This window comes from Tachypleus tridentatus, chromosome 11 (assembly GCF_004210375.1).
Source record: "Tachypleus tridentatus isolate NWPU-2018 chromosome 11, ASM421037v1, whole genome shotgun sequence".
In the NCBI taxonomy this organism is placed as follows: domain Eukaryota; kingdom Metazoa; phylum Arthropoda; class Merostomata; order Xiphosura; family Limulidae; genus Tachypleus; species Tachypleus tridentatus.
In genome coordinates, this window is record NC_134835.1 from 87,017,148 (window position 1) to 87,161,326 (window position 144,179).

General features: G+C 33.0%; 1 protein-coding gene, 3 long non-coding RNA genes and 1 pseudogene across 8 annotated transcripts; 3 read left to right on the forward strand and 2 right to left on the reverse strand.

Moving 5' to 3' along the window:
- The first annotated feature begins 4,937 nt into the window (after positions 1-4,937).
- Positions 4,938-66,030, forward strand: LOC143232689 (centaurin-gamma-1A-like). Of its 2 annotated transcripts, XM_076468428.1 has the most exons (21): positions 4,939-6,019; positions 6,869-6,924; positions 9,026-9,084; positions 10,518-10,605; positions 26,421-26,503; positions 34,169-34,310; positions 36,058-36,192; positions 38,118-38,347; positions 42,374-42,523; positions 43,522-43,593; positions 45,829-45,933; positions 47,150-47,318; positions 49,338-49,433; positions 51,624-51,697; positions 53,598-53,675; positions 54,890-54,983; positions 55,927-56,044; positions 58,111-58,215; positions 58,544-58,628; positions 59,073-59,243; positions 62,298-66,030. In XM_076468428.1, the coding sequence occupies exons 5-21, from the start codon at positions 26,444-26,446 to the stop codon at positions 62,445-62,447; spliced, it is 2,034 nt and encodes a 677-aa protein (XP_076324543.1). In that variant the 5' UTR covers positions 4,939-6,019; positions 6,869-6,924; positions 9,026-9,084; positions 10,518-10,605; positions 26,421-26,443; the 3' UTR covers positions 62,448-66,030. The 2 variants fall into 2 exon arrangements, with proteins under 2 accessions (XP_076324542.1, XP_076324543.1); XM_076468427.1 differs by lacking the exon at positions 6,869-6,924 and having other exon boundaries at positions 4,938-6,019; positions 62,298-66,029.
- Positions 66,031-72,190: 6,160 nt separating this feature from the next.
- LOC143232690 (sodium-dependent phosphate transport protein 2B-like) lies at positions 72,191-81,894 on the reverse strand (annotated as a pseudogene). Its single transcript, XR_013017669.1, has 7 exons — positions 81,568-81,894; positions 81,308-81,461; positions 78,703-78,975; positions 78,002-78,192; positions 77,022-77,140; positions 75,922-76,030; positions 72,191-75,470 (listed from the first exon to the last, which is right to left on the reverse strand). The product of XR_013017669.1 is annotated as a sodium-dependent phosphate transport protein 2B-like (transcript).
- A 5,187-nt stretch (positions 81,895-87,081) lies between these two features.
- On the reverse strand, positions 87,082-140,090 carry LOC143232693 (uncharacterized). 3 transcript variants are annotated; one of them, XR_013017674.1, is made up of 3 exons: positions 136,203-140,090; positions 135,469-135,635; positions 87,082-90,070 (listed from the first exon to the last, which is right to left on the reverse strand). It is a non-coding gene; the product is annotated as an uncharacterized LOC143232693 (long non-coding RNA). The 3 variants fall into 3 exon arrangements; XR_013017672.1 differs by lacking the exon at positions 87,082-90,070 and adding an exon at positions 95,479-96,091 and having other exon boundaries at positions 136,203-140,088; XR_013017673.1 differs by lacking the exon at positions 87,082-90,070 and adding an exon at positions 101,802-102,566.
- Positions 119,364-135,628, forward strand: LOC143232692 (uncharacterized). Its single transcript, XR_013017671.1, has 3 exons — positions 119,364-120,115; positions 129,681-129,858; positions 135,492-135,628. It is a non-coding gene; the product is annotated as an uncharacterized LOC143232692 (long non-coding RNA).
- LOC143232691 (uncharacterized) lies at positions 120,133-128,370 on the forward strand. Its single transcript, XR_013017670.1, has 2 exons — positions 120,133-120,975; positions 125,946-128,370. It is a non-coding gene; the product is annotated as an uncharacterized LOC143232691 (long non-coding RNA).
- Positions 140,091-144,179: the final 4,089 nt, after the last annotated feature.

Below are 144,179 nucleotides of genomic sequence, written 5' to 3' on the forward strand. Positions count from 1 at the left end.
AAAAAATTATTTGTTTTTATTTAATGACAATTATATAAGTGTTGCAACAAAAAACCAAGGCACTTTCATTGATAACTGCATCTACAAAGAAATACTTCAATGAAATATACTTTGTCATGTAATAATATTTTGATAGCTCATTTTTAAACTAAAATTTCAGTAAAATCCTTTCTCTCATAAATGGTAAACATTAGCGAATGTCAAGAATGAGTACATTATTGAAGAACTGTCAGACAATTCCAGGAAAGGCTAAAGAAACTAGTACTTATACCTGCCCATAGGTCGAGTATTTCTACTAGTAAGAACTAAATCTATTACATCAATGCTATTTACAAAACGCTGACGATAATGAAATAAAATGCTTTAACAGTATTCTAAAACATTGATATCTAAAATCGATTTTTAATGTAGAATATTATCTATATCTGTATTCTTCCAGACATTTTGTCTGTCATCAACGTATGTATACTACATTTGTCACTTTACAAAGTTTGTGCCCAGCGTTGAGAATGTTAGATTTCCATCTTTTCGTAAAGGATGTTTTTAACGTATATGTAACAGGAGTGATTAAATGTAAAGTAATTTGTCTGAACAAGCAATGAGGTGATTATCATTCCTTTCTTTGTAATTAGGCACACATTTATACAATGGACTCTGTGCTCTGCTTACCATAAGTATCGAAGTCCGCAGACATACTGCTGTACCACTGAAGGGGGCCACATTTCTGCATAGGTTTTATCATAACTATGAAAGAGTTATGTTCGTATTTGTCATGAAAGTTAGATATTTTTCAAGAAAGGTCTTAAACTTCTGTACTATCTGCGAAAGCCAAGCATGGCCAGGTGGATAGAGTCCTCGACTCGCAACATGAAGACTGAATCCCCGTCCCGCCAAAAAAGTTCGCCCTTTCAGCTGTAGAGGCATTTTAAAATGATGGTGAATCCCATTATTCATTGGTAAAAGAATAGCCCATGAGTTGGCGGTGGGTGGTGGCAACTAGCTGCCTTCCATTCAGTCTATCACTCACTGCTAAATGAAGGACAAATAGCACTCATGTAGTTTTGCGCGAAATTCAAAACGAATAAACAATATCTTGAAACTGTCAAATGATATAACTGAATGACATAAAGATAAGATGCATGACTGCATGATGCTACTGCTAATGGGCTGCAAAAAGACTGAATACAATTAGAAAGAGAGGGTGGAGGAGGAACGACGTTACACCCCTTATTCTGAAAACTTGGTAGGTGTAATTTGCTGTATAAAAGATGAGCTACTAAAACTCTGAACTTGGTGTGTACGACAGAGCGTGAGAACTTATAGGAATTGAACTCTATGTTTGTAACTAGCATACAGTTTCCGGTGTCCTGGTGATGTTTTTTGTGACATTTGGTGTCATATGGCACTGGCAGACAGAAAAACAGAAGAAATAAAGATAATTTTAGGCCTTAGTTGGAAAGATTCTTATAGTAGCCACAGCATCTCCAGCATTGTTCCCTTATTACCCAAATACTACTGTACTTACATGTAACGATGACCTGAGGAAAGTATATCACAAACAAATTAATTTTTATATGACTTGCAATATCGAAAAACATAGAAACTAATCACTTGCTCTGTTGTTTTCATATTATATTATAAAACAGAATTATTTAATGCGTAAAATATGTATAGATATATATTAATTAAGGCCTGACATGGCCAAGCGCGTAAGGCGTGCGACTCGTACTCCGAGGGTCGCGGGTTCGCGCCCGCGTCGCGCCAAATATGTTCGCCCCAGCCGTGGGGGCGTTATAAAGTTACGGTCAATCCTACTATTCGTGGGTAAAAGAGTAGTTCAAGAGTTGGCGGTGGGTGGTGATGACAAGCTGCCTTCCCTCTAATCTTACACTGCTAAATTAGGGACGGCTCGGTGCAGTGGGCTAACAACCTACTCACTTAAATACCTGTTGAAGAATCCGCAAGCGATTGCGGCCCTATGTTCCTTGATGGAATCTAATGGTGATAACTAACTATATATTAATTATCTTAAATTTTTCCTTAATTGTTTTTGCTGTTTGTTTATTAGTTTAAAACATTTACATAATTATATATATATACGTGCTAAAGATTTAAATAATTAATATGATAATTATTTATATAATAGATTTGAGAGTAAGTGAACACCAACGGATCTGACCATAAGCCACGTGCATATTGATCGTGAGCTTTTATACGGCTACTACTGTTCATACATATTCTACAGTATGAAATACCAAGCAAACAAATTGTGAGAGAATCAAATGGGTTATGACACGTAAGAAAAATGTGTTTTCAAAAAAGCGACTATGAGTAACCTTTATTTCGTTTCTTTTAAGCCCGGCATGGCCAGATGGTTGAGGAACTCGACTCGTAATCTGAGGGTTACGGGTTCGAATCTCCCTCACACGAAACATACTCGCCATTTCAGTCGTGGGGGCGTTATAATGTACGGTCAATCCCACTATTTGTTGGTAAAAAAGTAGCCCAAGAGTTGGCGGTGGGTGGTGATGACTAGCTGCCCTCCTTATAGCTTTACACTGCTAAATTAGGGACGGCTAACGCAGATAGCCCTCGTGTAGCTTTGCGCGACATTCAAAACAAACAAATAAAATATTTACCTTTCCAATTATACTTCCAAGTTCCTGTAAAAAAATAAAACAACTAAGGTTAAATTCATTTGTATTGATGTATATTCAAATATCGTATACTTCAAATGATAGTTTAATGAAATTTAGAATATTAATAGTTATATTTTGTCGCAAAATTAAAAAAAAAACAATTTATTTCGTTTTTATCCGCACCACCCCCGATAAAAAGGCTTTGTTTTGGAATTTCGCACAAAGCTACTCCAGGGCTATCTGTGCTAGCCGTCCCTAATTTTGCAGTGTAAGACTAAAGGGAAGGCAGCTAGTCATCACCACCAACCGTCAACTTTTGGGCTACTCTTTTACCAACGAATAGTGGGATTGACCGTCACTTATACACCCCCACGGCTGGGAGGGCGAGCATGTTTGGCGCGACGCGGGCGCGAACCCGCGACCCTCGGATTACGAGTCGCACGCAAAAAGGCACTGTTATGTTTAAGGGCTTATGAGGTTAGAATTCGGAGTTATCATCTCTGAGGTGAGTACAGATAACCCAGTGTGTTGATTTGTATTAATTGCGTAATATGCAAATTCCACCATTTAATGAAAGAACATATGTTTAAAAGATATATTAGATCTCGAACAGGACGACACTTTGGTCTGAGAAAACGACTTCAGCATTTCTACGCAATTTCCTTTATATAAGTTAGAAAGCGTGTCATGTTTACAAATGTATGATACGTTCAAATGTAAATAAGCTTATAATCTTTTGCGTATGTACAAATATATACATCATTTTCATACAGCACATGTGTTGAATTGTAATATGAATGTGCATGTTGAATCACTGCGATCTGGGCGGTTAAAAAAACTAACCCACTGAGGGCATTCACGAAATAGAATTAGTGTACACCCTTCCGTACATACTTTTTCCTGTATACGTTCAAAACTAAGCGATATTGTTTTTTACATTTTTAAAGTGTGCTTTGTTTGTATATTTTAATACGATTATTTGTGTTTTATTATTTGATGATATAAGGTAACAGGCAAATGTTACACAACAGTTACGCGGTGGCATCTGTCTTAATGTGAGGAAATGTGCTAACAAACATTACTCATGTTAATAAAACATATACTACGTCTCTAAGGTAATAAATACAATAAAAACTTTCGTTTTTCACCGCAAGTTTCATAATGTGTTCAATATAATTTGCCTAGCACAATTATAAATGATATTAACCAGACAGGTGTAAGTAAAACAAATGAGATGTTTGTGTTTGAGATTAGTTTGTTGAAGCTGAGAGATCAAGTTACCAAGGTTAGTTTTTATCAATAATTTAGCAGCCATACTAATCAGATAACTCGGGGTCCTGTTTTTTGTTTTACATGGGTGTATCTCTTATTAGTTTTCTATGTAGGCTCATTTAACTTGAAGATTCTTATGACGCTTTTCCATGTAACGTGAGTCAACTTTGGAAGTAGTAACTGAATATTTATTTTTATAGTGTAGACTAAAAGTTTCCATGAGGTTAACCTCATTAAATCTTGTTGATTATATTGCTTAATATATTTTGAATAATTATTTTGAGTCAATTTTTATGTTTGTGGAGTTTATTTCATATTGTTACTTTTATAGCATGGATTGGGGTTTAGCCTAAATTCTCTCACTAAGTCGAACCGCATCGAGTTATTGGGATGTACTGATGAAAAGATCTGACATAAGAGTACTAAAGTGGTGATTTAACACATTCTATTAGTTATACATTTTAGTTTTCTTGTTTATTGATTATTTCTAACTCCTTTATTATAAAGAAATTGTTACAATAACTTATAAGTTACTGATATTTATTGTTAGATTACTTTCGATAAGAGGTTGCTTGCTCTTAATGTGGTGGACATATTGTCAAGAAAATATACTACCAAACGAAATAAATAACGTTTTCTTTAAACGCAGGAACTCATCTGTATAATGGTAATCATGCAATTAGCAACAGTAAGACAGCATCTTTCATAAATTCGTTTGTTTTTTTTTGTCATTATGTTTTGTTTGGGTGTTTTCAAGCAACCTTCAGAAAAGGACATTGGGATAAGTGTACGTAAGTATTTTGTATAATAGTTTCCCATTCTCTCATCTAAATATCAGCAGCCCCCTTATTTTGTTACTTCAGAAGAAAAAACAACCCACACACAAAAACATACTTCCTAAAAAGCTGTTTCGCGTGGATAAAAATGGAAATAATTATTTTCGTATTTACAGTCGTACTGATTATAACCATTAGTTAGTGTTCGATATTGTGAAGGTCAAGATAGTTAGTGGTACAATTATTATGTTATTACTTTTTAAAAAATATATATACACGTATTTGTGATAAGTTAGTAACAACCTTCTGCTATGCTCACCTTCTTTAATGGACTGAAACCGGAAGTCATGTGATAGTTATTTCATGTAGCGACTAGCAAATCACAACCTACTCTTCCCTCACGAATTACAACCACGTGTTAGCTTATGCTAACCAGTTAGTGCAGTTCGCAACTGTATCCTGTAGCAAGTTAGTTAGAGACGTCTCGTTGAACACAATGTTTCATTATAAAATCTCGTGCACTTGTCTAACCTACTGAGTTTATCATTGGAGCGGGGTCAGCTCTGTTTGTATAACTTATATCAAGTGGGTATATTATATAATACTGTTAAATTAAACCCTTCTCTCTGGCTTCGGTTACAGTGTAAATTTGACAGTTCTGTAAGGAGCCAGTACACATCACAGTAAGCGATTATTTTGAAATAATAATTTTTTTCTTTAAAAAGTATTATATTGATAGTGTTATGGGGTTTTAAGAGTATATATCTAATCGAGTGTTTATGAATAAAAAAATTACAGCTTTTGAATTTGAATAAACATTACTGTTTATCCTTTAAGTGCCATTACTATTGGAATATGTGGTTTGAATACATTATTTTCCGCAGACTATAGCATATAAACTATCCAGTTTCTTCAGCTTGTCTTGCGCCGCTTCGACCTTCAATTCGGTGAAAAGTGAATGATAAGCACGGGGAACTTTTATTAGGTTCTGTCTGTATATAAAACCCAGACAACTCGACCGGTATTACCAGATACATGGACCTAGACACAGAAACGAACAGTAGAACGTAAAAGTGAAGTGAAATCCTCGCCGGTGTAAGCAAATACAGATCTCTTTGAATAATTATTAATGCTGTTTGGTGATCTAATTATTCCCTGCATAAAATAGTGGTTTCGCACAGCAGCTAATATTTTGTTGACAGTAAATATTAGTGTTAACAATGCATTTTAAACTGAATCTTTGGATGTTGAAATTCGGACTCCGTCGCCATTCTTTCAAAGCAAGACTCCAGCGTAAAAAGGGTGCTGGACCTAAAAGGAGGTGTGTTTCAGGTAAGATTTTTATTTGTATTGTTATTATTAAATATCCGTTCGTGCTCCGTAAGAAGTGTAGAATTATTTGTAAGTGATTATTCTGCGAGTCTTTTATTAGCAGGAAATAAAATGATGAGACTGAGGGTTTTATTAGCATTCAAATCTATATCCACAAACACCTTTTCCATATTTTAAAATGCTAAGCCAGTAATATATGAGTAAATACTCTACACGATATATATTCAGTGAAGAGGTAATACAAGATTCAACATATTATTGTCATCTTAATTGACTAGGTTGGAAGACCGTGCTTTCATATCAGTTTATTCTTAAACTGTTCCCAAACATGACTATATTTGTTTTTCAGAGTTTGATAAAAAGGTCGAATTTACGTATATGTTATACAAAGAAGCTTTAATTATCTGTTCGAATAAATGGAGAAAATATTCGAAATAAGATTAGAACTATACGTTAAATATCCCCAAATATTGTAGAAATTAAGGTGTTAAACCTAGTTCTGTTTCCGAATAACATAGAGGTAACCTAGAGGGTTTACTAAAACCAGTATGGGGTTCGATTCCGTGGTGGACACAGCGCAAATAGTCCATTGTGTAGCTATATTTTATTTCAAAAGGATCCTAGTTCAATATTTTAAGTACGTGACATGTATATCACTTCAACATGTATACTAACAATTACCATCAATGTGTATGAATGCTAAACTAACCAGTAACAAGAGTAGTGGTATAATGGTAAATTAACATTGCCAAAATTGTCAGGCGTATTTCTTGTGTGCACGATTTGAAATTTAAAGTTACTAAGGTTGAACTCGTGTTTACCGTATTCTGATTTTCAACATCTATTCAGGTTCACTGGTGAAAATTGTAGGCCACAGCTGTATTCTGCAACCAAAAGCTATATCTGTAAGTTTCCAGCCTCCAAATCTAAAAATTAATTTTGTTTTTACCTTCTCTTAAAAATTAAGGTATTTTTAATTAAAATAGCATTTCTAGGATAAGTTGTTAGTAGCAGTTCACCTATTTTGGTCAAATTCAGACAAATCTAAAATACGGACTAAATCACAGTAAACTAACTTTAAATATTTATAAAGGTAAACAATGTTGTAGATTCATACAAGGCTAAACATGATAAATTACCGGGACGCGTAATTTAGCAGGACAACTAAAATTTCAAACGCCTTTTTTGATAAATTTGTTTTTATTATATAAATATTTGAGTCGTTTGTTCGTCAAATTAATAATACTGCAAACGGAGATTAAGGTCCTGGTGTTATCTTTCTTAAGTTAATATTTGTGAAACTTTATGATGTAACTCACTTGGATTAAACTGTTTTGTAGTCGTTTTTATATCCATTTGAAGCATAAGAGGGAGACAGTAAAACAATCCATTTAAAAAATTAACCGTAAATTGTAAGCCTAAGGTTTGAACTGTGATACGTCATTAAACTGTAGGATTTGGTTTGTTTGTTTTGAATTTCGCGCAAAACCACACGAAGGCTATCTGCGCAAACTGTAGACCTTATGACCAGGATATTTCATCTTAGTATTAAATTACAATTGCCGTATTGGTAACTAGTGCTACTGGTTGGTTAGCTTTCTGTTCCTTAATGCGGATAAGCTTTATATTTTGAAAGAGAACTTTAGTTTTAATTAATCGTATACTAATTTATACTTCCATAAAACAGCAACTACAAAATATATACATGAAATATATCGAAGCAAACGTCAGTTGAACAGTAAATAATAATAAATGCATGGCTATGAAGTTGATAGATAAACAATTCATTATTGATTACAATAAAATATCAACACGTTTTTTTGTTAACCTTTCAATGTTTATTTTTTTGTTACACGTCAACTTGTGTACACTGAACGCTACGATGACGTTATTTTATGGTGTATCACTTCGCAGCTAGTTCAGTAAGTCTCTTTCCTAGTTGCGGTTATTGATGTTTTTGTGTTTATGTATCTTATAATTTACTCAGAATTTGCCCTCAGGATTGCTTCTCAGTGCAAGAATGATGAAATGATCACACAAGTTGTTTTCACATCATAGAGTTGCAGAAGTGAATATGTTCTAAAAAGCTTAACTTCCTCAATGCTCTGAATCTTAAATTGCCATCATGAATGAAACGAAAACTGGAAATGTTGTAAGTGTATTACAGGGGTTTTTTGTCTGATTTTGCGAAGAGCCCTCCATTTCGAAAAATGTGTAACTCAAATTTAACTCTGTTGCTTTCATTTAGTACACATTTAAAATAGAAAATTCTGTGTTGGTGATAGAATGTGTGTGAGTGAGTGAGATCGTGGCCATTACGGTGTCAGACTGACTATCGACGCTGGAGGAAGTTGTTCGGAGAATAACTCTGGATCTGGAACACCATCCTTATAGTGTTATTAACTTTTTGCTTCTGATGTGGTGTTCGTGGTCAAATAACTATTACTTCAGGCACTGTGACACGTATATGACATGACGTTTCTCTTAACCTTAACGTAGTCTCATTAAACCCTTGGAATGTGGTCCAGGAGGCTCAAGCCGCACACACACACACACACACACACACACACACACACACACACACACACACACACACTTTATTTTAAATCATTATTACGTCACAACAGCGACATTTAGTTTCGCTATGTGGATAATGTTGAATGGTTGATGCCCTCCTCCTTCTAGGATGGCTGTACCTGAATATTAGCGTCTGAATTCGTCCCCATGGATTACATAATGTTTAAGTTGAAAATTACGAATGCCGAACAACATTAATCGATTGTTTATGTTTTTTTGAATAGTTTTTAAGATATTTGCTAAAATACCTAAACGTTATCAACCCCCTCCCCATATTATATATTACATCACAAAGTCACCAGTTATTTTAATTGCAAAAAAATATACAAATCAAATGACAGATGTTTCACAAACACGCACATGAATTGTACATGTCGTAAGTACCTACAGTATTCGTCTAAAACATTTAGGTCTGATTTTGTTTTTCAGACTCTTTTGTGTACAGCCAAGAGTGGACATTAGGTCAAACCGTATCGGACTTAAGGCTGGTAAGCTATTTTTTATTTTTACATTTTTTATGTTTGTTTATTCTTAGTTTTGCTTCTACTGTTTGCACCTATACCGAAGACTTCTATGTAATTAAACATGCCTTAATTCAATGAAGACGCTCCATATATGCTAGCAATTGCGATACTAGTAATATGTTTGGGATCTGTACACTTGGTTACGGAGAATTATCGATCCTCGGAAAGTACAGTGTCACCGTGGAAAAAGTTTTATGGGTGGAGGAAATGTGTATTAAGGTAACGAGTTTATTTACTAATATAAGGACAAAAGATACAATAGTTCAAAGAAGAGAACCTTCAATATTTTGTAGCTAAGCGTTCAGAACAGTAAGCACATCCTAGGCCAATCAGGAACTACGCTTTCATCTGCAAAGCGAAGGCTGTGATCGCAAAAACGTCATTTCGATGTACCTGAGCATGCCTCCCAATATAGTTAACATGGTAACCAGGAATCTGGATATAACAAAAACTCGCTGACATAGGTGACCAAAGGGGGAATGAGAGGACAGATCTCTACCTGAAAAATGAGAAACAATTGTTTCTTTATTCATTCAGCACTTGTTTGATATTTTCATTCAATTCACAATTTCACACTATTTCTTCCGTCCATGAAAAAATTTCTACGGGCGACAATGGTCACTGTCTAAAGAAATCGCAAAAATCGCAAGTTCCCATTCATAAATCTACGTTTACAAACGTTTTCTTGGTAAAGATGGTCGAATAACTGGAATATTTGAATTACCATTCAACCATATTTGTCAAGTGATCTGATGCAGTTACAATGGTATTTGGTACTTTAAGTCCACTTAAACGTAGTCTTGAAATCCGACATCTACATACGATGGCGTGTCTTTGGAAGTTCATTAAGGTGTATGGTTTAAGATTAATTTCATTAACATTTTTCAGAAATTCGTTAGTGTGGAAATTGCAGTGTGAGCAGTTGTGTGTAATTACGGTCATCCCAATCGACAATGGAGAAAATTGTTTAAAGGAAATAGCTGACTCGAAATATTGTTCTTATAAAGCTATCTCAGTATAACCCGAATACGTTTAAGCATTAATCCAGTTTTGTCTTGTTTTTATTTTCTCAGTGATATTTCCAGACTTTCTTATACTTGCGATATACTAAAATAATCCATTTTCCTTTTTCTATATTTTATGTAATCCCAATAAAATGTTTTGGTTCACTATAAAAACAAGCTCGTTAACTGTACAATAATGTTATTAAACTAATAGTAGTAGTTTCTAATGTTTTATATGAAAATTAAGTCTCGACTTGGAAGAGCATGGTTTTAATTGCAAACATCGTGTCGATGGTTTGTCTGTAAATATCAGGCAGCGAGTTTTGTAAAAATGAACTAAATTATTTAAACTAAGATTTTGAGTATAGTTACTTTAAGGATGTTTTTCTATAGGGAATTGTAGGAAGTTTGAACAGTGGAAAATCAGCATTAATCCGTCGGTATCTTACTGGCTCATACTTACCAGCGGACTCTCGTGAATGTGAGTTTATTTTTTGTTGTTATCACTTGGATTATGCATACCAAGTATGTTTTTTATCTGTATGAATTTTACTGGTATTATACTAAACAGCAAAACACCCTCAGCGTGAGGTTTTTACTTGTGTGCCAGAAGAACGTCTCAAGAGCGACAATCCCTGCGTATTTTATTAATACTTTGGTACGTATTATTATTTCGGACGTGTCTACGACTTATGTTACGTATGTTATCATATAATTATTTCAAATAACCAGAAATTTGAATTTGAATATAGTAGTTAAATATTTATGTATTTATTTACCAACTAGATTGATACACACAAATTCCCTTTTTAACACATGTATTTTAATATCTAAACATAAAAACTGTACAATTTATAAGAATGTTTATTACAAATAATTATTACAAATAATGGTTTTATATGTAAGTTTTATAAACTTACAACCTATTCTGAGTCTTTTATCCAGTCTAGAACTGGATATTTTATCGAAGATCCAGATCCACGACGAGCAAATTAATTATTTGTTACTGTCACACTTCGGTTAAACTAGCTTGCTTGGTTGGCCTCATGCCGTTTACAAGCCGATTTTTACCGAAGGAAATAATTAATGTCCTCATAGATTCACTGAAGTTGAATGGTTTGTAATGTTCGAAATCTACAAACGTCTTGCTTCAGTTCTGTAGGTTTCCAATTAATAGTTGTTAATCACAATTATAGGTTCCGAGGTTTATAACACACTGACTGTAGCTGTCCAATAATAATCTTCTATTGCTGTCTCTCGGTTTTTAAACGAATTATGTTAGACTCTAGAATATTTGCCAAATTTCAAACACGACAGTGTTCTCGTAAAATGACTATTATTGATTTTTTTTTTTTACTCTTAAGAACCTTCTACAAATTTTGAGAATTAGCGGAACTTGTGCAATACACAGTCAACAATATATGTCACATGCAAAAAAAACAAAATTACACTGAAGCAAACCCCTTGGTGTGGATTCCTGTACGTGGCGAGGGGACCTCCCAGGGAAGGTTCTGTTCTTTCAGTTTATCCCTTCTGGGATCTAAACATCCACCCACGTGTTTGCCGTGCGTGGTAACCCGTGAAGGGGAGAAGAGGATCTTGGTGGTTGACGGGTCTAACCCTAACACACAACTTTTGCCTTGAATTCCTGTAGACGGCGGCCTTGGGTTGGCCCCCTTGGGTCACTTGCCTGGTCCACTCGGGCTAGGGTCAACCAAATACCAGTGTTGGATGTTCTCAACAGGTTTTGTGTGTATTGTATCTGATGCTTAGGTTTGGGTATAGTGCTCACGAAACCTTGGGATTGCTGCAGTGTCCATGTTTTGCATTGTAATACGTCTCCTCGTAGGGCTCCATGGTGGGTGGGGTCAGTGGGCACTGAAATATTCCTTTATTATGGATTCTCTAAATAAAAGCTTAAATAAAATAGTGAAAAACAGTCCATAGGTAAATTACCACATCTTGATGATTCTGAGCAACAATATTTAACATCTGTAACACCTGTTCCTCCTCAATGTGGATTCCTGTACGTGGTGAGGGGACCCCAGAGAATGTTTTGTTCTTACTGTTTACCTCCTCTTGGATCTGAACATCCACCTGCGTGTTTGCCGTGCGTGGTAACAGGTGAAGGGGAAGAGAGAATCCTGATGGTTAAGTGGTCCAACTCCAACACACCCCTTTGGCCTTGAATTCCTGTAAATGGGCAGTCTTGGGGTGGCACCCCCTGGATCAGTCGGCTAGTTTATTTGGGCCAGGGTCAACTGAGTACTAGCATAGGACATCCACAACACCCGTTGTGGACATTGTCTGTTACTGGTGTTCGGGTATAGTGCTCACGAAACCCTGGCGTTGCTGCAGTGCCCTTAAGGCACTGTAATGCGTCCCCTTGTAGGGCTTTATGGTGGGTGGGGACAGTGGACACTGAAAAAATTTCTATTTATTATGGATACTCCTAAAACAAAAAGTAACATAACTTGAAACCATCGAGAAAAACCCGACTACTGGAAAAGGACCACGCATTGATGAATTTGTACAGCCTAACTCGCCACTTGAATCTGTCCCGCGATTCTTAATTTTGCATTCCTTAAGTGACAAACTTCTAGGGCAGATGTCCTCATTTTTTATTTAGAAGGGCTTGCTGGCTCCCCTAAATCGGTAAAAAAGCAACGTTCGAGAGACATCTTAGTGGAAACATCTTCATCACAGCATTCCAAACTCCTCCTGACATCAAAGGCCTTGGGGGACATACCCATTGAGGTTACTCTTCATTCCACTTTGAATACTTCCAGAGGTGTCATAGTTGAAAGAGATTTAAGGACTGTCCCCGAATTGGAGATCCTTGCAGGTCTCACTAGCCAAGGTGTCACAGCAGTATGTCGAATCTTCACTCGAAAAGATAGAACTCTGGAACCAACAAATGTTCTAATACTAACATTTAAAGTACCACGTCCTCCCACAACAATAAAAGTAGGATATCTGAATTGTTAGGTGCGACATTGTATTCCAAATCCTGTATGATGTTTCCATTGTCAACGATTTGGTCATTCAAAACCATCTTGCCGTGGTTCCTTGACCTGTGCTTGTTGTGGTGGTAAAGACCATTATGCCACTAAATGCCAACTCGAACCACATTGTATAAACTGTAATGGTACGCATCCTTCTTATTTTACCTCTTGCCCTAAATGGGTAGAAGAAAAAAAAAGTACAACGTCTCAAGACAGATAACAATGTCACTTACACAGATGCTCGAAAATTATTGCCTATTCCTTCCAGAACTTATGCTGCTGTAACCTGTTCTACTATTACAGTAGGAGTCCAAACAGACCTTACCCTATTCCCTACACAACCTTCACCACCAAATCTTAATGAAACGCTTCCTAAAATCAACACAGTTCACAAATCAGTGTCTCTTTCCATCTCTGTCCTCACCACACCTTTCAGTCATTGCCGAACTTCACCTTCTTCAAGTCAAGATGTTTCCATGGGGTCTCCCTCTCTTGATACCCCAAAAATTAAACAAACCGCTCGTCCACGCCCTCAATCATTAGTACGTGTATCGATAAATTCAGACCCGACCATTCAAGCTAGAGCAGGATTCATAGAGGGCGATAGATCCACATCCAATAAAGAAAAAAACACTGTCGTAAGCAGAAGGACTCTTTACCGTCTTCTCTGAAATAATTACACATGGCCACACTAATCCAATGGGACTGTCGAGGTTTCCAATCAAAGATCTAATTGATTTTTATCATCCCATATATCTTTCTTTGCAGGAAACATTTCTACAATCTACAAATACAGTTACTATCTGACACTATTCATTATACCGGAACGACAGGCTATGTGTAGGACGTGGACATGGGGAGTTGCATTGCTGGTTTATCAGTACGTACCCACCCGGTCCCTGTCATTGACCACACCATTGGAGGCTGTAGCCATCCGTGTCTCCTTGGGATGTACCATCACTCTTTGCTCTCTATACCTTACACCTGAAATGCATTATAATCAATCAGTCCTCGATACCCTCATTGAGCAACTGCCATCCCCCTTTTTAATCCTGGGAGATTTTAATGGGAATAATCCCCTCCGGGGTGGCTCCCTATTGATATGAGATGGCACGCCATAGAGCATATGCTCCTGTCCACAACCTGGTTCTATTCAATACTGGTTCTTACACGTATTTTCATGCACCCAGGCAGTCAGTTACAGCTATAGATCTTTCTGTCTGTTCCCCTTCGCTACTCACTCGCTTTTCCTGGGAGGTTGACATCAATCCACAAGGTAGTGATCATTTTCCCATCATATTACAAGAGATTGGCCGTGATCAGTACCACCCGACCCATGTACCTCGGTGGAAGTTGGTCCAGGTCAACTGCCCTTCTTTCACTACTCTCTCGGAACTCGATCCTGCCATCTTATGTAAATCATCCACAGATGATTGTATAACAGCAGTAACCAACAGTATTATACAAGCTGCTACTCGCTGCATCCCTAAAACCTCGACATGTTCCTCATGGCATCCCCGCCCTTGATGGAATTCTGCCTGTTCTGCAACACGAAAAACTCGGAAACGTACTTGGGATAAATTTCGAAGATACCCCACGCTCTCAAACGGCATTGCATTTCAGCAAGTCTGTGCACAAGCTCGACAAGTCAGACGTCAAAGCAAAAAGGAATCTTGGATTAAATACACCTCTAGCATTTCTTCAACCACCAGCACAAAAGTTGGAACTCAAATTTGCAATTCATCGGTCTGGCAATACATCAATTGAACCTGATAATATACACCGTGAGATGTTATGCCACCTTTTCCAGAACTCTTACTATTCTCCTAGCTGTCTTTAATCTGACATAGCAGGAAAATGCCTATCCTGATGCTTGGCGAAAAGCTATCAGAATAGGGATATTCTGAAACCTGATAAAGATTCAACGATTCCTAATTGCTTTAACAAGCTGTCTCAGTAAGCTATCTCAGAGAGGATAATCAATGCCCGCCTCATTTGGTTTCTTGAATCAAACAACTTCTTTACACCTACTAAGTGGGTGTGTGTTCCAAAGACAACGCTCTACGATAGACCACTTAATTTGCCTGGAAACATCAATCAGAGAAGCCTTTTTAAGGCGACAACATCTTGTTACTGTTTTTGCTATTTAGAAAAAGCTTCCAATACAACATGGAGATATGGCATCTTACGAGACTTTCACTCATGTGGATTGCGTGGCAACTTACCACTTTTCATCATGAAATTCTTAATGAAGCGCCAATTCCAAATTCCTTGTGAGCTCAACAGTTTCTCACTTTTTCACACAGGAACTATGAATCCTTCAGGGCTGTATACTGAGTGTCACACTTTTCGTTATAAAGATTAATGCCATCAATGAATAGCTACTCCCTACAGTTGCAAACGATCTTTTTGTTGATGACTTTCACATCTCATGTCAGTCATCAAATATAAGGTTTATTGAATGGCAGCTACAAACTGCAATCAATCAGATACTAAAGTGGACCATGGCAAATGGTTTTAAACTTTCACTCTCTAAAACCGTTTATATGCATTTCTGCCGCAAACGGGGAATCCACCCAGATCCAGAACTCCGTCTAGATGATGTTGTAGTTCCTATCGTCCCTGAGGCAAAGTTCTTAGGTCTTGTATTTGATTGTAAATTAAATTTTATATCGCATATCAAACAACTCCGTATCAAATGTCTAAAAGTATTTAACATTCTACGTGTCCTCTCTTCTACTTCTTGGGGAACAGATCTATACTCCATGCTTAAAATTTATCGTGTCCTCGTCTGATCCAAACTTGACTATGGGTCTGTGGTTTATGGTTCTGCCAGAACCTCAGCACTGAAAATGTTGGATCCAGCCCATCACCAGGGGCTTCGGCTTTGCGTTGGAGCTTTTCGTACTTCTCCCGTGCAAAGTCTGTATGTGGAATCTTATGAACCCCTCTATATATTCGCCATTTGCAACTGTCTCTAATGTATGTTCCCAAACTCCGATCCGTACCTCAGCATTCTACCTGGAGTTGTTTTCCAACCACAATGGACCACACTTTTTAATAACAAAAAATTTGCCATTGTTCCTTTGACTCCGTATCCAGGCACAATTAGAAGAATTGGATTTATCCTTGAATAACATTGCAGTTTCTTGAAATTAGCCTATTCTACCATGGCAAATTACTGTCCCCAATTGTGACCTATCTTTGAGCCATCTGAGGAAAGCAGATACAAATATCCCTCTTTCTTTGCTGAACATCTTTCATATGATCCATCCATTCCTATATATACAGATAGTTCCAAATCGGGTGACTCTGTGAGCTCTGCCATGGTTTGTGACAGTTTGATTGTGGCACACACTCCTCCCTACAGTTTCTGTTTTCACTGCCGAATTGTATGCCATCTCTCTTGCCCTAAATCATATTGAAATAATGCGATATACAAATTGTACAATATATACGAACTCACTCGGCTGCCTATTGGCCCTGAAATCATTTCATGATAGTTACCACTCTTTTCTCATCAATATCGAAAAGAAACTGGACCATCTTTCTCTCTCATCTGTCTCCATCGAATTCTTTTAGATACCAGGTCATGTTGGTATTTATGGGAATGAGCTGGCCGGCAGAGCAGCAAAGTCTGTCCGTTCTGGATCTATCATCCCAGTACCCATCCCATACATGGACTGTGGTCCAGTTATCAGATAAAGACTGAACACCAGATGGCAGGCAACCTGGAATGAACAACACAATAACAAGCTTTTTTTAATCAAACCTTCTCTAGGTCTTTAGCCTTCTTGTTTCTGTAAGGATCGAAGAGAGGATGTTGTTTCGACAAGGCCATGCATTGGTCACTTCCTTTCATTTGGTACTGCTGCACCAATGTGTGGTCTATGTGGCACTCGGATCAGTTATCCATATTTTATTATCATGCCGTCGTTACAACCTAGGACGACGACACCATTTTAAAGATATTTGTAAGGCAGGTTTGCCCTTTACTTTGGCCCATGTTATAGGATACACTGCCCATCTCACTCATGTTTTTATATTTTTAAGAGCCATTGTTCTTTTACACTTAATTTAAAGTTTTTTATCAGAATATATAGTGTTTTAGCATGATTTCTTTTACACATTTCAACATTTCTTTTTATTTGAACCCAGGACTGGAAAGGCCAACTTCAGGTGACTGACTGCAAATTCGATCTTGATGCTTCAGTCTTCCTGGCATGTCTTAATTTTACACATTTTAGTTTTTATTTTACTTTTGAACTGAACCCAGGACTGGAAAGGCCAACTTCAGGTGACTGACAACAAGGGTGTACTTCTTGCTTCAGTCTTCCTGATAGTTCCTAATTTTACATATTTTAGTTTTACTTTAATTGCCCTATACCTATATTGCACCACAGCTTCTATGGCACAGATAGCCTTGTAGCTTTGTCCCAATAAATATTTAATACCTACCTACCTGTAACACCTGTTGTACCTCATTTTCTCATACTACATTTTTTTTTCAGACAAAACTTTAAGGCAGATGTCTCCCTTTTTAATTCAAAAGGGACTAGAGGGACATGCTGGCTCTCCAAAGTCAGTAAAGAAGCTTCGTTCTGGTGACATATTGGTGGAAACATTCACATCTCAACATAGTGAACTCCTCTTGCATTTAAAGGCAATTGGGGATGTACCTATTGAGGTTACACCTTATGCTACTTTGAATTCATCACGAGGAGTTATTGCTGAGAGGACTTTGAAGAGCATCCCCGAGTCGGAGATTCTTGCTGGTTTCTCCACCTAAGGAGTTCCTGCAGTGAGGCGTATTTCTACTTGCAAAGATGGAATTATGATGCTAACCAATGTCCTCATTCTGCCATTTGCTTCACCACGTTCACCTGCCACCATCAAGGCAGGTTATCTTAATTTAAGGATATGGCCATACATTCCAAACCCTCTCGGATGTTTCTAGAGTCAGCAGTTTGGTCACTCGAAGACGTCGTGTGGTTGTTCCTTGACGTGTGCTTGTTGCTGTGTCAAGGACCACGATGCCTATGATTGTCAAACGGGCCCTCATTGCATCAATTGCAATGGCTCTCACCCATCCTACTTTCGTTCTTGCCATAAATGGTTGGAAGAAAAAACATGCAGTGTTTAAAAGCAATTCACAACATTACTTATCCTGAGGCTCGAAAGTTGCTGTTCACCACTTCATTTCAGACGTATGATGCTGTACTTTGTTCCACTACTACAGTGGTAGTGCAGATGGATTTTTCTTTGCCTCCAAAGAATCGTTCTCAAACCAAATGAAAAGTCTTTTGACCTTCATATTTAAAAAAGTTGATGAATCAACTTCAACACCCATCTCTATCCCTAATATACTTTCCAGCAAACCCCAAGATATACTTCAATTGGTTCTGGATACGGGCACTTTCTCGGGTACATCTTCTCCCACCCCAAGATGCAAAACGATCATTCGTTCACATTTTCAGTCACTGGAATCCTCTTCCAACAGCAAAGACCTGCCCAATCGGCCCAGGGCAGGATCCATGGAGGTCGATAGATCACCTTCGAATAAATAGAGTGAAGAAAAAAGACGATCGTAAACAGAAGGGTTATCCTCCCAATTCGCCTACTCATAAATAGAAATGGCCACCTTGACACAACGGAACTGTCGAGGTTTACGTTCTAATGTGGATGACATCAAAACACTTGCTGCTTCCTACCATCCTATACGTCTTTCCTTTCAAGAAACATTTCTGAAACCTGCCGATACTGTCACCTTTCGGCGGTTTTCTTTGTATAGAAATGACAAGCTGTGTGATGGACAAGTTCATGGAGGGGTACCACTGTTGGTTGATCAGCATGTGCTCACCCTGTCTTTGCCACTCGACATACCTTTAGAGGCTGTAGCCATCCGTGTTTTCTTGGGTCATACCATCACTGTTTGTTCTATCTACCTGCTGCCTGGAGAGACCTGGGATCAATCAGACTTTGATGCTCTAATTGTACAGTTGCCGTCTCCCTTTCTGGGGAACTTTATTGGACATCATCCCCTCTGTGAAAGTGCTGATATTGATAGGAGGGGTCGCTCCACAGAGCATGTGCTCTCTGATCACAACCTTTCTCTTTTCAATACTGGTTCTTCCAGTTATTTTCATGCACCTAGTCAGTCCTTTACTGCTGTTGATCTCTCAATTTGCTCTCCTTCACTATTCTCCCATTTTTCATGGAGTTGACAATAATCCACGAGGCAATGATCATTTTTCTATAATTTTAAGAGAGATTGGCCGTGGTCAATGCCACCTGACCTGCGTGTCCTGGTGGAAGTTGGATAAAGCAAGCTGGCCCTCTTTCACTACTCTCCCAGAACTTGATCCTGCCATCATCTGTAAGCCATCAATAGACGACTGCGTGGCAGCAGTAACTGACTGTATTATACAAGCAGCTGTTCAATGTATTTCTAAAACCTCGACACGTTTTCCACGATATCCTTATCTGTGGTTAAATCCTGCCTGCCACATAGCACAGAAGGCTCAGAAATGGGCCTAGGATACTTTCCATTGGTATTCCACACTCATGCACTGCATTTCTTTCCAGCAGGCTCGTGCACATGCTTGGTGGGTAAGATGTAAAAGCCAGAAGGAATCTTGGATTAAGTTCACAACTAGCATATCTTCTACCACCAGTTTCAAACTTGTATGGGACAAGATTCGAAAGGTCAATGGGCAACATAATTCTGTCCCCCTCTCAATCTTCTTCTCTGATGGCCAGGAAGTAGATGATACCCGTAACATCGTTGATACTCTAGGTGAAAGCTTTTGCCGGGTATCTAGCACTTCTGCTTTTTCCTCCACCTTCTTAGCCATCAAGTCTTGGGCAGAGTGATCACCTCATTCCTTTCGAGCCGATTGTCTCTATGACTAGAATCATCCCTTTACACTGGTGGAACTCCATCTGGCCTTTCATCAGTCTGGCAGTACATCAGTTGGACCTGATGATGTGCACTATGACATGCTGCGCCATCTATCTTTCGCTTCTCTTCCTTATCTTCTGATTGTTTTTAACCAGATTTGGCTGGAGAATGTCTTTCCTGATGCCTACTTTTCTCTAAGTCTGGGAAGGAGCCCAAGATTCCTTCAAACTATTGACCAATAGCTTTGACAAGCTGTTTCTGTAAGACCTTAGAGAGGATGGTTAATATTTGTCTTGTTTCATTTCTCGAATCAAACAACCTCCTCTCGCCCACCCAGTGTGGGTTCTGAAGACAGTGCTCCACCATGGACCATCTGATTCGACTTGAAACGTCAATCAGAGAAACCTTTCTCAAATGACAAAATCCTGTATCAATATTCTTTGACATTGAAAAAGCTTATGATAAAATATGGAAGTATGGCATTTTGCGAGACCTCTCTCTCTCTCTCTCTCTATATATATATATATATATGGGTACGTGGCCATTTGCCCATTTTATTAATTTTTTTTTAATGGAGAGGATATTCCAAGTTCGTGTGGGTTTGACACTTTCCCGTTCTTTTCTACAGGAACTTAGAGTCCCTCGGGGCTGTATTTTGAGTGTGACACTGTTCAGTATAAAAAGTAATGCCATCATTGAACAACTCCCTCTCACTGTTGCAAACGTGCTCTATGTCGACGACTTTCACATCTCATATCAGTTATTGAACATGAGATATACTGAGCAGCAGCTACAGACTGCCCTCAATCGTTTACTGAAGTGGACCACATTAAATGGCTTTACTTTCTCTCTTTCTAAAACCGTTTGCATGCACTTTTACCGCCAACAAGGTATTCACCTTGATCCTGAACTCTGTATCAGTGAAGTTGTGCTGCCTGTGGTCCCTGAGACAGTTTTTGGGGCTTATCTTTGACGGTAAGCTGACCTTTATACCACATATCAAGCAGCTACGGGTCAAATGTACAAGAGCACTGAACATCCTTCATGTCCTCTCTATTACCACCTGGGGAGCAAATCGATATTCTATGCTCAAGATATCGTGCACTTATTCGATCGAAACTCGACTGTGGATCACTGGTCTACGGCTCTGCCAGACCCTTGGCCTGGGGAAGTACAGAAAGCTCCAGTGCAGAACTTGTACATAGTCTCATGAACTTTCTTTGCACCTCCGCCCATTGCAACTGTCTTTACTATATGCTTCGATACTTCGTTTCTTACCAAAGCATCCCACCTGGGGTTCTGTTTTCTTTTCTCGGTGGGCCATATTCTTTCAGAATAGATGGTCTGCCATTGCTACTTTTGGCTTTCGTATCCAGGCGCAGTTGGATGAATTGGGTCCGTTCTTGGATAACATTGCTTTATCCAGTGGTCAGCCCATACCACCATGGCTTCTTACAGCCCCCAAATGTGACTTATCTTTAAGTCATCTGAGAAAAGCAGACACTCCCGATTGGAAACACGGTCTGTTATTTGGTGAACATCTTTCGAACCATCCTTCCATTCCGATTTATATAGGTGGTTCGAAATCAGGTAACTGTGTTGGTTCTGCCATGGTTTGTTGTTGTTCGATGGTTGAACATAGAATCCTCTCTACAGCTTCTGTGTTCACTGCTTAATTGTGTACCATTTCTCTTGCCCTGGATTACATAGAAGCTAAGCAGTACTCAAACTGCACTATTTATACTGACTCTTAGTTCTTTACTGGCCCTGGAATCTCTTAATGTTAGTTCACACCCTGTTTTCACCAATATTCAAAATCGACTGGCCCATTTCTCTTTAACATCTACTTCTATCCAGTATTTCTGGATACTGGGCCACGTTGGTATTCGCGGGAGAGAGCTCGCCAACACCACAGCTAAATCTATCTGATCTGGCACTATCACTGCTGTGCCTGTTCCATACATGGACTGTGGTCCTGTATTCAAGGTTCGGCTCTGTGCCAGTTGGCAGTCGACATGGAGTGAGCAACGTGAAAACAAGCTTTTCCAAATAAAACCCTATAATGGACTTTAGCCGTTTTGCTTCCGTAAGGATCGGAAAGAGGAAGTTGTTCTAACTAGACTATGCATTGGTCACAGATTTTTAACTTATTATTTTCTTTTATCTGGAACTGATACACCAATGTGTTGTCCGTGTAACACTCAGATCACAATAAGCCACATTTTACTGTCTTGCCGTCGTTGTGACTCAACGACGGCACCATTTGAAACATGTTCTGTCCCAAGGTTTATCTGTAACGTTAGACTGTTTATTGGTGATGGTGACACTGTCCACCTTAGTATTATTTTTAGTTTTTTAAAGGCCATTAATCTTTTTAATGTCATTCAAGTTTTTTTAATTTATACATTACACCTTTTCAATGTGGCTCCCTTTTAAAAATCTCAGTTCATCTAGTTCAATTTGAAATTAGAAACTGGACGTAAAACTAAGCAACTCGAAACCAGAATTGGAAAGGCCAACTTCAGGTGACTAACGCAGTTGTTTGAAATACCCGTTAATCATCCTGGCAAGTTATTATTATAATTTTGCTACACATCTTTTAAAACCTTTTTATTACTTTCCTTTTTGAAAATGGCCATGACGTCAAATAACTCGGAATCAGGACTGGAAAGGACAACTTCAGGTGAATAACGCTGTTAGTCATCATCGCGATTTATAATTAAAATTTTGCTGCAAGTCATTTAAAACCTCTATTACTTTACTTTGTGAAAACGACCATAACGTCAAATAACTCGAAATCATTACTGAAAAGGCCAGCTTCAGGTGACTAACTTACCTGTTAGTCTTCCTGGTGAGTTATGATTATTACAATTATTGAACAAAAGTCTTTTACAACTTGTATCACCTATAGTTTTTCTCTTACCGCTATAGACTAGATATAAAAATTGGTTTTAATGCTATTTATGTTTTTTTTTAAACTTTTTATTTTGTTTTACCTTAATTTCCTTTTATGAATTTTACAAATTTTACTTCAATTTTAACTTTTACCGGATGTTTGGCGCAAATAGCCAAGTTGCTTTGTGCCGTTTAACACCAACCAACCAACTGAAACAAAGGTCGGCAGGCCTGGCATGGCCAAGTGTGTTAAGGCGTTCGACTCGTAATCCGAGGGTCGCGGGTTCGAATCCCCGTAGCACAAAACATGTTCGCCCTTTCAGCCGTGGGGGCGTTATATTGTGACGGTCAATCCAACTATTCGTTGGTAAGAGTAGCTCAAGAGTTGGCGGTGGGTGGTGATGACTAGCTGCCTTCCCTCTCGTCTTACTCTGCTAAATTAGAGACGGCTATCGCAGATTGTTCTCGAGTAGCGTTGTGCGAAATTAAAAAACAAACAAACGTAGGCACTAAGTAAATCTGACACTTAATTTGTTTTGTATTTTGTGGAAAATAATAAGAATTGAAGTTAAAAATTAGAAAATAGCTTAAGTTAAAACGGTAAATTATAATTAAACATTGCATGGTAGAAATAGGTTACAGTAAAACGTCTTAGAAACGGATAATAGAACAGTACATTGCTTGCTGTCATGTGGTTGTTGAATCATGTACAGTGTTGAATACGATGTACCTTTACACATACAAAGATGGAATTTGCTTTTAAATTAGGAAATTGAATATGTATATGATGTGAATTTTACGTATTTTGTGTGTTCACGTACCCGCACTTTTCCACACCAGATATTTTGCAATATTAATTTTTCCAACTGGCATGGTTCTAACTTAGTAAGGTTTATTATTGAATATTTTAGCCATCAGTCCGTAAAATGGTAAGATACCAGTCATATTCAAAAGTATGATGTACATTTTTTCTTTTCTAAATAAAAGGCTTCTGTACGTTCGATAATAATAAAACTCATCGAGTTTTATAATATTCTAAAGAAGGGTCAGTACTTTGAGTGATCAACGTGTGCCCCTTGCACAGGATGGTCATCCAAAGAGGGGATTCCTTATACGACATCCCAATTAGCATATTTTGTCAATTTTACAGGATTAGGGGTGTCAAACACAAGTTTCTCTCAGGCCACAACTTTGCCTAGTTTCGGTCGTGTTCTGAAGAAAGTTTTTTTTTTTTTCTTTTACCACTCTAGATTTAACTGAGCTTTATGCAAATGTTTGTACCTTACTGGCTTCCACTTGGCAGAGGACTCTTCTGAATGTGAAATATTTTAGTTAGCTTCTACGTACTACAGAAGTGTTTGAAGGTGGATTTTGATGAAACTGTAGAATGAACGGCAACTGCCTGTTGTGGAAACAAATGTAGAGTACGACGTTTCGAAAGTCTTCCTTTCATCTTGAAGGTGGATTTTATTTGTATATCTATCGTATAACGGCAGAAACTCTTGGGATGCGTTTACGTCGTTTTCTTAACTGAGATTATACGTACTAGAAAAAACCATAGCTGATAAATTTGTGAATGAGTTCTGTATGCAATAGGATTCGAAATCCCGTCTCACTAAACATGCTCGACCCTTTAGCTGTGGTGGCATTAAAATTTGACAGTTAGTTCCACTATTCATTGGTAAAAGAGTAGCCCAAGAATTTGTGATGGGTGGTAATGTCAAGTTACTTTCCTTATAGTCTTTCGTTGCCAAATTAGAGATTTCTAGCGCAGGCATCCCTCATGTGGTTTTGCCCGAAATTCAAAATAAAACAAACCAATTAAGAAAATAGTACAAAGTGTTATAGAATAAAAACTTGTAACAGAAATTACTGATATTTAAAAGTCAAGAAAGGTTAAAATGGAGATTGAGACTATAATTTGAATTAGACTGAAAGGATTATAAACTGTAATCCTGAGTTCATGGCATGGCTTAAAAATGAAGATAAAATGACTGCATTGCCAGAATGTCGTTTGTAGAAGATGGAAGTATTGCAGCAAAAGGCCCGGCATAGCCAGGTGGGTTAAGGTGGTCGACTCCTAATCTGATGGTCGCGGGTTCGAATCCCCGTCGCACCAAACATGCTCGCCCTTTCAGCCGTGGGGGCGTTATAATACGATGGTCAATCCCACTATTCGTTGGTAAAAATGTAGCCCAAGAATTGGCGATGGGTGGTGATGACTAGCTGCCTTCCCTCTAGTCTTACACTACTAAATTAGGGACGGCTAGCACAGATAGCCCTCGTGTAGCTTTGCGCGAAATTCAAAAACAAAATAAAGTAATAAGAATAAACGAAATAAATGAGAAAGTAAGTTTTGTCACACCAAATGTCATCATACAAACTCAAGCGCACCTTTTTATGAAACAACGAATAGTATGAATTCCTTTTAAAAAGGAAAATCGTCTGGTTATAATGTTCCTAGATTAATAAGGTAAAAAAATGTATAATTCTGTTCCTTTGTCTAGAATCTACTGTATAAAGCAGGTCAGATAGCTATCCCTTTATATCTGTTCGTTACACGTTTCCATATTTCTTGACCTTTCAGCAACAAACTTGACACGATGGTACAAGATGACGTGAGGAAGGCCAAAAAAGGGGTTGGATTCCCTCATCTAATTTCATATTTATAGAATTTTTTAAAACACTCTTTATTTTCTGTACTGATACCTTTATGATTTTTATTATACTTTTTAATATTTATTATGTTAAAAAACGACAACATAGAACCATAGTTTTCTATCCCTTGTTACAAATGAGGCTTATTTCGCTCGTCCAACAAAATGGTACTCTATATAGCTCCTAATAATAGTTTGGCGAAACAGATAATTATTGATTATTTGAAAATTACTGCAATATAACCCTCATATAAAGATGGAGACGGAGAAAATACTGACAAGTATAAACCAATTTCAGTTTCAAATATAACAAAATATGTTTAAAAGTTGTATTAACTCTGGGAAATATTAAAGAATTCTCGAGTATGGGTTTGGAGAAGTTCTTGATCGAATTAGCACTAATAACCTTGACACGTAGAATTTCGAAGGCGTTAAATGAGGAAGCAACTGTACGAGATCTCAGAGACAATTAACCTAATGAAATTAAAACTTTAATGAAAAATACATTGCAAAGGAATTTAGAATTTACTGAAAGAAATTGTGTAAAACTAAGATTGAAATCAAGTTATCGTTGATTTTATATGCATGCAGCAGAGTAGTTTGAGGTAAATTATTAGTTTGAGTTTGTTTTTGGCTAATCTAAATGTGTGATGCTGTAGTTACTGACGTCTATTTAAGTCTTTGTACTGTTGTAAATACCATTAACACCTTTGTGAACATCATTTGGTAATATAAATATATTACATGATATGTAAATAAAATACAAAGAGGAGACGTATATGCAGATTAATTCCAAACACGCGATCGTTTTAAACCAAATAGCTTCATTTATTTATAGGTGGTCGTTTCAAGAAGGAAGTTATGGTAGATGGACATACTCATTTATTATTGATCAGAGAAGGTGGTCCCCCGGAATTTCAAGTGAGTTTTGTTTTTAATGTTGCTATGTTATCTGTCATGGCCCGGCATGGCCAGGTGGTTAAGGCACTCGACTCGTAATCAAAGGGTTGTAGGTTCGAATATCCGTCACACTAAACATGCTCGCCCATGCAGCCTTGGGGACGTTATAATGTGATGTCAATCCCACTATTCTTTGGTAAAAGAGTAGCGCAAGAGTTGGCGGTGGGTTGTGATGACTAAGATTGGAATCAAGTTATCGTTGACTTTATATGCATGCAGCAGAGTCATTTGATAAGGTAAATCATTAGTTTGAGTTTGTTTAGGTTTATCCTTTTATTCACTGCCATCTAATTTGTCTCCAAACTACGGTTATTTTATGCCTTTCATGCTATAATTACATGTTTCTTACTAAAACATAGTTATTTAGTTGTATTTGTATAGTATCTGTTCTACTATTCTCTTTGTAACTACTTGTTTTAAATTTCATTAATTGATATTTGTTATTGTTAACTTCGACTTTTCTATCTCATATTGTCTCTCATATTGACTGTGTACTCGTTTGTTTTACATTGTCTTGTGTGTCATTTTATCTGATGTTGTTAAGACTTAGTTGTGATTTTGTTACATCAAGCTAAGGTCACAAACTAGTTTTTAGTAGTACTTCAACTTAGGAGTTAAAAAACAACAAACTGAAAGATAAAGGATAAATACAGATATGCGTTCCCATAACTGGAAATGCGAGTACATATCTTTATATGTGCAAGTTTTCAAAATCTCATTTGGGGTTTTCTATATTTAGTTTCGGATTTCATAAAACTTGTGTATACTGAATATCAAACTGCATTAATTTTGCCAATAGAAACTGCCTCAACGTATTTGTAGGTGTAAAATTACATGTTACATATTCCGGTTCCTGACCTCTAAACTAAGTAACTCCTTGAACAGAGTTCAGTAGGATGTTTAGTTTGCTAGTCACCCTCAAGGGTAGAGAAGTAGACAACTCTGGCTTTTCCTTTTTCATGGGTTTTGGCTATTCACCTATGTATAACCCTTTCAAAAATTCCTATAGAAGTTAGGATTGGATATAAACATAAATGAGGTTATTTGTGTCTCATACACTGCCCAACCCTTTATTGAGTGAAGTCCTCTTGGGGTTATCTTGTGATTATCCTGTGTAGGATATTTACAGCTGCTTCAACCACTACCACACAATAGCTGACTTGTGAAATATCCTCCTTGAATATTTTTTCTACTGTTACATACGTTTATCAAAGAAAAATTTTAAACTGAAAAAAATTATCGGTTATTATGAAGTTAAAGCTTTCTCGGTATAGCCAAGTGTCCCTTGTATTTCCATAGCATGTCCTACACATCTAAAGTTTTATTACACTCAGAGTATAAATCGATTTCTGATATTATGGTATTAACTTTGAAGTTTATGGTTAAAGTTGCAATATATTTATCAATGGAAGTTTTAATACGCTCTTTTCTTATATATGGGATTGTTTCTATTGCTACCACAACATGCGCATAAAGACAATATGAACTCGTAATACACTGATATTTGACTGGAGTTTGTGTTTCAAATTAACTTTCCGATATGGTATTTACCTCTCCTCACAAGATTAACGCTCAAGTATGGTCTGGTGGTTAGTTTGCTTGACTCGCCCCACCACATTCTCGTTGTTTCAGCCATGAGGATGTTATATGTGGCGGTAACTCTTACTATTCGTTGGTAAAAGTAACACAAGAGTTGAGGTGGGTGGTGATGACTAGCTGTCTTCTTACTAGTCTCACTGCTAAATTTGGAAAAGTTAACACATAGCCCTCGTGTAGATTTGCGCAAATTTAAAAACGAACAAAACGACAAAGATTTTTTTTCCCGTTTTGTGCTGCCCTCTGTATGCAAATTCTTTATAACGCTCTACAAGTCTTCTGCACCCAACCACTCACCCCTATATTGGAAATATTCTAACATGTTTCTCGTGCAAATTATTATACGTCATTTCTACACCAATAAGAGAGCACTATTATCACGTGAGGCATGCGATTTCCTCTATATATGGCACAACAAAACCATCACCACTCATTTGACAATGCTTAATATCAGACGTTGCACATTTTGTTCATTACTTCGTGAAATAAAATAAAATTAAGTTTGATCATTTCAAGATTTTTTCCACTTTACTTTCTAAAATGTTTGATTTACTCTTGTTTTGCAGCGAAAAATTTAGCTTGTTTGTTTGGTATCAAACGTGTATTCCAAAGTAAATGTTACCATTTTGGTTGCATCTCAGTTGTCTGTTTGATACCATAATCGGACCACCGGTGCAGATAACCTGCTGAGGAATCCATTGGCCTTTATTCGCAGAGACTGAGCATTGTATGCCCCTTCCTCCTGATCCTGACTAGCTTGAAGAGGATTTTGATCGTTTGTTCTTCCCATTCCCAACCTGAGGAGTCTGTTGGGCCCTCATCTAATTTATCGAATTACATTTCTCATGTACGTGAAGTTTTGTCCATTGCTCCCATTTCTTATGACCAACGTATTTTCCTATTACGTGATTCTGCTTCCCAACTTTATTTACTTCCTCACTTGTTCCCTGATATTGGATTTCACACTGAGCGTTTCTCCTCGTTAGTATGCCTCGTTCCCAGATGGCTTTGGATCAGTATGTTCTCTCTTATGATAGGGGGAACTGTTCATATCTGGACCAACAATTGTTTAATTTAGTTTTGCTCATGTGGGGGTGGGACTCGTTCATCTTACCAATGCCTAGTATTACCGTATATCTTACCCTGATCACTCTTTTGTGGGTACCTTTCCTTCATACATCTTGTAACTGAGGCTCTTCACGGGAACCTGAGGGATTTTTGAAGTACATTCTGCCCCTCACTTCCACGTTAGCTCAGCTGGCGTCTTTGGCTCTGACCCTAAAAATGTGTTTTATTTGTTGTTGGGACTTTTTGGCTTATAATGGTATATTGTCAATGATGCGTCTCCTGGAGCCTTGTACATGAGATCGTTAGATGGTTCTACTTTTGAGATATCTCGTGTATATGATCCTAGTCTTTGGAGTCGAGGGTAGCTTCATTCCAACAACAGTCCATCCTTTCTCATCTAATGGCCTATTTTTTCCAGTCAAAGCCAAACATGGCACAAATTCTTGTCTTCTGACCCTTCCTTTCTCAGCCTTTGCCTTTTCCTTCTTCCCACAGTGCCGCTATTCGTAGTTTTCAACAACACGTGGTACGCCAATAACGATTCTGGTAATTACTCAATGGGAACTCGTCTGGCGACATTCGTTTATCATTGGAGCCCCTTTATCTTCGATATTTTGGTTCAGCAGGTGTTGTCAAAATGATCATTCATGCCTTTCTTTACCCTTCCTCCTATGATTAACGTGTTTGTTTCCTTTCCTTCTCTTTGAGATCTTTTGTCATGCTTGCATCAGTCCAAGGAGGTGAAATACAGGATGACACATTTCTGGATCTGTGGCTCTGTACTAATCCTGTATCATGTCATGGAGTCGATGTTTCCCTCACTTGGTGGACCCAGTATGATCCTCATCCTACTCGTGTGCTGCTGTTTGTACCCAGCATATAGAGTACAGTCCACAACGCTTTAGTTATTCTACACAACGTACTCTGTTATCCACCTTACTTCTATGGGACTGAGCTTCAGTATTTATCGAGTTGGGATCGCTTTCCTGACTTATTTCCTACTCGGATGTGCTCCCTTCCTTTTCTTTCATGTCTGTTCTAGCTGGTCATGGAGAAGACATACTCGTTTCAGAAGTGGTATGGTGTCCCCCATCCTCCAATTATCTGTTCTGCTTCTCTCACACACAGAAATATCCTTCATATGCTTTTCGAGGGTAAGTTTGTTCTTCCCTCGTACTGTTCTCTTCTTTCCATTGTGGAATTTAGCTAATCTTGTGAGGAGAGTACCGTATCGGAATTTGATTTTAAGTACTTCCTTCTTCTCACCCTCCTCCCCACAATCTTCTGTTGCTCACGTTTTCTGTCAAACTTCAAAGTAATAGTTTGATTGTGTCACATAGGAGTCGCATGCTTCACATAATACTAGTGCTCGCCTTTCGGTGGAAAGATGACCCATGATGATATGCATGAGAGACATGTTGGAAGGCGTGTGGCATGCGTAATGGAAAGGCTCGCGTACAGAAAACAGAAAAAACGGGTAAGCTCAGTACCTACTAGAAATGCATTTTCAGTATAGAAAAGAAATGTTTTGTTAGTTAGATTAGTAGTAAAGAGTTGACAACACTGAGAATTATGTTGACTCGGAGCTGTTGCTAATAAAATATATTTGTCTGTTTTGTTTGTTTGGGAATTTCGCACAAAGCTACTCGAGGGCTATCTGTGCTAGCCGTCCCTAATTTAGCAGTGTAAGACTAGAGGGAAGGCAGCTAATCATCACCGCCGACTCTTGGGCTACTCTTTACCAACGAATAGTGGGATTGACCGTCACATTATACACCCCCACGGCTGGGAGGGCGAGCATGTTTAGCGCGACGCGGGCGCGAACCTGCGACCCTCGGATTACGAGTCGCACGCCTTACGCGCTATATACATCGATTAATTGGTTTCTGAACCACTGCTTTTCAAAAAATGTTAAATTTTTGGCCTAAGTGCTTCTATAAAGTATTTTTACATTTTATCTACAACAGCAAGAAAAGTATCGATATTATATCTTTTTCACCCAGAATACAAATCGATTATATTCTTGAAAACATGGAAAACTACTGATTTTTTTTTTGGTTTTAACTGTATAAACAACTGTAATAAACGGTCTTTCAGTTTGAAGGTATGGGTACCATTAACGCATCTTCTGTGATAAAAGAAAATTTTCATTCTTAACAAACAAAGATCTTATCAAACATGTAAGGATTCTGAAAGCTGGTCTCGGCGCCAGCTTGAACGTGAAACTATAACAGCCGGTTGAAACGATGACAATCACTGACCTTGCTCTTGCTCATTCTAAGATCCTGTTCTGTTTTATTTATTATTAGTTCATATACGCAAGATACTTAACAACCAGTCCGCGAAGAGCTTAGAAATAACAAAATGTTTAAATTACCACACTGTAAAAAAAAAAAAAAAAGTTTCGGTAGAAAAAACAACTACAAGGAGTATAACCGTAGGACTTATTTTACACCTTTTAGTAGTTCCGGGTATATATTTTGTTTTCGTATTTTGTTATTTTAACCAATATCATCTTTGTAGTAATAATTTTTAAAGAATAAAGCCGCAAGAATGCTCGGCTGTAATATTCAGGGCTTATAATGCACATCAGATAATCCATTTTGTAACTTTGGGCTAAAACTGTTCGTTAAAGTAAAGCAACAGTTTTAACTTTAGTTTTGAAACATAAATAGGTTTCGTAAATACGCGAGGAAAGCAAACACCATATCCTAAACAAATATTATGTTTGGAGCATGTGACCTAGCTAGATAACATAAAATACCAGTTATAATTTGCTGGTAAATGATTTGATGTGCTTCCATTGATAGATTCACCTTTTAAAAAGAAAAGTTTACCTTGTGAAAGAAAATGATTTTTTTTTTAATCAGAATAAAATTATAAACATCTCGGAACTGTGGCTTGGAGCAACACCGTCTGAGGGAGTATAATAACACGAAATAATACACACTATGTTACAATGTAAGCTTTTGTGGAAATAACTTGACCTGAGCTAAAGTAACAGGTTTTTAATTTATCATTATTATTTTTTAATGAAGTTTATTTTCTGACATGAGCTGTTCTGAAAGTGTTGCTAATTGAATGTGGAAGGGAATAAGTGCGTCGTAAAATTATAACGGTAAAATCTCACTGTGCTGAAATCTTTTAAATCGAAATGAATAAAATAAAAAAGCCTTGGCTCTTAAATTTGTCCATTACGCAAAATGGGGTTTCTGATGCCTGAGAAAGTTATTTTTCCTGCAAATTACATAATTTTTATTTAGCCTCTTCATGAAGACTGAATTAACCGAATGAAATTCTTTTCTGAAATGAATATTTAAATACTATAACTAGTATTACTACTGGCGCCGATTTCAACTTTAAAATGATTGGGGGTCCATTTTAGAAAAATATTGCATACCATCATCAACTACTCATTTAAAAAAAAGGTCTAATGACTAGTAGAGGAAACATTCACGTTATTCGATAATTTTGAGAGTCATGTTTTACTACACCTTATCATTTGCAAGAAGATAATTGTATAATTATTGTACTTATAATACTGATAACTATGTTTAAAGATGGTTATTTAAAATAACAGACTCACTTTAATATTTTCCAAACAGGTTGTTTCTAATGTGTTGTGGAATTTCCAATGTAGTACTATAAAACAGTAAGAACGAGGGTGGTAATTAGAACAGTGACTTTTCACTTTCTAAAGACAAAAATAAAACGCACTCGAAGCCTATATTGTGTTTAAATTGTTCTTAGACTAACTGGAACAAACTTCCCACTTACTTTCTTTTAAACGTTTAAAAGAAAGTGTTTTTCACGTTGGTATTAAAACAAATGAGTAAACTATGTGTTTTCAGGATTTTTAAGCAGTAAGTTTTAACCGTTTTGTTAAAAACTTGTTCGTACTTATTTACTGGAGTCGCCTCCATCATTTCTATTTAATGGATTTTTAAGACGCGGGGACTTGAGTTTAAATAATGAAATGTGTTCTGGAAAGTGCACGCTGTTCGTACATTTCTTCTTCCAAGGGTACAATTAGTCCATCAACATGATGGCTAGCACTCAGAGCAGTGCACTACACTTCACATAGGATGCTATTTAGGGTACAGCATTAAATCGCCACTGAAGCGATTTTGAGGAGATCATGATAATTTAGTTTCAGAGTTTCTGAAACGGGGGCTCGGCATGGCCAGGTAGGTTAGGGCTTTCAACTCGTAATCTAAGGGGGTCGCGGGTTCGAATCCCCGTCGCACCAAACATGCTCGCCCTTTCAGCCGTGGAGGCGTTATAATTCGATGGTCAATCTCACTATTCGTTCGTAAAGGCGTAGGCCAAGAGTTGGTAGTGGGTGGTGATGACTAGCTACCTTCCCTCTGGTCTTGCACTGCTAAATTAGGGACGGCTAGCGCAGATAGCCCTTGTGTAGCTTTGCGCGAAATGCAAAACAAACAAACAATTCTGAACCGGGGGCCCATTACAAAATGCGCGCGCGCTGACAGAGAAAGAGAGACTGAAACTGTGGGACGAATACCAATGACGCCCTCAGCAACTCTGAAGAGTGAGACGTTTAAAAAAAGTGAATTTGTTTGTGCGCTGAAAAATGTTGCGAACGAAATTTCTGCAGCAACTCTTTACGCATGTTGTATAAAAATTAGTGATTTTTTTTTCTACTTTTTGAACGACAGTTTTTTTCACTAAACTTTGTAACAGGCAAAACCAAAGTTAATCAGTACATACAGTACGTGAATCCTATTGGTAGTGAATGGTTTATGAACCAATCGATAATTTGTGGGTATTGGTGTTCTGATAACTTTATTCATTATAACATAAATATTTTAAACAGTTACGCAAGAAATGGAAGACTACAGCAGTACGATATATTTATCATTGTAAAAACTGATTTCTCATTTTTTCATAAGTTTTGTTAAAGTATGCATTGTTTAAATACAGGTTACAATTTTCTTTCAGTTCTCTTGCTGGATTGATGGTGTAATTTGCGTGTTTAGTATGGAAAATGAAGCTTCATTCAACGATATATTTGATTACTACAAGAAAATATGTTTTTTCCGGAACTCTAGGGACTTTCCCCTGATATTAGTTGGAGTTCAAGGTATAGTTACCTGGTTGTTTAATATTCTGTATTTACATGTTTGCACACACATTGTTGTATTTACCACCAGTTACATTTACACTTGACGAAAGTAAGGTATAAACATGATAAAGACCTGTAAGCTGTATAATATTAATAATCAAAATTTATACAGAAAATGAATGTCAAACATGCACGTAAATAATTTCATACTGTAACACGTATGAATAATTTACAAACTGTTTAGATTTACTTAAGTTAAAAAATTTGTTTTTTTTAAGGAAGTTTTTTTGTTTGAAACTATTCTACTGTAATTTACTTTTTAAAATGTTGTTTAATTATAAGATATATTTATCCGTGTAAACTGAGAGGTACCTGTATATAAATGTAAATTAGACATTTTCACAATGAAGTGTATAAAATTTAATTTGAAAGCAGTTATTTTTGAAGCTACCCTGTATCATGCATCTTGTATATTGTTATTTGAATATTTTATGAATAAAAATGTCCATGTAACTAACCTTGTACATTTCTAGTAAATAATTGTTTTTTATTTTAGTAATAGAAAAATGCTGTTTTTTATGATGATAATAAAACTTGTACATCCTGTTTTAACAATACAATAAAGCAGTCAAGGTTTTAAATTTTCTGCCTGTTTTGACATAGAAAACTTGTACAGAACAACTTATGTTATATATAATTGGAAAAAGTAATCTTGCAAGAACAAAATTTAGTATTTAGAATTTTATATAGAGCTGAAAAAGTTACAAGGAATAATGTAAAATGTTCAAGCTTTATTAATTAGTTTAAGTATCAACAATATCAAATTGGAATCATTTCCAAAAATATCTTGAGTACAAAAGAAATTTATAAGTGATTCATGTTTTCATGTTTTAACATGTACAAACAACATCAATGCTTTCTGCTTAGCATTGCTAGTATGAATGCAAAGTTCGATTACTCAACATAAGACATAGTAATAGGTGTAAAAAAAAAAAAAACACATTAAAGGAACAGAATTACATTAGATAGTCTCTTCTTGTGTATTGCATGCATGTATATTGACCATAGGGTTCAAATTTCTATCACACTGAACACGCTTGCCTTTACAACCATGCCATGAGGGTGTTATAATGTGATGGTACTGATTAGCATCCTTCTCTGTAGTTTATCACTGCCAAATTAGAGATGGCTAGTACAGATAGCTCTCAAGTAGCTTTGTGAAAATTTCAAAACAAACTTTGTTCATAATTGAAGTTAAAACAAACAACAAAAAACATTATTTCAGTTTAAGCATACAGTATTTTGCACTTGTTTACTCTTAAAGAAATTTTGCCATGTATGCAAATTGTATCACTTTGAAATAACTTGGACACTTGTTTTGATTTATGCATACAGATGGGTATGACATTATGCAAACAAATTTATGGTGATTAATGATAATTGTCTTAACTATATAAACTGTTCAAATTTATTTCTGTATGGTATTGAGGTATCCTTTTAAATAATTTCTTAGAGACATTTGAAATGTAAATTACTGTGTATTTTTAAGGTCTACTAGATAAATGTGTGCCAATAGAAACAATTATTATTAATTTTGTATGATTCATATATCCATGAAACTATATTTGAGATGCAAACTTACTAACAAGTGACAACGTATTTCGTTTTAAATGTAGATTTTAGTATAGCATCTATAGATAAATTATCATGACTTAAACAATAACTTTTGTGTTGTATAATATTTCATTTGCTTCTTTTCTTACAGATATGATTAGTGAAAGTAAACCTAAAATCATCAGTGATGCACAAATTCGAAAATTAGCAAATGATCTCAAGTGTTGTTCCTATTATGAAACTTCTGCAACGTATGGACTGAATGTAGAAAAAGTCTTTTACGATGGTTAGTATGACTATTTATTTATTTATTTATTTATATGCACAGTTCATTTTATCAACATTTTATATGAAAAATGTTCTGTGATTAAGTATCTAAATATTATGCATATAGTTCCAAGGTTAATAAGATAAATAAAACAAATTAGAAATTTAAAAGCCTTCAAATAGATGTAATTTACTCAGTTTGCAAATTCCTGTTTTGATTCTACCAAATGTAATTTTACATTGTAACAGCAAGGAGCCAAAATATGGATTTGTAATTTGAGTAAATAATGTCTACACAATCTCTAGTCTTGTTTCCTTACTTTTTTTTTATGACACTAATTTGCAAGTTTTTAAATCTCCAATTTTTTCTTTCAATATTTTTCCTGGTTTTCTTATGCTTAACTGTGGACAAAGGATTATTTGGTATGGTAGCTAACTTTATACATTGTAATAATAATAATAAATATATAGCTAGCACCTAGCTGGTATGGTTCATGATATATTTGATTGCATTAGTTCAAGATGTAAAATGTTAAGGTGCAGCTGGAGATTGTTGTGGAGATTTGTTTTAAAATACAATGAACATTCATAGTTTGTGTACCTAAATTCTTTACATTCATAATGCATGGCAGTGGGCAAAAAAATATGCCTAGACTATGACACAATCTCAACTAAACAAAAAATTTTTTTACCAGTTGAAAATCACTCATTTCAAATAAAACACTCATTTAAATACATGGCTTTCAAAGTAATTATTCTCCAAATGTTTGTAAAATCTAATACATACTGATATTTTTTTATATATGAAGTGAAACAATAGTATAGGAATTGGCTCCTTAAAGATACCAATTGTAAAGTGTACAAATCACAGAGTATCTGTTGTTCATTTGTTATTAGCTGTTAATTCTTGTTCCACCCAGTAATAAGTTTTTCAAAATTTCAAATGTTTATAAGATAGATAATATAAGATTGTTTATATTATAAATGATTTTTTTTTATCTTGTATAAGATATAAAAGAAAGAAATATACTTTTCAATGCATTTATGACCCTCACAGTATCTTATTTAATATTCTGTAAAAGGTTTGGATGTAGTATATCAAGCCATTGTTGTTGTAGGCTAGTAAGTAAAGTAATAATATTAATAAACTAAAATATTTACAAATGGGGTATTTCGAGTGGTGTTTTTCATATTCATTGAATTAACGTACATGCTTTTTGTGCATGCTTGTGTTCAGCCTTAAAAATTAACAGTAAAGGTTTTGCAGTGCTGTTGGAACTGAATTGTTAGCATTAGGTACTATGTACCTTTTGCTCAAACATTCTATTAGTTTTGTGTAATGATTTGCAATCCCTATTATGAACCACTATCACAGTTCATGATTTTAGTGTTTTTATCCATGTTTTTTACTGTTTTTTACTTTTGTGTGCAAGTTAAATTGTCTCCCAACTGAAGATTATAATAGTAGCATGTCAAGTTCAATTAATCTAATCATCCTCAAAAAATGTATTTTAATATAACTCGTATTAATTTATTTCTCTCTCTCTCTCTTCCTACAATCAGTAAACTTGTAATGGTATAACACTATTTATAAAATGCTAAACAGTATCAAAATGTAGTTGCACTGCAACTTTAATTGTAGTTGTCATGTGACTTGCTTACTTACCCATCCAAAATTATTTCAATGTAATGTACTTAGACGTCTGTATTTCATACAATATATCATAATTAATTTTCAGACCACATGTTTATATGATTTTGATTTATATTTTTCATTTTAACTATTTCTGTATTTTTGTATGTGTAAGGTTTTGAAAACTTATTCACAAATTAATTTATAGACTAAAAATTATGTAAAGCCTTACAACTGAAAGACTTAAAATAATTATATAGCTTCTCCTTTGTAGATTAAGTAGTTTAGATCATTTGCTGCATTTATTGTAGCATGCCAGAAAATCATACAACAAAAAGTTGATGCTATAACCTCTAGTCTTGGAGCACACATCAGTCACCAGAGTAGATGCAACTACAGCATTCAACAACCCACATGTTGTAACCACTCTAACAATGAATTTGTCTCCCAGCTCAATGCCAACAACAAAATTATAGGGGTAGATACCTCTTCATACCTTCACAAGGCTATTTTGCAAACCCAACAAACCAAAGTCACCATGGTGAGCTATTAGAACTTATCTACAGCTAATACAACTCAAAGATGTCTATAATTTTGTAATTATACATTCATTTTTGTATTTTAAGTATTTTTCATTCTTTTTGCTTTTAAGTATGTTTTGGCACTAAATTGTTAAGAAGCCCAAATTACTTGTTACGCAGTTTCTCGTTCACATGCCTATTGCTGAATAAAATCTTTTCGTTTATAAAGTTATAATTTACCTGATAAGTGGTTTATGTTGTCCAATGATTTACAGGATGACTACATTTTAAATGTTCCTTGAACACATCATGAATCTTAATTTAAATGCTAATCCCATCATATTTTTTAAACAGAAATAAATTGCAACAGTAAATTCTTTACTAAAAGTTGGCGTTTTTATTAAAACTAGACTTGTAAAAATTTTAAATATTGTGTAATTATTAATGTATTCTATCATCAGGTGGGTTTTTTGATTAAAAAATAATAATGTTCAGTCCATGCAACAACAACAAATGAATTTATTTTCTCTGCATTTTATCTTTATCCTGAATATGCAAACTGTTCCAACAAGACAAGAATTAGTATTAACTGTAACTCACTAATATTAAACTTAAAGAACTTTCTTACTTAATGGATCAAGTAATTGAATAGACCCACTAACTCATTACTAATACTGATATGAATCACTCTTACTTAGTAATTCAAACTGCTAATTCATTTAATTGATTCAATGCTTCACTTTACTTGTACTTACCTTATACTCACAATATAACTTGTTCAGATCAAATCACAAGCTTCCTAACAAATACCTAAATTAAAACAACTAAAATAAATCTTGCAACATTATCCCCTTTCTGGGTTGTGAAAATTCTTGAACAATCTGAATTCATAAAGAGAACAATAATTAAATTGTCTGTTCATGAGGTCTTTTTGTGGGTTTTCTTCTCTGAATGCTGTGGTATACAGATGAGATAACCCCTTGTTTCTTGTTGTCATTCATTTTGTCTCTTGAAAATTTTCCTGGATAGATAATTGAGCAAACCTTTTGATGGCTTTGTCCTTGTTGGTCCTTTGGAAATGGTCTCAACAAGAATCCTAGGCTCTTATGCAGGATGAATTTCCAGTGGCAAATTCTTCTTTGAAATTACCTAGTTCACTTGCCATCATAATATCAATCAGAGGTCATTAATTGTGATTGTCATTGGAGTTGTTTGTTCTTCTGAGTTCTGTAAATCATATAATTATTTTTGGTACAAAGAATGGTCTTTCACAACAAATACCTAAATTTAGATTTCTTCCTCTCATGTAACAAGAATTTTTCATCCCTACCTTGTTACCTCAGTGAAATACAATTTTATCAGAATTAATATCTTAGTGACTTTTTTTTTGTTACCACAAGCTAATTTAAGTTTTTTTTCCTGTGCGACATCTTTATTCTTTGATATGTTATTTTATGTGAACCATCCACAAAGGAGGTGTAGAGAAACCTCCTACAACAAGTGTAGCTTCCAACTATCAATCTCTTCTTTCTTATAGAAGCAATTTCCTACCTTTTTGTGGCCGTAGATGTAGAACCACTGTCGATCATCATACTGCAGGCTTTATGATCATTAAATTCATAAACTTGTAAACAGTTTCCCTCAATTTAATAACTTCCTTTTCTTTTAATAAGTCAGTTTAGATTTGTTGTTCTTTTGACCAAGATGGTTTCATAGATTCGTTCTTAGTCAATTGTCTACTTGTCTTATTAAGAGTTGTTGATTTCTCAGTCTTGTACATAATGGCCAGGTTTTTTACTTTTATAAGAATTTCCTTGTGGTATTCTCTTGGAGCTCTTGTTTCATTCATTGTTTTGTCAGCAGTTCATGACAATACATAGAATTACATTTGAAACACTTCATATCTTATTTTACTTCAGGCTAATTCTCATATCTTAGTCTGTTATAGCATTTAAAAGTTGTTAATGTGCCAATGAATTCATTATTTCATACAGAGCTTTGGAAGAAAATTTTAGGCAAACTTTTCCATGTTTTACCAAGATTTCTCCTTTTCTTTCCTTACAGAAACTTAATTATAGGCACTTTCTTCTGGTATATCCTTATAAACCTGTATTCTAGGCTTTGACAAATAGTTTCAGGTCTAGGAGCCAGCTCTAGAACTTGAATGTAGAAAAGTTATGGAATGTATTTTGAGTCTGTTGTACGGTTATGATGCAAGACAGTTTTACCCAAAAAAAGAAAGGGTTCGCTATTAAACTTTATTATATATCATATACTAAAGCTACATTTCAGTATGTGCAGTTATCTAAATAACAGATAAAAGAATACACATGTTATAGTTATTTAAATAGATGAAAGTAAAATCAAAATAATCACTGCAATATTAATTGGAAAAACAGGTTGTTACAGAATAGGTTAGGCACACCAAAGCCTCTGCTAATTAGACCTAATTTCACTGTTGTTTGTGCCAAGAAATGGGTGCTATATTCATTTTCTTTTGCAATAATGAGTTCCTGCTAATGATAACAACCACTTAATAGTATTGCCTGAACTAACTGCTTTTGGTCTTGTCTGAGTTTAAACATACACACTGATTGGTTGAATTGAGAGAAAGAAGAAAAAGAAATTGGTAGAGAAAATGTTTGGTTTCAGACTCAAAGAACACAAAAATAGTTCTTGACTTTGAAGAGTCCAGAGCTGTTCTAGGTTCAAGTTTTATTTTGTACAACCTTACACATGAATAAAACATAAGAAAATATATGGTGACCTGCCTTTTTAAGACCTGTTGCATTTCTCTATACATCTTGTACAGTTTCATTGGTCTTGTCCTCAAGCCATTTTATTTGTTTTTAATTTTTCATTAAATATTAAGTTTCTTTGCTTCAATTTTTCTCCAAAGTTCCTGTCTGTTTTTCCATTCTCTTTAAATTTTCTTTTTTCTGTTTCTTCTAGTTCTTTTAATTTTCTGTCTCTTGTTTACATTATTTTCTAGAAACGTTTTGGTTTTTCTTACCTCTAGGAGTCTTCTTTAAGTCTGGAAATTAATCAGTTGTGTTTTACTTTCACCGAAATAATCTTTCATTTGTTACAAGCTTTGTTAATTTGAAACTAATTTTGTACAAAACTAACAGAATTTCCTTGATAATCTTTGATGTAACTGAATAGATACAATAACTCTCACTACTAACAATAATCTGAATCTGTTGCTGATTACTTCACTTTTAACTGTTTATTCATTCACTGTTTTACTTTCTATTATTCCCCTCTTCTACTCACAACTTCAGTCACATGCACGCAGACACAAACACACTCTCTCTCCATGTTTCATGATGAAGTTACATGGACATATATTGTTGAATATTCTAAAATAATGGACTATAGAGTTTGGAATAATATTATACATGACATGTTGACTGTGGTCTACATGGATGTTTGTTTGCTATTTTGGTTTTTGAATAAGACTTTAAGTTTCATGCCATGGAAGGAAGTTTGATAAACCAAGAGAAAATGTCAGCAATACAATCTTGTTTACTTCTGAGAAATACAAAATATCTGTTATATATGTAGAAGTTATGGTAGTTATATAAATTTCATTTCTTGACATAAATAAAGCAAACATGAAATGTTGCATTCTTAGGTAGATTGATTGTTGTATGTGTATATATATAAAATGCTGGATTAATTATAGGGTTAAATGAAATGATAAATAAGCTATTAAAGACATGTATAGTTGCATGTAAAAGTATAAATGAAATGAGTTAATTTAGAAATTATATATTCTGTTAATATTCCATTCAGTTGCTATTTGTCAAGAGAAAACATTACATTAAAGAGATGTATGGTTTAATAGATAAATTGAGAAACATCAGATGTATAAATTAACAAAATCTATTGTTATAACTGGAATTATATCTGATTGTGTAGAAAGTTGAATTTTAAACAAAATTCAAGAAGCTAGTTCTAAAGTAAATATGATAATAATGCTGATAATTCTTTACAGAAAGAACTTAATTTAATATGATAATAATGCTGATAATTCTTTACAGAAAGAACTTAATTTGAAAAAGCCAAAAGGTCTATTAAATGTGGAAGGTGCAACTACTCCAAATATAAAGAAAGACGATTCAAGAGATTTTTCATCACTAAGTACTACTTCAATCACTTGCCAAAAAACACTTAAAAGTCCTAATCTTTTTGTGAGTTGTGGATTTGTTTCCTCTAATATTGTCATTCTGTTCATTATTGATTATAAAATTGTCTGAGTATATTCATTCAGACCTTTAAAGAAAACTTATCAATTTTATGTCCTTGTTAGAAAACTAAGCTAATGGCATGTTTATATGGAATACATATATGAATATCAAGTACTAAGTTGAGGGCATAAGTGATAAAAGTTTATAGATATGTATGTATAAACCAGTAATCCATTTTTTGATCAAAGATTATTTTTCAACATCATAATTAAATACATTAAAATCTAGCTCTCTTAAAAATGTTATTTATTTCAATTATAGTTACCAAAATAACTCAAATCTGCAATGATTTTATTGTATTAAGTTTTACATGTTCCACAGTTATTCCAGTTTGTTGAATCCAAAAATGATATCCAATTTTCTTTCATATACGAATTTTTCACAGAACGTTATATGTACTTTTATGTTAATGTATAATTTGCATTAAAATTGGGTCACGTTTTGTTACGCTGTACATTTCTTTGTACAAATCGCAATGTGATAGTCTTATCAAACGTTTTAGAGCCATCACAATGTGATAGTCTTATCAAACGTTTTAGAGCCAAAACATAATAAAAATAAAAGAAGTTCCTCATATTTAGTGAAATAATTTGATCTAAGTAAGTTTTTGATTTTCAAATTGTAAAAAAAATCCTTACATGATAGAAAAAGTTAAAATATTTTCAAAATCTGCACAGCTAAATTATAGAAAATACATTACGAAAATCAAACTTTTATGAAGTTCAAATTTTCAGGCCTGTGTAATCAAAGATAACTAACAACAGTAATGTATTTTTACTTCATTCTACGTTATGAACTTTAAAAAATGTGGTACTTGAAAAGATGTGCAAAGCACTGAGTTAGTTTACTGTTCAGTATGTTTCTTAAAGATTTTTGTGTGAAATAAAGTTGTAAAAGTTGCAAAAGATTTTTAAAGGTGTACGTTTGTTTCTTTCTGATAGATTTTAAAAAAAACTGAAAGTAGGAAGAAGGTTGAAGAAGTGGGTAGTGGAAGACATATCCCTTTGAAACAGGTAAGGTTTAGAGGAAACAAAAAGTATTGTCTATTGTATGGAATGGATTAATGTTTAAAGTTTTGTATATTTTTTGTTGAGTAAGAAAATTAAACTGCCACCATAAAAACAAGTACTATCATGCAATATTTTCATTCTTCAATAGTATTTTAGGTAATGTTTTATTTTTAATGATCATGGAAGGTCTAACTAAGTTTTTAACAGTTCATTTTGCTGTTGTTTGCCCAGGTGACCAATATCTTTTTCAGAAATATTCGTTTTTATACAGATATTTAGTCAAATTCATTTCTGTATACAAACACTTTTTAAATTCATCAAAATCACATTTCGTCACGTGAAAACCTTTTTTAATGTCCATAATTGTTATGCAAACATTCTACTATTCTATGCTCCAATCTATAGTTTTGCAATTTTGTACAAAAGGGTTGTAACCTGATACTTTATTTATCAGAATTTATACCAGATAAGTTCTATACATGTTTTTAAAACCAAAAAATATTAATTGTAATAAAGTAATAACTTCAAAATTTTTTACTATTAATGCTTTGTAAAGTTTATTTTTGAAACTTTTCTATCCTCTAAATATTTTGCATATAGCCAAACTGATATATTTGCACAGAATTTAAAAAGTATTATGCTTCTTATAGCAAAGTAGTGTGCAATTACATGTACATACTTGCTACTTATGTGTATAATGATATTAAAGAAATGAACTATTTGAAACATTGTTGTCATTAATTTTTATAATTTCATTTTAGCATTTTTCATGTGATATGTTGAGACAAGTTAAAATAACATTGTAAAATTTAATAGTTCATGAATTTTTCAAAAAATAGGGTTATATTGTCAAATAAAACGTTTGTATGTGTTGCTTTGATGCCAGTATGATAAACCTAAAATCAGTTATAATTTTATGTATGTAATACTATTAAGTAGTGCAGTGCTTTTGCCATTTTATTGTTCTATTGTCTTTCACTTTGATGTGAGAGTTGGTAAAAATGAATGAAATTTAATGTTAGATTTATCTACTTGTTTTCTAGAGGTAGTGAGTTTTCAAGATCTGCAAGTATGATACCTTTAAAAATTATTATTACTGGTTTCTCATGTGATTGGTTTTAAAGATGTGATTTGTGAAGTATTAACATTTCTGTTTTCAAAGTCTTAATTCAGCCAATTTGGCTTATTTAATAAATTATATTTTTCAATATTTTTTTTAATTTGTGTATACTGTGAATGAAACTATAGTTAATCTGTTAGGTTGAGACAACTTTTTATTTTACTTGTTAACACTTGTGTACATGTTCATGATGATTAACTAGCCTTCGAATGTTAAGAACAGTTTACTTCTAGAATTGTAGTAAATGAGATGGACTTAATATTGAGCCATGTATGTAACTGTTAACATTGGACTACACCTTGAGGAATAATTAGCTACATTTTTCTTTCTATGTAATTGAAACATAAAACATTTTAACTTTTACTAAACAGAAGCTACTACTTGTATCTTCTTGTTTTCCTGCATAAATTTAAAAACTATTAGTTTTTGTTAATCAAAAAGAAATAACTATTTATACTTTAAAGGAAAAGCTCTCTATGTTATATAGATTATACAATTATCAATTATAAGATGCATTTGTTTGTATTTTGTTATTTCTTGTAAATTTTAAGTTTTTGCATGTTAAAAACTTATAAACAAATCTAACCAATCTTTTGATGTTTAACAATATGTTAGATCTTAATATTAACACTTAGCTAATAGTCTGCATTTAATAATTATTGTAATAGGTGTACAATTAAATATGTGTAAAGAAGTTGATTTTATTGTTTAACCCTCAAATTTCCACTTTACAATACTCACTGTATAGATCTAACTAAAACATTTGAGATGAAATAATTAATTTTCTATGTAAAATACATAGGTAATTCAATAATACTACAATTAATCCAATATTGATGGAACTTTTGCTAATATTTTGTTTTGTTTGACTTGTATGTCATTAGAGACACTCAGTAGTTTGACATGTAAATAGTTTAAAAGAATATATTTAAAATGTCCAGGTTTGAATTATGTCAGTATTTAAAGTATCAAGTTAAACTAGTGAATTACTAGTAAACTTGATGAATTGAATTTTAAAAATTAAAATAATCCTAGAAGTGATGAAACTTGTTTATATTTAACTTTTTTTTTTTTTTTTGCTTTCTGAAGGTTGTGTTATTTTTCTATAACTCTTCCAGGGCTATTTGTATAAGCATAGTAGTAAAACTTTAAATAAAGAATGGAAGAAAAAGTATGTAGCTTTAACAAGTGGTGGAAGATTAACATATCATCCAAGTTTCCATGTGAGTATTTCCCAGTCAGGGTTATTTTCTTATAAGCATTTTAGCAAATAACAATCTTCAAGATATTAAGTAGTAGATTTTAATGGAGTTTTTCAATTAATTTTGGAATTTTTTCTATTCTGTAATGCAACTGTCTACATAAATTACTTATACTAGTAAATACTTCTTAATGTGAAATTATTACTTACAAATACAGCTTCAGAAAAATGTCTTATGGTTTGAGTAGTAAACTTTATTTTCCAGAAGAATAAAAATAGTATTATGAGATCAATATTAAGTTTTTATAATGCTAAATTACTGTATTACTATAATGAATTACATAAGCTCCTGGAACTAAAGGTTTATTCAACTTTCTAATTGCTAAACAAGTAACTGCATATTTTCACACACAGAATATCAATACAGTGATTTTATATGTAGCTACCCATTCAAATACCTTTGAACCATGTAATAATAGTTTCTCAAAATAAAGAAAATAAAAACTCAGTTAATGAATATTCTTGGATTTTCGCCTAGTAATACAACTTCTGTAACTGTAGTAACCCATTTAAAGAATATTTGACTGCTGAAATTCTACTTAATTATAACTATGAAGACTCTGTTACTAGTGTGTAATTGTAAAAGTATAGGATTATTATATTAAAGTATTTGAATATGTTTTGTTTAAATAAAAATCTTTAATTTCCACAATTATTTTAGATTTGAAAGACTTGTGTTGTAATTACTGCAGTACTTTAATATCAGGGAAATGAGATTTAAACATTTATAACATTGTGTTATTGTTTCTCTTATGGTTTAAATAGCAAGAGTGACACTTTCTTTTTAGGTTTTCCACATTGCATTATAGTCATACTTGTTGCATTTGTCAAAAGCTATGTTACTTCAATGTAATAATTATTTTCTTGCTTATTACTGTGTATTAAGAAAATTATTAGTTTTCTTTGATAAACCCAAGTGGTTCAGATATAAACATTAATATATTAATTGTTGTAGTAAATAGCCTATGTGATCACCTATGTCTGATTGTTAACTTGGTTAATATTAGACTTGGGTGATGTGTGTAAAATTCACTCGTATATTCAAGTGAACGTTACTTTTCTCAGTACCTTTCTCTTGAAATATTTTACATATTTCTTTCCAATATTTTTCCTTTCCACTAGCTATTTAATTGAAATCTAATGTACTTGAAAAACATTATGCTTTTATTGCTTCTCAGGACTACATGAATGATACTCGTGGTAAAGAAATTTACCTGGTGCAAGTAACAGTAAAAATTCCTGGACAAAACCCTAGAGGCTCTTATACCCAACTTTCTTCAGGGTCGTCATCATCCCATCAAGTAAATGAACTAGATACAGAACTTGCTAATCTCACAGTTGGTGGAGGTAGGTTGTATAATATATATCTTTTCTAAATTCATTGCTGTACAATTTTAATCAGTTACCTGTAATCTTAATTTTAAAAAAAATCTTTAAATGTGTATTTATACCACTGAAAATATTAAATCATTAATTCTGGTTGTATATAAGTTAGGCCATGAGCTAGCTCTAACTAACTGGGAATAAGATGATGATGTGACAATATAATGTTGATGGACATCTGTAGATAGATGTATTACTGAATGATGACTGCATTTGATTAGTTGCTAAATGTGTTGTATCAAAACTGTAATCAAGGTATTTAATTTTGGTAACATAATTATGTTACCTAAAGATATTTTGTATCTTTGACTGTTTCCTAATGCACAAGTTCAGATCTTAATGTGTTATTGCTTCATGGAAATATCAGTGAATTTTATTTATTTTTTTTACAGAGTTTAGGCCTAATATTTTAATTTTAGAAAGTAGATTAAATGCTTTGTAACATACATAGAAATCCAAATTTTGTTTCCACAAAAATGAAAAAACAAAACCAGCTTGTATGTAAAGATTAATAGGGATGTTGAAGAATCAAGATTTAGCATGTTTTTAATAAGATAATTTTTTAATGTTAATATATATCAAACTATCACTCATCCTAGCAAGCTCAACTACTTTTTGCATATTGCTTATTAATTGTATTGTACATTATCAAGTGCACTTTAAGAACTTTCATTTTAAATAATGAAATAAGTTGATTACTTAACTGCCAAAGATGATGCAAATCTAATGCCAAAGTTTTGTATCATTTATGTGCACTATAGTTTTTTTTAGGTCAATGAAATATATTATTTCCATAGTTTTAAGTTAAATGAAGAAAATAAATTTACTACTGTTTAAATCAAATTATTAGTACTGTTATTGCAACAAAAGAGTTTTTTACCATACAATAATAAATTATAAGATATATTCTTATTGCATTGTTCTGATGCAGATCTGTAATTTTCCTATTCTCGTCTGTTTTATTTAACCTGACATCCTTAGAATCTCATGTGGTAACACTTGGGCCTATCTAGAAATAAATATTCATTAGGAATTTGCATTAATGTTCTACTGTAAGACTTGGAAACAAAACTAATATGAAAATTAAATAACATATATTTTACAATATTTACTTCAAAAATGTCTAGTATTTATACATTTGTTTTTACTAAGAAAGCAAATAAGAAGTTTCTTATTTATATTGTTTGCACATTAAGGTATTAGTGTCAAACATTGCTGTCATAACATGGTTATGGTCTGATTGCTAATATTTTGAAGCACACATTTTAAAAAAAAAACATTATGCATAGTGTAAACTATGTTTGACAGAAATGGCAGATACAACTTTCATATAATATTTTTAATATCCATACATTGTTACTTTCATTTTCAGCTATTTTATCACAATATTTTATCACCTTTGCATTTGAATGTTCATCTTAAGTAAAAGTTCTTAAGTTAGCTAGAATTCTTGGATGGATTTTTCTGTATAATATTTGAAACAGTTTATACATTTTTCTTCATCAGGTCGCATCGAAACAATGGGGATTCTAGCTAAAGATCTGTTGTATTTTTTTTGGCAAATCTTGAAAAATAAAATGGAAGTAAAAGTATAAAAACTTCAAAATTAGTTATGGGAACTTCTAGTTATGCTTAACTTTCAATCCTTAATGTGTGACATTAAAGGTTTTGGTTTATGATCAGTTCTTAACTTCTAGTGATTTGTCATATAGGTTATGATCTGCCTCTGGCAGTTGAATGCAAGTGTACTGTATGCAGTGTATGGGTTGCAAATATTTTGTATGTGCTTAAAACAACCACTGTCAAATGATTAATCTTCCTGGTAAACAAATTATTTTTCTACCTTCATTGCAAATTTATTTGCTTTAAATTTTTAATCTCTGCATAATATATTTTTTTAATGATATACTTCCATCTATTCTGTCCTACCCACATACTTTTCAGGTTTGTTAAATAAAAATGAAATTCACCTCTTACTTTCAGTACCTAACACCAATCCATCACTTGGAAAACTAAATGCTAAGAAATGGCACCGAAGAATGAAGAGTGATGGATCTAGAAATATAAAGGTTATGGATGGTAATTAATTTTTCAGTACTGTTAATGCTAATTTTTATGAGATGTACAAATTTTAAATTAACACTTGTTTTGTAATGACCTGTACTCATAAAATTGTATTTTTTTCAGTATAACTGAACTATGTAATTTGTGTTCACTTTGTAAATAAATTGTCATGGTTTTCAACAATATTGTATTTATTATTAAACTGGTACTTTGTAGAACATTGAGTTAATTTACTGTCTTACTGTTTGAACACTTCAGTAAGATTAATAGAGTAATGACATTTGAATTTTGCATGTTTATTACCTAATGTCTGTTATGTGATTTAAGAAACAGTTGCATGAAAATTGGCATCAAGTCTTCATTATATTTTTGATTTTAGATTTTGGCTTTTTAATTACTTCCTATGAGTTAAGTGGCAAAAAAATAGTTACACTAGTACTTTTTAATTATTATCTTAAAGCCTTTGCATACACTAGATTATTCTGTATGTGCTTTCTTGAATATTACTGTAAAACATAAGCAAAATATTTTCAGTTCTGCTGTATCTCAGTCCTGTACCAACTCTGAATATCTGAAGGATTACTGAACAGTTATTTATCAATAATAAGATAGTATATATGAAATTACACTTATAAGGTTTCAACTGGGATATACAAATTATCATAAACAAATGTTTTTATTTTGCAAGGAGCAACCTGACCTTTGTAAGCTTTTGTGTATTATATAAGTTCAGTATTGTAAAAGTAGTTTCATGTACAGCCTTTTCAGATGCATGTCAGAAGCCTAAACCCAGTCATTTCTTTGTATATAACTTAAATATAAACATTTAGGTATAGCCAGGATTATAAAGCATTACAATGAGATTAGGAATATTTTTCAGCACTTTTAACAGTAAAATACAAGTTTGCAGTAAGATCCTTTAATTGCATTTGAATTTTGTCATGTCTGTTGTAAACCAGTGCTGATAAGGCCTTTTTCTCTTAATTTCTTTTTCACAAAACATACTGGTCTATGCCAGATGGAGTTGAAATAGTAATACTGATCTGGTTGAAGCACAGCATTTCCAACTATTTTAACCTGTAATATTTCGTTTCACTTGACTGAACTGCATATTGATTTGCTTGCATAATGCAGCATCCTACATAATGTGTGTTATTCTATTTCATTATAATAAAACTAAATTAATCTACATACTCATTTATCAGGAGAAAAGTCTACATACAAGTTAATGTCTCTTATTAAGAGTATGTAGTAGGTACAAGGCACTACCTTCAAGCATCAAATAAAAGCTAAAACTATGAATAAGAACCCTCTATTCCATCGGAAAGCCATTAATATGAGCCTATATAAATATCACTGTACATGGTAGCAGAATAGTAAATAAAATGTGGAGTTTTACAAAGTCTTGGATCACAAGCATCCAACTACACTTTGAATTCTGTGTGTACTTTTATGATAAAGCAAAAAACATTGAAATTGCAGCAGTCTCATTTCACTGTCTGTATAGTCCTGTCATATGCTTTCAATGGAATTTTTGCTTCAGTCCTTCTAAATGTGGTCTAGAAATGTGGTTTTAAGTGCAGGGTATGTGGAATACCTATTAAGACATGCAATCTATCTGCAAACAAACTTTATTATAATATAAATTTCAGTGTATGTATTGTGTATGATCATGTTCACTATACAAATTAAGCATGACCAATTAAAAAAAAACAACTAAGGGAAACGTGAGATCTATAACACATTATTATGGTCAACACCATGAATCTTTATAAAATTACAGTGTATACATATATTAATCTGCATATCATTCTTATAATTTTTTTTAAAGTAGAAAGTGAAACATGTTAACATTTTTCTTATAGTTAGCAGCATAGTTTTAACATGTATGCTATATTTTCATGCATGTTTAATTTTGTAATTTGGTGTAATACCATGTTCAGGCACAATATTAAGGATTAATACTTTTAAAAATGGCTTTACAAAATTTATTGTAAAAGCTACTCTTGTATTTATAACCATTGCTTGAATTTCTACTGTTAAAATTGTTTTTATTATAACTGGAATGTTGCATGGCTAATTTACCTAAAATTTCAAAATTGTGTGCTTCTAAATACAGATTTTGTTGGTTATTTAACAGATTCAGACATCTTAGTAAGCAACATCAACATTTAATATTGTATACATTTTTCTTGAATGTTTCAGGTTCTGGTGGCTACCAGTTTGTCATAGTGTCAATAGACAACAAGCAGTGGCAGTTTGAAGCCAGTAGTGTAGAAGTAAGTGTCTAACGATTTAATAAATAATTTAGTAAATTACAAAACATTAAATTAAGTAAATACATATAATATCCAACATAATCTTTAATGTGTTTTTGGTTAGGATGGGCAGTTCAAGAATGTTTTATTTCTTCTTTCTTTAATTCTTGTATAATTTCTTATTTATGTTCTAGTTTCACACTATAATTAACCTTAAATTTTATTATTTTCATTTAAAATTTAATAATGTATTCCCTACTACCTGAGGGGGGGGATTCTTTAAATTGATTAAAATTCTCAGCAGCATATGCAAAGTAATTACACTAAATAAGGATTTAGCAAGATTATTTTTATACTGGAAGGGATGTTTTTATGAAAGAAACCATTTGGAAAATAATACATCTACTTTGTACTTTATGTATGAATTGCAAGTGAGAACAGAAAATAAAATATGTTGTGTTATAATTAAGTTTTACCAGATAATTTTCTTTTTAATATAGTCCTTATAACAGCTTAATGTGACAAAGTAACTTATAAAATATGGAAATTGTGTAAAATTAGATAAATATAATTTAACAAAACAAAAAACAACCTTATCATACATCTTTGCTGTTGTCTGATTCTTCATGGTAAAGTTTTGCCCTCTTAAAGAAGATTGTCAGAAAACTAGTTATTGTAAATAAATATTACAAAGGGCTGCAGTTAAAATTATTTTGTATATGCAAATTGGCAATTTTTGTGACAAACCCAAGTTGCATAAGTACTTTCCAACAGTTTGGATTTTGGTAAATTTATTGCTTTTGGGAAGGGTATGGAACAGCACTTGACCACAAAATATTCATAAATTTCATAAATTGAGAACTTCAGTTATATCACAGCCATGGTAAGTGAAGTGTCTTATAACAAGAGAGAATCCATTAATGCAAATGTCAGTGATGAAAAAACATTTGTTACCCAGCTGACAGCAAGCAGCATAATTAAGTAATGATTTCAATCTAAAAAGTTAACAGTTTGCTTTTACAAAATATGCAGAAAACTATGAATGGTACTTAGCTAGGTTTAAAATGTTGACAACTGATAATAAAGACTGTGTCCCTTAAACCATAAGAAGTCGTGTCATTTTCCACTGATTATTTGGTAAAAATAAATTTAACAAATGGTACATGTTGTGGTTTAAAACTTTTTCAGAATGAGTCATCACTGGATATTCCATCAGTAGCAAGTTAGGGATCAAGAGAGTGAATGATACAAAGGTCAAGATGAACTATGTTTACTGTCAGATCAATTTTATGGGCCAATTGTATGGAAACAAAGTCAACAGAATATGTATTAGCCAAGATAAGATTCCTAGTCATTCCTGCTGTTAAACTATAGTAAGCAGTTTGAAAAAAAAAACGTGTATTCATGGTATTTTACACAAAGACGTATGAAAGAAGCTGCAAAATAGTGCTTGTGGAATTTTGGGTGATAGTATTAAAGAGATTTTTTGGAAACTTGTTTTAATATATTAAACAGATTATGGAACATTTGCAGGGAGGCATGCTTTATTTTGAACAAAAGTCATGAACCAAATGTTTTTGCAATGGGAAATGTTGCAGTGATATTGTCAAAATGTATGGTTGTCAGAGAGAGCATAATTGGATGTGGTATTTAAAATTATTACAGTATGGTTATCAAAACTTCTTTAGAATGTACACAAATTTGAAAGTGGTGTACTTATGGTTTCTTTTGAAAATTCTGGAAAATAAATTTTTTTAGTGTCAGTATAATACACATATATTGGCAGTGTTTTAAATGGAATAATTATTTGTTATACACTAAGGTTTTTCTATTGCATTCCTTTTCATTTTAATTTAAAAATTAAAATCAAGTTTTGGAAAGAAAAAAGCTGAAATTTTTTGTTTCTTTATTAACACAACAGGAACGTGAACAGTGGATAAAAGCTATAGAACAGCAGATTTTATCTAGTTTACAAAGAATTCAAAGTACAAAAGCCAAGGTAATATTTTTATTGTAGAAGTATCTACATGTTAGTTTATAATTCTTACTGATGCATCTATATTAAATCCAGTGAAACTTAGTGTCATTAGAAGGACAGGATAAATCTACAAAATAATGGGAAATTCAAACAAGATATTTGACAGTAATTTTGAATTTCTCTGAAATTGATTTGGTTTTGGAAAGAATTAGATTTGATACAATGTGCAACTAACACAATCTGTGTACTTGCTTTGGATGCTAGACATTTCTTTTACTGGAATTAAGCTGTTCTTTCTTCAGAATTACACTCTATCAATATTTCTACCTGGCTGAGTAAGCCTGGTGTTATAGAATTAAAGTAAGTAATGTTAGGTTTGATCAGAGTGACTATAAATATACATGTGATTGGTCATTGCAATTCGAACTTGAGTCATTGTAAACTCAAAACACCACTTGACATACCATTGGATGATATTGTGTACATTCTTCCACAAATTGTAGCTTTACATCCATATCCTTATTTGAAGGCAACTTGAGGACTATGTTAAAACTGCACATAAATAGAATAACTGATTAATTATAAAAATTAATATATTAAAATAATAAGATAGGAGCATGTGTTCTGTAAAAATTTTTGGTGCCGTAATGATAAATTTTACTCTCTACATACAGATTCTGCACTACAGAAAAAAAATCTTTACCCTTTATTTGAAGGCTAAAATCTCTAAGTTTTCATTTTAAGACCATGCAATGTAGGTTGATCATAATTAGTCATTTATTTATGTTGGTGTAAGAAAACCGAAATTTACAACCAAGCACTTTGAACACGTGCATTTTCAATCAAATATAAATACAGATAGCTAAAATTATTTTAATGTTTTAGGATTTTGTGAAAAATTGTTATGTATGTGGGAACATGTAATTATTTTTATTTAAGTTCTTGCTAACAACTCTTAGTAAACTTGATATTGATTCACTCAATGAGTTGAGTTTAAACAGCTTACACTCAATAATAATAGTTATGTTAAATTTTCTTAAGGATAGACACTTTCTGATATGCACCAGAAAACATAAAATGTAAAATGTTTGATTTAGGAAACTGCATGGTACTTTAAGGAAAAATAGAACAGGAGAAAAGGAAATGGAATAAATCATTGCTAGTAAAATTGTACATTGTAAACTCTCAGCTCTACATGAATTATGTAATATTTTTGCCATTCTATTATTCAACAGTCAAGGTCAACTATACAAGTAGATATTTCACTGCTGCAAGCAATTCGAAGTGATGTGCCTGGTAATAGTCAATGTGCAGACTGTGATGCACAAAGTAAGTGTTGAAGTATGATTGAACATTTATAGTGAATATTTCCAACTAGACACATTTCAGGAAAAAGAATTATTTTAATTATTGAAAGTGTTTGGTTGAATACATGAAACATGTTTTGATATAGCTTTGACCAACTAAAATACTGAATCAAGAATTTACAAATCATTCCACAGTGTATCAAGTAAATATTGGCATGATGTTTTTTTATAATTTTTGAAATGGGATTTTTTTATCTGTAACAAATGTAAAGCATTATTTCTTACTGCTTGTTAAAATCAGTACACTGGGATTGCTTTTACTCAATAGTATTTTAATATTTTATGAACAATACTTAAATGATAAGTATTGGAATGAATTATGTATGCATATCAAAAATGAATTGGATACAATTCTTGATTATCATAAGTAAGCTATAAATGTTTAAAATGTCTTGCTTAAGAACAGAAAGTCTTGGTTTTCTTATTTATCAAGAACAACTCGTGCACATCAAGTAATGTTCTATATGGTAAAATTATTTTAAAATTTATTTTTATTTTGGTTCAAAAATAGGGGTAGTTTTTTTAGATCAAAAGAAGTCCACTATGGTGTTTGTACTGTTGTGTTGTATCTGTAATAAAAACTCAACACTGCAGTGAAGTTCAAAATAAAGTGATAACTGCAATATTGATATTAAGGTCAAAAGTAGACCTGGTTGCAGAAGATAGTTATTTCTAATTGCTAGAGACTTGTATTGCCTTCTAAAACTTTAGAGGTGAAACTACATACAAGAAGAGATACTATAAATGAGAACTTTAAAAATATGAATACATGCTGCATTCTTAAGCAATATAAACTTATGGAAACATATATTCTCCAATGCATTATTTGTGCATCTTGCTTTTCAGGATTGAAATTTAAGTGCTAGATATGTATGATATTCTCTACATTTTTCTTAAAATGGTAGACCCTGATTGGGCAAGTCTCAACCTTGGAGCTTTAATGTGCATCGAATGCTCAGGAATCCACAGAAACTTAGGTTCACATATATCTAAGGTTCGTTCCTTGGACTTGGATGAGTGGCCGTAAGTAATGCTTCTTGTTGAAAATACAGGTTTAAAATGTCAAATTATGTGCTCTTCCATGAATCATTTCTCACAACTTTTTCAGTTTACACTTACTATGTGCCAATGCTACAACTGTGTATATTGTTCTACTGGTAACGACTAAGTACCCATCTGTTATAAGTAAACTCTTGAAGAAAAAAACTGGAATATATGAAAATTTAACTCCTGGAAAAGTAAAGATAACTTAATATAATTCAGTTCTTTACTGAAACAAGAACAACTATGTAATTTCTCCATAGCAGTGAGCTCCAGGCCTTGCTTACCTTTTTTTTTAAGAACAGTTTAAAGTAACGGGAGATTTGATGACATATCTGTTGTGCATTAATTCTAAATTCTGTAACTATGATGGAGTTTCTGAGAACTGTGTTATTTAATAAAGACTGCTAATTGTGTTTACACTGTCATCAGCCTCTTTACAAACACATTGTGTGTACTTGCTTAGATAGAGGACTGTCACTTTTTACTGGATCTAAGACTTTTATCTAAACTGCACTTGATGATGATAAACTCTAAAAGAATATTTAGATATAACATTCTTTACTTGAATTTATCAAAAATGATTAGCATTACTCACATGACTTGTCATTCTCGTTCAAATGTGAGGTTCAACCTCAAGATATCACCTGACCTACTATTGAGGATGCTTCTGTTTATTTACACTCTCACTGTAACTTTACATTTATAGATCCCATGGGCAGAACAGGTGATATCTCCAGAAAATTACACAAAAAACTGAATAAAATCAATGTCACTATGTAATAACATTCTTGACTGTTTTATGTAAAAACTGCACATAAACATGGTAATAGATTAATTATGAAAAATAATGTATTAAAATAAGGTAGAAGAAATATGAACATTTTGTTAGTATTTGTTATTTAGACATACCATACATTTTCTAATTTCTAATGTTATGCTAGGGGAGTAAAAAGTAGATTGACTGTCCCAACCAGTTAATTTTAAGCTTAGTTTTGAGAACTAATGGCTTAATATAAGTAAATAAATAATAGTTGGAGAAAAGTATTTGGAATCATTAGTAAATTAGATTAAAGAAAATGGAACTGGTTGTATGAAGTTTAGTTGCTGAAGCAAGTTGTATGTGCAGAATACTTTTGAAGAAGAATATTTATCATTTTGGTTGATTAATATTGGCTAATTATTTTTAATTATACTCTTTCTAAAAATTCTAATGATACCAGAAGAGAACCAATTTTCAATAAATGTTACTAAATATCCAGTAATACCAGAAGAAAGTTATCTTTCTATAATGTAGCTAAGGCTCCAGAGATGCCTTTCTAACACAGCTAAAAGCTTCAATAATACCTGAAGAGAGATACTTCTATAAAATGTAGCAATAGACTCCAGTAATACCAGAAGAGGGCCATTTTTCAAAAAGTATGACTATAGATTCCAGTAATACCAGGAAATGACCATTTTTTTCATAATGCAATTAAAGGGTTCCTCAAGCACTAGAGCAAGAGACATTTTTTTTCATAATGCAGCTAAAAGCACTAGTTATGTTGAAAGATAACTAGCTTTCCCAAATGTAGTTAAAGGCTCTCATAATCTGATATGAGGGTGATTTTATATTGGAATGAACTTAGGATGACATCATGTAGAAATTATTATTCAGTGTAGTTGTGTACTATGGGAAACCAAATATAACTGTGGGGATAGGAAAGGTTAAAACATGTTTTCTTTCAAGAGAGGTCACTTTAGTAAAAAAGTTTCATTTAATCAAGTGATATTATTTAAGGCATTGTGCAATCTCCATAGCTGAAAATTCCTTTGATATTAAATATATTCACATCAGTTGGTAATTTTAAGAATTGGGTATAATCTTCCTCATTGGAAGATTTTCTCTCTAATATTAGAAGCAATTGATTTTTTTAAAGCTCCTGAAAGAAATAAGCTATTCTCTTCAGGAATAATGTTATAAAATCACCTATCTTGTTTCACACATTATTTTATTTTTTATACTAACTTTTTGAAGATCTTTGATTACTTATCCAATATTTCTGCAGACCAGAACATGTTAGTGTAATGACATCTGTAGGCAATATGCTAGTCAACAACATTTGGGAAGTCCGTTCAAGATATCAAGCAAAACCTACTCCCAATTCAAGCCGGTACAGTACTTGTAATATTTAATTTCAATTGATATACATAATGCTATTGTAAATTGTAAGATTTTTAATACACTTTTGAATAATTCAATCATAACCTAAGATATTAAAATTACTTTGTATTGATATTGTATTACTTTCTTTTTTCAATATACATTATAGTGTTCAAGGAGGTTGGACAAATCTTCTCGTTCTTTTCATTATATGGTATGATAACTGTCTTGAATAATTTTGCATTTTACTAATTTATATAAAAGCCTTAAGTTAGTTAAATAACTTGTGTTTTGCATCACAATGACCATGTAGTATGCTCTATGCTCTTCTATTTTAGAGAGGAGAAAGAATATTGGATTCGAGCAAAATACGTATTTAAGGAATTTCTCGCACCAGTTAATACAGCCTTCTCTCTTGGTGAAGTAAGTTTTACAGTGAAGTGAAAAAACAATGCTGTAACTTAATTATTATAAGGTTTGAAGTTATTTATATTGTGAATTTTAATAGCAAATAACGTGGGAGAAATATTGATGCCATATTTTATCAGTCATAATTTCTTGTTGCAATTTATCAAGGTAAGAATTTTTAAGTGTAAACTTAAGTGAGAAATTAAACTTATCCTATAGGTTTGAAAAATAAGTGTCATGTAAGTTTTGTTCAGTAGGTTTATACTTAACATTTTCTCTGAACTTGATGATTTGCTCTGCTAAAATTAGAATCTTGGAATCTCTTTTGTAGATTGTTGTTGAATTCTAGTGTGTGTTTGATTTAATTGGTATTTGCTCAGACATCTTGGAAGTAATCATACTGCACGACTTTTTACAAATACATTTAATGTGAAGAAATGTTTGATATTTGTTTTTCAGCAACTCATTGATGCAGTTTGTAAGTCTGATTTCAAGTCCCTTGTTCACATCCTGGCATGTTTAACATCTGATGACCAGGTTAACGCAACAGTTAGTCAGTGTGATCTCCGAACTCCTCTTCATGTTGCTGCAGCTATGGGCAACCTGGCTATGACTCAGCTATTAATATGGGTAAAGATTTTGTAATTTAGAAATTTGTATGTAAATAATAGAAATATAATATTCATATTGCTTTATTTTTATTAGCAAAATAATGTATTCAATTTAAAATGAATAAGGTTATGTTCTTGACTTAACACTTAAGATTTTTATATACCAAAGATTATATCTTCTCGTTACTACAGGTTTCAACAGTTAGTCACAAATCTGAATCATGCACTCTGACTTAAAATTTTTTTACTTAATCAACTGCATGATTAGGCTCAGCCAATATGGTGCGTTCTGGCATGTGTTGATAATTTTATAACTCTAATTTACAAGAATATTATTTTTATACCCCTTATTTAATATAAAAGTTTTCACAATTTCTCTAAATACTAAGCATTTATTCTTAATATACAAAGTTGGTTAAGGTAGCCACTTTTTGATCATAGAACTGAATCATTTAATTCAGCTATCGCGTACTTTCTTGTGGGAGAGACTGCTGTCACATAGCATATACTTTATAAAAAAAATTGCCAATGGTCTTTCCCACTGGCAAATCAGGTGATACCTGAATAATACATTATTGATCCTTGTTTGGTAGTGAAATTGATCATTAACCATGCAGGTAGTTCCTGGGCTTTGAGAAGAATGACATTGTTGTTTTACATATGTAATACTATTTTTCTTAGCATGGAAAAGATGAAATTAAAATTCAAGATTTAATTTAGAGATTGATTTGTTAGCTCTCTGATAAAAGCACCTAAAAGATAAACTTGTTTTATACTACAATTTTCTTTTTTAAAATACAGGTTGTTTCTTTATACTTAGATTATGTCATCTTTCTTTGCTCTGAACTTAGTTTTGAAGAATTTATATTTTTCTATTTAAACATTTTTCAGTCAAACCTTCCTGTTATTCTTTGGCTTTTACTTGACTGAGTTTTGGTGTTCTCAGATTTATTAATTTTCTTTCAAGTAATCAAGTACTAATATGAATATTCCTTTGCAATTGAATTACTATACAAGTTTTCTTTAAAAAAAACATAAAAGGGACACTACAAGTTTAATCAAACTACATAAGACAGAAAAAAACCTCTTTAGACAAGATGAATGACTTAGCTTGATATTCTTTGATAGACTATTTAGACAAAATATTCAAGATGAGTACTCTAGAATAAGCAACAACTGCCTGTTGTAGACTATGCAAGTGTAGAACATAACATTTCTACCATTAATCTGAAACTTATTTGTAGTAATTAACTAATAGACAGATGAAAATATTTTGAAACTGTAATAGTTTAAATTGCTTTCATGTTGTGTTCATAAATAAAAAAAAATAAATGAGTTTAAAAAGTTACTCAAATAAGTTTAATATTTGGAAATTAAAACCAAGTTATCTCTTTTACATGATTACAAAATTCAGTGTTCTGTGTTATGTTTCATATTGCAACTATTTTTATTGCAGTATAAAATACACTACACCATCTCATTTCCATAGCTAAAGAAATGAATTTAGAATGTGCATGTGTAAGAATATTTACAAGTTTAGTATATAATGATTTAGAGTTACAATAATTTTAAAAGTTTATCAAGGGTTAAAAAGGCATTTTATTGCTTAGTGTAGTAGTAAACTGGTGGTACCACAGATACTTGGCATAATAAATTGAATGCCCTAAATAATAAAAGTAACTACTGATTAACTATAAAGCTGCACAAAGTAATTTTCAGTATCTGATCATATCAGCCCCAAAATGTTATAGCCCACTGTCTCTCAGGCATGCAATCAATCACATTTTTAATTTGACTTTAGTTTAGGTGTCCAAACATGTTAAAATTATCCTGTAATTGCTGCTGGAATGGCAGCCATGGTGGCTATATGTAGTCTGTGTAGTTATTGTTTTTGTGTTCATCAGGACAGCAGTTGTAGTCCATTCTGCATCTGTAGTGGTTCTGGAAGTGTAGTATATTGCTCTGTTTGTTTGTAACTTAACCCAGTTCACACGAGAGGATGTGTTACTACAAACTGTTGTTAATTTGCTAATGTAAATAGTTTCTGAACACTATCTGCCAAGCCTGAAGAGGAAAGGTCTCATCAGCAGTGAATATAGCAGTGCCATATTATTATACTCTCCTTTACTTTAACTCGGGAATTTATTCACTATAACTTCTCAGTTCATAGAATTGCAGTTGAAAGTAATCTTTCAAACCATTTTGAATTTACTTTTTTGGCATAATGTTTTCTTTAATTTAGAATCTTCAGATGTATATTACATCTGTGTACATAGTGAAGTTAGTCATCAAAAATATAACCTTACATGAAAGTTGAAAATACATAACTGGAATCATGATAAAACATAAACAGTAGCATAAAAATTGTTTTAAAAAATTCAAATAATTTTTTTATCTTTTGTCATTTGCCTCATTTTATTTTTATTGAAGTATAGCTCCAAACTATTTATTGCTCAAAATTAAAATGATACAAACAAGAAAAATATTAATTTAACTTAAATATATTAATCAATGTATCCACCTGCTAAAGGTGCTATATGATAGATTTAAAGAAAATATTTAAGAAAGTGCCAATACAAGTTTATATTTTGTAATTTTCAGGTAAGTATTTGCTGAACAAAGACTATATTGGATGATGCTAGGTAAATTGTGACATGACTGTCTAGTAGATGTTTAAATTGGTAGAAATCTTTTGTTCTTGATGGATGTTTCCAAGCATAATCTAGAAATAATTACACATCAATATTACCTTAGGTAGAAAAATAGAGATCACTAAATACATGTATAGAGAAAACTGAATTAGCAGGGAAAAACTCTGCTAGGTTGCTCTGTACACTGTCACAGTTAAGTGTAGCAAAATCCTTTCTGTCTTTCTAACAACTGACATTCTTTTTATAGTATTTGAATTTTAAGATGCATATGAGTACTTCTAAAAAAAAAAAATCATTATATAAAGTGCATAATTAATTTGCTTTGGATCTGTCATTACTTGTTTTCTTAAAATATGTTCATGTTGTATTTTGTTGAAACAGTTCTTATTATTAGCATATAATTTTGCATTTGATTTTTCTAGCATAATGCCAATGTGAGAGCTGTGGACTCAAAAGGAAGAACAGCCCTTGTATATGCACGAAACTCAAACTCTCAAGCTATTCAAAAACTGCTAATTGACAATGGATGTCCTGATCTTTTTAATGGTATGGATGCTCTACAACCTGGATAAGGAAATTTATTTGACAACTTAGTTGCAAGTATCTTGTCTTAGCCACATAGATGGAAACCAGAAAATACTTTGTTCCGATTTACTTTTCTGGATGTATATTAACAAAGGAATGTTCTCCACATACTCATATTCATATTTTATAAACAAAACTGCAATTAAATAATAGCAGTTTTTATAAATTTCACTCTCTTTCACTAGTTTAAATTTCAACACAACAAAAAATATAGAGAAACTTTCAGCAATGGTGGAATAATAATTTTATTAATGTAGCTTAGACTTTATTATACTATGAAAGGAAACACTTCAGTTCCAAAAAATGAAGCAGTTACATGTATTGATGACTTAAGCAGTTTATCATCGTTAGTCCATGTTGTTATACTTTAATACTGTCATTTGAATGTGTTAATAAATACAAAAAATACAACATATATATGTACAATAGATGAACAGATGTCTATGTTAAGATAGTTGGTCATTTCTTAATATACTTTTTTGTACTGATATGCAACTATTGAGCAAACCATGAACACTGAAATAAAAATAAAATAATTTGCTTTATAAATGCAATCTACCCCTTAAAATTGTAGATTTTAAAAATTAACATAAATGCCAAATCCTTTGTTTATATACATAACAAGTTCACTGTTATTAATTTAGCTTACCCACTCTTGTTTGTAATTAAACTTAATGAATATAAATCAGTTTTCATGAACTATAACAACAACAGATGCTTAAATTATTACTTCATTCTCTGATATTTTTAGCTCTTCCTTTTTTTTTCAGATGTTGTAAAGATAGGTCTTTCCTTAATTATACAAGTCACAAGCTTATATAATGTACAAAAGAGGGCTTGAATTAACATATTCTTTTATATAAAATGTCAAAAATTAAGTATCAAAATTTCCTGGTTACATAAACACTGAAAGTGTTGCAAGGAGATTTGTTCTTACTATTTGCACTGAATTATGAGACACTGAAGAAAAATTAGTTATTCATAAATAGTATTTAGTGAAGAAAGGCCATAAACACAGTTAATTTGTTGAATCCAGTAACATAATGGATGTGAACATAATTTTTACAGTACACTTTGCCTTGTATTATATATTAAATAAAGTGTATTAAACATTAATATCTACAAAAAATTATCATGAAAGTTAATAAAACTGTAAAATTTATCATTATTCTTGATGTTTGTAATGTTTTTATAATGTCCTGCATATTCATGCAAAGGATAAGTTTTAGTTGTACCTTCTTTGTATGTAGCATAAAACTAAAACTGTGACTATAATAACTTACAATATTATGAATAAGACTACCCTTCTCATTGTGATGACAAAGTTTAAAACATGTAATATTTAAACTATTTTTTCCTACTTATGTATTAATTGTAAATATTCTGTTCTTAATCTAATATTTAAATTGGGAAAAAAAATCATTAAACTTTCAAATTGTTTTACTTTTTGCTATGCCTGTGACATTTTATGTTGCATAGATCAACTTGTGTTGTTAAGCATCTTACTAAAACTATGTCTGGCACAATAGCATTCACTTAAGTAAATTTGTCATATGTACTGAAAAATGTGCTTAATTATATTTGTCATTGATAAAGTGTATGCTTCCATACTTTTGCAGGTTTAAATTTGATTCATTTTTAGTGTATACTCAACTCTATTTATTATAGAATTAAAGAAATGGGTAAGAGTATGTTCAACAAATGCTAATTTTATGTTCTGTGTACATTATTTTGTTTTGTGAAAAAGAAATTTAATGAAATAACAAGAAGCAAGTTTGTTGTTTTTTAATAAAAAAGCAAAGTTTGATAGTTTCACAATATTTGACTTAACAGCTTTTCTCGTGCACTTTAAACATTTGTCTTTTTACAAGTTCCCATAACTCTTTATTGTGTTTACTTTGTCTGTAGATAGCTTCTCAATAAGAAAAGCACTATCCATTGTTGAAAAAACACAATTATTAGCCAATTACAACCTAGTTGTTTGGTCCCGAGAACAATGCCAAAATATTTTATAAGGAATATTTTTAAATGAATACTTGTTAATCACAATTAAACATTGCTAGCCTAGTCCTAACTGTGAAACAAAATAAAGCTATTTATAATAAAATATGACCAACATCATCCAGTCAACTACTTTGCTGTTTATTTTACTCTCATACATGCTTTTTCATAATTTAAGTTTCATGAATTATATAATTATCTTGAATGCTTTTTAATTGCACAGATTTGGAAATGTATTACGCATTCAATAGCAAATGAAGCTGTCTCTCACTCTGCTTATATGCACATTGTTAATATTTGAATCTCTTCTGTGAATCATTGTTAAATTTTATGGCTATTATTTTCTCAATAAATAAAAAACGAAATTAAATAAAAGTTGTTATTTTATTGTTATTAGGATTCACTTAGTGATTTCTTTGAAGTACTGTCAGTAGATGCTAAGAATGTGTCTATTAAACTACAGTTCTAAGTCTGTTGAATTGGTTACTACAAAGATGGCAAATAATGTTAGAACTATGAAGTCAGCAATGGTGTGGTCCTAAACTTTGTTTATGAAGAAAAACAAAACATTGAGTATAATATTATCTTTTAAGTTTTTTTGATGTCACTAAAATGTTCATGTAAAGCTTTTTCAGCCTTCAAAAGAAATATTAAAGATGTGTACATTTATCCCAATGATTTTGGAGATAATAATGTATGTAACTGAATGCAGTGTAGTATATGTTAATAAGGAACTATTACATTGTGTATTTTATTCCCATAGTCTAACATGTCAATAGTTTTCTTTATCTGATTCATGGGTAAATACAGAAAGTAAACACGTTAGCATTTAAATATTAGTTACTAAAATTATTTTATTTTATTTAACTTGTATACAATATAATCCAGAACTTTAGATTTTATAACAAGAGTTTCTTGACGTAAAACCATATTTAATGTTATAGAAAAACTTAGTCAATAATTACTTGAATATTTCACTTATTAGAATGAAAATTTTAACATTTTTTGGAACATCATAGACCATTATGGTCGTGTTTAAAGACACCCTTCAAGCTACAGAAGTAATGAAAAATTGATACTGAATGTCATAATAAAAGGCTGAATTATTAAAATATTTTCTTGGTGTTTTTGCATACCACAATATAGTTTTGTGGTTTCAATATATACCAGTAATTTATGCCACACTAGATTTATATTAATACAGTTTTAGTTTCACTTATTAAAATTCACTTTCATGCAGGACTCATTGTCTTTAGTCTTCCTTATTTTTTAAAGTATACTGGCAATTTTTGTATTTAATTTTATGAATATTAATTACTATATTAAATCTTCTGAAATAAAAGTAAACACAGGTAGACCTTATGTGGGATTTAGGTATTTGATTTTTTAAATTTCAACGCCCATATATTATTGCAATCTTTATGATACAGTTTTATTCATTTTTCTCCTATACTTCCAAGGTTTTACTGATGTGAATGTATAGTTATTTTGCTTTATAATTTTACTTTGTTACTTATAAATTTTATTTCGGATAAGTCTCCGATTTAATATGTTATGTACGTGAACATATTACTATTTTAAATAACCGGAAATGTGAGTTTGAGTTAATTAAATGTCAATATGTATGAAATTTATAATACTTGCCGACAAGATTGATTCACACGATTCTTTTCTTAACACAAATGTATTTTAATATACAAACAGTAATATAATTTATAATGATAGTTATCACCACTACTTATTACAAGTAATAATCTATATACAAACATTATACAAACTATACTGAGTCATATATCTGATCTGGAACTGAATATTTTATAGAAGGTTCACTGAGAGTGAATTAATTCTATGTTGGTGCAGAGGTACACTTCACTTAATAGGAAACCAGTTAGCTTCACACATGAGTTTTTCACCAACTGAAATACCTGATGTCTGTATACAAATACTAACGTCCAAAGTTAATTCGTGGAAATTGAACAGTTTATAATGTTTAAAATCCATAAACGTTCCTGATTCAATACCTGTAGTTTTTTTTATTAATAAGCGTTTATCACAATTATAGCTTCCGAGGTTTTCTATGAGTACTACAGTCACTATACTATAGTGTCTCTCTGAGTGTTGCGTTGGCTACCTTTTATACTCATTACACGAGATTCTCTAAAATTCAGCTGGCTATCACTAGTATTTTACATATATTGTACATTGTCGATTCTTATGCATTTAGAATAAGTGGTACTTCTGCAATACATCTTTAATAATACAAGTTGCATGCATTTCTAAATATATATTGAATTGAACAAACCTAGATATTAAAATAAACGTGTAACAGTAAATCCGTTACACTCCTTTTCATTATTATAGATTTAGCAGATATGTAAAATATATTCTGGTATGTTTTATTTGATATTGCACAATATATGTAAGTAAAGTGAAACTACTTGATGTTAGGACAGCCTAAAGAGTTGATGTAAAATTGATATAAGTTGGAATTCTAGTTCTTATTCCAGCATAGCACCAAACATGCTCGCCATTTCAGCCGTGTGGGCATTATAATGTGACGGTCAATCCCACTATTCGTTGGTAAATGAGTTGGCAGTGCGTGGTGATGACTAGCTGCCTTCCCTGTAGTTTTACACTGCTAAATTAGGGACGGCTAGTGCAGATAGCCCTCGTGTAGCTATATGTGAAATTCAAGACAAACCAAACCATTTCAGCAAGGATGTTTTTATTTTAACACAAGAAAAACAATTTTGATATACTTTTGTCACCAACTTCTCCAATTCGGCCTAAAAGTTATGGATGCAAGCTTATTGGAGTGATTGAACAATTTCGTTTTGGGGGACCCTAATTCTCCTACTTTCCGATATCTGACACTCATGTGATTTAACTTATGAAACATTGAGGGCTAACTTAAGATATCTGCCACAATTATCCATATTATTAATATTCTTTCCAACCTTGCGTCTGGTCCTTTGTTAACGGGCTCATACCAGAAGAAGCAAGATTCTATTTACCCTTAAATGTTGGATGAGTTAATATAAACTAGTTCATACAAGATTCTGATCATTATATCCTGCTTTCTAGAGTGTTCCTTATTTCAAGCAGAACCATTACTGAAAACGTAATATTATTCTTGGTTTTGTTAATGATTCCTGTGATTAGATTAACAAATAACATTATCAAGAAATGCTATTTGTTGCTTAAGTTTTAAAGACGTTCGTGTATTTTGAATCTTTCTGGAATCCTAGGTTGATGTTATTTTTCGTTGATAAGTAGATGTATATAAACTAATGCTAATCTGGCTATCCGTGTGTTTCTAACATTGCATTTTCATATTCGACCTAAATAACACCACCCTCCAAAGCCTAATGATTAGCGTGCCAGATTGTGGATTTGAGGTTCCGTGCCGTGTTATCGAAAATCAAACAATAATATAATTTTAAAAATCGCACTACGCATTTTAGGTCTACGAGTGCGCTATAAGACAAACGTTGAAATCCCACTGTTTTGTCTGACAAGAGTAACCTGGAAATTAGCGGCGAATGGTGTTAACAATCTGCTTCTCTTTTAGCCCCTCACTTCAAGGTTAAATGCGTCTTGTACATTTAGCTCTTGTGTAGCTTTTCGTGAAATTAAGAAACAACCATCGCTCCTGAATTCAAAGAACAAGAGCAGATCAACTTGTGTAAAAAAGTTATCAATCAAAAACAAAACTTAAACATTCTATCTTTCTACGGGATATTTCAGTCAGTTGTGTATAAAAAATAAATATTTTGGTAAAGAATATTTGTGCAAAATACTGTACCGTGGCCTTAACCCAAGCTATATTTATAAGTCATGCTGCTGCAGGATAAAGTTAACAGTTACTGATTGATTGATTGAGGTTAACACACTGAAGATACCAAAACAAAATTTTTAGGAACATTTAGGATTTTGCTAGAGTGTACAATTTATTGATTCCTTGCCGATACTTAACCTGTTGGCTCCCACACGACCTATCGGTTAGTCGTGCTCTATTTTCTTTTTAAAAGGTCACTATTGGCTGGGATGCAACGGTTACATATACAAATGAGAGTGGAATATTAGGACAACATTTCTTTTCTAAGTCCACCTATTTTTTCTTAATTGTTTTGTTTGTTTTGTTAACTGATAGTTGTATATAATATATGAAAATAGAAGCAAACAACTTTATTTAGAAATAAATGGATACAAAAAATGAATTTCGCAAAAAGGTTATTTTCATATAGTAAATGTAAAAAACATAAGAATATTTAAACCGAAATTCTGTGTAAATTTTCTAACATAGATATTAGAAAACAAACCAGTTCACCTTAAAAATAAGAATAATGAACAGTAAGAAAGCAGTACAGAGTGGCAGGTATTATTATATGTATAACTTTAAGTTATATGACCTAATGTCTTTTATTGAAACAAGTAATGCAGAGAGCAGGGCCACCTTCCTACTCATTACAGTATGTGCGAACTTTTTGGTCTTTCTCTCCGTTTCGGCCCACCATGGCCAGGTGGTTAAGACACTCAACTTGTAATCTGAGGGTCGCGGGTTCGAATTGCCCTCATTCCAAACATGCTCACCATTTCAGCCGTGCGGACGTTATAATGTAACGGTCAATTCCACTATTCGTTGGTAAAAGAGCAGCCCGAGAGTTGGCGGTGGGTCGTGATGACTAGCTGCCTTCCCTCTAGTCTTACACTGCTAAATTAGGGATGGCTAGCGCAGAGAGCCCTCGTGTAGCTTTGCGCGAAAATTCAAAACAAACAAATCTGTCCGTTTCTTTTGCTGTCTTCTTTATTTCACTGTAGTAACCAATGCATCTTTTACGAATTATTCTGTTAGAACTCTCTTTCAGTGTAAGTTTTCATAATGTGCCGTGTGTTGGCTCTTCCTGTTGTTGTCCTTGGTATTACTGCTGCTTGAGCATTTACTTAACACAATGATTGATTCCCGAAACTCGTGCATTTGTATTTTGTGTGTGTGTGCTTTATTGAATAATAAAGAATAAGGAAAATAATGTAGATAGGGTAGTTTTGACATCTTCATGTGTTCCACGCTATTTTCCATTAAGATAGTTCTGTAGGCTTTAGAATAAATAATAATCAAATGGGGCAAGGTCTGGAGAATAAGGAGGATGTGAAAGTTTTTCCCAGTCTAGCTGCTCTTCAATCTTTATGCTTTATGGAACCGGGCATTATCCTGGTGTAATACAAAACCATTACGATTAATTAAAGCAAGCCTCTTTTCTTCTGAGTGCAACATTCAAGCGCTCTAACTGTTGCCAATAGAAATCTGATTTAATCGTTACATTGAGTGGCAGAAACTCAAAGTGGATTACACTAACAATATCCCACCAAACGCTTAAAAAAACTTTCTTAGGGTGGAGGTCCATTTTGGGATGTGCTTTAGCCAGTTTACCTGCACTGAGTCATTGTCTGTGGTACTTAATATTTTTATAAAATATCCATTTTCCATCTCCAGCCACTAACCTGTCCAAAAGAAGTTGTTACGTTCACAAGAATGCAAATGTCCACTCTTGCTTTAAGATTGGTTTCTGTCAAATCGTGGGAGACCCATTTTCGAAGTTTTGACACCTTTCCAAGCTGTTATAGATGACGGTGAACTGTTGAATGACTTGAATTAAACTTCTATACTAGTTCTTCAACTGTTACAGCACAATCATCATCAAGTGCAGCCAGCAGCAAGTCATCATTAAACTCAACAGGACAACCTAAACGTGGTGCATCATTTAAGCTATAGTCACCTGATCTGAACTTCAGAAACAATCTTCGACATTTTCTTTCATTGAGATACTCCGCATTATAAACACCTTGAATGTTTCGTGTAGTTTTTGCTGCACTATTGCCTTTTTTAAACTCATAAAGCATTATATGCGTAATGTGCTCCTCAGACACATTCATCTTCATAAGGATTTATATAATTAATGATCTGAGAAAGCAGAGTTGGGTTAGTTTCTTTTATTTGTCTGAACACATTTATACACGTCCTATTACATATTTTAGTCATTAAAGCCTTCTACAAAGACAGAAACGATGATGCACTTTCTGTATTAAATTTTCGGACATTAATTATGGAATGACCTGATAAATGTGTGATATCACATTTAGGAAGACTGATAACAATAACGTGCAAAGTGCACTTTTTAAGCATCGCGACGAAAGACATTTTTTTACGGTAGAAGTGTTATAGGAGACGATGGGTATACAGACGTGTCTTTTAGTAGTTGTAGACATTTTTGTGATTGGGATAAAGACACTTATAGCATAAGAGTAGAAAGTAAGAGGCTCGTGTATGTCGAACCCCGAATTTTAGTTTGTAAGTCTGTACTTTACTGCTGACTCACCAGTGGTGAATTAATTATCTTGCTTATAAATAAAACGGCCTGGTATGTTTTTGTGGTTAGGACACTCAAGTCACAATCTGCTTATCACTGGATCGAAAACCCTAGTCCCCCAACCTCACCCAGCGGAATGTCTATGGACTTACAACGCTAAAATCCAGGTTTTAATACCCGTGGTGGGCAGAGCACAGATAGCTGATTGTGATGCTTCATGCTTAACTTCAATCAATCAGTCGTCGAGTGCCGTCACTGAACATTCTTACTGTTTCAAGAGTGAGGTCGTTATAATGTTCAGTCAGTTATTTTCTTTCTTGTTGGTAAAGAGTAGCCTACATGTTGACGGTAAGCAATATTGACTAGTTGCACACCCTGCAGTCGTTTACTTCAAATTTAAGAAAGGGAAGCGGAAATTGTCCTTTATAATTTTGTGCGAAAGTAAATAAACAAAAGCTTTAAGCATTTTAGCTCCTGATGGATCGGCTGAAGCTAAGCAGCTTCTAACGCTGAAAATTGGAATTTAAAACCTGCAGTAAACATGTTGAGCAGCTTTACACTTAAAAGTCAAGTATTTTAAAATGTGTATGAGTTCTCTCCATTCATCGCAAGATTATCAACGCTTAGATAGTTAAAGCAAGAACTCTGTAATAACACCTAAATGTAAAAGAAACATTTTGATGAGAAGTTGAACAATGTTTTTTTATACGATCGGAGAAATTGTTATAGCTATGCGAATATATGAACTTCATTATCTAATTATACATAACATCTCTGTAATTATTAACTAATTTACAACGTAATCAGTAATAAATAAAAAGCCCAGCATGATCAAGTGGTTAGGGCATTTCATTCGTAGTCTGAGGGTTGCAGGTTCAAATTCCCATCCTATTAAAGATGCTCGTCCTTTCAGCCATGGTGGACATTATAATGTTACAACCAATCCCGCTATTCATTTGTTAAAGAGATGCCCAACAGTTGGCGGGGTCACTAAATTTGCGCAAAATTCAAACCAATAAATAAGAACGAATATATTTAATTAACTCATTTAAAATGTAATGTGTAAGTATGGGTATATGCAACAATTACCAATTTTTTAGATGAAAAAATAATTTTATTCATTAATCTATTATTAAAGTATAATTCTTTGGAAAAAACAAGGAAGTAAAAAAATTATTATAATAATAAATATGGAGTAACACTTTCAAAATTATTTGATTTCACTGCAACCCTAAATTCCTTTTATACTTTTACAGTTTCTGTTTCTAGTGAATCGTATGATTTCAACTATTGTTTGATAGAACTTTAACTTCGTTTGAGATAATTCATTTGTTATTATATGAAAAAAGCAGCACAAAAAAGACTTATTATCCATTTTATTGTGGCTTTCATCTACATTCTTAGCTTCAATAAACGTTTTGTACGACTTACAAAAATATCTAGCGACAAAATATAAAGAAACACATTCCTTTTGTATTATTTGTGCCAATAATCTTCATTCATTTATTATAATTTTGTACATTGTCTTTTTACCTCCTTGAAGATAAATATAATAATTTGTTATTTACTGCACAGCAATTATATACACTTTATAAAAAGAAGAAAAAAAGATATTTACGTATAATAAAAGGCATATGTACAACTTAATCAAAATGAAATGATGTAATCAGACTAAATTTGTCCAAAATATAAAATTACGTGGGAATTTTAATATTGCCAACATCGACAAATATTTTTAAAAATCCTTTTAATTAAAGCATCTATTATTAAGTAACAAACTTTGATAAAACTATCTGACTGTCATGTCTATGGCCCCAAGTGGCACAGCGACAAGTCTACAAATGTGTGACGCTAAAAAACTGGTTTCGATACCCATGATGGACACAGCAAAGTTAGCCCATTCCGTAGCTTTGTGTTTAATTACAAATAAACAAACAGTCATGTGAAATATTTCTTATCGTTTGGCATCTTTGAGCACAAGTAAACGGTGATTATTATTATTTTTTTTTTTACAACACAGCGCAACCTACACAATTGTGTTAAAAACAAATATAAATCATTCGGCGGGAAGACCAGCACCAGTTATTCACCGAACTCCCACAATTTTATTCTTTTCCGTTATTTTTAATTAAAATTTTCCTAAATGACAGTAGATTTTAAAAATAATACTAATGAATATTAGGTTCTATGATAACCTATAATGTAAGATGCAGGACGCAAGAACAAGTTAATTTTAACAGGTTAATACAAAACAAAACGCGTATTCTTACTTGTGATTTTTTATGACTTACATCACTGCAAAAACAGTTAGATTCTATTTACATTCCTCGTTACCAAAACTAAAGATAATTAGGTTACACTTTTCAACTAAGTTTCCATGTTTATTATTTCAAAAATATTACTACTGGTCAATAAATAAGTTGAGTGCAGAATTTAAAAGCATGCTATCTTCGCGTACTAATATTCTTTTATCATTTATGTCCTGGAAAAGCGTTTAATAATGAAAAATAAATCAACTGTGAAAAACATGTTGATTAACGTGAGCACAAGTTTCGATTACTAGTAAAGAGCGCTTTACTTATCTTCCTTTACGATCACAAACAAATGTGCTACATCTACCGATGAACAACGATTATCACATTACTTATTCCACCAAAAATTCGTGAACACTGCCCGGAATAACCTTTTTGACCGTTCAAATAATAACGGTTGTGCAAATTTCAGTAAAAATTATTCCTTTTGTAAAAATTTAAATAGAAAGGAAAATATTTATACGTTTAATGTTGTGCAGTTTGTTTTCTAATTTGATTTAAGAATTTACTGTTTCGAGAGCAGCTGATACATAAACCACACTGCGGTGGTTACATCATTGTATTATGAGTGGTATATCAATTAAACTGGGTGGCAATTATAACTTTTCGAGAGGTCCCGTGGTGGGACAGAGGTAAGTCTATAGACGTACATTACTAAAATTTGGGATTCTATTCCTCACGCTGAATGCAGCAGATAGCCCAACATGGCTTTGCAATAAAAAATACTACAAATCATTACAAGAGCTACATCAATTTAACTGGGTGTTAGTTGCACTTTTTTTGTTACGAATGCTACATTCGTGACAATAAGTGGTAGTTACGACTAAGGATTAATTTGTATCTTAATTTTTATCCATAAACTCTGTATAAATCTTTCCAAACTGTTGTCAGTCTAAAATTTTTTCTTAATTTTGGTATGTCTGTAATATTTAAGAATAGTGTGCAATCATAAAAAAATGTCACAATAAATATAAATCAGTTGATGAAAAATAAATAATGTTACAACTAAGCATAAAATGTGTGTAAAAAGTTCTTGTGTTAATTTTTTAAAGTGAATATTTCAGCAATGTTTTAATTTAATAACAGATACTAAAGTTTGTTACTATAAAACTGATTACAAAATAAAACTGTTGTTAAAAATGCCTTAATTTGCTTTGTAAACTATGTAAACATTGGCTAAAATCCCATTTTACAAACTTGTTTACTTTTCATTTCTTATTTTTAAGCCTCGAGATATTAAACATTATTACACATGTACAGATAAAACAATGTGGTCTAATATTTTGAGAATTGTACTTTTATAATAATCATTATAAAATAAAGTTACTTCATAAATATGTATTTGGTGCAGAGAAGAACTTCTTTTGATTCCAGCCAAAAGCATTATGTTCCACACCATGTAAAGCAATAACATCACTTGAAGGAGAAGATGAACACTGTGTATCTAAGAAGTTTATCTGGGATGGATTTGGTGGTATTGGTAACATGCTGGCATCATGAGCTCTGGATGTGTTAGTAATAAAGCTACAAAACTTGCACATTCCAAATAATCTTGAAATGATTCGATCCAAAGGATCCAGGGAATGTAACCACTCTGGAAGCCATTTCCAATCCTGCAAGACTAATGGTAGAATACTTGGGCGTTTTTTCTGGACAATGTTGATTGCAATTACAAGGAAGAACAGCAACAGTATGGGAAGTCCTACAGCAAGTAAAACATTTGCACCAGCTATTGAAAGACCAAATACAATAACAGGAATTAACAAAAACATCATGAGTAGATACAGGATTGAAAACCATCGGTACTTAGCAGTGATGTTACCCAACTGCTTTGCCAGGATAATGGGAAAACGCATAAAAGGGAGAGGATAAAAAAGAAGGATTCCACTGATATTAAAGAACAAATGACAAAATGCCAGTTGGAGTGCATTTTTTATCTGTGCTTTGTCTGCTGCCAAAGCTGCAAGAATTCCTGTTGCAGTTGTACCAATGTTGGACCCTAAGGTTAGAGGATATATCCTTTCCAGGGATATGACTCCAATACCTGCTAGAGGGGTAAGTGCAGAAGTGAAAATTGAACTACTTTGCACAAGAATAGTCATGACCATTCCAATAAGAATTGCAATATAACCCACAAACATGGAAAAGGGGAAACGGGGATCTGCATTAACTATTTTTTTAATGACAACAGCAATACGACCCTTCAGCATTGAATGGAGAAGTTTCACTAGTAAGATGAGACAGGAACAGAGGAGAATTAAAGACACTGCTAACAACAGAAGTCCTATAAAGGAATCACTCCAATTCAAGTCTTTCAGAAGAAAAGTGCCTGTAAAAAAAATGTGTGTGTGTATATATATATATATATATATATATATATATATCATCTGCTACTTCAAACATACAAGTACACCTTGCATTTAGGAATTAACTTGACATTTCACTACAAGGGAGTATATACAATATTTAAATTCTACGTTATAAATATCCAATGCCTTATTATTACTATAAAAAAAAGTAAAGACTAAAAACCAATCCTGTCTTAAAACAGTGGAAGAACTGATACTCTTTTATCTACTTAAATACAATTACCTGCAGTAGTTTCTTTTTTTAGAACACAAACAAGAATTAATTTACTAGTTTATAACAAAGTTTTCACAAAATGTATTAAAATGCTTTAATAAAAAAAATATATACATATAAATGATAAAAATAAATTTTAGTTGAACCAATGGGGTGTTCAAAGGATAATTACAAAACAACATTAAGAATTCACTTACATTCACTGGTGCACTCAGTTCCATTCTTATTACAACATCGTTTGATGAGAGACATATTTCTGGCTGTTTCATCTTTGTTAGCTATTGCTGTTATGACACTTTTGTCGAGCTAGATGGAGGAAGCAATCCATATCACTAAACAAACCTTTTAAATCAAAGTTATTCAACCTGACTACATTGTAAGTGTTATGTAAGAATAAACTATGCCAATTTTATAAGTTCATATTAAAGAAAATTATAAAATTGGAACTACTTCATAAGATTAATTAATTATGGGATTTTAGTCTCAAAATATTTTTTTTTCTTGAGTTATGAATCAAATAAATTAAAATAGTTAAACTGAATGTTTCATTTAAACCTAACTCAACTGCTAGCAGATTTACTCCAGAATTAAAGACAAGCACTTGCATTATTGAATAGTATGTATTATCTATTCACATGAAGAGTTTCTAATAAAAATTCAAAGTCTGTTTAGAGAAACAACTGTATGTCTGTAGACTTACAACATTAGAAACTGCATTTCTATGCCTGTGGAGGGCAGAGCAAAGATAGCCCATTGTATAACTGTGTTCTTAACTTCAAATAAAAAAAATGTTCAATGTTTTTATTCTAAGAAATTGGAAAATAAAATTTGCTATTTATGTATTAATTTCAAGGTAGAGACTGAATCTTCCAATATATTCTTTTATTTTTACTCACAATAAAATATTTGTAAAACATACAATAAAAAAGGCCCAGCATGGCCAGGTGGTTAAGACTCTCAACTCATAATCCAAGGGTCGAAGGTTTGAATCCCCATCGCACCAAACATGCTTGCCTTTTCAGCCATGGGGGCATTATAATGTCAAAGTCAATCCCACTATTCATTGGTAAAAGAGTAGCCCAAGAGATGGCAGTGAGTGGTGATGACTAGTTGCCTTCCCTCTAGTCTTACATTGCAAAATTATGGGCAACTACTGCAGATAGCCCCCCTGTAGCTTTGCGTGAAATTCAAAACAAACCAAAAATAGAAAAAGAAAGTCTGTATACAAAATATTTGTGGGAGTATCATACAGAAACAAATAAAACTAAAATCAAAGAAGAAGAATGTTGAACAGTACCTGAATTATAGTTTTTGTGAATGGTTTGGTTAGCTTTTTAAGAAAATCCCGATCTGCTTCTTTGTTTTGTTCCCATTTTGTATTTTTCAAGATTTCGCTTGTCAGATGGTATAAGTATCCTATTATTTGAATGAAAAACACATCAAAGTAGCAGGATAAACAAACCTTTAGCTAAATTTAGAAGTTCAAATGTACATTTAAATGAAGTAAAGCTCAAACTATTCCTTGATAAACATAATTAGGAGTAGTAACAAATTCTGTGAAAAAGTTTTACAAAACTAACAATTTCTAAGATATTTCATTAATATTTTGAAACAAACATAAAATTCACAGTTTCTTAAGTAATATCTAAACACCTGTGTTCTTAAAAAACAATCACAGTTATCTCTCCAAATTTATATTATGTACACTGAAACATTTCAAAAAGTATAACTTCCACTTATAACTGCCTAAAATCAGATTTCGTGTTTAATAACAAATGGTCATGTGTATTTTTAATCAAAAACATTTTAGTTAATTCAATAATATGTTTCAACTAATTAATTTACTGTAGTCTTAGCTCTTTTTTGTAATACTCAAGTGTTTCTAAAACATTATTATATGAAAAGAAATCCCTAATTTTCTTCCACAAGTAGAGGAGGCATGGATTGTTTATCCAAGGATTTATGTATTTTCTGTCCTGTTGTGACAATAATAATAATAATATAAAAAAAAAAATACTTAGCTCCACACTTAGAAGAAACGGGCGCTTAACAACTGACTGTAAAATTACACTATTTGATTGGAGTAGCCCAAGAGTTGACAATGGGTAATGTTGACTATTTTCTTTCTTTCTAGCTTATTAGTTCAAAATTAGTGATGGGTACTAAAGTCAGGCTTTGTTTAGCTATGTGTGAATATTCAAACAAAATAAACCTTTTATAATCGTGATTTTGGATGAAATTGTTGACATACATTAACACAACATTACATGAAATTACCTGTAGTGGCTTCTAGGGTAAAAGGAATATAACTGTCAACCAGTTAAACATATCGTGTACTGTAGCGGCTGCAAAAGCCCGACGAAACTCATTTCTCTCCGATGCCTGCATCAATGCAACAACAGTATTTGTCATGGAAGTTCCTATGTTAGCTCCCATCACAATAGGGATGGCACTTTGAACTTTTATCACTAAGGAAGTAAATAAGTGAAATTGTAAACGTCCAACCTTACATTAAGGTTTGAATACTGTAATTAAAACCAAAAATCTAGTGGAAGTTTTTCAATATGTTTTCTCCTTGCAGAAAATACAGTTTTTAGAATATGCCTGGTTATTCTATAATATTAAATATCATCTCGTCCAAAAGTTTGAAACTATATGTAGATTTAAGAAAAAGTTTTGTATTTTATTTTTAACGAGTCCTGGGTATATTCAATTTTTATTTTAAGATATGTTTTTCTCGGAATTGCATACACGGATTAACAATATAAATGAAAAGAAAGCCTTACTGTCTATACTAAATTATAAACATCCATCTTTCTGTATTCAAGGAAATACAAAGACACACACACGTATATATATTTGTAGGATCAAAAATTATAATATTCATTACACTTGTATTATCGTGATGCTAACTAAAATAATCGAATAGATATCCATTGAAGATTAAATATGATTTAGTTATTCAAAACATTACTTACAGTCCGCTCCAACCATTGTGATGATAATTGATGTAGAAGTTGATGAGCTCTGCACTAAGACAGTTACAAGAACACCGATCATTAACCCTACGACAGGGTTGGACAACAACTCATTTTTAGATAGTACATCTCCTGCTACTTTTCCTCCAAGAAGACGGAATGCAGAGCTAAGAAAGTCCAGTGAACAGATAAATATATACAACAGTAACAAAAGAGCTCCAAGTTTGACAAAACACTGAAGTATTCGCACTGCTTTCCCTGCTCCGGAGAGATCTGTAACAGAAAAAAAAAAAGAAACATAAATTATATAGTACCTTCTTAACACTTTTTGTAATGTTCTTTAAATACATAATTTAAGAAATGTAATACTCGTTAAAATGGGATTTATTAATTATAATACTTACCTTAAAATAATATTTCCTTATACCTACGAATAAGAAAAAACAACAATTAAATAGGAACAAACGCAGCTACAGTTATACAATCATTATGTAAAAATTATAGGCATAGTTCCGGCCTACAAAGAGAAAGAGAGCAACCATTCATCACAAAACATGCATGTGGCGTAAAATATACATGAAAAAAAAATATAAACATGTGGTAAACGTTTCTTTAGAATATTCTTGCCAATATGCAATAATCACATGAAATATAACTACAGGTGCACAATTATAGTTTAATAAATATAACAAAATTACTTCACTAAGTTTATCTACTTTCGAAATAATTTTCATAAAGTATAATGTCGTTACAGTTTATATATTCCTGGGCCAGTTCACTACATCTAAAGTCTAGGTAGTGTTGCACAGGTTGAAATGTTTGTTTTTACAGAAATAAAATTCATAAAAGTAGATCTTAAAAACAGTGGTCCAGAGAAATGTACTTGTTTATTAATGTTTTTTCATTCAACAAAGTGTGTACTGAGATTTATAAGTAAGGCTTATGTGCATAAAAAACTCAACACACACTTTACAAAATACGACAGTAAGTATCCAACATGAAACAGTAAGTATATAGGGAAATTAATCGATCAGTAGACGTTAAGTCGAAGATGAACGAGCAAAACACAATGGTTCGTTTATTTGTTAGATCAAAAACTGATATCTTTCAAAACATAAAAGTAACAAAACCTTTAAATCTATGAAACAGTAACTTCCTACTATATTAAAATTATTTAGATTAAAATATTCATAGTAAGTGAAACGCTGAGTAACACTTTAATAAAAGTAGCTAGCATACCAGATTTGAAAAAAATATTCCCCTAGACGCCATTTGCTGTGATTAGAAGCGAAAGAGTGATAACACTATATAACTGAAGTTTTACTGTAAATATTAATAACCTCAGCATTTTTCAGTAGAAACCAGGATCGGTTCTGACTAAACACTTTAAGTGTTTTTCGATTTTTTTTTAAACACTAGTTTATAGTGATACATAATTTATAGTTTTTCAAATACTTCTGGTGTATAATGAAGATATTTTTTCTATAATGTAAGGTTAACTATAACTTTAAACATAAAGACACTTTTTATTAATTATTTACTTTTGTATAAAAACTAAACTACTTAAAAATGAATCTGTTGGTAAATATTAGAGACTTTCGACAAAAAATAATTTTGTGAATTACAGTATGCGACAAAATATCTCACGGCATAACGTCTCCTTGTACGAAGATATATTTTCAACACATTATTTATACTTTAGATGTTAAACGCGAATCACAAAATAGCGACTTTTATTTGATTGGTTAGAATAAGTCTGGGCATTCGTAAGCGCATGACGTCACATGTCTGCAATGCACACTCGAGATAAAGCTGATGACCGGTGCAAACCGCCTTGCTGGGAAGCCTGCCAACCAAGCGCACAGCGAGGTGGATATGTCTATGGTACAAAAATTCAAAATTAAGACTCTTCATTAGCTTAATTAGAAATCTATTGTATCAAAAACGCAACATGTTAATATTTTACGTTATTCTCTTTAGAATACGGTTTCAAATGTTTTTTACAGGTTCGTTCAACTTCGATATTACAGTTTTCAGTTGAAAAGTTTAATAAAATGACAACTGGTAGGAATGAGAATAAATACCATCTCTTAATATGTGTATGCAGATCATAACTAAAGTAATAATTTAAATATACGGTAAGATATTTTAAAATACATATTAGTAACTGTCGGCAGGCACACTAAACTTCATGTTTCCATGGTCGACATTGCCTGTTAAAAAGTAATAAATAATTAAACCTTCAAAACGTCGTAACAAAATACAAGGACAGTCTGTATTCTAGATACAAAGACAGAAAGAATGTAACTAAAAAGAGTAGCATTGTTCGAATACATAACTATCATAAGAAATACAGGCCTTCGTTTTCTGTTGTGAGAAAACATATGATACATAAAATGATCACAACAACATACGTAACATACTAAAAAACTGTGTAATGTGCTGTGCAGACTTCGATTTTGTATCAAAATCTACAGCATAAAACGTTTCACCTCCCTTTCCTTCTACTTTCCAGCAAAGCATTCACGCTGAACAAAGCAGACCGACTATCATTAGTTAGACAGTGTCCATTGATCCGACAGCAAGTCTTTAAACTAGTGTTTACCTGACCACTTGACCCCTTGGTCCTTCAGTTCAGGCAGAGCCCATGGATCTAATTCCGGATCACATTCAAATATATGCTCTGCTGTCTGCTGGCCTAGCTGACTGCCTTTTTCATTGGTTTGGGCCGGCAGCACGTCCCCAATATTTAGTTTGACCTGGCGTTGGAACGGTAAAATGTTAAATTCACAATTTGATCAGCCCCCCAATGCCCCCGTAGTAACATCATGACTGGGTAAGCAAGAAAAATAACTTTCTACTTACCTGATTCATGGTTTCTGTCTTTTCAACAGGCCTTTCTCCTAATGTATCTTGTGTAGCAGTCATATTACTAACAAATCCTCACATTCGGTTACCGGCATATCACAGACTTACCAGCTATGTGTATTTATAATAGGAACGATGCAAGAAAACGTCACAGCTTGATCACGTGACCATTTTTATCAAAATAATCCTTTTGTAAATAGCATCTTCTTTCATAATTGGCTGAAGCTAAATAAATTTATGTAAGAAGCAGCTACGTAGACGCATGGAACGTTTTGAAACTTACAACTAATTTAATTTTTACCTCTCGTAAACAATTCGTAGAAAACATCTTAGTTACAGCGGAAGACCACATTCATTTATACGTTAACTCCTTACGGGAGGCTTGACATGACGCACTGTTTACAAAGCTTCTGTGATTGGTTCCCTTACATAACGTCCTGTTTCACGTGACAAACTCGTGAGGAAGCTGGGTATGATTCACGAGAAGGCTATCAAGTGCTACAGGAACTTAATGCGCTTTGAAATAACAAACCACTTTCAAACTTAGAAGGGATTCCCAAATTTCAAAAGATGTTTTTCACGAACACAATCTTAGAAAAGTCCGATTAACATCTGGTTAACGTTCAAAACACCCAGGGAAAGAATCAACAAAATTCGAGATATTATCTGTGTTAGATTATTTTTATTGAAAATGTTCCTTCTAACATATTTCTAAGAAGTTTATGGAATGGAAATTCCAGTAGAAATGAAAGGCATGCGTTTGAATCATAAGATTGGCAAATTTATTTGGATATTCAGCTGGAATTTCTAAGTATTGTTTATAGAAGGTGGCATTTTTATCACTTGGATTATTTTTTATTACATAACCCATTTAAATTGTTATGTGTATACAATACGAACAAATCTATCTCAAACATTTTCACTCTTCCAATTTCAGCATTTTTTTTGTATTGAAAAACTAGACATAAACTCTACGCACGCATCTTTATGATACGAAGTACTTTTGTGTTCAACTTTTAAGGTAACTAATATGAGACGAATGCTAACTCATATTTTTATATTATCTGCATACCTTTGAATTCTTCAAAAAATTACAAAATTTAGTTTTCACCTCCAACAGAAAAGCTTAAGCTTCGTTTTATTTCTTGAAACTATTATGCAGAAATGATATAATACTGTTTTTTAAAAGTGTCTATCCACGAGCTTTTGACCAATTTAACTGACAGAGTGTTAAGTTATGGAGACGCATACAGGTGTAGAGAAATTGGTAAATAATAAGGAAAACTATAAGCTGGGAGGACAAATTACAAAAAACAAAAAAGTCTTTTAAACATCAAAATTAGTTACAAATAGTGATAAATAGAAAAAGTAAATAAGAAAACTGATAAAGTACTAACGCTTTGTTAGATACAAACACTGAAAAACAATTGATAAAGTGATGTACTAACATACAATGACATTCGCCATGCTAACATTTGGAATTTTCTGTTTAATAGTAATAGTCTGCACTTCACCAAAACATAAACGACGACATATATGTATATTCATTCAAACTGAAACAAGTATATAAAGTAACGACACATAGTTAACCAATCGAAACTGAAAAATAAAAGTATGTAAAGTGACGACACGTAGGCATTCAATCAAAACTTGATTGAGTAAATAGTGACACTAGATAGTTATCAAATAGAAACTAAAACAAGTACATCAAGTACGGATATATTATTATCCAATTGAAATTGAAACAAGTACAAAGTAATGCCACATAATTATCCAATTGAAAATGAAACAAATATGTAAAGTGACGACATGTAAGTATCCAACCAAAACTGAAATAACTATATGAAGTAACGACAATGAAGTGAATCATCACTTTTATCGACAAGTTTAAACCTGAATTTTCTATTGACCCAAGAAAGACCAAAATCCTTCGTCAAGGCGAAGTTTTTCACCAACCCTCCACCCTGATCGACGTGACTTAACTATGTAAACCCTGGAACACTGACATCAATGTCAGGTGTTACACCATTAAAAGCTTAACTAATCTTTTTTCTGTCTTCCTTAGAGAGGTCCACCCTTTAATTTCTCCAACGCATACCAAGCATTCACTTGATACTGTCTCTAAATTCGAACTCCACGTTGTCCACCGAATCTCATTTAGTACTACAAGCCTCTCACTTAGTTAATAAAGGTGATAACCACTTCCAAACAAGTTAATGACCAATTTCTTAAGTAATGGTGTTTTTTTTTCACTTTAGAACTGAATGTTCCAACCGACGTCCACCACTACATTTCAACAAGACCAACAAGCCTGCGATACCATCAACTTCCTCTCAAAGATCCGCCACACCAACCACAGCTTCATCAAATGTTAATGTTCCTTTATCTATTCCACACATCATAGACAACTTCACCCAGAATAACGTAGAAGAAAATCAACAGCAGCTAACGATAACCACCTGCACCATGTTTACGCAGACTTCAAGAACCAAAACCAAATCAACATCTACAGTCATGACCCAGCTACAGGCTACAGCTAATTCCACAAAAGTTGCAGGCAACTTTCTAATCCCCAGCCAGCAGATTCAAACGCCCTTACCTTTACGCCCAACAGATTAATCCATGCTGTCACAGAATGGGAACAGGATTGTGACCTCCACATATACACACACCTAAAGCTCAATCGTCAAAAGGATCCATCATTTACTCCCCTACTCAACCGTTTTGACAACTAACTATCCACCATTATTTTAAAATGGTTCATTGTTGTTGTTTACTATTTATGTACAGTTCCTAGCTGCTAATAATAATTGTATTTCTTCCGGGCAAGGTCAGGGTATTTATTCGGCGCCCTGGCCGTGAAAGTGGGTACTCCTCCTCCACAGCAAATGTTTCAGCTTTAATCCCTATCACGTAAATTTAAAGTTAAAAAAAATAACGTAATGTTAAAGTAATGTTCAAGTTAATAGTTTAATCTGAAGTACGGTCCAGTCGATCACTTTCCCCTACAGTTTAATACCACTAACACGGTAAATCCTTAACCTTGGATCTCGCTTTCTTACCACAACGTTCATGTACCACCTATCCAACACCCAAGCTCTCACCGACTTCCAGCCAAGTCAGCCCTCCTCTTCTCCTTTCTCATCTCACAGTTTTCCTCGAACATTACACAATAGTAATATTAACTTCCCAGCCTGTTATTTATTTCGAGGGATCCGGTTAATATCACATCCGCTCTGTAGTTTAAAATTTTCATTCCCAGTAGAAACTAACTCTAAGTCCGCGAGTAGAGCTGAAGAGAAATAAAAGTTTCTGAGCATCCCTGGTTTTCTCTCAAGCCTTTTCAGAACTTGTGTATATTGTAGCAATAGGTAGTTATCCAATTAAAATTGAAATTATTGCAACAATAAATAGTTATACAATCAAAACCGAAAGAAGTATATAAACTGACAACACAGTTATCCATCAAAACTATTTTGTTATCCAATCAATACTGAAAAGAATTACATAAAGCGACGGCAAACAATTATCTAATCAACATTTCTGACCTAGCAAATTTAAAGTGATTCCTGGTTGTTTATAAATTGGTGTTCTTGATGGTTTTAATAAACAATTTCAAGTGCCTTATATTAATTAGGTTTTTCATTTACTGCCATTGTCAGGTAAGTATATATAAAATGGCTTATTCAGATTAAATCGTATGAGTTTTCAGTGGTGACAAGATGCATTTCTGAAACAGCAAAACGTGTTATAATTCTTTTATTTGATATTTTTAAGTTTCAGAATCAACGTTAAAAGAAAAGTTGCTGGTTTCAATTATACATTTCTAAGATGATTCATGGTTCAGGTATAATAACTATTAGTAGTAGCCGTTATTATAAGCTGTATTGTTTTTATGTTTGTATATTAAAATATATTCGTGTTAAAAAAAGAAACTGTGTGTATCAATCTTGTTGGCAAATAGCATAACAATTTGATACATATTGACATTTGATTAACAGTTAAACTCAAATTAAAATTCTAGTTATTTAAAATAGTAATACGTACATATATGAAATAGTAAATCGGAGACTTATCCAAAATAAGTTATAATACAAAACACATTTCAAAACACTTTAACATATTGGGGAGTGCGGATACCAAAAAAACAATCCGCAAAAAGATTATTTGTGGAAACACAAAATGTGTCCTGAACTGTTAATTAAACAACGTCACATTTGCTTCTAATTCAAAACTTTATAAAATACACAAAATGAAAGTCAAATGTTTAGCTTAATACATGATATATATTCTTATACCCACGTAAAAATATGCACATCTCTCTTGTATATACTTGTTTGTTTGTTTTCTTTTCGGAATTAGCTCTTGGATCATCAAACATTTAGGTGTTTAAGTGGTATAAAACCTATTTTCATATGAAAAATACTGATAGTTATTATCTTGTAAACATTACATATGCTTAGCGAGTATATATATATATAAATATTTCAAGAAAATATGAGGCGATGAAATCTATCTTAAAAAAAGGAATATTGTTATATTTTATAACGATTTAGCTTACGATGAGCCTCCCTTCAGGACAGCTGTAAGTGCCAGACTTAAAACCCTACAATCTGGGATTATATTCTAGACAGTGGGCACAGTAGAACTAGCCACTTTGTAGCTTTGAGCTTCAAAACTAAAGGTGTAACGATAGGGCGATGCGATACGATTTATGCATCTTAACAAAATTTATCAAGCTTACAGTAAAGATTATAAATATTTTGTACAGAAAAATCTGAATTTCTAATAAAGTATTTTTCCTAAAAATTAATGAATCAATAAAGGAAGATGAATACATGCTGTCTTCGTTTGTATTAACGTTTTTATTTTACTTCTTTTGCTAGTTGCCTTTTAGTTAATCAAACATGAGAATTTAAAAAAGTACTGTAAAATGTCAAGTACTTAAATATGACAATGTCAGTAATACATATAATAAGTTACAGACAAGACTGTCAAACTGTGTAACAAACCATTGGTAAAACTTCTGCATGTTGAAACATATCGTATCGACTACTATGATGAGATATGCACCTCTGTTACGTCACAAGTTGCGGCGAATGTTTCAGCAACGAACCCGAAACGATCTCATAAAGGTCAAGGTCATACGTTTACTGTCTATTACAATTCTTGAGACTTTCCTGTAACTTCAGAATAAATAGATTTTAAAAAGATTATATCATACGATATCAAAAAATGTAACGGATATATCTTCGAAATTATCATAGCAACACATATAAATCGTTCTTTGTCTGCATGCACAGTACTAGACAAAGCCAAGTCGCTAACCTCAATTAATTATATTTTTTATCGGAAAAGGCTTTATTTGTGCGCTACATATACACATGTTAGTACGTGTACCACTTTTGCCACATGATGGTAATAATTTATAAATGCGAAAAATTTTGAGTCATTTCAAGCTAAAATCTGGCTACAACCAGGTTATAATGCATTTCATGTAGTATAATTTGACATGTAAAAGAATATAATAATTTTTTCTTAATTAAACATTTATTCAAAATAAATAATGTTTAATCATAAATCACTACTTACATTAAGAAGTTAAACAAACACTTTAAATGTCTTATAGTTTTGTTGTTGGTTTTTACGTTTATGTTTTAGTAGATTGGGCTGACTAAAAGTAAAATACGTAGAAGTATAAAATAACCTTAAGAAAGCTTTACGCTCTCTTTCATATTTATTGGGGATTTCTTCATGAAATGAGTAATGGTAAATATTAAACATTTTGTTTTCACTCCAATGCCATATCTGTCCCCCCCGCTAGTACAGCGGCATGTCTCCGGATTTACAACGCTAAAATCAGGGGTTCGATTCCCCTCGGTGGGCTCAGCAGATAGCCCGCTGTGGCTTTGTTATAAGAAAAACACACACGCAATATCTGTAATAAAAAATCAGAATTACAGAATGTTCCCATCCGGTTATCTCAGCATAAACTGTTTCTCTATTTTTAGTTACCAAACTCCATTAGCTCACAATGTTTGTAATATATCGGAGCAATTTAAAGTTTATTGTACACATGGAGATTACTTTTCAAACAACAAAACAAGCATGACACATAACAATTTGGATCATAGGAGAAATATTGATTCGTCATTCACAAAACTTTGGAATTGGTTTTCTACATTTGGTACTAAGAACAAAAAACACGGTCTGAAATAAACTAAAATCCAATATCGTATTTTACGTATTATAACTTATGCCGGACGAGTCTCTGATTTATTATGTTGCGTATTAATATTTCAAATAGCTTGAAATTTTAATTTAGAAGTTACTTGAATGTCTATAGGTACCAAATGTATTATATTTGCCAACATGATTGATACACACAATTTTATTTCTTAACACAAATATATTCTAAAAAAGAAACAACAATACAATTTATAATAATTGTTGTTACAATTAAATGCTACAAATAATGATTTATATACAAAAGTTTTACAAATTTACAAACAATGATGAGTCTTCTATTTGGTCTGAAACAGAATATTTTATTAGCGGTTCACAATGAGCGAATTAATTCTGTGTTGATACATAGTTACAAATCACTTGACGGAAAGTTAACTAGCTCTTTTCTTGGCTGGTTTCACGCGGTGTACAAACTGGCTTTTCACCAAGGAGGATACATAATGTTCTCGTAGAAATACTAACGTCCGAAGTTAATTATTTGAAGTTAAACGGTTTTTAATGTTCAAAATCTATAAATGATCCTGGCCAAATGTCTAGTTTTCCGATTAAGTAGCTTTCATCCCACTTATCCGAAGTGTGTAGTATACTAACTGTAGCAAACCAACAACAATATAAAACTGTCTCTCCACGCATTGCGATTTATAAGCTTTAAACCGAGGTTCTCGAAAGTTCATTTAGCAATAATAATGGCAATCTCTTGTTGATTCCTACAATCGAGAATCTTCTACAAATTTAGAAACTAGGCGGGACTCTCGCAATATACATTTAACAATATAAGTTACACACATTTCTAAATATATATTAAATTGAAACAAACATGTATATTAAAAGAACTATATAATAGTAAGTCCGTTACATGTGTTAGGAGAAGGACGTCTTACCACAGAAGTTAGAGTTTATCCAACAGTAATGAAGAACGACTATCCTATTCATAACATCTCAAAATTTATACGAGATTGGAGTGGTGCAGTGGTTATTATTCTATCGATAAGTCTGGAATAATGTACAAGTTGTTTTTTATTTTGAGAAAGAAAGTTAAAATACACATCATTTTAAGTCATTTAAAGCTTTTTTTATATAGACTAATTAAGCTAAATCATAATGCATTTTCTGTCGTATAATTTGATTTATTAACAAACAGAAACACTATTCATAATTAATGAGAGAAGTTTTAAAATAAAAATGTTTTAATGTTTTAAAATGTGAATAAACAATATTTTAAATGTATTATATTCGCTTTTGTTGTAATTGAAATTCATTTTCTCTTTCGAATATATAGAACTTAAAAAATAAAACGTACTTGAATTTATATCTTGAGATAACTAAAAGTAATGGACTTATCTTCGAGGATATTTTAACCACGCACACACACACACACTTGTGTAGTGATTAAAAACATCCAGTCACTAACCGGCAAATAATTAATTGTCTTTTTATTGGAAAACACTCAGGGGATTTGTATGTTTTTTATGTACTAGAACATGTACGCACGTTTGTCACGTGATGGTGATTACTTGCAAATCACGTGTAACATCTATATTTTCTTGAGCTTACATTGGCTTAAATAACGTTTTTTAATTACGATGAGAAGTAGAAACAGTTTTTTTATGTTAACTAAACTGGTTTCTGTAGTTGTCTCTAGACACTAAAGAAATTATCTGCCGAGGCTAGGCAACCTATCTGAGCGAATTATAACGAATGGAGTTATGAATCAATGTTCTGGCGGATGAATAATTATTCGTTTTTCTCTTTCTCCCTTTCTTCTTAGAGGTATTTTGATAAGTAAACCGGACAGTTAGTTTTATCTTACTTTCTTTTTGACTTGACTCATAATTTAAAAAAACCTTTACTGATAAGCTTTCTGACTAAATGTTCCCCAGTAATGACACAGAAACCGTGTTTCCATACCTGTGGTGAGTAGAGCACAGACAACCAACTGTGTAGGTTTGTGTTTAATAAGAAACAACAACTCACTAATATCATTTGTATATTGTTTCATTTATAATCAGCTCAGTATAATAAGTAGCCTGAACTTGTTACAAATACTAAAGTGACTATGCTGTCTTCAGTTTAAAATATATATATTTAAATTAATAACTATTTAGTAGACTAAAAATTTAAATGAAATTTTATAAAGTCTTCTGACGCAAGGAATCAGCTCCTCACAAAGGTCCTCCTGCTGGTACAACGGTAAATCTACAGATTTACAACGATTCTCCTTACTGGACTCAGCAGATAGCCCAATATGGCTTTGCTATAAGAAAACACACACCTGAAAAAATTACAAGTTTTTTGACAATAAATAAACAAATATTAAACTCTTGAAACTATTTAGCCATGCTTGCTCTCGAACTTCGTTTTAATTAAAAACATACTCACGCTTTTTACCATTTAACCAAAGATACTGGGCATTATAACCAAACCCATAGTTTTATCAAATACCGTATTGTTGCAAATCAATCTAGTTTTATGTTGTTGAAAGACAAGCGTGATCCACATTACCTCACATTTTTGGTCGGTTAGTCATGCAAACGATGGCATAGCTTAAGTGACGATACAAATACGAAAGAGGAAACATATATATATATGTAAAAACGGCCGATATGGGTAGAGAAAGCACGTTTTTACATGTATATTTTTCTCTACAAGTGGATTTTCTCGTCATCACGAAAGAGAAAACAGCAAATTCACATACTAAATAAATAATTATTAGTTGTAATGTATCAGATTTAGACTGGTATGAAAGAAAATACGATTAGTTACAACTCAGAAGTTTTAACAATACATTCACTGAAACCAGAATAAAATGTCTGCGCTCCGTTGCAAAGTTCAAAGAACTCTTTGTTTGTCCAAGTCACAATTAAATATAAGCTTAAAATCCGTTCTAGAATAATTTTTAAAGCTTTCCTAGAAGTTATTTTGACCTAAACTTTAGACATTTTAGCACATGTTCTCCCATAAAAACAAGTTTCATAGAGCCTCCAATGTACCCATCAAGCTCCTCGAAGGTGGTTCCGTAAGTCAACAAATACAAAGTTAGGACACTCTTCCGTCGTTCCTGAGCAATTATGTCGTGTTCAGTCTCACTAGTTTTTAAGAGATGGAGGTGGTGATGAACGCAATTTAAAACATGGCGTCTCCGGAATCTTTAGGAGGGGTCCAAAAACATAAACTCTCTTGTTAGTTGAACGACTCTGAAAACGTACTTACTAGGCGCTCAACATACCTGGGTTACCTCAAGGACCACATTTACCTCTTTCCACCTTGGTAGAGAGCTACGCTATAGGAATAGAAACACTCTACGGGACATCCCAAGTCCTCTTTTCATTTTGGGTTTGTTCGCTCCAAAACTTTGGTCCTGCTTGCGGCCAAACACAACATTAATTAATACATAAGTAGAGTTAGTTATACATAGTGAAAGCTACGTAAATTAATTTTTTTTAGAAAAAAACAAAAGGACAACTCATGTTAATGTAAACTTAAAATACCGAAAATGCAATAAGTTTTAACGGGTTTTAAACTATATTTCAAAACTGCTTCTCTCTGATAATCATATTTATTGAATTTTTGTATTTTAGAAAAGCTTATCGTAACTCTATAGTTTATTAGTGCATGTATAACGTCACTCTTTAGTGGCTATTGGCTTTTGTGAACATCTGGTAACCGACATGTGACAACCACATGAACTGATAACATAGCCAATCCTCGAAACCGGAACTACATATAATAAAAACAAAACAACAATAACAAAAAAACGTATATCATATTAGTCGGAGCGCATGTACCACAAAATTTAGAATTTATGCAATAGGAATGACATTTAATTACTTTATTTACGCTATCACCAAACGAGGTTGAACTGATGTATTAATCTTTTTTGAAAAGAAACAATAATTTCATTTTTCACCACAGACTTTAAAATGTTCCAACACAAGGTGTGTAGACCGTAGATTTTGTTTTGAACCACAATGAAGCAAATTACTATACGATGATAATCCTTACCTAATTGTGATCGCAATTACTTGTTTAGTTACTGACTGGCTAAGGATTTAAGTTTCAACTGTTAATTTGCTGCCTTCTTCAATGGATTACTGAGTATTTGTTTGAGTCCTTCTCTCTCTTCAGAAAACTGCATTCACAATAACAGTCGAAATTTATAAAACTAAATTCATTATTCGTTTAACAAAAGGAGTTAAAACACGGGTTAAAATTAGTTTAATGTCTTGAAAAATTAATCTACACATTTGAAGTGTAAGTAAAGAATGTTATCTTTAAACGTACACTATTTTTTAGTTCCAGTTTCAAAGAAAATAAATAAATAAAGAGTTGTACAGAAAGCTAATGACACAAACGTTTCACTAGTAGAAAATCAAACAATAATTATCTTTCAACATATACAAATTCCACTTGCAAAAACTGCTGACTCGTGGTTTAATCATGCTACGATAACCAGGAAGTTGTCCCAGCTCTCCAGTTGCCTGTGACAGTTGTACAGAAAACAACAACAACGAGGTAATGAATTAAGCTTATATAAAAATAAAATATTACTGACGTAAATAAAATAACTTAAAACATCAACACATAAAAAAACGCAGAAGGCGTTTTTTATTGTGCGCAATTGCTGTAGCAGTAAAATGTACAGATCGAGAGAGGTGTTTCAAAGGGTTTAGTTTTCCAAGCTACAAAGACAGAAGGAACAGTACCTGACTCTCCCAGGTCGCGAAAAACACCACCGAACACCGACTGTAGAGCAAGCTGCAAAGTGGCACGGAAAATTAAAATGCTGCATGCAAAACTATTTTACTAATGACAAGAGAGTAGAAGTTATAAACAAGTCACATTTGAAATAATGATAAGAGACAAATGTAAACAAAACCTAGCAAATATGTTTAATTTGATTAACATCATTAAAAGAAAACAACAACAACAAAGAAAAGCAAAACACTTTCCGTCCGGGTTAACTGAATGTGTCTGCAATAAAAAACGTTACGATCATGTGGTATTACTTCAGAACTTTTAAGAGTGGAATTTTACAGACAACTACGGTTTTAAATAGAAATGCCGACATAAAATGTTCGATATAATATTCAAATAAAGTCGCACATGAATAGTTGTAAATCTCTTATTATAACCTATAGGTAATCAGGCAGGAAATTTTACTGATTCTGGTTTAAAATTAGTCCATCCAAATACTAAGTTTTTGTTTATTGATTTGGTTCCTACCGGTTTAAGAAATATTTTAATTCTAAACAACATTCTCAAATTATTTTTTTCTATATCTCAGTTTATATATATATATATATATATGATCTTTTTCTGTCTTTTCTTGGCTAATATTTCGGGTTTGATAAGTAATATAAATTGTGCAAGAATTTCGCCATTGATCTGCTGTTAGAAAGGAGAAACATTAACCTAACAATTTCTTATAGATACTAATTATAATGATTGTATAAAAGAAATGTAGAGAAACTTTAATCGTGTTATACTCAATAGAATATACTATACTTTTCAAACTGAAATATTTAGTTATTTCAAGAACAAATATACCTAAAGAAGTATTTCTGAGCTGGTAGAAATATACATATCCATTTGCTGTATTATAAACAATTATACTATACTTTTAATGTATGTCTAAAGTAACATAACAATATTACGTGTGTTATCGCGTTTCAGATATCTTTTGTGTTAATTCCTTCTAACCATTGAAACATACAACACCAAAAACGACCATTTTATGGACTTACACTACAGAAACAAGACAGACATTATGGTTTACTACATGTTACTATAACACGCTTAGAGCTCACTGTTTACTTTGAAAAAAAGCTATTCGAAAGTACTCAGACAACAGACGATCGATATTGTGAAAGAACTCGTGTTAAGGCACCGTTTCTCGTCAAAGTACCTGAAGTTATCAGTAATTATTATAGTTAAGACGTCTGTGTGATAGTGCAAACCAGTGTTTTACATTTACTTTCATATTTCAACCCTTCAGCATTCATATTGAGTTATCGAGTAGAAATGATAGTTTCCCTTTTTCTTCTATTATATCTCGAGTGACTTTATGGAGCCCCCCAGTGACAAAGCAGTATGTCTGCGGCATGTTTCAATACCAATTTTGAGCAGAACACCGATAGTCCATTGTGTAGCTTTGTGCTAATTCCAAACAAACAAACAAACAAGTCTTTGTAAAGAAAATATTTGTTATTAACCATAAATACTTCTATAATTTCTGTACACTAAATTATACAGAGAACTATATTAAATGTTAGAAAATATTTTATATTCTTTAATTCTGCTAACTGTATATCTTATAGTAAAACATACTAAGACTGGCATGACTCCATTAGAACACTTATATACTAATGAGCATACATTTTTCAAACTTTGCTAAATTTCTCTTTTCACTATCATTCAGATGAATATTTTTACAAATTCATAATGTTAGAAAATCATGTAGGTTGAAGGAGTTTTGATAGAATTGAAATAAAAACCCTATATAACCCGAGCGCTTTCGAAAGGTGGACCTTTCTTCTTCAGGGTCCAACTGAAATTTTTGCTTCTACAGATTTCTGTTGAATATAAATAATCTCCATATTCTTTTAGAGGAATTTCTACTCTTAAATAAACATATTGAAATGGAGTGAAATCTAGACTCTCAGCGAAATCATTGAGGCAATCGTTCTGATATTTTAATTAAGAACTAGAGTGTGATACTAAAATAAAAATTGACACACATTGTAATTTGAATTATTTACCGAAAATATCTCCAGAGACAGTAATGATATAAACCCCAGATGTTCAGAAATATTAAGAATGGATAAGAACTGAACAGCAAGTATTCATTTTATAATTGTCGCACAAAACCACACAAAGAATTTTCTATGCACAGTTGTCCTTAAGTTTAAGCTGACACTCTTGGGAAAGGCAGCTAGTCAGTAATACCCTAGGCCAACTTTTGTATGATTCAATAATAAGATTTAACCATCACTTTTATATTTCTTCCATGGCATCAAAGTGTTTTTGTTCTTTGTTTGTTTTTTTAAATTTCTCGCAAATCTACTTAAGGGCTATCTGCTCTAGCCGTCTCTAATTTAGCAGTGTACGACTAGAGGGAAGGCAGCTAGTCATCACCACCAACCGCCAACTCTTGAACTACTCTTTTACCAACGAATAGTGGGATGGACAGTTACATTTTAACGCCCCCACGGCTGAAAGGGCAAGCATGTTTGGTGTGACGGGGATTCGAACACGCGACCGTCGGATTACGAGTTGAGTGTCTTAACCACCTGGCCATGCCGGGCCAAATGGAAAGAAGAAGGATTACAAATGGGTTATTTTGAGTAACTTTTTTTGCTGTTTTATATGTGTGTAGCTTTAAAGTCGATAGCACAAGTTCTAAAGTGTTGTTTGAACTACATTTTTACTGTTTAAGATGTTTTCTTTTTGCCTGAACGTTTCATTAGTTTTGTGCAATTCTTTGCGATCCCCATTATGAACCATTATAGTGGTGCATGATTATAGCGTACAACAGTCCTCACAATTTATTAATAAAGAAAAATAAATGGAAATTTCCTTTACACATAATTAAAAAAAATATTGGCAACAAATCGCGAAAAAGAAGATAATCCGAAGTTTTAGATAATACATTTGTGACTTTGTTAACTTTAGAAACAATAGTTATAAAAATGTGTTTAATTAACTGGATTTTACAATTATTGACATTACCATCTTCCAAAATCCACTGTTTTTTTAATGTACCTCAGCTAATCAGCTTTAAGTTTCTTCTAAATCTACACATTTTTCACTTTGTTTCGTTTTGGATAATTGTTTTGTGTAGGCAAGAAATGTATTTGTTTATACAACCTGAATAAATATTCCAAAAGGGACAGAAAATGAACAGTTAGGGCTAAGGGTTCCATTCTTTTTATTATTTCATCCAAAACAAATATTAATGCAAATTATATCGAATATCAACATTTCACTCATAATTTTATTTAGGAGGAAAGTTGCGGGATTACCCGAAAATTAATTTTTCAAAATTTGTTCTGCACATTTTTTTTCATGTACGACCAGGAATGTAATAATTAACTAGTATCTACCATTGTATCTAGATAAGTATATGAAAAAAAAGAGAAAGGCCACAATCAGTTTGATAAATCTTTTAATCCTTCGAGCCGTTAGTGGATCACTTCCCCTCTTCTTAGAAGTTGGTACAGCGGTAATTCTTCGAATTTACAACGCTAAAATCAGCAATTCAATTTCCGTCGGTAGTCTATAAGAAAACACATACTCTTGGGTGTTGATTGAATTTTTAACTTCAAACTCCTTATCAAGAATCATTTAGACGTTGAATTTCTTTTGAAATGTGGCTCAGCATGACCAGGTTGGTTAGGGCGTTCAACTAGTAATCTGAGGGTCGCGGGCTCGAATCCCTGTTGCACCAAACATGCTCGCCCTTTCAGCCGTATGGAGTATAATGTGACGCTGGTAAAAGAGTAGTCCAAGAGTTGGCGGTGGGTGGTGATGATTAGCTGCCTTCCCTCTAGTCTTACACTGTTTAATTAGGAACGGCTAGCGCAGATAGCCTTCGAGTAGCTTTGCGCGAAATTCAAAAAACAAACAAACAATCTTTTGAAATGACGTTATATATATATATATAATATATATATAATGTCTAATAATTTCCTGTATGAAATATAGAAAAGAATTGTTTGTTTGTTTTGGAATTTCGCACAAAGCTACTCGAGGGCTATCTGTGCTAGCCGTCCCTAATTTAGCAGTGTAAGACTAGAGGGAAGGCAGCTAATCATCACCACCCACCGCCAACTCTTGGGCTACTCTTTTACCAACGAAAAGTGGGATTGACCGTAAGATTATAACGCCCCCACGGCTGGGAGGGCGAGCATGTTTGACGCGACTCGGGCGCGAACCCGCGACCCTCAAATTACGAAGCACACGCCTTAACGCGCTAGGCCATGCCAGGCCTACAGAAAAGAAAAGCGTAAAGTATAGTTTCACTGGTAAACTATTTTTCTGCACTTGAATTCCATCCAACTCTGAACATCAATACATAACACAAAAGAGCAAAAGTTAAAATTAGTGATTCTGAGATACATTGTTGTGGTAAAATGAAGAACATTAAGTACTAGAATCTTTTTCAAAACATGTTTTGTCCAGAATTTTTACAGAAATATTATGTTCGATTTTTAATTTGACAACTTAGATATGAATTTCCAACTACATTAGTATGATCAAATTTATCCTGTTTCGGTCAAACCTATGCTAGCAAATGGCGACTAGTGAATTAAATTATTACTTTGTACAATAAGCAAGTATAATAATTGAGATCGTTCATTATAGCTATGGATCTTTTGTGTCCACTTGAAGTAACTATTGAAGGATTAACCAGACCACTTAGCGATTAAACAACGAATCCTGTCAATATTTGTGATGTCTAATTCAAATTACTAAACATATGGATATTAATCAGTATTGTAATCACTCTTACGAAATATTTTTGGATTACGCAGTCCATTACAGACGTGCATTATATTTACGTATAATGAAACCTTACTGGCTCTGTTATAAGTAATTTAAGAAATTATTTAGAAAATTTCTAGGTGACTTAATAGAAATAAATTTGATATCAGATAATTACAGCGAATACAGGTGAAGTGAGTATAAGCCTTCTGGGGAAAATGTGCCTTAAATAGCACTAAACGTTATAGAAATCTTTCTCTTTGGTCACGCTAACTTAATTAAATCAAATTTATTGTTCGTTGTGAAACTGTATGAAGAAATCCTACAGATTCCTTAAATTCACAAATTCGTTTAAAAACAAAGAATAGATAATGAATATCTTTACAGAAACAAAATGAACTAGTTATTTGTAAATTGTCGGCTTAATAGTATTTCACGTAATTGGATTTTTTTCATTCCTTTCTTTAAACACGCAAATATTATAGAGAATTTGTGCTATCAGTTGTTCAATGAAGTACTTTCAGTATTCCATAAAAATGAAAGTCTTTGCAAGATATTCAAGTGCACCATAAATAAAATAATAAATGGCAATAAAAATACGTCAATTCATGGTAATTGCATTATTAGATGATAACATTAGAACTCGAAATGAATACAAGTTAGATTTGTTTGTTTGTTTAACAGCTATGCGAAAGGTTATCTTCGCTTTGTCCATCACGAGAAATCGAACTCCATATTTTAGTGTTGGAAGTACGTAATCTTAATCTGACCTACTAGGAAACAATATAAGCTTGATACTCAAAAGATCTTGAAAAATAATTATTGTTATCGTACTGAGATTATAAAGTAAGAAATGTTGTGCTAATTATCATGCCATCAAAGAAACAATAAAACCACATAATGCTATATCATAGAGTTTATTTTGATTAAATAACACAGAAATATTCTGGTCAAATTGCTTTCTATTTTAAGATGCTTATTATAGTGATTTTTCACTCAACATTTAGTGAACTTAGCCCTTCAGCATCTATCGCTCTTAGTTACTCAAAATAATTGCCCTTAACTACTCAACATCTTGAGATATACGTATATATATATATATCGGTACTTATGTATGATGTTAGAATAAAAAATATACAACATGAAAATCTATTCACAGTTAGTCATTTTAAAATAATGACTACGTGTTTTGACGTGTCACAGGTCATCTTCGGGAGAGAAGTTACAAGCAATGGATTTCACATTTTATATTTTCTTAAATATCACGTGGCCTGTCTGTCATTTTGCATTTATGCATACATATTAGAACAGGTGTCGTCACATTTTTGGACAGATATTCGCTGGACCTTCTTCTCTCCTTAATAATATATAATTATTTTTAAGTCTCATTAGCTCCTCCAGTGGCTCAGCGGTATGTCTGCGGACTTATAACGCTAACATTTGTGCTTAATACAAAAAAAAAAAAGTTTAATTAATTCCTATGATTATCGAGTATAAGTTGCTGTCATACCTTTAGGTAGAGCCAGCACAAATGTTTTTTTTTTTTACCATAATATGTTATGTTTACTTACATGTTCTGTTATAGCTGAATTTTCTGTTTGTTTTTTTTCTTCTATTTTTATATACATCTCATGTTCGGCAATACAATATTTTAAATTGCGTTTTGCTTTTCCTCTGTAGATACTTCTACAATCGCATTCAATTTTATACATTCCAAATTTATCCATTAATTGTACATCACCTGTACTGTTGTGTAAAATTTGTTTTATCTTATTTATGCGTTTAAATATGGAACAAACATTTGTCGTTTCTTAAAATTTTAGATATTCCAGCACTTAGACCTGGAATGTATGGCAACATTAAATATTCCTTTCTAATTTCATCATAATTTTATTTCAACGAGATAACGTGATCTATTACTGCCGCATTAGTGAATTTATTAACTGCTTTACCTACAGTACTTGGGTTAAATCCTCTTTAAATGGTTATATGTTTTAATAATAAAAACTCATTTTAAATCATCTTGTTTTATACATATCATCAAAATTATGTGAATATAACTGTAAAATTCAGACATTTTTTGTGTTTCTGTATGACATTGTTCCTAGTGTGGTGGCATAAGAACAGAAAAAAGATTCCTATAAATGGATGTTTTTATAAAACTGTTCATCCCTTTTTACCAACAGATCTAAAAAAGCAAGCCATTATTTTTCTCGATTTCATGAGTAAATTGTATAGTATGTGCTATTACTTCTTCCTCCCCCAGTGGCACAGCGTTATGTCTGCGGAATTACAACGCTAAAAACCGGGTTTCTTTACCCATGGTGGGCAGAGCACAGGTAGACGATTGTCTAGCTTTGTGCTCAATTTCAAACAAATCTATACTATTTAGATAATTTACAAGTTCTGTTAATACCTCAATACCGTATTTCCACACTAAGTATATGCCATCTGCATACCTTATCCAAGTATCTGGTTTATACTTTGCACCATTTATGACTTATTTTAAATGCATTCGTATATAAATCACATAGCAATGGTGAAAGTGGATATCACATTTTCAACACTTCATTTCGTCAATAAAAGCACTGTTAACCTGAAAAACTGATGAGTAAAACACATCTTTATTTAACTGATTAAATTTCAACTGCGGAAGTTCCAGTTTGAAACAACATATTTTCAAAACATTTAATTACATCTTTAACTGGAACTTTTGTAAATAATGATATTGCATGAAATGACACTAAAAATCATCCTTATTTAATTTTTGTCCTTGATTTTTTTCCACAAATTCTATAGCGTTTTTAACTGTATATAGACAATCGTAGGAAAATTGTTTTAAGCGCCTGGCAAGCTTCAAAATTCGCATCTCGTCCACATGGCCAATACGCGAATAAAATAAAATACATTAGGTAGGATTGTACAGTTTAACTTGTCATGTTAAACATTGTTTCACCTAAAAGTTAGTAATTTTATCTTTGAGTGACAAATTTATATAAACTGATAAAAGGTATATAATTTCTTTTTGAATTTTTTGTTTTATAAATTTTGTATCTTTATAAACAATTTCTATACGTATATCTAATGTAACAACATTAAAATACATCGAAAGATATTTGACTTTAGTAACCAAGAAAAGTTGACATGGTTGGAATTTGTTAATGATAATAAAAAGTTAACTGCTAATGCTCGTGATAGTTCGTGAAGATATCCTGATGTCGTATTTTGAATTTTTGAAAATTATAATTAGATTCCTTGCACATATTAGACTTGTGAAAATGAAATACACCCATCAAATATGACATACACATTCTAACATATGGCCAATGCCACTTATTAAGTATCCTCAATTTAAACACATAAACTGCTTCAAAGGAAAAAATATTTATTGAGCTTAAAGATTAAATTACCACTTCACGTTGCATAATGTCTTCTGTTCTTTTATCAATCAGTTAAACTTGTATGCTTTCTTATGTTTTTGTTTATATATGCGACCTGGAACTAAATTGTAAGCAATTAAAATTATTAATATTTATTTCTATTAAACTTTTGCGCAGAGCTACAGTAGAACTATTTACGTGTAACCACCTCTAAATTTGAACTTATTTATAGGAGGAAAGGCATTTAGTCTACATCAGTCTCTGCCAAATTTTGGGCTACTCTTTTCTAATCGAATAATGTAAGAGTCTGTAAACCTTACATTCTCACTTTGTCTTTTAGTTTTCGGTCCTCCGATAGTACAGCAATAAATCTACGGATTTTCAACGCTTAAAATCAGGAGTTCGATTCTCCTCGGTGGACTAAACAGATAGCCTGATGTGGCTTTGCTATGAAAAACACACATATACTCTTGGCTTTTCGGGGAAAAAATATTAAAAATAATCTAATGAAATAATTAGTTATAGAATCTCTACGTTTTAATAAAACAAAATTAAAAAATAAAATTTAATGTGACAAGTTCCCCCTTGAAGCCATTGATAATAAAATTCGTTAACACTAAAGAAAAATGATAAAATAATGTAAATTTTAGTGTCACCCGTTGAAATATTTAATACAAAGTAATGTGAATGGCCCGACATGGCCAAGCGCGTAAGGCGTGCGACTCGTAATACGAGGGTCGCGGGTTCGCGCTCGCGTCGCGCCAAACATGCTCGTCCTCCAAGCCGTGGGGGCGTTATAATGTGACGGTCAATCCCACTATTCGGTGGTAAAAGAGCAGCCCAAGAGTTGGCGGTGGGTGGTGATGACTAGCTGCCTTCCCTCTAGTCTTACACTGCAAAATTAGGGACGGCTCGGTGCAGTGGGCTAACAACCTACTCACTTAAATACTTGTTGAAGAATCCGCAAGCGATTACGGCCCTATGTTCCTTGATGGAATCGGGAGGTGAATGATTGAATGTGAATAGCATTTTCGTCAAATGCAAAACTTTCTAGTAAGGTTTTCTTCTTTAAGATCTTAACACAAAAAATGTACTATTTATATCAGGTATAGACATTTGTCTTCATGGTGAGCATTTTATATTATCAAATTATCAGATTTGAGAAGAGTTGATTTTTCAAAGTTGTATTTTTATTGGTTAGATAAACATCAATGACTAATGAAAGATAATGCTTATTTTAATTGTAAAACGAAATTAGTTATATAAAGTTCATCGATTAATCACTTACTGGAAAAACAACAATAAAATTGTTGAAAATTTGAAGAAAAAAAAAAGATGCATACTGATGAGTGAGAACAATGTACTTCTTGGAAAATAAACATAATAGCAATTAAACAGTTGAAGTAACTTCACGTAGTGGGTTTGACGTTCTTAGAAAACTAGGCGTTTGATGACATGTTAGATCTCCACAAAATCTAAATCTTAAACATAATGACGTGTTCCAGAAAATATTATGAGTCTTCTTAGGTAACAAGAATTGGGGAGTCACATCACTACTGCATGACGTCATGAGAGACGAAAGGTAAATAAACATGAACGTTAATCTGCAGAAATATTCCCTCCTTATGTCAGTATGTAAAATATTAGGTTGAGGAATAATTCGTGAGCGTTTTTGAATAATTTCATTCAAGCATTACATGCAAAACTATACAATACTTCAATGCATGAACACATTACACCCAAAACATTTATTATGATACTTTATTTCATGTAATACCTAGGTATATAGTATGCATTGTTTTAAACGAAATTGCAAGAAATTAAATGCGAAAAGCAGATGGTGTCGAAAATGCTCGATTTTGTCCACTTGACATTCCATTTAATGAGCTGAAAACGAAAGCAAAAATTAAAGACATATGAAAATCAAACACACCATCTATTAGAGCAAAAAATTATCTACCAAATGACATGAAATATTTTGCGAAAGCGTTTCATTTATGAATATATTTTTTTAACTTGAAAAAACGCTCACGAATTATTCCTCAATCCAATAGTTCAGATCAATCAATAAACCATTTTCTTTCTTGTGATATATAGCTCAGTACCAGAAAGTCAAAGGTTGCTTTTCTCTGTGTTTTCTGTTTACTAAACGAAAGGGTTATTTCTTAGTACAAAATACTAACAATTTTTCCTTCTTATCCGGTACTATTCTATGCTTATGAATAGCAAATATAAATATTTAGGGAAAATATCGTTTTATCTAAGCCCCCCGCTAGTACAGCGGTATGTCTACGAATTTACAACGCTAAAATCAGGGGTTCGATTCCCCTCGGTGGGCTCAGCAGATAGCCTATGTGGCTTTGCTATAAGAAAACACACAAACACGTTTTATCTAAACTTGATTTCTTCCATTGTGCTGTTGGGCCCGTGAGTCATAAATGCCATCCATTATTTTTCTACAACCCCTAATGATAATATTTTTGCATAACCGAAAAACTGGCTGAATACTAGAGGTCATATATATAATAAATTAATTTACAACACAAGTGCAATAAACTTTTCGTCTATTTTCTGATTTATTAATCATAACTACGATGAATATTCTTCCGTAAAAAAAACAAAAAAAACATTATGCAATTAAAATTGTCTCTAATTTGTATGGTTATCTATACGAGTTAATCTGCTAATTCATCGCTACAATAAAGTATCTAACTGTGTCATATTGTACAATATAACACTAATCTCGTAAATAAACTATTAAATTTTTCAAGCTGAGAATGTCTACTTTAAACTCAAGAGGATCTGCATTCAACTCATACAGTCCTCAAACTGAATTTTAGTACATTCAATTTGCTATTTCATCATGTACTTAAAGAAACTAGTTACTTATCTATAAAATTAATTTCTTATGATTAGCTCTTCAGTCGGGCTTATTCCTACCTATTATCTTAGCTATTTAATGCTGTTACATATTTCTTGATCCATTGTAAAAAACTCAAGCATCACCAGATAAAAAATAATAATAATTCAAAATAAAACACCTTAAAAGAGATAAATATAGATACATTTAAAGGAGTACGCACGCTGTCAGCTCGGTTTGTTTGTTTTTGAATTTCATGTAAACCTTCACAAGGGCTATTTCCGTTAGTTGTCCATAATTTAGCAGTGTAAGACTAGAGAGAAGGCAGCTATTTATCAACACCAGCCGCCAAATCTTGGGCTACTCATTTACCAGTGAATAATGGGATTTACCGTACAAAATAACGCACCCCTGGCTGAAAGGGCGAGCAGTGAAATTTCTACCCTTGAACACAGTTATTAACAAATATTACCACAACATATGAAAGTAATATTGTCTCTATGTGATGTCCGTAAGAGGCGCCATTGACTTTTGACCTGGAGTGTATGAAGAGCAATTTTTTCATGATGATAGCTGCTCATAAATGTACCGCACCACCTCCTGTGTATTCCCTATGGGAAAAGTAGTCTTCCCTCATCTGTCATCCAGGCAAATGACAAATCTTAACATCAGTTTAAGAAACCAGAAGCAAGATTCGTCTGTAAAGATGATATGGTGCCAGTGTTCTGAGTAAATTGGCATGCTACCTTGCTCATGCAGCATTGGATGATGTTCCTGTTTCATATCAGTTTGCAGATAGCCATTCTTGTAAAATAACCTTGTTTAGTCAGTCTTCTATATACTGTTTTTTGGGTACCCTCGAATGAATGTATTCTTGTCATTGCTGTTGCAAGACTTATTTTGAATTGACATGTTAACCTGATCAAAATACGTCATCTCGGGCAGTAGTTTTTCAGTGCCTACCAGTATACTTTCTTGGAACAACGTATCCTGTAGTCCAATGGCATCTCGGGATTCTGGATACAGTACGTTGGGGTACCTAACTGTACTGGCAATGTTCATTTGCTTCATACCATTTTGTAAGGCCGAACAATTTAACGCACTACAACTTCAGACAGGGCATAACTATTCACCAAGTATCTCAGAAAAATTATCTGAAAAATAGCGTTTATCCGTTTCGAAAAAGATTATACCAAAAACACACCCTTTTATACATAACAAACGACATTAATGTCATTAATGTGAGACGTAATTTATAAAAAAAAACATTTAAGTAAAAATGCCTTTACGTTACTTGGTTGATATGTGCGACCAACGTAAACATACACCAGTACGTGGAACTGATATACAATGATAACAAAACCGACTTCTACATGTATATACGATAAAATAAATCCACCTCTTTTACATATATTTACTGCCTTCCTTTTTTGTGTCTGATCTGCTGATTAAAGTAACTCGGGCATCTGTTCCTATGTTATTATTGTTTTGTGATTATGAATCAGACATATCTAGATAAATTTATAATGAAAGAGACTTACTCGAATACAACCACGTGGTGTATAATTATATTAACGTGTTCGTTCATATATAAACAGTTATCTCGGGGAATATTCCAAAGATACTCGAAATTCAACTGTTTATTTTTCGTTAAACATAAGCAAAGACAAATCGCTTGAATAAAAACTGTAGAGGGTAGGGTGTAAGTTAGCACGGGGTTGTATATTGCAAGGTAAGTTAACCACAAATTAAATAAAACTGTAAATTCATCTTGTGTTTTGTACTAGTTTATTAATTAATAAATCAGAAAAGTGTAAAGATAATTCTTCAGTAGGACAGACAAATCATAGTATTAATGTTTGTAGATGTGAAGTTTAGTTAATGGAACAGAGATAAAAAACAAACAAACAATTACGTTCTTCTTCAAAGAAATCTTCAGTTTCATTCCACTGAGTGTACATCAAGAAACATTAGTTTTTTTGGATTACGATGGCTTGAATGTACTTGTTTGTTAACAGGAAGCGATGGAAAATCAATTATTTAGAAAATACTAGGTAAATTGAGATCTGTAAAATCCGTTTGGATATTATAAAATTTGAGAATTTATAATTAAGTTATTCAGTAGAACAGACTGGAACTGAAGTTAAATTGGTTGGAATGAGGCTCAGATTTAAATTTAAGATTGTCATACTGGTAAAAGAGTAGCAACTATCGAGAGATCCGTTTAAACCATTACATTTTCAACAGAGGAAATTAAAGTAATTAACTGATAGTTTGTCAACATTATCCTTAAGAAACATGTTGATGAAATCGGTATTTAGTAATTTAATTCTGTAGGCAGTATTAATAAGGATTTGATGACTAACAAGTGCATATTTAGTTTCATCAGCTGTAATTGAGGTGTCAACAAATTTTGGAAAAACGTAATATGAGAAACCAGGAGTGTGACATGAAATCTTATTTTTAGTTGGGAAAATTTATTTTTAAAAAAGTCATCATCTTGTTTTCAGAAAGTGTAGATTAAAAATCCACTTTTCAATTAGTTTTGATATTGTTGGAGCTTGATTTATTTCGGAATTAACTTACGTTAAATTATATGCATAGAAAGATTATTATATGATACGCTGAATAATTGTTGACTCCTTCCTGTAGATGAAAGCAATCATATTAGAATTTAATAAGACTGATTATTAAATCAGTACTTACTTATTATTCGCTTATAATACGTTAAACTTTTGGGCCTCAAAAGAGAAAGTAGTTTTACTGCAAGATTACACCTAGACAGTCACAGACGGGCTATGTTCCTGATGTCTGGGCGCCCATATTTTTTAGAAATAAAAATATCTAGCTATAATTTGACATACTTGACAAAGTAAAAAAAAGCAAAACAAACCACGCATATCTTAGTATACAGTTGCCATGTTGCCGATAAGGAAAATAACTTACTTTCACATCATTCAAAAGTATGCTCTATGGATGAGTCATTTTTGTCACTTTTGATTAAATGAGAATAATGCATGTACACTTGTAACAAACATGCACTTACACACGGTTTGTTATAGTTTAACACTCCTACGAAAAGTGGGGCCTAATAGGCCCCAGAGCAACTTGAAAGGTTATTAATATTAGGCTAATAATTTTGTATTTAAATGAAATTGCCATTTAAATCCATTAATTAATGGATTAACGAGATTCCCACTGTCCCTATCTACTATCTAGCGAAACCACAGCCAGGGGAACGGGCTTGGAGAAATCAGGACTAGAAACGTCTTTTCGTAGGAGTGTTAACCTAAATACAAACTAAAAAGTACTTACTGTAATAAATTTATGCTGTCATTTTTTGCCAAGGAATTGTAGTTAATACATAGCATACAAAGTAAGTGTTATTGTCAATAGATGCGTATATTAACTGATTGTACAATGCGAATGGTGTAACTCTGCGTTTGTGACGCCCGACGCCATTTGTGAACAATATCTGAATAGTTCAACTTGCAGAGGCTTTCTCTTTTAACAGATATTTGTGACATAAGCACGAATGATTATTCACCATGTATTCAAAGTGAAATAAAGTAATATTTTTGTCTGAGTGATCAAACCTGAAATTCTTACAAACGTTTGAATTTTATATTCAAAAATTTGGTAATTATAATTACAAAGCGAATGTCATGAAATAATGTATTCAACAACCTATAAATGTAATGAAATTACTTAAGTTTCTTTTAACTAAAACTAAAACAAACTAGCCAATTATTTTGTGCTAAATAGATTTATAAAGAAGTGTTATTGAGAGTTAAATTGATAACAAAACAAAAAAGGTAAGCAAGTTATAATCTTATTATATATATTAAAATAATTTCTCTAACCCTAAAGCACTTGTCACTAAGACTTTTGGAACTAAAAACTAGTAGTGACCCAGATTTTCTTTTTCTCTAGCTACGTCCCTGAATGTTGTTGACTCTCATAAGTGAAAGTTCTCTTAATGGAAGCTTACTTTGGAAAACGTATTAAACTTATGGTTCTCAAAAGTGAGTTATACGCTTTTCTAAGCTAGAAAATTAGCAAGAAAGACGTTCACCAAATGTGGATTATTCATTATGGTTAAGGTGACTCACTTTTGCATTCTGGCAAGGATATGAGAAGTTGATTAGCTCTTAAAAGGCAAATGAATCCACGTACAAAATTACAAGTTCCGACAGTGTATTTCGTTTTCTACTCGTGTAAAAATTACACTCTAAAGATTTTGTCACGAAAAAAACTATTTTTTACCCAAGAACATTTTACTTAGTATTTTCTTCTTTTTCTGTCTGTTGCCTAACTACTACTAAAATTCAATTCTTGAACTTAGGTGACTCTTTCTTATGATATACTGAAGACAAACTCTCGTTACATTTAAACTTTGGACAGCAATGATTAAAAACAATTTGGACAAAATATTTAAAATATAGCAAATATACAACTGTTTAAAAGTTTTCTGAAATTTGTTCTTTTTGTTTATATGTCGCAGATATCTTTGAAAACAACTTTTAACTACAGTAAAATGGAAGAAATCTCGGTGTTCTGAATAAAAAAAAAATAAAGAGAGAAAAGTTTCTAATACTGTAAGAAGATTTAATGTTATACAAAACTATATTACAACTAAATCACTCACAAAATTATATTACACTGTTATAACTAAGGTATTTTGTGTTTTTTTTCTACACTACTTTCGAAATATTATTTAGGGTCGTCTTTAAGTTAGCATAAACGATCATATTTATTATACTAAATTTGATCATTTTCTTGTCAATAATTTATTTAGGTAGCATTAATTGGCATGACACTTTGGATAATGTTGCCTATCATTGTTTGGTAAAGTTGTCTGCTGATCACTCAACAGCCTCCATATATGACCAGTCTAAATGTTAATATTCATTACTTCCATCCTGAGTTATAAAAACCTCTTGCCATTCTGTCTTATAGTTCATCTGTTGATTCTACGAATAACTTAAAACACCAAAGAATGATCCAGTCGTGCCGATAGAGTATCGATAATATTTTACATTTTTAAAATACTGCAGTAAACAAATTTCTCGATTAAAATAAAAAACAACAAAGGTTTATTAGTATCACTCATTAAAAGTACAATAAAATGATTGTACAGTACTATAACAATTAACTTTAGGCCAATTCTTTGGAATGCAAACCTTAAGAAATAAAGCATTTGCTTCTTCTGAAAGAAAACCGATCATAATTTTAGTTATATATTAACCATATAAGAACGAATAAGTTGTTCCAATCTAAGCATAAGGTAACTGAATAGAAAATAAACTGATTTTTTTAAATCTAGTGTAATATAAAAATACGTAAAGAAAAATAAATGTTCCTCGCAGTATCTAGTTGTTAAAATATAATAAAATTGTGAAGTAATAATGAAACTCTATGCTAAACTTTAAAAATAATTAAATATACACTTCACTTGTCAATCCATCCCACACTATATATTTTAAATTTCATCGTGTGAGTATGCAAGTGGGTACACGTACACAAATGATAATGATGCCAAGTAGTGCAATAATTTGGAAGAATTGAAATTTAACGTAGTGTGAATAAATAGTTTTACTGTTTTTTTTAGGTGCGAAGTACGTGAGTTCATTAAATGAAATAAATTACAAGTAAATGAACTTCAACAAGAAATCTACATATAACGTAACGCAAAGAAACATATTGGTAACTGATACGTTCAATCTAACAAAATCTAAATAAAGTAGACTACAAGCTGTAAATCAATAAGCTAATAGGGTCGTTAAATATATTTTAATGAGATTGGGTTGAGATTTGTTTATTTAATGTAAATCAATAAAAACAAACACGTACTGACATTTTGTTACGCCTTCGTAACATAAGATGTCTTACTTTATATATAAGGTTTTCAGGTCTGAACTTATTCGTTCTTAGACTTCTCTATCCAGCTCACATCATATATAAACATTCAGGCAGCTGAGAAAAATACCTTTTTCAGTGATTTCTTTAAGTTTGTTTATAATTTCACGGCATGATGAAAATTAAGTTATATGTAAAGTATAAATAGCAGTTACTACAAAAAAATGTTTCTGTCGGTGTTTTGGTGTTTACTAGGTAAACATTTCTATAAGGAATAAAATTACTTATTTCAGTTTTGAAAATTTCCACAACCATAACAATCGAAAAAACTGATTAGTAAACGCTTGATGTTTTATTCGTGCCTATGACTGTTCACACAACACCAAAACATAATTTTCTCCCTGTGATTAATGAAACAATATTGCAGCATATTGGATGATTAGCATGTGGGATTAACCGTCACATTATAACGCCCCCACGGCTGAAAGGGCAAGAATGTTTGGTGTGACAGGAATTCGAACCCGCGACCCTCGGATTACGAGTCGAGTGCCTTAACCACCTGGCCATGACCAAATCAGTGATAACACTATAAGGGTCATGCCAGGCCCTTGAAAACAGATACATACTGAATGAAAATCTAAATTCAATAATATAAATCATAAAATTGTCTAAATTAAATCTCACTGAATAACTAAAATATGAATTTCATGTTTTTTTCTTTTTACATTCCAGTCTCATTTGTAATTTTCACATACCAAAAGTAAGAAACAGAAAAAAACTCACTATCTTAATTCACCGTAAAAATCTGTGAAAACAATTCGAACAAGGAACAAGGCTATTTACGGTTTTATTTTGTTTTGTTATTGCTTTCATATTATTTGTATTACTTGATTCAAATTCAGACCTTTTATTTTTCTCTAAGGTAGATACATAAGAAATAAATAGTCACTCGATTGGTTGTTAAAATTGTGAAGTATTTTAAAAATTTAGTTATTACAACACAAGAAATAACTATAATCCTCTCCAGTTTGATACTAAATGGTTTAAATTTTATATTATGAGATTAGTACCACAATGAGATTAAGATAAAAAACTTGTATCAATTGAGAGGAATAAGATATAGTACTGTACCAATATATGCATTACAATAACAAACCTCTTCATTACCCATTAATATGTATGAATAAATACAAATTTCCCAAAACGTATAAAATGTAGTTAACGAAAATTTACGAAACGTTTTTGTAAATAATTAGAACTAACTTTGCACGTGTGAGACGTGCAGCGTACCGTAAAAATGCGTGCTAAAAACAGGTATGTTATAACGAGATAACCTGTAATACACGATTGAAGTTTAGAAAAACTACTTTTACACTCATTATAAGCATTAAAAAATATATTTTTAGTTCAACCAACTTTTTCGCTTTTGCGTTTTCATCAGAGCTAGATCGATCGACGATCCTGGTCCACAAGACGTAAATTACTTTTATGTTAATACACAGGTATACTTCACTTGATGGGAACGCTAGCTAGCTCTATTATTGTCTGGCCTCACACACTTAGGAGCTGACTTTTCCCGGTAAAGATAGTTAATGTCCTCGTTAAAATAATAACGTCCGGAGTAATTCACTGAAGTTGAACAGTTTGTTATGTTTGAACTCTACAAACTTTCCTAGTCAGATGCTGTAGTTTTCGGATTAATAGGCGTTAATCACAATTACAGCTTCCTGGGCCTATAGCACACAAACTGTAGCTTTCCAATAATAGTCTTCTTCTATCTCTCCACTGGTCGCTTTCTTATATGAATCACGCGAGTTTATAGAAATTTCAACAATGCTCTAGTGCGTTTTCGTAAAATTAATATTATTGATTCCTACTCTCAAGAATCTTCTACAGATATACAGTCAACAATATACGTCACATGCAAAAGAGAAAAGCTACACTGATAAAACGTAGGCACTAAAATTAATGTACAACTGTAAAACTGTCACAACTCTATTGTTACAAATTATAATTTATGTCGGACAAGTCTCTAATTTATTATGTTGCATACATTATGTATTACGATTTCAAGTAACCAGAAAATGGGATTTGAATTTAATTCTCAATTTATGATATTTGCTATTAAGATTGATAAACATAATTTTCTTTCTTAACACAAACAACAATACGATTTATAATAACATTACAAATAATCGTTTATATACAAGATTTTTACAAACTTTACTGAGTCCTCTATGTGGTCTAGAACTGAGTATTTTATCGACGGTCCACGTCCACGAGACACAAATTACTTTTATGTTGATACACTTTACGGGAATGCTAGCTAGATCTATTCTTCAAACACGCGTTTCTTCTGCTAAGTTATGCAATGGCTTCATAGAAATACTAATGTCCGAAGTTAATTCACTGAAGTAAACTGTTTGTAATTTTATAAATCTAAAACCTTGTTCAAATATTTGTAGTATTCTGATTAATGAGCGTTTATCACGATTATAGCTTCCGAGGTTTACAATATACTGACTATAACAATCCAACAATATAATATTGTCCCTCAGCGCGTCGATTAATAATCTCTAGGCCAAGTTTTGTTTTTGTTTGTTCATTTTTGAATTTCGTGCAAAGCTACACGAGGGATATCTGCGCTAGCCGTCCCTAATTTAGCAGTGTAAGACTAGAGGGAAGGCAACTAATCACCACCCATCGCCAACTCTTGGGCTACTCTTTTACCAATGAATAGAAGGATCGACCGTTTCATTATAATGCTCCTACGGCTGAAAGGGTGAGCATGTTTGGTGCGGCGGGGATTCGAACCCGCGACCCTAAGATTACGCGTCGAACGCCTTAACCCACATGGTCATGCCGGCCGGGCCTTTAGGCCAAGTTCTCGAAAGTTCAGTTGACAATAGTGTAAAACATATTTCTGATTCTCACACTCGAAAATCTATAAATTTTGAGAACAGGCGGGACTTTCACAACATATATCTAACAGTATTAGTTACATGCATTTCTAAATATATATTTAACTAAAGCAAACACTAATATTAAAGGAAGTATACATTAGTAAATCCGTTACAATATAAATTGAAACATTTTCATTGAGCAGAAGATTAAATTTCATTCAAATATGAATACGAACAAATGTATCTAGAGATAAGTCAAAGGTCTCATGGTTCAGTATATCCATCCCTAATTTTGAACTAATGACCAGAAAGAAAGCAGCCAGCCTTCAACACCTGCCACCCTTAAGGTTTTCCCCAGCTCTTTAAAACAAATGATAGGATACTGTCTGTAGCGAGTTCGGCAGCATCACGTTTCGAACACCGGGCTCTACTTAAACCTTAATAAAACTTTTCATTAAAAGCACACAAATATACTATTCTTAGAAAATATTGTATTGTCTTTGTAAACGTGTAGTACACTCTTGTAAAAAAAAATCAGAATAAGGAAGAAAGTTTTATTATTATAGAACTAAACAGACAACTTCCTGGATGGTGAAGAATCAACCAATAGGAGAACGAATGAGTGTGCAAGCGTAAGTACCAAAATATTAGTCACACAAAGATTACAGAAGTTCACTGGTTACCAGAAATAAAATGAAACGGGGAAAAGAGTAATGACGTCTGAAATACTAGAAAAGAGTAACAATTAGAATACAAAAGATGAGATGTTGGATTGAAAGTATCTACTTCAAAATACTGAGAATCTTAAAAATAAAGATATATTTTTCTTATGTGGAAATAAAAATAATTAGAGTGAAACTGTGTTATTACTTAATCAGTGTATTACGAAAACTAAAAAAGAAAAAAAAAATGCTTTTTGGATATTATCACAAAGTTACAAGAAATATACGCACTAGCCTTCTCTAGTTTTTAGCAGATAAGACTAAAGCAGGGGTTCTTAACCAGAGGTGCCCGCACCCCTAGGGGGTGCGAAGATGATTCCCAAGGGGTGCGAGGATGCCCATGAATAATTAAAGCAAATCTATATTTTTACATAAGAGTATGCTTTATATTTTTAGCTTTTTTTTATATTTAAGTTTCCAGGGGGTGCGAGAAATGATTACTGATTTGAAAGGGGTGCAAACACTGAAAAAGGTTAAGAACCACTGGACTAAAGGAAAGGCAGTTAGTCAACAATACACATCACCAATGTTCGTTTGAATTGTGGGTTTTGACCGTCATCTCATAACGTGCCCATGAACTCTCGAATACACAGTATGACATGCTAGCCACTAAGCCACACTCAGCTAAACAATAAAGAGGAAAAAAAACAGCCTCAACATGCGAGGCTTATTATGTGCGACTATTGTTACGATTCCCTATTACCGTAGTGTATAATAAGCAAAAATAAGAAAATGTCAACTCTGCAATTTTGTAGTTTTATAGATATATAACATAAACACTAACACCAAATATTAATTTACATACAATAATTTACAAATATGTACAATAAAAAAAATCTCTTTTTCTTATGTCGAAATTCAACTTCAGGATGTAAATTCAAAGATAAAATTCATGTTAGGTTGGACAGTGACAAAACGTTCGCTGTTCCATTGTCCATTGCACCAACACTTGTCGACATTTTCAAAAACGCTTTTCAACACTTCTCAAAAAGAACAAAGCTTACAGAAGTTACAATAGTTAAGACTAAATCTTTAGAGTGGTAAACAAAAAATTCATAACAACTTATAAACCTACGATTAATATCTAGGTTTAAAGATTCTTTCGAATTCCATACAGCAAATCTCTGTCTGAAATGGTTATTCAAATTAAACTAAACCAAACTTTTAAGAAAAACAATTCTCTCTCACTTATAACCGGAACATGAAACTTTTTAAATAAAACCCCAAACAAAACTGTTACAGAGAGCGCGCATGCCAAACTGTGTTAGTTATGTTATACGTCATTGATCAGGCAACACACCTGCAACGCCTAACAAGCAATTTTTTAAAACAAATTCGACATCGTAGCATCTCTAGTTACAAAAATTTAACAAATTATTTACTTTGTTATATTTTCAGATATCAACCTTGCTCAGCATATAAAGTAACAGTATTTAAAATACATATGAAATTTACACTATAGATAAATCATCTAACAACGTTTCCTTGTTCAGCAATGTTTTATATTCTAAATTGTTAAAGAAACTAACTCCATTTCAATTTTTTAAAAATGTTATTTAGCATAAGAAATGAGGGTTAACTAAAGTTTTCTTCTTTCATCTTTCCAGCGCGGGGTCTGGCATGGCCTAGCGCGTTAAGGCGTGCGCTTCGTAATCTGAGGGTCGCGGGTTCGCATCCCCGTCGCGCCAAACATGCTCGCCCTTTCAGCCGTGGGGGAGTTATAATGTGACGGTCAATCCCACTATTTGTTGGTAAAAGAGTAGCCCAAGAGTTGGCGGTGGGTGGTGATGACTAGCTGCCTTCCCTCTAGTCTTACACTGCTAAATTAGGGACGGCTAGCACAGATAGCCCTCGAGCAGCTTTGTGCGAAATTCAAAAACAAACAAACTTTCCAGCTCAAGCAGCTTGAAGGAAAAGAACACAATCTGCTAAGGACCACCTGCTAAAGTGTTGATTCCATAATTCGATTTTTTTGTTTCACAAGAATATATTTCTGATTTACATGTACTTTCTGTGTGTGTGCAGGTAGTATAGAATGTGTACATAACCTTTTCGAATCTCTAAGTTTCCTTTCTAGTCCATTTTAGTTAGGTAAGAAAACTTCATCTTGACATATTATGTCATCTGTAGTACAATTTTTCTTTCCTCTAATAGAAAGTTTACTCAACTGTTCAATGTCACCATTTTTGTTTGAACCTTCTGTTTTTTTTCTTCATGAAACTATCTTCTTTTTTACTCATTCTGTTGTTTTTATAGTAAGTGGTCTATACACCTACTTAGTTTAAAACTCTTGAATCAAGCACTGAAGAGCTTAAAGCATTATTGGTCATTGGCAAAGGGACCTATATCTTCTTTACCAGTGCATTATGTTCTTTATCTTGTAGTAGGACTGTTATATTGCTATTTAAAACAATTTGCAGATACATTGGCTGACTAACTTCTAAATCTTGTTTGTTTGTTATTTTGCTTTAGAAATTTGAATTGTTTTCTCTCCATTTCTTGATAACCAGGTCTCTTACAATAATAACAAATGTTTAACTTTTTTTTTCAGAATTTGTCTTATTTTGATTAGCAGTAAAGCCAGAATTTCCACAATTTTTGAAGTTCAATTTTTTCGTTCAAACTGAATTGTGAATCAAAACAAACTAGCACGTGTTGGTACCTGTATAAAAAATTATCCAGTCACAATGAGTGATCTAAACTTTTCAGTCTTTGTACACATTTATATCTAAGCTATTTCTTTAATGCTACTTCTTTGTGTCAAGCAAATTCAACACGAGTCATTAAATGATTTTGTACTTTGTCTAAAATTTTGCCTGCATTTTTTGGGGATTTATTCGTACGTTTCTAAAAATTTTCTTTTTTGACAACATCATAATTTGCACAGTCTTGAAGACTTAAGGCTGAAAAAAACTTCTAGAGCCTTCCCTGCTAATTTGGATTGCAATAACATACACAAATTATCTCTAGGAAATTCCATAAGTATACATATTTTCTCAAAAAACAAAAAAAAGCTACCAAAATCATTCTCATTGAAAAAAGGAAGGTATTTAATAATATTTTTGACTGTTTTCTCACATCTTCCAGCATAATTCCCAGCTCAAAAATGACTTTTGATCTTAAACTTGGATCTCTTTTTAGTCTAATTTATATTCTTGTTTTTTCTCTCTCTCTCAAGTCTTAGTTGTTAATCAAATTAAAGTTGTTTTTATTTCTATAATCTATTGAAAAGTCAGATTTAAATTTTGCATATTTTTCAAAATTTGAAGATTCAGAGTTAGTATTTTCAGTTTATGACTCACCTACTACCTTATTATAAATAATGTCACCTTCCTAATCATCAAGTCTTTTATTCTATATTTTTTAAAATTAACTAGGCTTAATTCCAAAATTTGTTTTTCTTTCATCTTAATAGATACTGTCAAGTTTCTTGCATAATTCTTAAAATGACATTTGAAATTAAGAAAGTTTTTCTTTAATAAATTTTGCTTCCAAAACCCTTTCAACAGTGAACTTTTTAGCCATTTTGAACTTCTTACGGTTTAAACATATTCACAAAATTTTACATCATAGTAAACTATAAATTATTTTCAACTTAAAACTAACTTTGAATATTGACACAAGAAATGTTTAAACAGATCTAGACTAAAAATATAAATTATATAAAACATAAATTATATATGTATTCATAACTATACAAATTCTAAATATTTTCTCAATTTCTTACAACCAACTCTAGACAAGGCCCAATAAAAACAAGAAAATGACAATTCTGCAATTTTGTAGTTTTACAGATATACACTGTTGTGCAAAAGTTTTAATACAAGAGAATATTTTGTTATTCTTTCCAGTTTATGGGGTTAATTCTTCCATGCCATTGGACAAAGTAAATTTTAACATGATAGTAACGTCCCCTCACTAAGTTAAATCATTTCCACTTTAATGACATCATATATGGCCAGGTAGATAGAATCGCAAGCGGCTGGAAAAGTAACCACGTGTATTCAAAACCTGTCCTTTATAAACGCTATATTCAAAGGCGTAGATCCTGGGGGGATGGGGGTACACATCCCCCCTTCATTTTAGGTGGGGGGTATGGTGCATACAATAATCTCCCCTACAGTTTAGTCTGTTGAATTGTTTTATTGCATCACAGGCCTACAAATTGTGTTTCTTCTTGCGATTCTCGTGTTCTTACCAATCGAATTACATAATTAGGCCTAGATGTAGGCTTTTTCAGTAGCCGAAATGTACATCTTTAATATAAGCGTGCTTGTAAGCTTTTCGATCTAAACGATAATTCGTAATTATCAGTCAATAGGCCTAAGTATACATGCAAGTATCATGGCAACAAGATTACTCTGTGACAGCATGTTTACAGCTTTCAGGTTCACGTAATCAGAGATTACCAATTTGCAAATTGAACAGTCCACATAAGTGGTTGAAAAATCATCCCCCCCTCATCGGGTGTAAAAAATCTACGCCCCTGGCTATATTGGTAATACTTTCTTGCTGTTTCGACAACAGTCACGTTTCCAAGTTTCATTCTTACCTTAATTCCCAACAACCCAATATCAAATTTAGACTCGAATTCGAAGAAAATTATTCTTTACAGTTCTAGGCGTCAGTATTACCAACTAAGGTAAATATTTCTCTACCTCTGTCTATCATAAAAGGACTTCTATTGGCCTCTACACAAAGTTCAACAGTTTTATCCCCAACTTCTTCAAATATAAGTTGTGATATCATTGTTAAACATAATTTTAAATAATTGTTTTAATTATTTTATCTTACATGAAGAAATTGACATATTACATAAACGCATGTTAAATAATGCCTATCCGACTGATTTTTTAACGAAGATTAAACGTCCAATATTCCAACCACCCAGCCAACGTATACATCCTCCCCAAATTTCCCCTTATTATTTATCTTCCTTTTATGGCTTCGCAAACTCTTATTAATTAAAATTACGATGTTTCACTTGTGATTTACCTTACATTGTTCTTTGAAAGTAGTCTGAAATCTAATTTTGGACTTTGTCCTGACAATTTTGCACAATATTTATAAAAAGCACACAAACGTTATAAATAACTTACAAAACTGTAGACTACAAAAATAATCCCATATTACCGTAGTGTATAAGTAAAAACAAGAAAATAACTCTGCAACTTTGTATATATATATATAACACTAATATAAAATATTAACTTGTATGCAATAATTTACAAATGTGTACAATACAAATAATATCACTATTTCTTGGGCCTGGCATGGCCAAGCGCGTAAGGCGTGCGACTCGTAATCCGAGGGTCGCGGGTTCGCGCCCGCGTCGCGCTAAACATGCTCGTCCTCCCAGCCGTGGGGGCGTATAATGTGACGGTCAATCCCACTTTTCGTTGGTAAAAGAGTAGTCCAAGAGTTGGCGGTGGGTGGTGATGACTAGCTGCCTTCCCTCTAGTCTTACACTGCTAAATTAGGGACGGCTAGCACAGATAGCCCTCGAGTAGCTTTGTGCGAAATTTCAAAACAAACAAACAAACACTATTTCTTGGTAGGTCCACGTTGTCAGTCCATTTCAACATACTTCAAAGGCAGTATGTTAAAATTCAGCTCTATGTTGTATATTCAAAGTTGATTGGACAGTTACAAAAAGTTCACTGTTCCAATGTTCACTGCATCGAAACTTGTCAATATTTTCAAAGGTAGTTTTCAACAATTCTCAAAAAGCACTTACAAATGTTAACACTAAATCTTAAATTTCTAGCCTTTTAGAATTCTAAACTGCTAATAATAAGCTTGTAACACAATTCTACGAGGCCTGACATGGCCTAGCGCGTAAGGCGTGCGGCTCGTAATCCGAGGGTCTCGAGTTCGCGCCCGCGTCGAGCTAAACATGCCCGCCCTCCCAGCCGTGGGGGCGTTATAATGTACAGTCAATCCCACTATTCGTTGGTAAAAGAGTAGCCCAAGAGTTGGCGGTGATGACTAGCTGCCTTCCCTCTAGTCTTACACTACTAAATTAGCGACGGCTAGTACAGATAGCTTGTTTGTTTGTTTTTTGGAATTTCGCACAAAGCTACTCGAGGGCTATCTGTGCTAGCCGTCCCTAATTTAGCAGTGTAAGACTAGAGGGAAGGCAGCTAGTCATCACCACCCACCGCCAACTCTTGGGCTACTCTTTTACCAACGAATAGTGGGATTGACCGTCACATTATAACGCCCCCACGGCTGGGAGGGCGAGCATGTTTAGCGCGACGCGGGCGCGAACCCACGACCCTCGGATTACGAGTCGCACGCCTTACGCGCTAGGCCATGCCGGGCCCAGTACAGATAGCCCTCGAATAACTTTGTGCGAAATTCAAAAAACAAACAAACACAATCCTACGTTCAATACCTAGGTTCAAATATTATTTGAATTCGATACAGAAAATCTGTCTGAAATGGCCACTCAAACTAAACTAAACCAAACTTTAAAATACAAAAAATAACAAATACTTATTTCGCTTTCTCTTAACGAAAACGAAAACTTCGGACGTGTTCTACAGAATCTCTTAGAAAACCGTTACAGACATCTCGCGCTTGCGAAAAACAGTTAGTTTTACGTCACTGATCATGCGATACACATGCAGCGCCTAAGTGCGATTTTACAATACAGCATTACAAAAGTAGTTTACTATCAGAACCTTTGGCTACTAAAAGAACTGTAATTGATGTGTAATTTAACTTATGATAAAGGAAAGGTTAACAATATATACTTGGTAAAATATATTAGTAAGATCAAACATTATTTTCTTCAAAATCATTTACCGGTAAGCTATTCGATAAGTACTTTAGGAGGCATATTTATAATTAGAAGTGACTTGACTTTTTCTCGCTAGTCCTTACAAATCTCTTGATTTGTTTGTTTATTTTTTAATTTTGCGCAAAGCTACACGAGGACTATCTGTGCTAGTCGTCCCTAATTTAGTAATGTAAAATTAGAGGAATGGCGGTTAGTCATCACCACCCACCGGCAACTCTTAGGCTACTCCTTATGCCAACGAATAGTGGAATTGATCGTGACATAACAACGCACCCACGACTGAAAAGGTAAGAACGTTTAGTGTAAAAGGAACTCAAACCTGAGATAACGAGTCGAGCGCCCTAACCACCTGGCCATGTTGGGTTTTCTCTTTTGATTATCCTGAGCAACTGATAAAAGATATGACGTAAAAAATTTTTAAAAAGCCTCAGCAAAACACTGTGAATAGTAGATAGAATAAATACCTAACTATTTTATTGTTGTAGGAATGGACTTGTAACTAATGAAATGAAACAATGAAAGTCCACTAAAATATGAGGAGTCGCTGAATGTGTCCTAGTTATCTAACTGTATACATTTTTTAATGTATTTCAAACTCATTTGGTTAGTGAAATGAGAACAAGAAAGTGTTGAATTTTACGGAAAAATTATCTCTAGTTAAGAAAAAATTACTTTCAGTATTAATACTGTAATTGCATAGAGCATATATTTCTATAAATATGAACTGTAAATAACGCAAGTTTTACTTGAGCTTTTAGTATTATAAACTTTTTATACTCTAACAGATTAAATATTTCAATATCTACGTTTTTTTCAGTTTTATATATATTTAGAAATGTGTGTAACTTATGTTGCTAAATGTGTATTGTGCAAATCCTGCCTGTTCTCCAAATTCTTAGAAGATTCTCGAGAATAAGAAACAACATATGTTTTACGAAAACACCAGCGTATCTTCGAATATTATTGGGCCAATTGAACTTTCTAGAACACCGCCTAAAGATTATAAATCGAATCGCTGGGAGGCAGTTTAAAGACATTTATATATGTAAAAACGGCTCGTTTGGGTTGCGAAAATGTTTTACGTAGAGGAGTGAACAACGTTTCAACTTTCTTCGGTCAATCATCAGGTTCACAAAGATAGAAAGAGGTAACTGACTGAAACTGACCACATGTTTGAAAGGTGTAACTGAGTAACTGAGTGTCGGAATGTAGAGGGCGAGCTTAGATGTTTGAATATATAATTTTGTATTATTTATTTTTATTATTTATATTATTTTTTAATATGGGTATTAAGGTGTTCCTTTGTATTGGTTTATTTTGGGCTTAAGTTGTTGTATAAGTAAGGCTTCTTTAATTTTGCGTTTGTTTATGTTTGTTTCTTTATTTGTTTAGTATTTGAGAGTTTTCTATAGTTATGTTGTGTTTATTTGACTTGCAGTGTTCGAAAACGTTTGAAGGTGACTTTTTATGGGCCCGGCATGGCCTAGCGCGTAAGGCGTGCGACTCGTAATCCGAGGGTCGCGGGTTCGCGCCCGCGTCGCGCTAAACATGCTCGTCCTCCCAGCCGTGGGGGCGTATAATGTGACGGTTAATCCCACTTTTCGTTGGTAAAAGAGTAGCCCCAGAGTTGGCGGTGGGTGGTGATGACTAGTTGCCTTCCCTCTAGTCTTACACTGCTAAATTAGGGACGGCTAGCACAGATAGCCCTCGAGTAGCTTTGTGCGAAATTTCCAAACAAACAAACAAAAGAGTTTTTATGTTCTTTAAATCTGGTTTACATTTTCCTACTTGTTTCTCCAATAAAGAAGTCGTGGCAGTTATCACATTGTATTTTATAAATAATGCTCGTGTAATGTTTGTCAGTGTAGTTTTTGCATAGTATAACCTCAGTTTTGTGCCTGGTTTTTGAATAAATTTGGTATTAACTAGAATGTCATATTTTGTTACTAGTTTTTGCCAAATGTTGGTTATTTTTCTGCTAATGTCGAGAATATATGGTATGCAGCAGTATATGGTTTTGTGATTTTTTGATTCGTGAGATATATTTACTTTTGTTGGTTGATTTTGCTTTCTGTCTAGGTGTGTGCGTATTATGTTTTCTACGGTTTGTGAAGGAAACTTATTGATGTTGATGAAGTATTGTTTTATTTTGTCTAATTCATCGTTAATTTTATCTGGTGAGCATAGTTTTATGGCTGTGTTTATTTGGTTTCTTAGTATGTTGAGTTTTTGTTTTGTTTCATGTGCTGAGTCCCAAGGAATGTATAGTCCAATATGGGTGATTTTTCGGTGGATTTCTGTTTTAAATTGTGTATCGGTTCTTGTAATTTTGAGGTTAAGAAATGATATTTGATTGCTTCCTTCTTGTTCACATCTGAAGTTGATATTGGGATGTATAGCGTTAATGTGATTGAAAAATTTAAGTGTGTGTTCTATAGATGTGAATCCCGCAATCGTGCCGTCTACATATTTGTACCAGTATAGTGGTGGATGTAATGCTGTGTTAATTGCTTGTGTTTCAACTTGTGTCATAAAAATATTGGCTAGAACTGGTGATACTGGGTTGCCCATGCTTAGGCCATTTGTTTGTATATAGTTGTGGTTGTTGAACATGAAGTTTGTCTTCATCGTGGTGAATTCTATGAGGGCTGCTAATTGGTTACTGGGAATGTCTATAGATGGGTTAGGGTCTCGGATATAGAGTTCTAAGGCTATCTTGCAGGCTTCAGCGGTTGGAACTTCTGTAAAGAGGGATATAACATCGAAACTGGCCATTAAGGCTTTATGATTAAGTTGATTAAGATTAGACTTGAAATTAAAAGAGCCTTTGATGAATGAGCTGGAATATGTTACATATTTGGAGAATGCCCATGCTGTGTATTTACCAAGATTGTAATTAAACGATTCATATGTGGACATTATTGGTCGTAATGGACAATCTGGTTTATGAGGTTTGGGGATGCCGTATATTTGTGGTGTGCGTGAGTCGGTTTTGCGTAGGTAGGAATAAAGTGTTTGTGAAATTGTGTTGGCTTTTTCATTTTTAGTAGTATTTTGTTTAGTTGCGTTTCGTGTGTCTTTGTTAGATTTGTGTGTATTGGTTTAAATTTGTTAGTGTCTGATAGGATATTCTTCATTTTTTAGATGTATTCCTTCGTGTTCATTATGACTTTAGCGTTTCCTTTATCTGTTTTTAGTATGCTTTTTGTATGGCGTTTCGCGTTTTCACGTAAAATTTAACTTACGTTTTCTATTAGCTAGTGGCCTGGCATGACCTAGCGCGTAAGGCGTGCGACTCGTAATCCGAGGGTCGCGGGTTCGCGCCCGCGTCGCGCTAAACATGCTCGCCCTCCAAGCCGTGGGGGTGTATAATGTTACGGTCAATCCCACTATTCGTTGGTAAAAGAGTAGCCCAAGAGTTGGCGGTGGGTGGTGATGACTAGCTGCCTTCCCTCTAGTCTTACACTGCTAAGTTAGGGACGACTAGCACAGATAGCCCTCGTGTAGCTTTGTGCGAAATTCCCAAACAAACTATTAGCTAGCAGGTGAGTTTATGAAACAAAGTACTTTATGTACAATGCACTCAATGGTACTGATTACATTAGAATAAATAGTTGTGTTCAAAAAGATAGCATGAAGTTTTGCAAAAATGTATATTTTTGTACTATTCTAGAATTTCATTACATAATTAACGTTTCACTTCTTAGAAGATAGCTGAAATAAAAAATATTTGTCACAACAACAACATTTAGTTAGTAGACGAACCATTAGACAAGAGGGTTTGAAATTGTAAAGCTGATTCTCACTTAGGAATTTCATTAGCTTCACCTAATTTCTAAATTTATTTATTTATTTTTTACATATTTTGCTGACCAGATTATACCCATAAGTAGTTAATTGTTCCAGCGTTCAGATGTTTATTTAATTAGCCCTCGTGTGGCTTTGCGCGAAATTCAAAAAATCAAAACCAAACCAAACTTAATTAATATGCTATGTAACATAAAACTTAAGTGTTCTTATACCCAGACAAGAAGTTTTAAATAAAATAGATCTTTGAAGTAGTGCATGGATGGGTAGCAGCAGTTGAGAAAATCGCATCCCGCTTGCCAAACAATTTTATTCAGCCCCTCAAGAGTTAGTAGATATGAATATTAATACTTTTAACTTGCGTACCGGCACAATTCGACTGTTTCGTTGCAATACTACATAGAGAATGTATTTCGGCATTTTTCTATTAAAAATATCTACAGGTTTAAATTATGGCAGTATTACATGCTTATAAGTTATACGGTGTAAATTATATCAACGACTTCTAAAAAATATTTTTGTTCGTTGTTATCAGACGTTAATGGTTGTGTTTGTCAATTAAAGGCTTTTACTCATACTTCTTTATAGTATATATATATATACAGTTTTTCACAATGTGTCTGAAACTTGGCGATAAGTTCAAAGATAAACGAACGGCACGTTCCAAACTTGGTTTCAAAATAACGTATATTAAATACACACACACACATTCGAACTAGTTTAACGTTATGTGCAACAAATTCTTTACAATATAGCGATCATAAGGATATCATAAACATTATAACGTTGTTTTCCTGTTGTCAAAAGTCCACTTAGGCCAATTCAATTACTTTAGAAATTAAGTTGACATGCCAAACTACTTTTCTCTACTTCTATGGCACTAGTACTCTTCGAATTATTCACTTACAATTTCATGACGAGTTACCGCAGTCGTATACTACTCTTACAATAATCGTTTGGTCTTCTTTCTTCGAAATATCCTTCTGTTCCTTTAGTTAACGTGCACTCAGGTTGATTCAATTACTTTAGAACCACGCTCCTTTTTTACTGTTAGTCTTACTCTAACATATTAAAAGTTAGGATTATAACTTCGATTGAAGTTAACTTTAAGCCTAACTTTTCGTTTGCCTCGATATTACTTTCTCCTTTTATTACCTTTGTCTATCTGCTTTTTCACGCTCTATTCACACGGTTTATATGTTTATCACGTAATCGTCTGTTCACAAAATTTTCCACATCAAATTGTTACAAACATAACTTCCAATAATCGTCTGCTTTTAACTCTCTGATAATAAAAACTAATCAATTATACAATATTCAAACACAAAGTAAACTAATTATTAGTATCTACACTAAACAGTCTTTTATATCATGACAGTTGTATTTTTCTTACAAATTGTAAGACGCTTGGTTACAAGTTTCGTTAATTTATGAAAGGCCTCCAAATTAAATTTAGAATTCACATAATACATCATACATAAAAAAAAAAAAAGAAAGTGGCACGTGGCGTTCGTAGTGCAATATAATCGGTTAAATATCGTTTGTTTTAACGTTACTGGCGTGCTTCACGTTGACTTTTTATGTTTTTAGTGGATGTGAACCACATCAGTTTGTTTAATTTTGATGGATATAGAGAGCTATATAATTCTTCATATAAAGTTATTTAAGCAATTGCATATTGAAGTGTGTAAATCATGTTAATATAACCGAATAAGGCCTCTTATTACCTTAATCAAATTCATTCTCTATCATTACGTTAAATAATTAGGTCTTATTGAATTTACCAAATTATATCAGTGTGATTCTCTTGCAGGCAAGTTTTTGTTTTTTTAATTAGCTGCTGACGCCCAATCCACGTAATTATAATAAATTGCTTTATTACCTCTTTTAACATTATAAAACTTTGAACACTTGTACAGTGTCATTGGCCTACGTTAAAAATAACGTTTATCCAACGTAAAGTATTTAAATTTGCAGATGATGTTATCTGTGAAGAGGATGCTGCTCCTTTACAAAGGGATTTTGATCATTTATTTATTTAAAAAAATAAATGGCGGATGAGTTTTTATTACAATAAATGCGAGATAATGCATATGGGTTATCATAATTTGAATTATTATAATTTAGATGGGAAGAAACAATATTAATAGTGTCATAAAAGAAAGAAAAATATCTTCGTGTGATAGTCGGTCAGTCTCTTAAGCCATCTAAGTAGTGTACTGTTGATAGTGGTAGGGCAAATAGAAGTTCAGATTATATCTACAGCAGTAATGAATACAGGCCTGAAGATATTATAATTTCATTTTACAGGTTACTGGTTAGACCACATTTAAAATATTGTGTTCGATCTTGGATTCCTTACCTAAGAAAAGACATCGAATTGTTCGAGAGGGTTTGGAGAAGTGTTACTAGAATGGTGCTTGGTATGGAAGAGTTGTCATATGAAGAGATGCTGAAATTTCTCAGACTGTTTTCTCTTGAAAAAAAGAAAAGTTACGGGTTGGATCTGTTCAGGTGTTTAAGATCGTAAAGGGAATTGATAGTGTTGATGCATCATTTTTTTTTCATATTTAACAGTGGGAATAGTAGGACTATGAGACACAAGTATAAATTTTGGCAGGGTAGAAATCAGCTTCAGTTAAGACAATTTTATTTTTCTAAGAGGGTGGTTGGCCTTTAGAGTGGGTTGCTTTCAGATGTTGTGGAGGCAGTAAATTTCAATGAATTTAAGAAAAAAAAACTTAATAAGAATTTAAGTTGTTGTTTTTTTTTTTAATTAATTTAGTCCAAAGTGTAGAACAACCGTTATAGATCAAAATATTCCATATTGTCCCAAGACGTTGTTGTTTGATATTTTCTTTCATATAAGTTTTATTAAGATGTGTTTTCAAAAATCGAACTTTAGCCCTAATTGTTGATTTTTAGCCTCCTGTTGGAATCTTTATTCAGACTGTGAAAATAATTTTTGCCTTCATGAAAATAATTTGTCAATATACGATACCAAAAAGAAAGTGCGAAGAGTTATCACAATTTTCAAGCATACAATTCTAACAGTTTCGTCTAAAAAATCCTCCTTCTTTACTAATACCTTCCAGTAGCACAGCAGTATGTCTTAGGACTCGCACCACTAGAAACCGGGTTTCGATAGCCGTGGTGGGCAGAACACAGATAGCTCATTGTATAGTTTTGTGCTTAATTCTAAATAAATTTATTAAAATAAATTTTCGGCTACAAAGATCGTTTGTCGACTACCCATTGTTCACATCTCGTCTACTTATACGCATGCAGAGACTGTAAGGCCTCCTATATTGGTCAAACCAAATGTCACTTTAAACTAGAACTATGAGAACCGTGACCATATTTACAAAAACTGTGAGAAAGATTACAAACCCTCTCAAATCCGTTATCTATCAACATAGTAGAGAAATATGACATTCAAGTTATCTCTCTAAATTTAAAATTCTCTAAGAAGTCAAACATGATACTGAACTTCTAATATTATAGAAACATTATAAATAAAAATTCTCCTTCCGTCTTCACTTGATTTACACCTATTTTAGTTTAATTATTTCATATGTGTAACATTTCTCATTTTCTCGTATCATAAGTTGTTTATTCAAATTGTTTACTACTACCTCTTGCTGTTAAAAATGCTGGCAAGGGTCCCTTTTCAAAAGTGGGTGGGAAATTACCCATAGCCCACCTCCTCCAATATTCGACCATTATGGTACAAAACCATCTTAATTCCATAGCATACTCTATACTTAGAAAGCGAAATACGTATTTCAATTTATAATATCCCATTTTGTGTCATTTTTATTATACAAAAATTACTATATAAAAACAAAACGTTATTTCTGTAGTTTGAGAAATCGTAATTTTCATAACAGTATAAAAATAACTTTAGGATAATGTTTCTTACCTTATTTTCTAGCTCTGTAATAGCATGAGATTACAATATTAAACAATTAAGTTGTTTGCATACTGAGGTTCTTATATCACTACCTAAAATACATAATGAAACTTTTGTGAATGCTATATTTAACTTGCTGATTAAAACAATGAACGACATGTCAGAATCGCAGCAGTAACCTTACTTACATGTATATAGTAACAAAAATAACTTCAAAATGTAAACGAGTGAAGCTCTTTAATTTTACATTTTAATTATTGTATCGATACAAACTTGATTTTTCGCTTGTCTTACTTAAGTTAGTAAATAACAATGGATATTAAGTCGTTATGAATTTGGAATATTATGATATTTTCACTGTATGTTCAAGCATATGCTTATTATATCTATTAATGAATGGTTCTATCATCTAAGAACACCTGCAAAAACTAATGTTTATAACACATCAACAAAAATTTAATGTAGCTGATACTCCAACAGAATCTCCTGAGTTACAAGAAGACATGACAAAGAAAAGTGTATAATGCAGCACTAAAATGGTGTAACACGTAGACAGAAGCTAAACTTACAAACGTGTAACAAAGAAAATATTAATTATACTGTGGTAAAAGCAGGAATCTATACCTCCAATTACACTGTTTCTTGAAGAAATGTGATATGAACTCTAACAAGTTATTTCGGGATCACATAACTATGAACTCGAGAGATGAGTCCGTATCTAAAGCTACAATTGTCTAGTAAGGTGACAGAACTCAATCATCGACAATAATTTAAAAAGAAACAACAGCGGCTGTGAAAATAAAAAGCAAAAAAAAAAAAAAACATTTATATCGTGATGACCTAATTCAAACACAATAATTAAAGTTCCTCTCAAGGTGAGTATGATAGAGCTTCAGATGTATATATATATAGAACATTGACGTCACATACATAGTTGCAAAGGGTGGAGGTTTGACGCTTGATGACGTCTAAACTTTGAATAGAGAACAATCTGTGATCTTTAAATAGTTACCTTTTAAAATTATGTTGGTAGCAAGTATATTGACAGCCACCGTGTAGTTAAATGAATTTCCAAGAACATATTGTCCAGATATCTACTGCAGAAAGTAATGTCAACCACGGACAAAAAAAAACAAACAAATTAAGGCAATATCTTTAATGAAAATGAATAACTGTTCGTAACCAAACTCGTCAATTTCTCACTTTTTTCTGAACTTTACCTGGTTTCTAGGATGTGGAGAGGCTTTCTTAGCATATCCGCAGTGGACATGTGCGACAAGTATTCATACAGCACTTTCAAATCAGACAAATGATCTAAGTGCGGTATTCAATACCCTTCGGTGACAATTCCATAAAACATTTACATTAAAGAAAACTTACAACTCACACCGATGTGTACAAATATCTGTATCATCTCTTCAAACTGACCCGCCCCTTTTCATAAGCGGACACATACATAGAGCAAAATGTTTGTTTTGAATTTCAAACAAAGCTGCACGAGGACTATCTGTGCTAGCCGTCCTTACTTTTGCTATGTAAGACTAGACGAAAGGCAACTAGTCACCACCACCCATCACCAACTCTTGGGTTACTCTTTTATCAACGAAAAGTGGGATTGATCATAACTTTATAACGTCCCCAGGCTGAAAAGGCGAGCATGTTTGGTATGACGGGGATTCAAACTCGCGACCCTCACATGCCTTAACCACCTGGCTCTGCCGAGCCTATGGCAAAATGATACAAGTTTATAATATTTACCTAAGTAGAGAACGATTTACATACATTTAAGATTTTTTGAAATCCAGTCAATAATGAAAACGTACATGCAGAACATATAATGAAAACTAGAAAACATACTTGAATATACCTAACTAGATGTATATTTTATATTAGTTATGGGGAAGTTAAATCAATAAATATTTAGACTATGAAAACAGTAATGTATTTGTTTATATTCGGTTTACTATTACTAAATTAAACTTATAGCCGTATCACATCCAAATTCTTATGAAAACTAGTACAAAAAGAAAAAAAAATCCTGCTTGTTTTAACCATTATTTAATAGAGGTTTTGTCAACAATTGTATATTTGTTAAATATTCCTCTTTCCTTTTTGTTTTTTTTTTCAAATAGAACCGTTTGAAAATTGACAACAACACAATGAGGCATTTGTACTCTGCCCATTGGAACTCGATTTTAACGTCATAAGCTCACTGACGTTCCGCTGAACTATCGGGGTAGGACAATGTTAACCTATTATAGAATTAAAAGGATACTTATTGAAAATATATGGATCCGACTGGTGCACTGTGTAAGTATTAATAAGATTTATACCAGTTTTACCAGTTTACTCTTTGTAACTTTAGATTCAAGATTGAAAAATTTCTCAAGGTTTACTTTTATAGAAGTTTGACATCTAAGAGTTAAAGAAAACTTTTCCAAAGTCACGAAATCTCTTTTGATATTCGTTGAAAATAAGAAAAGCGGTTTCATGAGTTTCATTTAATATTCGTTAGTGGACCAGCATGGTCAGGGCGCACGACTCGTAATATGAGGGTCGTGGATTCAAATCCCCGTCCCCCCAAACATGCTCGCCCTTTCAGCTGTTGGAGCATTATAATGTTACGATCAATTCCACTATTCGTTGGTAAAAGAGTAGCCTACTAGTTGGTGGTGGGTATTAATGACTAGCTGCCTTCCTTTTAGTCTTACACTGCTAAGTTAGGGACGACTAGCGCAAATAGTCGTCGTGTAGCTTTGTGCGAAATTAAAAACAAACAAACAATGTTCTTTAACTGGTCACTGAAACCTTATAAAACACAATCTCCTCTATGGTTTCTTTCATTTGCTCAATTTGTATTTCTATATACTAGAGGAAACAACATATATAGATAAGTGAAGAGGCTAGACTGAAAACATGTTACTTTGAAGCAGCGACCGACCTTACCCTTCTTTACATCACTGTATGTTGATTCTACGAAACTAAATATACCCTCCCAGTAAAGCTTGACAACTTAAGTGTTTTCCTTCTAGCATTGCCACTGTTATTGCTGCTTACAAGTATGATACTCTGTATCCTTAAAAGTTAAAAAGCAATAAAAGTGATGTTTTATGGAAATACAGCTTCTGTGATGAATTAATTGACATGTTTTTAAAACTAGTGTGGAATACATTCTGCCAAGTACAAAATCTTGAAAAGCCGAAACAAAATGGTCATTATCTTAAAACACGGAGAAGGTTTCTAATCTTGAACTAAAGGAAGTTCTACGTTTATCTATAGGGAAAATAGTTAACATAAATCACTTTCTCTTCACAATACATCATTCCTCACGATCTCCAAAGATTGTGGTTAAAATAATACAAAGAAGGTGGCGCAATCGTAGGAACTCCTATTTAGTAGTACAGTATGTAATTTATTTTGTACTTTAAATGTTATATTCATAAGAATAGTGGATTCATTATTATATTCCTTCCTATAATAGTGAATCTCAAAGTACTTATAAAAGCATCGTATCAAACAATAAAAAGTAAAACAAAACGCGAACTCTTTTCATCGACTTCGTTTTGCTAGATTTGTGGAGTCCTATATTAATACAGCTTTAAAATCGTCACCGTATTTCTCACACATAAGAAAGGTAAACTGATTGCATAATATCGATACCACAAAATAAATCCATTCGATTACATGTTTGATAATTGCTTAATGCTTATAAATAGACAATAATGAACTGTATAATTACGGCTGATAATTGTTATACGTATAAACAGTTTGATTGTGATATCTCACGTAATTAGGTGGAAATGATTTAAGAAGGAGTATGACCAATCGAAACAACTGTCGTATTGATTCACTCAAATACTTAAAAGAATGGAAAAGCCATTTTCAAAAGAAAATATTGAATTTGAAAATTTAAACATCACACGATGTTGTTGTTTTTTATAGATCCTCATTTAACGAACCATAAAAGATAAATACAAATTCTAAGTGTGGCACAATATATGGTTATTAAATTAATATTTGCTGATCACAAAAGTAATTTCAGATAACGAGTAGGAATGTAAAATAGACTATTTGCACTCTGACCACTGCGGGAATTGAGCCACAGATTTTAGTATTGTAAGTGGCTCAGTGGGGAAACCAACTTTTATACCTTTTTCAGGAATACTCGTGATATCTGTAGCAGTTTTCATTTGTTAAGGGACTTTGTCTATTTATGAAAGTAAATAAAAAATATCGTTTTCTTATACAGTGAAAATTTATAATTAAAGATATAAAAAAATAATAGTGGGTATGCATGGAGCACGCGCGAAACAAGTTTTTCTTTACCATCGTTCATGAACAAGACAGTTTGCATTCTGCTTGATGGAACTGTTGTTGTATTTTAACGGTGGGTTACCTGCGCTCCGCCCACCTTGACAAATTGAAACCCGGTTGTTACATTTTAAGATGATAGGACTGAATTCAAACTAGTAGAAAATTCTATATGACGATGACAGAAGAAGGTCGAAACGTTGTTCCCTCCTCTACATAAAAAAATTTTCTCAACCCAAACCAGCCGTTTTTACATATATATATATAAAGTAACATTTTAATCTAAGTCCATGTTTCTTCAGAACATGTATTTTCAGATGCACATGAGGCAAGACCACTTTTCGAAACATTGGCATGAGAGGCGTAAAATGCGGAATATTTTAAGTATTTCTCTAGACTCAACATTTTTTTTATTGAAAAGATCGAGTCTCGAAAGTTATTAAAATGTATCTTATACGGGTTTAATTAACCAATGGCGTGTCACTTGAAATGCGTGATTCGAAGTTGCGTCATAGAGAATTGGGGGCACGGGCTTCATGTGTTAGCGCCCAGTAGCATCACGAAACTCTAGCACACACACACACATATACATATGACTCACATTGACTTCCCTACCACTTAGTAATACAATGTCAGGAAAACTAAGAATATAAAACCATGATCGATGTCAGGCTGAAACGCTGGAAATTCCTACGTCAATGTGCTCGAGTCCTGAATCTTAAGCACCTAACGACGCTTTTGACACCACGGTTCGCATTTCAAGCGACACGCCATTGGTTAATTAAACTCGTGTAAGATTTATTTTAATAACTTACAGGACTCGATCTTTTTAATAAAAAAAAGTGTTCAATTTCGTACAAAACTACACGAGGGCTATCTGCGCCCGTCGTCTTTAATTTTGCAGTGTAAGAGTAGAGGGAAGGTAGCTAGTCATCATCACCCACCGCCAACTCTTGGGCTACTCTTTTACCAACGAATAGTGGAATTGATCGTAATATTGTAACGCTCTCACGGCTGAAGGGCGAGCATGTTGTGAAGGTGATTCGAACCCGCTACCCACAGATTACAAGTCGAATGCCTTAACCACCCGGCCATACCAATCCAGTAACTTATATATATATTCAAAAACGGCTCGTTTGGGTTGAGAAAATATTTTACATAGACCGAAGAAGGTCGAAACGTTGTTCGCTCTTCTACGTAAAATATTTTCTCAACTCAAACGAGCCGTTTTTGTATATGTATTTCTCTACAAGTGGGTTTTCTCGACATCACTGAATCCAGTAACTTAACTCTCAGTCAAGTTTTCTGCTACGGAAAACTTATGTTTTGACGCACTTGCTATTATTTGCTGGTTTACATGCATAGCTGATAACTGTCGAGAAGTCGGTTCTTCTGAAAATACTAAGTTCATATTTACATAACACTCTACAAATGAAGTTATTTAAAACAATTATGTTCAAACTACATAATCTATTCAGTTATTTAGCAGGTGTTTTCATCTCATTCTGTTTCAGAAAATGGATCTTAAGTACACTTTAAAGTAGTTTTAGCTCAAAAATTATCCCATCCTGATCGTAATAAGTATATGAAATTTGCATGTTTCTTTTATGAAAAATACATATTGCTTTCAGTAAACTTAGGAGTGTTTCTCACAATGAAATAGCCTACATCTATTCTACGTTGTATTTTTACGGTAAAATTAATGTAGCATATTTTTTGATATTTTGCATTCTGTCAGTATCCAGTTTTTCTAGACAATTCTAACAACGCAAACATTTTGGCACATGTTCAACGCATGCGTTGTATATGCCGCAGTGCTCGAGTCTCAGAAAGACGTCACACAAAGCCGTTCGCAATTAATCAATATTAAAGCTGAAGCGACGTTATAAGCAAATCTACAACGTGTTAAACAAATAGCAGACTTTGAAGAAGAAAAACACAAGTTGTTGAAACAAAACAACTAATAAAAAATACTTTAGTTAGTGGTAGAGGCAAAAATTGGATACTCTGCTAACAATAAAATGTTTGACAAAAGTTAAGAAAATGACGTAGTTGCTCTTGGTTTGGTTTGTTTTGAATTTCGTGCAAACCTACACGAGGGCTATCTGCGCTAGCCTGTCCCTAATTTAGCAGTGTAAGATTAGAGGGAAGGCAGTTAGTCATCACCACCCACCGCCAACTCTTGGGCTACCCTTTTTGTAGATAAAATGGTCTTCTTTGTCACATAACAGAACTTTTCAAATCAAAATTAATCTGTGAGAAAATTCCATAAATTTAGTTAGTTAACTCTACACTTTAAGGCACAGGGCTTTCTCAAAATACGTTTGAATATAAACGTATAAAAGGTGGGATAATCAACCACTGAAGACATACTGTATAAAGGTGTTTTAAAAACACATGCGGAACAGACAGCTAGTCATCACCACCCACCAACTCTTGGCTACTCTTTTACCAACGAATAGTGGGATTGACCGTACCTTATAAAACGACCCACGGCTGAAAGGGCGAGCATATTTGGTTGTCGGGGACCTGAATCCGCGACGTTGAGATTACGAGTTAAATGTCTTAACCACCTGGCCATGAGTTGCTATTGGCTACTACAAAATATTTATAAGTCTTTTCATTATTCATGCTTTAAAGAAACAAAATTTTCTCTAATATTTATTAAAGTGTATTAAAGTAACTGAGATTTGTGTACTGTCAGAACAGAAATAATCATTATGCATTTGTTTTCAAGTGCAACTAGGTGTTTGGGTTGTAGTAAAAAACTGCCAATAGGTTATTTGAGTTCTGTCCATCGTGAAGAAAAGAACTCCGATGTTTGTTTGTTTGTTCTTAAGCGCTAGTTGAGATCAGTGTGTATAGAAGGCTTGAGGACAAGATGAGATGAATTAACCGACCAAAGTTCATGAGAGATGACAATTATTTAGATACATAATTCTGCAGACGTTAAGTTTACCAGAGAATGGAAAAATGTATATAAATAATAAAATGTTATGAGTGTTGTTATTTATGGGTTCTTTTAAAGTATCAAGTGAAAATAATTCAACGTTCAGTCTGGTAAGAGAAAAAATGAGTTTATTTCTTCCCTTAATGTTATTATCAGCTTGAACACTGTTGTAACTTTTGAAAGCGTAAGTTTACATTGGCTCGGCATGACCGGGTTGTTAAGGCGCTCGACTCGTAATCTGAGGGTCATGGGTTCAAATCCCCTTCCCCCAAACATGCTCGCCTTCTCAACAGTGAGGGCGTTATAATGTGACGGTCAATCCCACTATTCGTTGGTAAAAGAGTAGTCCAAGAGTTGGCGGTGGGTGGTGATGACTAGCTACCTTCCCACTAGTTTTACACTGCAAAATTATAGACGGCTAGCGTAGATAGCCCTCGTGTAGCTTTGCGCGAAATTCAAAACAAATTCAAAGTTTACATCTACGGTAACTGTGCTACATTACATAAACACAACTTAACTTTCGTGCACAATATAGCGCGACAGCAAACACTGATAATTTTTATTTATTAAATAACTCTCTATTATTTAAATAAAATATCTTATTTCTGAAACTACTCTCTTATCTAAACTAACTCTAGTAACTTCGACGTTTCACTGACCTGTTTATAAATTTTTGTTATAGAAGGTTCTAGAAATAACGTGAATGAGTCATATCACATCATCAAAGGCCAACACCTTCCTCTAAAGCAGCTTTTGGGAAAGTGGGAGCTGCGGCCTCGCTGGAGGTCGTGAACCTTTTCCTGGGAAAGAGCGCCAAACAATAGACCTAAAATAAATATGCTGAATTAATTTTATTTCTAAATAAACAATAGGCTGATAAAAATTATGTTGAATTAATGAAATAATACAGCATATCGAAAGGATGCTGTTTTTCAATCATCATGCTGAAATTGTAGGCTGGGAAGCTTCGAACACTTTTTATTCACATCAACGAAAGCCTCGGACAACAAGAGTTTGGAAACTACAGCTCAAGAAAACAAAGAATATAACGAAAGTAAACATATTTTTGTTGTAAAATAGAAAAAAAATATATTACAAGTTGTATTATTATCTTTTTGAAATATAAGTAGTGAAGAAAAGCAGAAACTATATTTAATGCAAGATATAAAATCTGTAAATGATGCAGATTTAGACGAAACATCTTGTATACAACAAACGCACTGTTATCCGGTATCCGCCATATTTGAGCAGTGGAAAAATTACCCGTACAAAGGAAAACTACGATAACGAAAACATTTCTTTTATGATGTTTTACAGGAAAATTTTTGACACCTTATTAGCGTTTTAACAATAACAGTTTCAAAAAATAATAGATATTGTACAAAAACCTTACATAATATACAAACTTTTATAAGTATTCTAAATGTGAATCACAGTACAAGCGCTAAAAACTGAAACTTGCCGACTAGAACGGACTTAAACAACGCCTCTAAGCTAAATGTATTTGGAGATACTGATATTTCCGGTTATAAAATCTTTCTGGATAAGAACATGTCGGATATCAAAGCTCTTATTGTATGATATTAAGTAATTCATGTAGCTCATAAATGTTTTAAGACAACAGATACTGAGAATAAAATTCAAAAAAATATTCACTAAGACAATATTCTTGTTACTTGAAATACTGTGTAATGTTTGTCATAATACCGGACGTGCCGAGCGCGGCCAGATGGTTACCATGCAGAACTGTGACGCTGAAGTTCTTGGTAGCGTCCGGTTAGGGCAAAAAATTACGCTCCCTACTTTGTATTTGCAGGTGTATCATAAGAGAAAAAATAAAATCCCACAGTTCGGTCTGATAAGATTAGCTTGAGATTTAACGGTAGCAATGTTAACTAGCTACCATCCCTAGAGTCTATTACTTTCGAGTTCGGAGGACTACTGTTGCAAAATGCCCCCCAGTGGCACAGTGGTATGTCTGCGGACTCAACCCGCTAAAATCTGGCTTTCGATACTTGTGGTGGGCAAAGCACAGATAGCTTATTGTGTAGCTTTGTGCTTAATTCAAAACAAAACAAACCAAACTGTTGCAGAAAATATTTGTATAGCTTTGCGCGAAATTCTACAAAATAAATATAATTCTGATAAAACTTAATTTTCAGTGAACCGTTGCCTACTACAATGTGTCTGGCTAATAATTCAGGATCAACATCAATACTGGTAGTGAATAAAGGTTCCGATCTACAATTAATATATTCGAATTAATTCCTGTGCGAATTTGTTTTTCTTGTTTGAATAGTTTTATTACGCGTTTTCCTGAATAGCCATGAATGTTGGATGTCTATAGTTTCACAATAGAATCCCAGGTTTTGTGATGTCATATTCATTCTTCTTTTAGTGGTAATCAAAAATCGCTCGATCGCTTACGTCTTTGATTATTTCCAGTTACGTATTGTAATGTATATATGCAGTGAGCTCTTTAAAGGTTTCCAGAAAGAGAAACTTATCTGGGATAAATCTTGGAGCTTCGTTTTCCAATATTTACTGTTTTGATGTTTTTTATTGATATAAAGTAAATCCACACATATAAGTAAAGGAAGCCCATTATACCCAGGTTGTAAGGGCGCCCGACTTGTAATCTGAGGGTCTCGGGTTCTAATCATCACCACACCAGACATGCTTGCTCTTTCAGCCTTGGAAGCGTTATAATGTGACAGTCAATCCTACTATTCGTTGGTAAAAGAGTAGCCCTAGAGTTGGCGGTGGGTTGTGATGACTAGCTGCCTTCCCTTTTGTCTTACACTGCTAAATAAGGGATGGCTAGTGCAAATAATCCTCGTGTAGCTTTGCGCGAAATTCAAAACAAACAAGTGAAGAAGTAGTTAATATTTTTGCGATTTTCGCTAACGTTTTTCATAGATAACAAAACAGCGACAACATGGCAACAGAAATGAAACAGTGAATGCCAGCACTTTATCTTGCTGACGTGGCCCGGCATGGCCAGGTGGTTAGGGCACTCGACTTGTAATCTGCAGGTCGCGGGTTCGATTTCCATCTCACCAATCATGCTCGCTCTTTCAGCCGTGGTAGCGTTATTATGTTACGGTCAATCCCATTATTCTTTGGTAAAAGAGTAGCCTAAGAGTTAGCAGTTAGTGTTGATAACTAGCTGCCTTTCCTCTAGTCTTATACTGCAAAATAAGGCGGCTAGCGCAGATAACCCTCGTGTAGCTATGCGCGAAATTAAGAAAATAACAACAAAGGTCCTGTTGACAATATACAGTAGTCACATGACGTTACCATATTATGTACATATGTATAATATAACAGTTAAACCTTTGAGATTTCCCTTGGATGCATTCTATGCCTTGGAAAGACAAATTAATCTGTAGATATAGGGAAATATTTATAATAACACGTGTGTCGTAGATTAGACGGCGTAATGAAGCGATTAAACATCAATAAGTATATAAATGATAAAAGAAGAGTTACTTTTCCACGAAAAAGTAAAATTAGACTCGGATATTTTTTGCAGTACAAATTAAAAAGCAAAAGTGACAAAATAACAGCTTAGAATTAGCTGAGCTTTAGCACTTAGTAGCGGATATTCATCTTTTACTGATATCCAAAACTTAGTTTGTTTTTAAAGTCTTGTCACAAGATAGTTCAATAAGATTTTCATCTTTTGTAGAGATAACTTCAAATGGGACCTTAACCTTGAAGGGGTCTTTAATCCATGCAAACTTCTCTACATCTTCTGAAAAGTAATTTTCAAACCAGTCACTGAGTTGTGTTAGGTGCTCCTCAAAAACAGATTTTAGTTCGAGAGTCAAATCAACTTAATTGCATATAACAAACTGGTTCAACAGGGGAAACAATCTTTGTCACCATCTTCATTCATTTTTCTTCTCCATATTCTTTCTGAAGGTTGAAACCTTCTCTGCGAGTTTTAAAATGTGCGTGTTGTTTCCATGCAGAGAGAGACGCAACTCATTCAGTTTTTCGAAGTGATCGCACAGGCATACTAATTTTTACAAAAAAGTCATTATCCAAGAAGTTTTTAGCACGTTCGCGTTTTTCTTCTTCGAGATAAGAGTAGAATTCCTGTCGTAATTTGAACACACGAGACAGTTCATTCCCACGGGAACGCCATTGCGAGCTACAGTAGTACAATAAAGATGTGTGCTCAGATCCCATATCCTCACACAGCTTTTAAAAATTCTCGCTTTCTGTGGCCGAATTTTTATATAGTTCACCACTTTCAACACAGTTTCCAGAACTAGGTTCAGTGGAGAACTCGGGTGCTTTGGCACGAGGGCTTCCCTGTGGATTATGTAGCACATCTTTAGTGCATCACGGGCTTTCTTCGTATGAGTGCCTGCAATCCTCCATAACAGCCGGGCATAGAGCGACTATCATCAGTACAGACGCCAACGCACTTAGTCCAGTCTAAGTTGTTTTCACACATAAAAGTATCAAGAATTTCAAACAAGTATTGAGCCTTTGTACCTGCAGCGATATTTTTACAAACAACATATTTCATAATATTGTTACCTTCTACGAACAATATGTAGCAAATCAAATGAGCATCCTTGTTACTATTCATCGCTTCATCTAACTGTAACCCGAATTCCTTCCCTTTCATTTTTTCAATTAGCTGATCGTTGAGGTCTTCGGCCACGTGTTGGATTCTACAACTGATAGAATTGTTGGATAAAGGTACCTTTGAAAGCAGTCTTCACGCAGATTCACGAACCTTAATATTCACAATAGCTGGTAAAATCAGTTATTCTGTGATGATGTGAGGCTTTTTACAATTCGCAACTCTGTGTTCCACCTTGTAGGATGCAAGCAAAGTTTTGCTCAGTATTGATGCTTGTTTCAAAAATGTATCTTTTTGTTCTTTCAATTATTTTAACTTTCTGGTAAAATAATCACGGGATTTATTAGCCATGTTAGGATGAGTGGTCTCATAATGGTGTTTTAGTTTACTTGAAAGCATGCACTCTGGAGCCAAAACGTTTAGACATAATATGCACTGTGAACACTCTTCATGAGTTAAATCTACTGAAGTAAAACCAAATATTTCCGACATTTCGGTTTCTTCACAACTTTGCTACTGGTCTGTGGTTCGCCATCCTTTTCTTCATTCCCACACTTCTTATTAATGCTCAAAAATCTTTCCACATTTATGCATAAGGTCTAAAAGTAAACAAAATAATTCACTGAACTTCGCTAGACCTCGCAGACACTTGATCACAACACCCTTCAGTTATTTCGATTACTGACGGACCCGAAGAGTCGACAGGAATTTATATACAAAATCTAAGAACCGAAAAAATTCGAGAAGTTACTGGCTTAGCCAAAAGTACAAGTAAACAAAAACATTTCTCAAGCATTCGAGAATACCATCAAAAGAAATGCAGCGCAATCTAATGTTAAAACTATGAACTACCTCGAGCTAGTAGTTCGCGCAGTATCCGACAGATGTCGATATCGCTGTGTTGCCCTAAAAATTGGAAACAACTGGCGCAGCATAGTTTGAGAACCACTGCCTTAAAACATAAGCAGGAGTATTTTAATAAAAGATATTTGTCTGTTACAAACATAAATAGAAGTTTCATCTTTGTGGACATCATACTCAGGAAAACAAACAATTTAAAGTAATGAAGGGTCCATAAGAAAGGTTTATAATGTAATCCAGGAAGCCCTACTGTGAAATACAAGAAATAAAAAAAGAAAAATTGATGGTGATGTTAAAGACTGTTCTGAAACATTTAACATTCTGAGATTGAGGATAAAGTCAAGTAAAATACAAATTATCAACTTTCATAAGACTGTTAAAATAAATTTCCCTATATTTTCATTGAAATTTAATTCTATATCAAACATTTGTATAAAGACAAAAGTACACCGAAATTATGATATGGTAGCCAGAGAAATGTTGAAAGTCCATCTCACAAATGAATAGTAGTGAACCTAGTGACTTAGCAAGATCAAACAAACTGAAACGTAAAATTGATATTAGATATTCAATGACGATTGTTTTATTATTAATTTTTCTCCGCAGGTGTTAATTCACACTAATTCTTATCACAGTTTGACATGTTGCATATAATATTGACTACCAGTATGAATACATCCATTATTATTTGTTTGTTTTTGAATTTCGCGTAAAGCTACATGAGGGCTATCTAAGTTACCCGTCTCTAATTCAGCAGAGTAAGACTAGAGAGAAGGCAGCTAATCGTCACCACCCACCGCCAACTCTTAGACTACTATTTTAATAACGAATAGTAAGATTGAACGTCACATTATAACGTCCTCACGGATAAAAAGGCCACCATATTTGGTGTGGCGTGGATTCGAATCCACCACTCTTAAATTGCGAGTTGACCGCTCTAACAACATGGCCATGCCAGACCCTGGTATTATGAAGTCAAGCTGTTTGTTAATTTATGTTCATTTGATCACTGTTTTATATTTTTTGTATATTTTTGACAGAGTTTATTCTCTTGGAAAATGTTAAGGAAAAAATGTTCTGCTGTACATTGAATTATTTATATAAACATTATATCCCTAGATAAGTTCTCGTTTTTAACCTAGAATTACGATTACTCTGTACTATTTCTAAAGATTTAGTGGCTCTTGAAAAAAAATTTGTATCTCTATGTGATTGTAAGTACAAGATGACAAAGAACAGGAGATTACCTACTTTAGTAAAACTGTTATGTTGCGGATGGCCAACAAAGCAGAGAAGTTAGGCCCACCAAAAACTGAAAGTTCTCAATAATTGGACTTGGGTATATATTTCTCAACGAATTGTAATAATTGAGTAACGAAGAAAGAGACAAGACATAGATTATACAAAAAACAGACATTTAATGACTCATAATTATCGTTTTAAAAATACTACTTTACTAACACAGCATACGGAATATAACGGCCAAATGGTCGAGTGTACTTTAAAGCTTTATATAGAAATTATGGGACCAACAAGAACTATGGAAGATTAATAAAACAAAAAGTTCTGTTGGTTTGGTTTTGAATTTCGCGAAAGGCTACACGAGGGCTCTCTGCGTTAGCCGTTTCTAATTTAGCTGTGTAAGACTAGAGTGAAGGGAGCTAGTTATCAACACCCACCACCAACTTTTGGCATACTCTTTTACCAACGAATAGTGGGTTTGATCGTCACGTTATAACGCCCCGGGCTGAAACTGCGAGTATGTTTAGTGAAATGGGAATTCTAGCTCGCGACTCTTAGTGTGAGACTCGAGTGCCATACCCACCTGGTCATGTTGGACGCAATCCTGTTGGTCCATGTGCTTCCCTCTTATAAGCAAAACTGAGTAAAATGAAGCCACAACATAAAAATGAACTCAAATTAAAATAATCATACTTTAATCTACGTAAAGTACGCGAAAGCTTTGAAAATCTAACTTAGCTAACAAAATAAATTTACTTCAAAACGACTGTAAGTGTGTTTTCTCATAGCAAAGCCACATGGGGCTATCTGCTGTGTCCACCGAGAGGAATCGAACCCCTGAGTTGAGCGTTGTAAATCTGAAGACTTACCGCTGTTCCAGCGTGGGACACGACTGTAAGACAAACTGTCACTCCACTTGTTACATTTCACGTATTGTAATTTATTTCAGACGAATAATTGAGTTATTATGTTATGTAGATTACGTATTATTTTTTGAAATAACCGGAAATTTTGATTTTAATTTAGAAGTTAATTCAATGTTAATTGTATTAAGTTTATGATATTTAACAACAAGATTGATACACACAAGTTTCTTTCTTAACACAGATGCATTTTAATATCCAAAAAAACAGACAAAAAACAATTTATAATAACAGTTATTACGAGTATTTATAACAAATGATGATTTCTGCACAGTAATTTTACAAACAATATTGAGTCTTATACTGTCTAGAATTGAATATTTTCTTAAGATCTACGTCCACAACGAGCAGGTTAATTCTGAATTGATATTGTCACACCTCGCTTATGTTAGCTAAATTGGTTTGCCTCTATAAACGTTCCTGGTCAAATGTCTGTAGTTTTCCGATTAACAAGCGTTAATCACAATTATAGTTTCCGAGGCTTATAATTTACTGACTACAGCTGACCAACAATATTTTATTGGTGTCCCTCGTCTAGCTACTTTTATACAAATCACGCAAGATTGTAGAAAGTTCTTATTCTCAAGAATATTCCACAAATTTAGAAAACAGGCGGGACTTGCTCAATACACATCCGTTACAATATATACTAGTTTTGTCTGAGAGATCCCCCGGGATCCCCTCCATTCTTAAAGCCAACTTTGTTCAACAAATTCCCTCCCCCTTTTTTTCCTCTAAAAGAATAACAATTACACATTGAGAAAGTAAAAAAAAAAAATCAACTACACTCTCCAATATATATATATATATATATATATATATATACATTAGATAAATAATTTTTATTTCCTGTAAATGGGATACATTTTAGTAGCGTTCAGTTGTTACACTACACTAAACAACGTTTAGGAAAAGCCATAAATGACAATGAATGCATTTTTTTAATGTTGTCTTCAAATTTGTGCCTAAAAAAACAACTATTGAATTCTAAATACTTCTTATAGGCACGATGTTAACAGTTTATTGCTTTATCGGCACACCAAATTACATAATTTGTTACAAGTTGAAATTTTTAATTGTTAAGGCGTTAGCAACATACACTATCTGTGCTATATATTAGATCAATTTTATGGGGCAGTAATAAACAATTCTAGACAATAGAAGTCCTAGGCCTGACGATCATAATCTTATTATCAATCAAACAAACCTTGATCCAAAACGTTCTAGCAGAAATTGTTGAAGTGTATCCTACTAATATACTTCTTGAAGATGCATTCCTCAAGTAACTGTGTGGTAAGTGGAAGATTTTACAAATCCATGTATATTTGAAACATAGCCGAACATATTTTCCTAATTACGTTATATGTTCGAAAGATTATTGTTTAAACTCCTCAAAAAAAGGTGAAACACCTCTAACCAATAAACCTAAGGTTTATGATAAAAATTCAATCACAAAATTTAAATGTAAACAATAATTTCAAACATTATTATTAGTTACGACTAACGGTAAGACCTTTGGGAGAAATAGGAGAGATGCTTTATAAAAAGAGTAATAATAATACTGAAGAATTTCATGAAAACCTAATAAAAGCATACAAATTATAATCACTAAGCTCTAACTTAGATGTTTTTAAAATTCACCAAGAACTTCAGTATATGCAAAAATGAAAAAATGAAACTTCCTAAATAGGTGGAAATGAAACTAGTTCCGGTGAACGTTAAAAGTGCTATATACGCACTT

Bases quoted from the DNA above. Each gene is read 5' to 3' on its own strand.
- LOC143232689 (XM_076468427.1), top strand. From the start codon at position 5,908: ATGCATTTTAAACTGAATCTTTGGATGTTGAAATTCGGACTCCGTCGC. The intron at 6,020-9,025 runs GTAAGATTTTTA...TTTGTTTTTCAG, and splicing joins TAAAAGGAGGTGTGTTTCAG to ACTCTTTTGTGTACAGCCAA. The intron at 26,504-34,168 runs GTGAGTTTTGTT...ATTTTCTTTCAG, and splicing joins GTGGTCCCCCGGAATTTCAA to TTCTCTTGCTGGATTGATGG.